The sequence below is a fragment of the Phalacrocorax carbo genome, chromosome 8 (assembly GCF_963921805.1).
Source record: "Phalacrocorax carbo chromosome 8, bPhaCar2.1, whole genome shotgun sequence".
NCBI classification, from domain to species: domain Eukaryota; kingdom Metazoa; phylum Chordata; class Aves; order Suliformes; family Phalacrocoracidae; genus Phalacrocorax; species Phalacrocorax carbo.
In genome coordinates this window covers 46,189,859-46,298,778 of record NC_087520.1, presented here as the reverse complement: position 1 = coordinate 46,298,778, position 108,920 = coordinate 46,189,859, and the positions used below count along the sequence as shown (strand labels likewise).

The 108,920-nt window shown below is 48.6% G+C and overlaps 7 protein-coding genes and 1 non-coding gene across 43 annotated transcripts; 5 read left to right on the top strand and 3 right to left on the bottom strand.

The window, feature by feature from the left end:
* Nucleotides 1–703: 703 nt before the first annotated feature.
* Nucleotides 704–51,712, bottom strand: AP1G1 (adaptor related protein complex 1 subunit gamma 1). Of its 2 annotated transcripts, XM_064459868.1 has the most exons (23): nucleotides 51,414–51,712; nucleotides 38,164–38,367; nucleotides 33,962–34,086; nucleotides 30,397–30,538; nucleotides 29,057–29,153; nucleotides 26,734–26,810; nucleotides 22,563–22,658; nucleotides 21,982–22,062; nucleotides 21,639–21,737; nucleotides 21,127–21,182; nucleotides 19,815–19,928; nucleotides 16,025–16,165; nucleotides 15,326–15,380; nucleotides 13,587–13,709; nucleotides 13,171–13,260; nucleotides 12,542–12,669; nucleotides 11,840–11,944; nucleotides 9,528–9,669; nucleotides 8,954–9,080; nucleotides 8,407–8,502; nucleotides 8,072–8,232; nucleotides 6,985–7,083; nucleotides 704–4,621 (listed from the first exon to the last, which is right to left on the bottom strand). In XM_064459868.1, exons 2-23 carry the CDS (start codon nucleotides 38,362–38,364, stop codon nucleotides 4,520–4,522), a joined length of 2,457 nt encoding a protein of 818 aa, XP_064315938.1. In that variant the 5' UTR covers nucleotides 38,365–38,367; nucleotides 51,414–51,712; the 3' UTR covers nucleotides 704–4,519. The 2 variants fall into 2 exon arrangements, with proteins under 2 accessions (XP_064315938.1, XP_064315939.1); XM_064459869.1 differs by lacking the exons at nucleotides 33,962–34,086; nucleotides 51,414–51,712 and having other exon boundaries at nucleotides 38,164–38,351.
* Nucleotides 18,330–18,416, bottom strand: LOC135314864 (small nucleolar RNA SNORD71). The gene has a single exon (XR_010374342.1). It is a non-coding gene; the product is annotated as a small nucleolar RNA SNORD71 (small nucleolar RNA).
* A 61-nt stretch (nucleotides 51,713–51,773) lies between the features above and the next one.
* On the top strand, nucleotides 51,774–65,125 carry ATXN1L (ataxin 1 like). 2 transcript variants are annotated; one of them, XM_064459871.1, is made up of 3 exons: nucleotides 51,774–52,990; nucleotides 53,264–54,861; nucleotides 65,000–65,125. In XM_064459871.1, the coding sequence occupies exons 2-3, from the start codon at nucleotides 53,374–53,376 to the stop codon at nucleotides 65,009–65,011; spliced, it is 1,500 nt and encodes a 499-aa protein (XP_064315941.1). In that variant the 5' UTR covers nucleotides 51,774–52,990; nucleotides 53,264–53,373; the 3' UTR covers nucleotides 65,012–65,125. The 2 variants fall into 2 exon arrangements, with proteins under 2 accessions (XP_064315941.1, XP_064315940.1); XM_064459870.1 differs by lacking the exon at nucleotides 65,000–65,125 and having other exon boundaries at nucleotides 53,264–60,060.
* ZNF821 (zinc finger protein 821) lies at nucleotides 62,767–76,079 on the bottom strand. 30 transcript variants are annotated; one of them, XM_064459880.1, is made up of 11 exons: nucleotides 75,991–76,079; nucleotides 75,361–75,566; nucleotides 73,763–73,854; nucleotides 73,541–73,643; nucleotides 73,018–73,252; nucleotides 71,633–72,007; nucleotides 66,792–70,241; nucleotides 66,162–66,304; nucleotides 65,494–65,598; nucleotides 64,410–64,576; nucleotides 62,767–63,684 (listed from the first exon to the last, which is right to left on the bottom strand). In XM_064459880.1, the coding sequence occupies exons 7-11, from the start codon at nucleotides 67,003–67,005 to the stop codon at nucleotides 63,030–63,032; spliced, it is 1,284 nt and encodes a 427-aa protein (XP_064315950.1). In that variant the 5' UTR covers nucleotides 67,006–70,241; nucleotides 71,633–72,007; nucleotides 73,018–73,252; nucleotides 73,541–73,643; nucleotides 73,763–73,854; nucleotides 75,361–75,566; nucleotides 75,991–76,079; the 3' UTR covers nucleotides 62,767–63,029. The 30 variants fall into 30 exon arrangements, with proteins under 30 accessions (XP_064315950.1, XP_064315951.1, XP_064315956.1 ...); XM_064459881.1 differs by having other exon boundaries at nucleotides 75,937–76,003; XM_064459886.1 differs by lacking the exon at nucleotides 75,991–76,079 and adding an exon at nucleotides 75,785–75,984 and having other exon boundaries at nucleotides 71,526–72,007.
* A 17-nt stretch (nucleotides 76,080–76,096) lies between these two features.
* Nucleotides 76,097–85,966, top strand: IST1 (IST1 factor associated with ESCRT-III). Of its 3 annotated transcripts, none has more exons than XM_064459907.1 (10): nucleotides 76,097–76,252; nucleotides 78,376–78,475; nucleotides 79,140–79,320; nucleotides 79,587–79,674; nucleotides 79,984–80,067; nucleotides 80,483–80,593; nucleotides 80,960–81,166; nucleotides 82,261–82,353; nucleotides 83,509–83,554; nucleotides 84,699–85,966. In XM_064459907.1, exons 2-10 carry the CDS (start codon nucleotides 78,388–78,390, stop codon nucleotides 84,896–84,898), a joined length of 1,098 nt encoding a protein of 365 aa, XP_064315977.1. In that variant the 5' UTR covers nucleotides 76,097–76,252; nucleotides 78,376–78,387; the 3' UTR covers nucleotides 84,899–85,966. The 3 variants fall into 3 exon arrangements, with proteins under 3 accessions (XP_064315977.1, XP_064315976.1, XP_064315974.1); XM_064459906.1 differs by lacking the exon at nucleotides 76,097–76,252 and adding an exon at nucleotides 76,277–76,361; XM_064459904.1 differs by lacking the exons at nucleotides 76,097–76,252; nucleotides 82,261–82,353.
* Nucleotides 85,967–86,235: 269 nt separating this feature from the next.
* DHODH (dihydroorotate dehydrogenase (quinone)) lies at nucleotides 86,236–90,594 on the top strand. The gene is made up of 9 exons (XM_064459866.1): nucleotides 86,236–86,292; nucleotides 86,609–86,812; nucleotides 87,241–87,440; nucleotides 87,667–87,749; nucleotides 88,292–88,479; nucleotides 88,967–89,080; nucleotides 89,435–89,588; nucleotides 89,662–89,821; nucleotides 89,966–90,594. The coding sequence occupies exons 1-9, from the start codon at nucleotides 86,275–86,277 to the stop codon at nucleotides 90,018–90,020; spliced, it is 1,176 nt and encodes a 391-aa protein (XP_064315936.1). The 5' UTR covers nucleotides 86,236–86,274; the 3' UTR covers nucleotides 90,021–90,594.
* A 762-nt stretch (nucleotides 90,595–91,356) lies between these two features.
* On the top strand, nucleotides 91,357–95,042 carry LOC104042691 (haptoglobin-like). The gene is made up of 5 exons (XM_064459867.1): nucleotides 91,357–93,029; nucleotides 93,370–93,431; nucleotides 93,602–93,703; nucleotides 93,956–94,030; nucleotides 94,241–95,042. Exons 1-5 carry the CDS (start codon nucleotides 93,025–93,027, stop codon nucleotides 95,002–95,004), a joined length of 1,008 nt encoding a protein of 335 aa, XP_064315937.1. The 5' UTR covers nucleotides 91,357–93,024; the 3' UTR covers nucleotides 95,005–95,042.
* Nucleotides 95,043–95,427: 385 nt separating this feature from the next.
* Nucleotides 95,428–105,934, top strand: DHX38 (DEAH-box helicase 38). Of its 3 annotated transcripts, none has more exons than XM_064459864.1 (27): nucleotides 95,428–95,623; nucleotides 95,704–96,097; nucleotides 96,640–96,827; nucleotides 96,985–97,089; nucleotides 97,500–97,665; nucleotides 97,779–97,897; nucleotides 97,999–98,114; nucleotides 98,337–98,492; nucleotides 99,174–99,335; nucleotides 99,421–99,528; nucleotides 100,428–100,540; nucleotides 100,643–100,780; nucleotides 101,035–101,221; nucleotides 101,312–101,497; nucleotides 101,951–102,091; nucleotides 102,270–102,380; nucleotides 102,456–102,572; nucleotides 102,823–102,930; nucleotides 103,047–103,159; nucleotides 103,676–103,884; nucleotides 103,963–104,117; nucleotides 104,195–104,350; nucleotides 104,425–104,559; nucleotides 104,640–104,765; nucleotides 105,163–105,258; nucleotides 105,400–105,521; nucleotides 105,667–105,934. In XM_064459864.1, exons 2-27 carry the CDS (start codon nucleotides 95,769–95,771, stop codon nucleotides 105,749–105,751), a joined length of 3,747 nt encoding a protein of 1,248 aa, XP_064315934.1. In that variant the 5' UTR covers nucleotides 95,428–95,623; nucleotides 95,704–95,768; the 3' UTR covers nucleotides 105,752–105,934. The 3 variants fall into 3 exon arrangements, with proteins under 3 accessions (XP_064315934.1, XP_064315933.1, XP_064315935.1); XM_064459863.1 differs by having other exon boundaries at nucleotides 97,996–98,114; XM_064459865.1 differs by having other exon boundaries at nucleotides 95,429–95,623; nucleotides 98,038–98,114.
* Nucleotides 105,935–108,920: the final 2,986 nt, after the last annotated feature.

Here is a 108,920-nt window from a genome sequence, read left to right as displayed (position 1 = left end):
CCAGACTATACACACAAGCTGAGAGGACTTTAAATCAATTTTTCATTGGGTTCTCCCCACAGAAAGGCATGATTATGATACAAAGCAGTTACAGAACTACACAGCTGTAGCTAGAAATGCCTCAAGAGAACTTCCATAAAGGACAGACACATGGCAATATTGCGGAGATTGTACTTTGCAGAGAGAAGTGCAATTATGTGTTAGAACACACATGAAGAGTTATCTAATAAAATGTTACTGTGACTAGAAAATGCAAGGAAGAACCTTACAGCAGGAACACGTCTTGCTTTAACGGACAATGATACTGGGACAAGGGTTGTAGAGGCACGTGGAGCGTGAAAGGGCTCTTTAGTCAGCAAGGGAATCGTAAGCCATTCCAAGGGCAGGCTGCAAACACCAGGGAAAAAAATGCCTTGCGTTCACATCTCATCATACCTTCCTAGCACCCAGACAAGTATCACTGCTGGCAGTTGACAAGTTCTCTTTCAGGGTGACACTTCACATGAATGGTGTAAGCGTTTTGTAAGTGTAAGCGTTTTGTAATTGTCTACCCATGTTTGGGTTTTTGTTCCCCAAAATTATCTGGAAAGTTTTTCAAATTCTGCCCTTACTGATTATTTCACATCACCTGACCTTGTCATGGCCAAACATTAAGAATCAACAAATCCTATCCCACTGTAACTTGCAAAAAGCAACAAGGCAGTTTTAAATCATTGAATATTGACTCATTTTATTAGTCACTTCATAATTTGTTTCAACCAAAAGACAATACACACAGCAGAAGTCTAATGCATCCCATGTAAATGTTTACATCTGTTATGCTCCTCGCTCACCAAAGACTCAGCATTTATTTAAATTTTTCACATCTCAAAAATAGGTCTGCAGAAGTTCGAATGCCACCAGGCTCCCTGCTCAAATGGCATATTTTTACTTTAAATTTGGTTGAGTTTGTTGGAGTTTTATGTTTGGGGTTTTTTTTGAGGGGCTAGACGGGTGGGTTGGATTTTGTTTTTACTATATTGTCAAAGAGGTGGGATGCGGCTCTATGTAAAATGTAAATTACAACATTAGGAAAGAAAAAGGAATATACAGGAATAGAGTGAAAGTTCAAGAGGGAAGCAGTCCAGTAGCTCCTTCCCTCACAGCCCCCAAGTAGAAAATGAACACATAGAAAGCGCACCAGCAGACCTGAAAAAAAAGCCATCTTTGCTGCTCCATCTTGCAGCTAGTACCAGCCTTGAGGAAGGCACTAAGTCACCTTTCCCAGCTGTTTCAGAATCTTCTGAGTTATATATCCATGGTACCGTATAGGTGGCAGTCCCCTCACTGCTATTGCTTCAAAAGGTTGTTCAAGGCCATATTTTGTCCCATCAAATCCTGGACAAAGTCGAATCTTAGGACCTTCCCGCATCTTCTTCCCCTTCAGGCCCACTATGGCCACTATTCTTCCTGTCGTTTTTTTTGACTCAAAATACATTCACTTGAAAAAAAAAGCAGACATTCAATCTCTCTCAGCTCCAAAGTCTCCAGTGCAGATATTAGATTAGCCATGAAGTCTGTATCTTGCTCCCTTCATATTCCCCTTACACTGAAGCAAGGAAAATGCTGGCTAGACCTGTAAGAATTGTTGTACTCAACTGGTGGGAAAAAGACTCACCCTTTTCTCAGAGTGCCTCAGATGTGGACATGCGAGTACTCTCCAGTGAGAAAACAAAGCAGCAGCACAGAGCTTACGAGGTACTCAGGGGTCAAGAAGCAAGCAATGGTATCTAGTTTTGCAGGTACGGGAACGTGTGAAACCTGGCCCTCCTTCTGGCAGTGTTAGTACCCGATCCCTTAGCAAGGGGAAGGGAAAGAGCTCCAAGGACAACAGGAATGTTCAGCTGCTACAAAGGAGTACTTCACAGCCAAGGGATGGCTTCAAGCAGAATGCATTTCAGGTACGTGCACCACCTCCTCCAGCTCACCTCAGAAATATATGACAAATCACCTATTTCCCAAAACACAAACACTCTGTGCAAGGGTGGCTGAAGGAGCCAAGGACATAGTAGGAATTTACCCTATAAGCTCACCAGACAGAGACCAACAACAAAACCCAGCTGCTTTAGGGGACAGAAAACAAGGGCAACAGAGGGACAAGATAAGCTGTTCCCAACTATGCTGCAACAAACTGGCCAGGTCAGAGACCATTTACTTCTTTATCCCCATCTAATCCTCCTGCACCAGTGCTGCTTCTCAGCAAAAACAAATGGAGGCTGAGGTGTGCCAGATTTCAGTAGAAGTGACTGTGTACGATTCTGTGAGGAGGAGAGGGTTTATGGGGCATTCAGGAACTAAGGCAAACACCTTCCTCTAGCTTTGTGTCTGGGACACCCTCAGAGCTCAGCGGAGTCTAGATTTGGCATGCTCAGCCTTCAACACTATAGAATTTGAGCTAGCAGGGTGGTGAATAGTCACAATGGCAGTGAAAACAACAAAGTAAATGCTCAGCACCTACAAATGGACTTTGATTCAGCCATTTTCTGCAAGACTGCCTGGTTCATGATGCTTCTAGCTGAAGCACAATATCTGTCTCACCACTGGCAGCCAAGGCACGACCCTGCCACAACCCAGAAATACTTTTTAGGAAATCATACATCATTCTTCCAGATTTTATAACCCGAATTTTATATGCCCAAACCTGTTTGATCAATAAGGCAGCAAAAATGCCCTGCAAAAGAAGCTAACCTTATTCCACTACACAGACCAGCACTTAAATCAGTGACAGTCCTAATGCAGTTAAAACCAAAGCAGACTGAACAACCTTTAGTGGCCTCCTGCTCCCTATTCAAGGGCAGAATAGGTCTTCAATTTTCCCTTAGTACAGTGTACACCGCTCTTGCAATGTTTTTGGCAAGAACTGGAGCCTAGTGTTAGCGCTTTTGCAGATGCAAAAAGCTGCATCTAAGCTTGCCATCAGAGCACCAAATGGTCGCTATATGGAAAGCCCTAATAACAGAAATAAAGCAGATGTGCCATCTGTTTCTTCTGAGAAAGCACTGGGTTGGAAGCTGGAGTACCTTTAGCTTCCCAGCACACTCATGGATGCAGATCTGTGCTTTATGTCCTATACATCACCTCCATGAGAATTCACGGAACTCTACCACCTTGACAACAGTTCATGCTAGGTAGCATAACTGTACAGCTTTCTCTAAGCCTTACAGCCTTCTATAAGGTTAGAAGAGTACTGGACCTCACATCTTTAGATCCAAATACTCAAACGACTGGCTTCCATTCAAAAAACAGTTCAGTTACTTTCAGCATGAACCTGAACTAGCACATTTCTCTGAAAGGGGAGCAAGGAGCAAACTACAAGGATCAATTAAGTAACAAAATGGGAAAGGTCTCTTTAAACCGCATGGTCTTTATTTCAGTGCCAATATTACAGATACAACACAAATATCCCAGTCAGAAGTAACTCAAATGGAATCCAGGGGGTCTACAACAGGCTCTGGAAATGAAACTGGGGAGAAGGTCTGGAATAACTGGGAAGAACAACTTTGCAGCATAGTCTCTGATGAGTCTCCCAGCAGGGAGAGAGCCCTCAGACTGATCTACAGAATTGAGTATGTCTTTTCTACCCATAAACCACAACTAATGGGTCAAAAGGCTTTGAAATCATCCGTGGTGGAAAACCAGATGCTCCTTGGATCTCTACATTGCTCATACATCACCACACTTTCTGGGGAAGGTACAGAAGACTCTGAATCTGCATGGCTGTGGCTATTGATGGAAAGAAAGAAAATTCAAGTGTAAAGTCTTCATTGCCAAGTACAGCACCAAAGCAATTTTATCAACTCTCACCAGCACCTCTTTTCCTGCACTGTCCCAGGTTTGCAGATGAACTCCCAAGACCTAACTTGCTCTTGGCATGTATCACATAACTAAGAGGTGAGTGTACACAATAATGCACTGAATAGGCCATAAGAAGCCTCCAGCCCCTTCAGACACAGGGAATACAGGAAGAAAGAGGCAGAGCAGCCTGACATTCCCCAAGCCCCCAGTCTGAGCCCCATACAAAAGTGCCTGAAGGAATCCAGCTAGTAATGAATGACAACATGCCTTGCCTACCCCAGGGGGAAAAGACAGCAGAAAGAAGGGGCTGCTGTTCACTTGCTGCAGAGAGAAGAAAGCTTCCCTGCTAGAAATTCCAGACTTCTCTTCCAACCAGGCTGTGTTTCTTTGTTGGGGACAGGGGTGGGAGGGGAGAAGGGAATGTTGCTTCTGGCTGTGAATGCATGTGTGAGAGAGTGCACAGTAGCCTCCACAAGCCGCCAGCCTCATCAGCGGAGGAGAGGAGATTAGTCTTTAACAGATATGCTTCAAAGTCAGCAATCACTTCAGGAAAGTTCCTCCTCATCAGCAGGTCTCATCTGATCCCCATGCCCATGGTGCAGTTTGGGGGATTGCCAAGGATCACAACCTTCTTCCCAGAGTTCTTTTGATTGGGTGGGGTGAGAATAAGAATGGTGCCAGAGCCTCACTGCCAAGACTGAGGGGGGAAGTTGTTGACTTCTGCTAGATCCTGCATTGCTGAGCCCTTGTGATTATATGTCAACTTGATCCGCATACGTAGTTGTTGCTACAAGAGAAAAGGGGAAAAAAACAAACCAAACACAAAACAAATTCAGGTCTTCATTAGAGGTCAGCAAATCCCCCCCATCTAGCTCCCCTCCCTTACCCCATGAATACAAAACACCGGTCTTTCCTTACCACAACAGTTTGCTGGAAGGATGTGCAGGGTAAGCTATGACACTGCAGATAAATGCTTACCCTGCTAGGACATTGATTCGTCACTGTAGCTCTCAGATCAGGTACAAGCTCTTAGAAAATCTATCACATGGCTTCTACCCACATGTCTCTGCACTGGCCCTGCTCTCACAAGCACAGAAGTCCTTACTTACAGAAATAACTACCTTAAAATCCCAGTTAACAACAGAAGAAAGCAAGAGGCAGATCCAGACTCTCCTGCTCTGCGCTTAGGATCACAGGGACAGCTGTCATTTCCCATACTACCTGTTCATTCAAAGCAGTGGTCTAAAAACTTCCAAGTATTGCATAGCTCAGTAGCTCTATGAAGGAAACAGCCTAGGACTGGAAACAGAGTCTCCAAGAACATTTCCTGCTGCTGTGAGTAAATGATGGAATAGCTCAGTTGGTTTACACTGTCATTTGGCTGTTCTCCAGATACAAGGTGGCCCATAATAGCTAGAGCACAGTATGCTCCAGCCAGGTTCCCTATTTTCCTCACTCTCAAAAAAACTTGCTTCCCAAAAACCCTAAAAGGAAAAGCAAAAAGTTAACTATTTCTGGCTCTTTTACCCATACTTACAGGGAAATACACAAAAGGGATAGCAGAGGAAGGAAAGGAGGACAATTACTGCTCCAACCAGCTTCAGGATAAGGAAGATACACTTTATCGCTATAGATCAATATAATCAGTGTCAGCTTTTCCTCTATTTGATGTTGTTTTGGGAAACTGGCCATCAGTTTCAACCCAGCATAATGACAGGCAATGTCCAGGTGAACAGATTTTTTTTTTTTTAAAACACACAAGACAAACAGCTGCCTCCTAAATAGGAATGCTGTTCCAAGGTTGCCCCCCTTAAAAGTATTCCAGGTAACTACGCTATCTCATGGACAGGGTTCTTACAAAGCTGTACTTTCAGGCAGTAGCAATCTAAAGGACAGTAAGAGATGCACAGATACCTGAGGCGGAAGAGTTAGGTAACAATGGGCAACAGAAGAGGGTAGCAAAATACTATTTTGCACCTCTGTATTCTGAAGTTCATAGGCATTCTGGTGTTCCAATAGGAAAGCATTCCACTACCTACGTGTATTTCACCTTGTGAGGCTATATTGTGACTTCTGGTACTGTACAGGAAAACTCCTAAACGCTCCCAAGTTCAGAAACTGACTTTCAAGGTGATCTTTGAGAGGTGCTCTACAGCACCACAGAGAAATTAATATCAGATGTATACAATAATTACTCTTCTGCCTTAATATAGGTAGAGGGGAGCACACTACACAGAGGTAAGGGGAGATGCATGGAAACTATAAAACCTATGCACTAGAAGACAGCCATTTCAGTGGAATCTTGGGCTGAGATTTGAGAATTTTTCTAATTTACATGTCAGTCTAGCAACAACACAACATCTAAAGCACTATGTAAGTGTTAACCTATGAAAAACTTGATGTTTTAAGTTCTTAAAGATGTTTAAGACCTTAAGGTGTCCCACAAAGGAAGAAATATGCGATTTCAATTTTATTTTTTCCTCTGGTGCCATCTGAATACTTGCAAAGCCTCTTAAGGAGGACATGTGGGCCATACCCCTCCCTCCCCTCAAGTCTGTTGTATCCCAGTCTCGAAGCCTGCTATAGGCTGCAAAACAAATAGAATTACGGTTAAATCACACCTAAAGATTCTTTCCATCAACTGTTTAAAGCTACACTCATCACATTAAAAACAAACAACACTTGAGAAAGCAGACAATTTTGTTAAGACTATGGATCAAGCTTTTTTTGTGTAACAAACATGTCAAGTAACACCACTGCAGATAGCAAGAACAAATGTTAAATATACTTATATGGCAAGATGCTTGCCTTTCAGACATCACTTCCATAACATACAAATGCCAGGTTGTGCTCCTCTAGAAAGGCCATTTAAAAACTTGTGGAACCACCATTCTGCTGCAAGACATTAATGAATTCAAGAACATAGCAAAGCTGTGAATCTGTTTTAGCATTGTAACAAAATAGGTCAAACCTGTGCCCAGAACCCCCTGTCTTTTTCATAACTTTTTCCTAACTCTAACTAAAATGACTGCCATTAAATACACATAATTAATTACCATCACTCCCTATTTCTCATCGGAGATTCATCCCTGACTGCCCCTACATGCACGACTCCAAGACAATGAAGTAGCTGTTCTCAGAATCACTCACCTTTTGTGGATTCAGGACTTTAATGACCTGTGTGATGGTCCCCGAGTTAAATGCAGGGATGACACTGCTGCTGGGAGACAGGAGCTGCAGCTGGAATGTCTGAAGAAAGGGCAAAGAGAAAACAATTTGATGCTTAATCAAGTAAAAACATCAAGCGATTTGTCTGGACTGAGAGAAAGCAAGGGAAATTAAGAGTTCAGTTCCTGGCCCTGACAGTGTACGTACAACCACAATAAAGTCAAATACTCAGTTCTCCAGTTCCCTATCTGTAAAGAACAAAATATTCACTGGCCCACCTGCTTCCTACACAAGTAAGATCCAGGCTACACAAATACTAGGGGGTGAGGGCTTACTGTAGTGAATCAAGATAAGTAGCGATGCATTGTTTCTAGTGTCACAGGCAGAGGAACAGTCAAGACTGCTCAGCACACCTGTAACTTCAGGAAGCCCATTCTTTCCCTAATTCCTTCCTATGGCAGGTATGAAACCTATCTGAATTAAAGTTAGGGCATTACTAATTCCTAGAAGTCAAACTCCCAGAAGTTAATATATTTTTCTCAAACCTGAACAACATTCCAATATACACCCTGCTTAAATGGTCTGCCATACTATGAACTCGACAATACCTGTCTTCCATATTTTGTGCTGCAGCTCATCATGTGGGGACTCAAACTTTTATAAGCATCTAATAGGTTCAAATTTTTTTTCATGTATTTGTAGCTGCAAAAAGCATGGTATATTTCTTAGAAACTAAGAATAAAGGGAAACATTAGTGTCTTCACTTTTTTTTTTTACCCAACATTTTATTGTGTGTGGCTTAGCAACCTTCCTAGAAAGTGGTGATTTTAAAACAAGATTTTGTCACAGAAAAAGTAGTCCAATCTGATAGGAACCAGTGCTCTGTTGCATTTATAACATTTACTTTCAGACTAGAAAGAGATGGCCAAACTGAGCACTAAGAGAACCTATTAACAGCTCTTAGCCTTGTTTACCATACTGCAAATTTCTGTCTACATGAAAGCACCAATCAAGAAGTATTTGCAGCCGGCCCTCAACCCATCACTGTCGTTGCCCTAAGTGGCTCTACCTTTGGTACTGCAGCTTGGAAAACAAAATCTGTCATATCCAGCTCTGTGCTGTTGGAGGCCTGTATCGTGATTACAGTGACACTGGGGTTGGTATTCGACCTCTCAAAGGTGAAGTCAATCTTCAGCCCATTCTTGTTGTATGCAGTAATTGAGGGGATTCCTGCAGAAAAGAAAAAAGCAGTAGACCTACAGAATCCAGAGATCATTCTCAGCATCACACAACGCATTGATTTTTCCACAGACATGCCCCCCCCCTTTTTTTTTTACTACCCCTTGTTTCCACTTCTGTTTGGGTGCTGTGGCACCTTAGGCTAAGGATTTACATGTCCCTAACCTGCAGCAATGTCATTGAAGAGAGGCTGTGATGAAAGTCCATCAAGCAGAAATGGAGGCTGTGCTATTTGAGGCGCAGGGGCAGATACTGGAGAACCTACAAAAAATGTTGAAGGATTATTATTTGGCTGTCACGAAATGAAGAGTAATTACTCCTCCAAAGATCAAACTGCTGCATATTATATTTCTTTACACAAAGCTCTACAAATCATCTGTGTTGTTATCCTCTCCTCCTCTGCTTTCACTAACAAGGACTGGCTCCTCTTGAGCTAGCAGGCATTGAAATGGAATTAATTCCTCACAGCTCCCAATCCTCTCTGGGAAGGCTCCCAGCATTCCCAGGCTGGAGCATTAAAATACTCAGGTCTCAGCAGCTAATCATGCAGAGTCAACCTGTGACTTCATTCCCTGACTCCCACCTGTATGCTAATATGGGTCTTGGTAAGAGTAAGTGTGAAGACTAGGTTTTGATAAAGTGAAGAACTAGTCAGCCCTCATCCCACCCCAGGACTGAGAATGTAGACTTTTAAGAGATGCAGCCTGCTCACCTGTTAGGTTGAGGTCTCCCAGGAGGTCAAGGAGCTCCCCACCAGCAGAGGCTGGCTTGCTTGTAGGTGCCGTGGGGATTACAGGTGTTATATCACTTCCCCCCAACAAGTCCAACAAATCATTTGCCTAATGAAAGAGTGGATGTAATAGTTATATTTTCAACTTCCTGCTACTTTCCCTTGCAAATGTAATGGACTCTACTTGCTCTCAGCCTGAAGACCAACAGATCTGCTGGCCAGTCAGAAAGGTTCTTAGTTTAGCTATGGTCCCATGCCCCACAAGAGATCTAGCTTCCATGCTCTTCAGACCACAGAGAAGGATGGAGTTCATGCGCGCTGAAACAGGTTGCGGGGATATATGGCTTTACCCTAGCCTGCTCTTGCACTCCCCACAATGACCTCTTCCACACACCTGTTCTTGACACTAGAGCCATCACAGCAGAGGGATGATGCAATCATCACAAGGACAGAACTAGCAAAGAGGGGGCAGGAGATGGTCTCAGCTTACTGCTCGCAGTGGCTACTAGTGTGTCTAACAGGCAGTGAAAACTTATCCTAGATCAGTTTCCATTACCTGGCTAGCAGGCTGCAATCCAGAGGGTGGAGGTTTCGTTTCCAGTACCGCTGGCTCTGTCTCTCCGTTGGTCTGTACAATCTCAGTAGGGCCATTTGTGGTGATTTTCTCCATTACTGGCATTCTCTCAAGCAGGGCTGGCCTGAAAGAAGCTGACATAGTTACACTGTGCCATCTTCCTGGATCCCAGTTCAAATACTCAGACATTCAGGAGATGATATACACAGGGCAACCTGCCTTTTCCTGTTAGCTCCAATGCAGGGGAACTGTAAACCTGCATGACAGGTTAAGGTGGTCAGAAGCAATCCCTGACATTCTGTGCCAGTGTAAATACATTAGTTGACAGCTGAAAGCCAAACAAGCCCTCCTGCCTCCTCTTCTCCCCTAGTACTTGACAGTTTCCTCTGTGGGGCTAGGGTAACAAACCCAAGACAAAGATTAAATAATTGAGCAATGGTGGATTAACTGCAGACATGGGACACTTGACTGCTCTGTTCCAAAGGCAGTTGAGCAATACAGTCAACTCATTTTACTTCTCTTTGCAGAAGGGTTAACAACTTAAAACAGGTGACAAAGCTCAAAAAGCAAATCGCCATGCTCTCATTTAGCCAAATTAAGTTTCCAGAGACACTAACTTCAGCCCTTGAGAGAACCCTCCTGAAGTGATACAGAGACTGAAGAAGAGGCATGGGATCCAGAATCCTGACATCAAAACAAAAAACTAGGAAAACCTGTATAGGGAGAACTAGTCTGTAATACAAGAAAGGCCATTACTCTTGCAGATCAAGTCACAAAGCGCTGCATGTAGTAGGGATAAGCCACACTGCCTACACATCTTTTGGGCTGAAGAAGTGTTTCAGTGCCAGTAAACCCAAAAATGGGCCACATTTTTGACCATGAACAAGGTCTTAATGAGGAGAAACTATTAAACATTGACCTTTAAACTGTCATGAACACCAGAATATACTCGGGAGGGGGGTGGGTGGGAGAGATACAGTGCTCTCTTGTTGCACCTCAGAAAAACTCAGTTTTACACTTTCCAAAACTATGTATAGCAAGCACTGCCATCTGATCAAAAGCCGCCTGATCACCAGACACTGCTGTCTGCAATGGTCATCTCGGATCAAAAGCCTCTCATGCTAGATTTTTCTCAACTCATTCATAAGGCTTCATGTGAAGCCCTAAGCAGCTCACATGCCCTAAGCTCACTGACGTGACTTTTCCAAGAACAATTTGAGTTGCTGCATGGATCCCACAGGAGAAGAGAAAAGAAGTCACAGGATGTTGTGTCCTATATACAATAAATAAGATGGTACCTATGGAAAAAAAGTGATTATCAAGAGCCTTTGAAACAAAGTTTGAAGGCCCCTGCAAACACGGGCAGTATTTAGTCCAGTGGCATCCGTTTTCTCCCTGTCCTCTCATCTAGACTTCAAAATAGATGCTCCTCCATCCAATGGAATCTTATAAAAAGTTCTCATAGGTGGATAAATTTAATCCCCAGATGATCTCCTCCAATCTTATGATCCTTGCTCAACGGAATCTGCGGTACTTCTACATATCAACAATTAACTATTACACATAGCAGACTAATGACTATTCTGCAAAGAACTACAGCTTTAGTTATTGCAACAAAGCGGGGCTTTAACTTTCTCAAAGAAACAATCACTTGAGCCAAGCAATGATGAATGGGGACCTCTCAATGATAAGGTAAATGTAGGTTAACACGCTCGTGAATTGTAAAACAGGGATTATGAGAGGTGCAGTGAAACAGTCTTGCCTTTGCATGCAGAATCTGAGATTTTAAACAGATTCTGCAAGAAGATACAGTAAATTAAAAAGATGTTCTGAAAAACTGAAAAGAATTAACAATTGGAATAATTACTGCAAGTTCAGAGCACAGCTTAGGAGCACAGGTCAATAGATCTCCGCATGTTTATTCCAAAGACATTTTAAAATCAATTTGAACCTAATTGACTGTGGTGATGCTAGCATGGTAAAAGCTACCTACAGACATTTAGTCACCTAGCAAATTTAAGATTCAACATCTAGAAGTAATAAATTAGTCAAGTTCAAGCTCAAAGCAGGGCAAATGTTTTGGCAGAGAAAGTCTCTGATCACAGAACAATCTCGTGAGATACGTTAAGTTCTTAAAACACTCTCTAACTCTATAGATGAGGGAGGGATTCTAGTTCCTCTGTAATCCTACCAAAAATCACTAGACAAAGCTCTCAAAGCACAAAGTGTGGTATGCAAGAGATCAGAGTAGATTATAATGATCCTTTTGAACACCAAAACTCATCAGAACTTACCTCATGTGATCATATTTCTTGAAAAGTGCATTATATTCCACTGCCCTCTGCTGCAGCTCCACATCAATGCTGCTGCCATAAATGGAAACTACCTTCTTAATGCGACTGCATAGGGACAGGAGGGAAACAACACAAAACAAAAAAACACACCATGGAATTAACAGCAATAAGCAAAGGACTAGCATATGTCATCCAGAAGACGCTATCTGGCCTCTGCTCAACAGGCGTCCTGTGTAACTCATCTATCCCAGAGTATCTATGCAACATCCATTTTTGAAGTGTCCCTTCACAACAGCATCAGCAGGTCATTAACATACCACCATGAGGTATATCATAAGAAAAAAACTACCCACACTGAGAAGCCACCAGTAGGCAACAAGACTATTTTTCTCTCCATAATCCGAAAAAGGAACTGGAAAGAACAGTGCGTTTGAAGTAAGGATTTATCTTCCCCATAAAGGGCTTTTCAAGCAACAGCACCATGGATTCAGTCCCTAAGCAGTAGAGGACATCCAAAGAGAAAAATGTAAAAAAATCAGTGGAAGCCTTCCACCCTGCAAAGGACTGTAAAAGCTAACAATTAACAAGACAACTCTTGTAAACTGTGGAAGCAAAACATGTCCAAGGAATACTTCTACTGAAGACAATTGATGCCAGCATATTTGCAAAGCCCTGTGCAGTACAGCATCAATGAGAACTCACTTGACAGTGCAGGTGAACCTTGTGGAAAGCTTCATGATGGCAGTGAGAGCATAGCCTCGTGTAACAGATGCAGACATATTAGATATCAGGACGCTTTCTAAAATATCAAGAACTTCATCCTCTGTTACCTGAAAAGGTACAGGAAGATTAGGCTGAGACAGAGGGAAGCTTTGCAGCAAGCCTTCCAGGGCATACTGTAAAAACCTGTCGCTTAATGGCCATGATGTTACCTCCTCTGCAATTTTGTGAGCCTGTAGCACATGTTCAGAGTGTACAAGACAGATGCATCTGGGTGGAGATCTTACAATATTAGTTTTAAAATATAGTTCCTGTTCCACACATTGAAGAGCAGGTTTATCGTCAAAATACACAGCTAAGATCCTAGCAGATACCCTGCAAGCTAAGTTAGCACTGAAACCGCACCACTCTGCCAATTTTAACTGCACTCCTCACAGTGAAAGTTTATGCAGCCCATGCCTGAGGCATGGGGAGGAGATTCTTGTCCAGGGTCCATGAGCATCACGGACACCAGTGCTAAGTAAATGTTGCAAGCATTGCCCTTGCATAGCCAGCATCAAGCAGGTCCAGCCTCAGCCAGGTACACAGTTATTGTCTTTCCCAAGATATACCTGTATCGGTTCCTCCTCTTCGCACTGACCAGACACCAGAAGATCTCCATACTCTCCTATGCACCAAGAGGCCACTTGCACCAGGGGCTGCTGTTAGAAGGGAGAAGAAAAAAAAAATCAGATGCCTCAGAGGTAAATGGATGCCTGTATGACAAGTTAAGCCATCACCATTTCCCAAAGCAAGTTTAGTCTTCCTTCCAGCCACGGAAGTTCTCCACAGCAGAAGAAACAGGAGTATGTGATTTGATCAAAAATTCCATAAGAGAATTAGAGAAAACAAAAAGAATGTCTCCTCTGCGATTTGTCCCTTGGAGCTAGACAGTGTGATGTTGACTGACTTTGAGATGCTTAATAAACATGACACTTATTGCACTACAACAAGGAAACTGAAGCTGCCTGGTCACGTTCAGTATTACCTGGGAGTAATCACCAAGGATAGCTTTGTAGAGTCTCTGCACAGTGTAGGCATGCATCTCCACACTATTAGTTATTAGCTGAATCAGATTGGGAACAGCATCATCACGAACATAACTTCCTGCCTGCAAGAACAATTGTGTATTTGAGAGACAGAAAAATTGTTAGGTTTCACTAGCCAACTTCTCAGTAACACCCAGCATCTGCTGATATCCTTCACAAAGCCACCTGATGTGAGTGGAAATAAAAGCCTCCTCATGCCCAAGCACTTCCTGGTTGATTTTGAGCAGGCTCAGATGCATAGAAGTACAGGACAGTACATTTTCCCAATGAACTCAACTATACCCAGAGAAATCCACACTACAGACATCCTGAAATTGTCAAGAGGACAGAGTGTGGACATAAGAAGCCTGTGCTACAAAAGGAACAAAAAGCAACACAGAAAACTGCTCTGTTAAACGGAAGGCTTTAAGTCAAAGACACCCTGGGGGCAGAACAGAGCTTATGCAATTGCTTGCTCAAAGCCAGACTCTGATGAATAAGCAGAGGACCCAGGAACTTGTCTGAATATCACTCTCTGGTTAGAGGTTAGGAACACAGAGCTCAGAGGGAAAAGCCCACTCTAAGTGCATGAAAGTATGTGGGGCAATACACAGTCACACAGCCTTAGCAATGAAGGGAAATTGTATACTGTTCAAAACCTGTTCTGTTTAGGCACTCCTCTGGCACTGAGAGCAGAGCATGCAAAAAGAATGAAATCAAGCGAGCCAAATTAGGTCAACTAAGTGAGAATCCACCTAGCCAAAGATGGCTGATGCCATCTTTCTGTATTAGTTCTGATAAATCTGCTAAACTGAAAAGGATGTTTATCTTTACGAGTCTACAGTGGGTAGTCTCATGAATACAGCTTTATAAATGGTTTAGCAGCCAAGAGAAGGAAGTTCCTTTATTGAAGGAACTAATCTGAAAGCAATTCTCAAAGCCAGCCTTCTAATGGAAATCAATTCTCAGTTCAGAGGAATCTACTTCTCTCTGTTTCAGGGTGGCAAAATAGCACACAAGCCAGACTCGCTTTGTGATGAGCTTCCCAAATTTGAGCACTCATACAGGTAAAATAAATCTCTTCTCACTCCGTTGCCTCAGGGAACACACTGCCTACCCAAGTTATCATGAGCTCTTCCCTCTTGTTTGTCAAAACACTACTCCAGTTCCATCTCAGCTGCAATGTTTATAAAGAAATTAATGTAGGTAAAGAGTAATAATTAAACTCAAAGAAGAGGAATAAGAAAGCTCTTGATACAGATTCATTAAAAAAAGCTTTGATAAACTCAGCTTGGAATAATTCCAAGAAATTGTTTCACCCCCTTTCTCTTTGCAAGTATCTTAAGGGTGTGCTCACTCTCCCCTGAAAGCACCGTATATTGGGATCACAGACAGCACAAGAGCTGTCCTAACTTAGAAGCTAATGTGATTACTGCATTAGAAAGTCTGCTACACACCGTATTCTTGTGTGTTTCTGAAACCACACATTTCTTCTGAAAACCCACTCGGTCATATTTACTGAGTTTACATATTTCTGACTGGCTTGCCTTGGGTCACTACCATATAAGTACACTTCCTCTGTCTATTGTAGCATTTGTTATCTGGCAGCCTTTATAGCCACCTCCAACTTGATGAATAACTTCCTGCAGAATTAAAAATTTTTTAGGTAGCCACAGACAAGAGAGGCAATCTCACTTACCGTTGTTAAGACTCTCATAATTGTGTCTATGTGCCAGCGTTTGGAAGGAGCATATCTGACAAAATTAAGAAAACCAGTTAAAGCAAGAACTGCTAGCCTTCAACACCACCAAGAAACCCATCATTATCAGAACCTCCCCATTCAGTTACTTCCTAGCCCACTGTTTCCTGCGGGGGACACACCAACAAAACACACACAAAACACCCCCAACAAAACGAAACACCACATGCTTCACATTCTTCAACTTTTTTGTATTAATGCTGACATTGGAAAGCTGAATGAATATACAAGTCTGTATAATATAGCAAGGTGTGGCTGTGCATATACAATATTCCAAAGTCAGACTGCTGATTACAATGCCTCAACAACGAGATCACCTCACTTGTACAACTAACCAGGGAGAATCTGTGCGTGTGGAGGTGGGGCAGAGCCAGGATGTCAGCACAATACCTGTTCCAAAATGCAGCAGAAATCAATACACTAGCCTGGTTTAGTGATATGAGGACTACCCATGTGGGACACACTAGTGTGTCCTGTTCCTCAGAGTAGGTTAAAACTGACAAACCACACACGAGTAGAGAAGAGGGGATCAATATATCCTCTCTTGGTGGGGTGAGGAGGGGAAGAAAACCAACACACAAAATGCTCATAATTCCGAGGATGTACAAAAAATTAATAGCAAGTAAATTGACCCCATACTTTTCAGCTGCAAGAAATATCCCAGATGCACAGTCTGCCTTGAACTCTGGTTCACAGGAATCTAGGAAATACAGCAACTCCTTCATCATTCCACGGACATTGTTCCCATTAACAAGAGCAAAACTCAGTTCCATTGCACGCCTAGGGCAAGAGACAGAAAACTGATAAAGTATCTTCACCTAGTAAAGTAAAAAAAAAAAAAAAACAAAAAACAAAAAACCACAAACCCCAAAACAAAAAACCCCAAACCAACCAGAAAAGCAAACTAACCAAGCCCAGCTACTCAAATGCACTTACCTTTTAATTAAGAAGAGAGCAATATCTATAAATCCTGTGAGAACAGCCTTCCACATTAAATGTGCCAGTATTTTCCTGTTCATGGGCAGACAATAAATACCCACCCCCAAAAAACTAAGGGGGAGAAGGTAGGGGTGTGGGGTGTTCTAGAAACACCTGTCCAGATGTCCTAAACGCTAGAAATATCTTTCAGCAACCAGAGTCCATCAGCACTAAGGTCTGACTATGCAAGTATTTGTGATCACATGCCGGCCATTTCTGACACACAACTGCAATAAGTAATCCATGCTGCAACACGCTTTCTCCAGCTTCAGAGATCCAGGGGAGACCTGTTTTGACCTCCATATATTAGAGATTCAAATACAGGAGAGATTTAAAATATTAACTGATAAGCTTTATTGTATCCTGCCAGATAGACTACATAAGATTTCCAGAGCCCAAAATTACTCCGGTGCTCTTTTCAGAGCCCCATTCCTCCCCCGACCCCAAGTCGACATCACAACTAGAGTGTACTGGCTCTTTGATATTCCTTGTTGTATACATGGAGGTCTGATGCTAGCCCTTAGCCCTTCTACTCAAAGCTTCCGTAGTTGATTCTAGCACAGCTCTCCCATTCTTCTAACATTTTTTGAATGAAGACTACCTTCAAATGTGATTGATTTCTGTACAGCGTTGGCAATTAGTTATGTTAAAATATATTAAAACAATGCATTAAAACAGCCTCACTGAACAACCCTGACTGTTGTTGAGCATTTGGTGTAATTCAGAACCCAAACCTCTAAGTTGTGTCTTCTTCATACTATCAGGAACTTTATTCTCTGCCTGTCACAGAGATAGCCTACTAGAAGACAAGAAAGATCCTCATAGCACATCAAAAACTTCCTCCCCCATTTCAGTTATCTTTTGAAATTATCTGGATAGTTGCTGAACTACTTCATGTGTACAGTGATTTTGTACCACTTGTTGCACAACTGATTATGTCCAAAATTACGCCAAAAGGCCTAAAGTCTATTTTGCAATATATACTTTCTTCAAATAGATCAGACTTCAATGTGTGTTTAACTCCAGACATTTTCATTAAAATCATAACGTTGAGATGCATGAGTTATGCTGTCATCCTTTCCTATATTTACTGGCAGCAAACCCATAAGCAGTCCCACTGATTCTGTCTTGCTCCAGTGTCAAGTGTGCCAACCTACCACTACATGGACACAGGTTTTCTGATTGCTTAGTATTTTCCCAATGTTCATGAAACATCACCAACTTAGACCAGGCACATTACCCAATCCAATGGTACTGGGCACACAGTATGTGTTCTCAAGAATCTGAAAACATCTAGACAGCACTGTGCCTCAACATCTCCGTAGTTGTTACTGTAATAAGAAGGATTTCTACAGAGTTGTGAATGGTAATGTGTTATTTTGCTTTTTACCCAACTAATACCCAGGGACTTAGAAAACACAGACTTGTTCAGAATTAGGGTGGAAATACAAAACTGAATTGTTACCTTTTATCATCTAGACCTGTGGCTGGCTGAAGACCTAGATCATTACTAGAATTGTTTTCATCCCTCCAATTAGTTCAACTCCTTACACCTAACCCTACTGGATTACAAGTTTTCTGTGTTTATGTTTAACTTTTCAGTCACATTATAACAGATATATCAATACTGCAGGTGCACAGAGGTACTCTGCAATCTTAATACCAGGCTTTTATCTCAACATGTATTGCTTACCTTCAATCATATGGCACAGCTCATTTCTGTCAAAGTTCATAATCACATAGTTTGATCATATTAAGCAGACAGACAGAAGACTTGAATTCGATGGCAAAGCCATTCTGATTTGTACTACACGGACCAAAGATGCACCGCAGTGGTTAAAAGATGAGAACAGGCCATGCTTCAGATAACCAAAATCAGGTACTGTGTCTGTCCCTCAAGTCCCAGCCCTTGAAACTTGCTACCTGGGACTCTAACATCCAGTCAATATATTGCTTCAATGAAGACAGTGCCTTGTCAGCAGCACGAGTGTCAGCATGGCAACATCATGCTCTGCTGATGGATCACTCAAAGGCTTCATCCTCCAACAGCACTCAGACATGAAGCTCTATCATTTGTAGCATGCTTATGTTTTCCCGGCAGGCACCAATAAAATGCTTTTGTTGCCTTCTGTCCAAAACCTAGATGGGGCTTTGCTATCCCACAACCCAGCCTCTTGTTGCTGTTCGGAGCCAGAGCCACTGTTAGCCTGACTTACTCGGCATATAAGATACAAATGTATGTTTTGGGATAGATTGCAACTGGAAAATAGATCACATAATACCTATTACATAACAGTTAAAACTAAGTTTCAGAAGTGAGACAGATCCAATTTCTTTCCTGTTCTGTACACATTAGACTGAGCAGTGCTGTTAAAAATCTAGATCCGATTTAAAAGATGGGCATAAATTTGAAGAATGCCTATCAGAACGAGCATCTATGACTTATCTAATCAGTTTGACAACGTGGAAAAAAAAAAAAGAGGTTGAGCAATTCTGAAAGTATATTCATGAGCTCAATGAAATTTTGGCCTGCAACAGACAGATTCCACAAGAAGCAATAGCGATGCAACTGCTCCCCCCCATCACTGACATATCGTATGCTGCACTGAGCTCAGACCACCAGTTATAGAACGAATAACAGTAAGGAAGAGGGTTGGGAAAGAAAGAACAAGCAACTGACACGCTGAAAGACTCAATTTAGGAGCAGCATTCCATACAGGTTGGGGCAAAGAGAGATCAAACTATTCAAGAGTATCTATGAGTGTCTGACAGAAACAGAAGAATGTTATTATCATGAGTAAAAGGAACATAACTGAAGTGATGAGAAAAAACAGGGGAAGAAGTTTAGACTGAGTATTAGAAAAAAAGTCTTACTGCAGTGAGAAGTTGCAAGCTCCCCCATTGCCCAGAGAAGTAGCAACATTCCACTATTTAAACAACAAATGAACACCGAGAATAAATGACAGGACATGGTTTGTAAGCAAATTTTTTTGAACAACCAAGTCTGAAATCTACCACTGCCTAACCAAATTTAAGCTCAAATGCTATTTGAATGGCTTAACACTGCCTCAAGACAACACGGCACTGCCTGTTTGTCTAGGAAAGAAAAGCAACAGAGCATGTCAGAGTAGCTTTGATTAGGATCATACTTTATGAAGGTTTTCCATCTTGTTGCGAGCACACAATCCAATCTCCATTGACTCCCTTTTGGAAAAATTCAGGCAAACGGAAAAATCTTTTTTTCCAATCCAATATGCATAAAATGTAAAAGCAGCTTCTCAAAGAAGGTGGCTGCACATCTTCATTACCTTTTTTGAATTATGAACCATACTAGGCATTAATACTAGTCTCACTTATAGATCCACAAGATCATTGCCATTTTCTGCTGTGCCCTGCTCACTTTCCATAGGCTATCAACCTTGAGAGTCTATTTCACTGATATTTCAATTACCTTTTAATGGAGACATCCAGATCCTTCAGGCAGTCCACAATCGTGCTTCTATGCCGTTGTACTGCATTATGGTCTGTCTGCACAGTTTTCAACAATGATGTCAAAGCTACATATCTGGGATAGGGACATACAGTAATAAATAGCTGACAGTCCGCATTTAATTTCTATCCACAGATGCTCACACACCCCAAAATTCCATCTTATTTTGCAACAGAACAGGGTTTTCTTGTACTCACTAACAAATGGAAATCTTCCAGGGGACTGCCTGGCCTATCTGCAAAGGTGAGTTACCATACCAAACTGTAACATCACAGAATGGCAGAGGTTGGAAGGGCCCTCTGGACATCACCTTACCTTGTCCCACCCCTCTGCTTGAGCAGGGACACCCCCAGAGCAGGGGGCACAGGACCGCGTCCAGGTGGGGTTTGAATGTCTCCAGGGAAGGGACTCCACAGCCTCTCTGGGCAGCCTGTGCCCCTGCTCTGGCACCCGCACAGGGAAGATGATTTTTCTCATGTTTAGGTGGAACTTCCCATGTCCCAGCTTGTGCCCTTGTCCTGTCATTGGGCACTACTGAAAAGAGCCTAGTCCCATCATCATGACACCCACCCTTTAGATATTTATAGGTATTGATGCCTAACAACACCCTGCTGCCCGACAAGCACCTGTCCCAATTCCTGGGCTCACGTCAGTTTTCCAGTCTTCACAAAGATTTTGAAAAGACAAGGCAATTAAAAGATTAGACCTCCACAGATCATACACTCAAACTAGCATGAGTTGCAGTTCCCAAGGCTGGAGTCCTCTACCTATACCGTGATTTGCAATCAAAATGCCTAGAAATGGAACTTAATTCTAGCAGTTGCAGCAAATCTATATTCAGATTCATAATGACCAAAGCACAACTTCCTTGTTGCCAACAGCACACAATTAGAAAAAACAGTCTTCGCCTGATTTGTCAGATCTCCAATAGCAACTCTGATTTGAATGTCACCCCAGACCAGCTGGGACAATACAGAAGATTCACTGGTTATTGAAAAAACATCTGACTAGATTAAGAAATGACATGGTAATGTGATCTAATGATCATACTCAGATGATCATACCCAGACTCATCAACCAAGATGGGCAGGGCCACAGTTAGGATTTTCACAGAGAAAAGAATGCACCAAGAAAGAAGAGAGCCATACTAACCCTGACAACAGTACTTCCCAGTATGGCCTCCTGGAAAGCTCTACTTCAGCATAACCTTTGTGTAATTGCTTCTCACACATTTTAAACTGGGTGTTGCTAAAACACACTTCATACAACTTACCTAATATTTTTGTCGTTGTTTAATAAGAAACGGCCTAGGATGTTAATGGCTAACACCTGCAGAAAAAGTTAGGGAAGGTTAGTGATCAGAAAGAATGCTGGTCATCTTCATTGTTTCAAGATGATTCTAAAGGCAACATGTCAAAGCTATCATTGCAGTTCTTGGCCAAAAGCATAACAAAGAACTCTAGAAGCTGACTAAGCAAAGGAAAAGCTAAGACAAACACAGCACAGGCTCTCTTCTGCACTCAAGGGAACACAGTCTGCAGGAAGTTTTGTCGTCCCCCCCCTTTTAAATAATAATTAAAAAACACCAAAAAACAAAGCCACCCCCCCCACCTCCCCAAAATATCCAAAAAACAAACCACAAACACCACTTTCTGAAGAGGCTACAGTCTTATCTAGAGCCAATTGCAGAGCTATGTTTCAGTGAAACAACTTGGCTTCATGTCCTCTACATAAATTACTCTAATAAAAGCCTAGAAAAAAAAGGACATATCAAAGGCAACTTACTCTCAGTCCACTCTCAGATTTTATGTCCATAATAGTCAACACAGTTTCATAGAGAATGGCATTTCCCACATTTTTACTTGTTTCTGTATTAGTGGCAACCTGGAGAAAACAAACAAAATAAGCATCTCCGATGCATCCGAAACAGATCCCCTTTGTGCTATTCTGCAGAACAGGCAGTATAACTAACCAATCCCTAGCAAACAAACATCACACCTATGAAGATGTGTCCCTTGCAGCAAAATTCACCCCAGCATAGCAACCAGCTGTATCCTCACCAGTGCTGTTGAATCCAAATTAAGAGACCAAAAAAGTTTAAGTTGCTCATGAACCTTGCAGATCTCACCTGTGCAAGTATATCATTCATTGCTTCACTAGAATCGTCATCATTTCGCCCTAAAATTCTTAGTAAGCGCAGGATTCGTACCTATTTGACAAAATAAAGCAAAGAAAATCTCATTGGATGGCAGTGTTTTACACAGGGGCTGTGAAATGCCCAGCACACTTCCTGAGGAGTGGCAAAGCAGCAGAACAAGCTGCTGATTTCCATTCCTAAGCAAAATGCTTATCCTTAAGACCTTTACCGATAAGAACAGGCTTATGCTGTGCTCATTTTCTTCCCACTAGCCAGAACTGTTAAGAGCACCCCCACTACCCACTAGGCACAGCCTTGCAAGACCAATGTCTGTTGCTACTTCCCCCTTTTGTCTCAACTTCACATAATGTGATATGGCACTACAACTGCCATTTAAACTAAAGCAGGTGTCTTTGACTAAGGTAGACGAAGAGCATTTGCACTATCAGCTCTAAAGACACAAAATCTTAAAGTCAACACAGCTGCCCTGAGGTAACCACCTCATCATACCTAAGTCTCAAAACACAGTACTAGAACTCAAGCTATGAATCATTGTTTGCATCAGTTCTTACCTGCAAAAAGGGGTCACTGATCCCAGACACATCATGCTCTGGTGAATATCCAGACATGATAAGGTTCTTCAGAATACGAACTAATTGGGGAACAAGCTGTGAAGAAGACAGTTGTCCCATTAGGGTGTTGTTCTTCCCCACCCCCGAGCCCCCCAGCTTTGAAGTACAGGTCTAAGAACGACTCTTTTATTTGAAAGCAAGTCACAGAATCACAGCATGGCAGGGGTTGGAAGGGACCTCTGGAGATCACCTTGTCCAACCCCTCTGCTTGAGCAGACACACCCAGAGCAGGGGGCACAGGACCACGTCCAGGCGGGGTGTGAATGTCTCCAGGGAAGGGACCCCACAGCCTCTCTGGGCAGCCTGTGCCCCTGCTCTGGCACCCGCACAGGGAAGGAGTTTTTTCTCATGTTTAGGTGGAACTTGCTGTGTTCTAACTTGTGCCCACTGCCCCTTGTCCTGTCGTTGGGCTCCACTGAAAGGAGTCCGGTCCCTGCACATCTAGAGCTGATGTTTATAAGAATATCTACAATTTAGCTAGGGTACAACTAGAAACAGTTAAGTTGGGACCTGAGCACCATATTTTATCTTTAAAGTACTAAATCTACCAGAGCTTGGCAGTTGAGACGTGAGAAGAAATACCAACTTAAATTCCTCTCTTCACAAAAAGGGGATGTGCTGGGACTATTAAAATGGTATGATTCCAGGAATTTTCCTGGGGGCTTTATATTTGCTCCTGAGTAATTTTTAGCATAATTCTTCATGGAAGCATCAGGAACAGCCAGGAATTTTGATCTTTTCAAGTACTGTACTGCTATGATTAAATTACTAAGAATTCTTTCAAGTTTGACACTCCATCCAACTTAGCTTCTACGAAGAAAAGCTTTGTTATCTGCTTCCCCTCCAACAGTTTCCAAATAGGGCAGAGAATGGATTTCCTTCCAGCATTCCCCCAGGGCTCTATTTTTAGACTACTTCTTCCCTGCAAATAGCTCCAGAGCTCTCCTCCTCTTCATTCCAAACTTCTCGTCGAGAGCAGCAACACTAAACTGACCAAACTCTTTGTTTCACTGCTGTTAGAAGGGTTCTGCATAATAGCAGAGAAGCTGATGGAAGCACTGCTACTATGCCAGACTCAGGAGCACAAAAATCACATCAACTTACACAGTTAATATTTTAAAGTTTCTTTCCAACTGTGTGGGCTAAAAAACTTTCAGAAGCAGTTCAGATTCCTCAGATGTTGATGGCACTGGTCTCCCAGTAGACATCTACCCATAAAAATAAGTCATTTTTCAAGACTTGTACACAGCTTTGAAGGAATGCTACCTATTGCAAAAGTTTGGTTCAACTCCTTCCATCTCAGGCATCTCTAGTGATGCACTTCATCTGTCAGGGCGACTCTGAGGATCCATAATAGAATTTCTCCATCGTATCTTACACATACCAAGCAAGTAATCAGTTCAGGGCAGAATGTGGCAAGTAAGCCAACCATTAAAGCAGACAAGCCACAACAAACTTACTGATAATCTCCAAAAACCTTCATGGCAGCTATGAGTAACAAAATAGTCTCAGGGATGAAATGGAAGCCCATTTCCAACACACCCTATGAAAAATCTTAAGGTTGAAAGACAGAAACTGGACTAATTTTCATTAAACTGTAAGAGAAAAACCACTCCTGGTGGATGACGCAGAGATGTAGATTTTTACGAGCTTTATTCCTTCCATAGAAAGTTTCTCTTATCCCTCTCAGTGATGGTATTAAAATAATCCAGACACTGGCTGGAGATGAGGTCACAAACTAGACAGAGGTGTTACGGTGGCTGCACTCCTGAAGCAGGACTAGCACCAGGACAGCATAATTCTTTCTCTCAATTCCATGCATGACAATTAGTTTATAAAAATGTATTCCTGCATTCATGTATGCCTATGATGAGTCAGGGATCACATTCACACTAAATTTTTGCTATAAGCAATCTCTGATCTGGTAAAGTTGCCACTTCTGAAAACATCAAATCAAGAGGGTGCTTCAGATTCAGGACAGGTCGTAGCAGAAGGTGCCAAAAGCACCATGTGACTTACAGAGAACAGCAGCCGCATGTGGACATAATACATAGGCAATGTTTTCTGGACTAAAGTCCTGTACATTTGTGGTGCAGGGCAAGAGGAAAACCAGCTGAGTTTCTCCATCATCTTTTTATTCCTACCTTCACTCTTCAGGAATTATATACTCCTCTAAAAATGTGCATTTCATAAAACACATAAACAAAAGGAACCATTAATTTCCTATTATCTGCCCTAAAGAGGAAACTGCTGCAACATCTTCCCTCAAGTTCGAGCAACAGACAAGCAGAGTGACCTGCTGAAGCCTTCCTGGAAACCTGATGAACATGTTCTTTGCCTTCTAACATGCAAGTGTTTCAGGACTGATGACAGGACAAAGGGATAAGTTACAGCCATGGAGATTGGTTGAGGGCCACCAACCTAATCTTCTGTAGTCAAATTACACCCATGAAAAATATCAGCAAATAGCTCTTTGCAGCACAGTAAGCCCCACTTACAGGCAGCTAAGTAACTTTCTCTCCTGCTCCCTTTTGGGAATCACCCAAAGTTACCCCATGATTCAGACAAAACACAAAGCCCAGTTTGTGATAAGAAAGCCCAGGGGTACAGTTTTCATAGGCACAAAAAACTCCCTAAAGCATTCCTCAAATGAGGGAGATCTTGAGGAAAGCAGGCTCGTGTTTAGAGGCGGCCACAACTGAGATTCAGGGCTGCCATGGGTATAGAGGTTTAGTGACAAGACAAGACCAGCACACAAAAAGCATTAAACAGGTACAATTGATCTAAGCATGTGGCATCAAGCACAAGTGTGGCATTAAGAGGCACTACCTCACAAGAGACAAACATCTACAGATTCAATGCAAGCATGCACCATCTAGAAGAATTAACTCTTACCTTTTCATTCTAACACACAGCAGGATTCCAAACAGACAGAAGGGACAAAACAGACGAAGCAGGCATTAGGGACAGATCAATGTTATACCATTCACAGCATAAACGACTACAAGAGATAGCTAGAAAAGAATGTACCTAGTACCTAAATTCTGTGGACTCAGCTCTTCTCTCTTCTCCCATGACTATCATCTTAGCTGAGCAATTAGTAGCAGGGATGGCTACCTTCAAGATGACCCTAGTCCCACTTTCACTCCTGCTTTGTATAATCAGGGCAAGGGAAGATACATGCCAAAATGCTAAGATGCATCAAAGGACGTACTGTTTGAAATCCCTATCAATATAGACAAGCCAAGGAAGAACAGTAAACTGGGCATGCAAATAAATAAGCACCTTTAAGACTTTTCAGAAGAGCAAACACCCAGTTCTGTTCTACCAGCTTTGTTCAATTTCTCCTTCTTTAACCAAGAAGTCAGAATGACATCTTTAATGCAATTTTCAGATGCTCTTCTATTGGTAGTCTTTCATATGGCAATAATACTGCACAGGAAAATACAGCAATCAGCATAAGGAATTTGTGCTGGGGGGAGGGCAGCAGAAGCAAACACACCTAACCAGACGAGGAAGAGTGAAGCTGACTCTTGAACCCTTAAGCTAAAATGGAAAATGATGTAATATAGCATGCATCAGAGATGAGGTATCTACACAACTAGAACCTCCATTGGTATTTTTGACCTGAGTTTATAAAATTGGTGTGCTGTGGTTAAGGCACGTTGGTATAAGCCTCAGTTTTTCATCTGTGCCTCTTCATATTTATGTTTAATACATTCCAATGTCGCTATGCCATTAGATACAAAGTGGAAAAAACCTAAGGGAACAAAGAGGACACTTTAAATCTAACTTTAGAATGAGTGTCATACTGCACAGTCTTGAGACTGGTGTTTTTAACTTACTTTTTGAAGGGGATTAGGGCTAGATACACACAAAATTCCCAAATGTAATGGTTTTTTAAAAAATTTTGATAACAAGCAGACAATATCACTAAATTATTCAGCCAAAGAGCTGTACGCATTTTATTAAAAGATGTGCACACTGCTTTTACTAGGGAGACTAAAAGGATGCATCAGTTAAAAAAAATCAAAACAAAAAAACCCCTCCCCAATCTACCACAAACCCACCCATGAATATTAACTCTACAGTACTATCAGTTCACACTTACCTTTCTAAAGTGTGCAAGCATGTCTGGGCTTCTCTCACACATCTCTGTGAGGAGGACAACTGATGTGTGAAGAACACCTAAAGGTGAGGGGGGAAAAAAAGAAAAAAGTGTCCACATTTAACATAATTTCATTGGCTCTAGACATATGACAAATATCATAAGGAGACAACAGGAAAGCATTAAAAAAAAATATTCTTCCTGAATCCAGCGTATCTACTCCAAAAGATATTTGCACTTGCAGCTGTGCCCAAGGGAAAGCAGGTAGCAATGTGCTCATGTCTTAAAGCAGCAACTAAAGGCCAAAGGAAAAGAGAAATTGGACTTTGCCTGCAGAACCTTGCATACTAAATATGCAGTTGATGGTAACAGACACAGTTGGACTAGATGATCTTTAAGGTCCCTTCCAACCAAACCATTCCATGATTCTATAGAAACAGAAGACACTAGAATGGCAGTATGTATTAATTGCATTGTAGGTGTTGGGTTCCTCACACTTCCCGAGCTCCTCTTCTGATTTGGGTACCCTAGTCAATCTTATGTGACCTGATTTGGGCCTTCCTCAGAAGGCCTCAGAACTCAGTTTAGAGAAAGACTATAGCAGACCGCTTGGTCACGACAGTGTCTGCACATGGGCAGCCAGCTTGTGTGTGCCGTGCCTTAAGGAAACCCCGTCAAAGTGTCCCTGAAAATAGTTAGAAAAGGCATGTCAGTTACAAACTATTTAACCACATCAATGCTGGACGACCTGTTAGTGAGATGTAACTTTGTAAAGCATGGAACTTCAACGAGCATTATTTTACATCCACATTCAGATGCTAACTTTTTCAGTTATTCATTTTCTATAGTTGTTAAGTCTGTACTGGAGAACTCCTGACTCAGGAAGAGACTAGAAGCCTGCTTAATAAACAGTCTTTTCTATGGAGATGACGACATTCATATTCCACAAGCTAGCCAGCTTTCTGACCTATTGCAGGTTCTATCCAAAATCTGTTTTGAAGTTCATAACTATCTATCTATAAAGCTTGTGTCACAGGTTTTTTTTAATGCTGACACTGCTTGCTTATCACTGAGACCTCCCAAAAGGCTGCTAAAAGGGTTTAATATATATTCTGCTTCAGAGACATTTCAACAGAAAGCCCACGGCTAATACTGCTGGAAAGGAGATGCTGATTTTTAAGGAGGAAGAAAACAAAGGATGATGGGTTCTTGAATTCAGGTAACCCTAGGCTCAATTCTCTGCTTGGCCAAGGCTCGAAGAGGAGCATTCCCATCTTTAAAGGGAGAACAGAACAGCTCTCAGCTTTTCAGGGTTGCATAAGACAGACAGAGGTTCTCATGCTAACAAGCTAGATCACGTACGTATCACTCACTGGCAGAGTCTCATAGACTTTTGCCTATTTGAAGCAGTGCCTGGTCTGAAATGTTCGTGTTTAAAATCCAAGTAAACTAGCTGCACACACATGAACTACATTCCACATGCAAACTGTCCTGTGCCTCAAATGTTTACAACACATGTAGGAGAAAAAAATATGGAAACAATAGCTTCTCAGGAAGCTAGTGTGGCCCATTAGTATTGTTGGCACTTACAACTAACCTGTCTTGAGACAGAACTTCTCCCTGTAATGGGTTTCAGCAAACATCTACTGTAGAATTCCTGTACACCCACCTATTTTCTTAAGGCACACGCTCATTGCAGATGTGCCATAGGACTTTGGGAAGTCATCACCAGGCTTGACACAAATTAGCAAAGCTATAATATTAGTATTTCTCTTTAAATAATTTTCTAGAAGCACTTGTGCAAGAAAATGCATTAAAACAGAATAATCTTGCAAAAAGACCATTAAAGTGAGACTCTGTTTTATGATGTATTTCTGATGAAGAACAGCACTGAAGAAAGACTCTTTCCTGACAGTGATACAGGTATCTCAGTCCTGGGAATGGCTGCTAAAACGATGTCAGAGAATCCTATAGTCCTACGCTAACAGAAAAAAAACCCCACAGCCCTAAAAAGGGCACTTTAGAGTCCTTTTAGGCAGCATATTGGATAAAAATTGAAACTTTCCTATTCTATCCACTCTGAAGTCTATCCAAAAACAGTGAAAGAGTTCCTTTTGTCACCTATGCCATGTAAAAGTCCTTCTGACTAGCAGTCATACACACCCCTTCTTTCTGAATGACATTTGCTTTTACTACCATAGAAATGGGAAGAAACAAATCATATAAATACACCTCAAAAGTTCCTTCCAAACAAAAGGCTTAGGTAGCAAGTGCACCATCCTGTAAAGAATGGCATAGCCTTCCTAAGTAGAGTCACTGATATTACCATGGTTCTTCTCATTCAGCAAGTTTTTGGTGGCTGGCAGGAACATCTCCATGAGTTCAGGCACCTTTCTAATGACATGAACAGCGCACAATGCTGCCTGTATAGAAAAAACAGCTCTGTTAGTACATACTGTAATGATGATACATGTTTTGAGAATATCTAGCACAGTGGGAACTATCACAAATTTCATGACATACAAAGACCTGGAAAGTTTATGGTACATTTTTCTCTCTCTCTACTACAAGTGATACTAAACAGCATCACAGAGGAGCGTTCAATAAAACTACCACAAGTTGGGGGCGGGGGAAAGCCCTGAGCTACAAAGTAGTACTCCCACTAGCAATGGTTCATTTTTATGTTATTAACTTCAGAAGTGATTTTAACTACAAAGCAGCTCTGCCTTTAATAGGGCTACTTTGGTCTGTCTTCCTGTTGCTAAGGAGGGGATAATGCATTGGAAGCAAATAATGAAATTTATGTCAAATTTAGGGCTCATTTTCTTTCCCTTGAATATCATCTCCTTCCCTACAAAATAACTTCCTCCTGCAGGTGATCAGTCCTATGAAAAAAGTATACTGCAAAAAAATTGCCTACTTCTTCTAGGGTGCAGAAGCAACAGGAGACACTATTCTTTGCAGCTGCTTGAGAATCAAGTGCACTGAGGGTCTCTTCCTGGAATACAGCAATACCTCTTAGCATTGCTTTCTCTCCAACCTCCCTCTAGATCCAGCACTAGACAAAGAAGTAGCAGGGCTTCTCTTCCTAAATCGTACTGTTTCCCACCCTCCCCAAGACTTAACAATGGGAAAGATTTAAGAGTACAAGGGTGATTACTCTTTGCAGAGGCTATAGCGCACTTGCTACGGAAACAAGACAATTTATAGTTGTTTGCCCATTTCAAGCCCTTAACCTTTCTATCTCACATACTACTGCCTTCATCATCAACCGAAGCGATAAAACAGGTGCAAATCTTCAGATATCATCCTGCATTGTTAATGATCAAAGTTTTTCTGGACTTATCGGAGAAGATAGAGAAATAAAACTGATGACTAGAAGTTTGGAGTTAATGTCTGTAAACAGGCAGGTGTCCACATTACCATCAATAACCTTTGGTAGATAGTATCAAAATAAAAACAACTGCCTCACCTATTGGAGGCTTGTCTTTCAGAGGCTTACATACATTCCTGCTATAGACAGACAGGGAGTTTTGACCTCTGTCTTACACACTAGGAAAATACTCAGCCAGTGTGATCCAAGCCATCTACAATACCAGATATTAGCAACCTGATCAATCTTGAGTTTTAATCTGTAGCAAAGTATTTAAAAGTTTCCTGAAGTACCTTCTTCCTAAGATAGGAGTTGGAAGTTTTGAGGAGCTTTTCCACCTCTCCTGCAAGGTCTCTGCACATTTCTGAGGAGCCCATGCAGCCAAGAGTGCAGAGTGCCAGCCCCTGCACATATTGCGTGCTGTGATTAAGGTCGCTGTAAAGGAGAACAAAAAAAGGACAATCAGCATGCACAGAGAACCTGAACACACAAGAAAAGGTGTCTATATCTACAGTCATCTAACCAGCTGCACACATGGCCCAGAAGAACTCTCCACATTCTCAGCTATTTGGGAGCATGACTTAGGAGCAATAACAGCTTTGAATGCATGTTCCACAGGGTTTGCTATTACTTCTACTTAGAATCCTCAGTTAAAGATAAAATACTTGGTTAAAACTGTCAGGTGCATATGTAGGGATTAAATTGAAGAGGGAAGACCACACAGAAAGTCATTAAAATCCTAAAGACTAAATGTTGTCTTTTGGAACTAGGATGCAGAAAAGAACCTAACATGAAGTACAGTCCTGCAGTGACTCTGTGGGTTGTCCCAGTTTATACATGTTCTAGGATAGGCTTTAGCTTCTGCATTTACAAACCAAACAGTAAATAAAAGTCTATGTAGAAATAACCTCTATCCTGAGGAAAAACTACAAACCTCAGCACTCACACACCTTGAAAATAATCCATACAGGAATTTTGTACTGTAGCTACTCATGCACCTAAGGAAGTTATGAGAAATGATCAATAAGAAGTTAAACCAACTAACAGTAGATGCTGTTCATGAGGCCAGCTACCAATGCCACATTTAGTACAAAACAATATAGCTTCCCCTCAGCAATCCCAACAGCCACTTTTCCATCAGACTATTTGGTATTCACATCGACACGGTATCCAGCATTCAATACTGCAGAGAGTAAAAAAATATGGTTCCTGGTTTGGGAGGCGAAGGGAGCTGGGGATCGCATGATGGGAGAGCCGGGGAAACGAGTGGTATGTAACCAAAGGTGCACAACGTGCAGAAAAGCAAGAGACAGTATTCTGGCTGTAATGTCAAGCAGCTATGGCAACATGCAGATGAAGGAACAGAAAGCACATGCCGCTAAACGGGTTGGTTTTTTGTTTCTTCCTTTAACAAAATTTTGGCAGCTGTATAAAGCTGTGCATATAGCAAGTATGTGCTTCACAAGGGTGCTTGCTTTTTTGTATCAAAAATCTAGGTCTTGCTATAAAATAATGAAAGACAATGCAATAAATCAAATACCGTAACGTCTAGATAAAAGCAAGACAAAGTGGTATATACAGAAGCCAAAAGAGAAAGCAATAACCCACTGAGATGGTGGGAAGCTGTCCACCAGTTTTGCTCAGCTTCAGTCTGACCCATTCCCATTTCAAACTCATTACACCCTTACTACACAAATTCATTTTAGGTTACCACCTCTTTTAATTGTTTATGCTAACAGCCTGGTTCTAATCATAGAATGTCCTGAGCTGGAAGGGACCCGCAAGGACCATCGAGTCCAGCTCCTGTCCCTGCACAGGGCACCCCAAATTCCCACCGTGTCTCTGAGGGCCTTGTCCAAGCGTTTCTGGAATATCGCCAGGCTGGTGCCGTGATGCCTCCCTGGGGAGCCTGTGCCAGGGCTCCACCACCCTCGGGGGGGGAAGAGCCTTCTCCTAATGCCCAGCCTCACCCTCCCCTGGCACATCCTCCTGCCTTCCCCTCAGGTCCTGTCGAGGGGCGCCTGCCCCTCCTCCTCCCCTTGGGAGGGGGCTGCAGAGCGCCATGAGGGCTGCCCTCGGCCTCCTCTGCTCCAGGCTGAATAAACCCAGGGACTTCAGCCGCTCCTTGTACGGTTTCCCCTCTAAACCCTTCCCCAACTTTATGGCCCTCTTCTGGACACTCTCCAGTAGCTTTGTATCCTTAATACACTGTGACACCCCAAACTGCACCCAGCACTCGGGGTGAGGCCGCCCCAGCGTGGGGCAGAGCGGGACAATCCCCCGCCTCGCCCGGCTGCGATGCAGGGCTCGGTGCCCCCCAGGGCACAGCTGGCCCTCTGGGCTGCCAGGGCACGCTGTTGGCTCATGTTCAACTTGCCATTGACCAGAACCCCCAGGTCCCTGCAGAGCTGCTCCCCAGCCTCTCGCTCCCCAGGCTGTCTGTACAGCCAGGGCTGCCGTGCCCCAGGGGTAAACTCCCACACTTGCCTTCGTTAAATTTCTTATGGCTGGTGATTACCCAGCTCTCTAGTTTGTCTAGATCCCTCTGCAGGGCCTCTCTGCCCTCCAGAGTGTCAACAGCCCCTCCCAATTTTGCGTCATCAGCAAGCTTATTTAGTATTCCTCCCAGTCCTGCATCCAAGTCATTTAATGGAAGAGCCTCACAAGTATGACATTTCAATGAAAAAGAAAAAAATCTTTAGCCAAACATCTCTCCTCTCCTGAACACCAGGTCCAAAGGCAGCAGATCTTCAGGCCTGCAGTTTTGTCAAGCTGATTTCCAAGCACTTTGAGCCACAGTCTAATGGAAGATCAATACTTTACTTGCTAATATGAGGGAGACTTATGTTCTAAAAGTAAATAATAATAAAAACAGACACACCACACACAACCAAGCAGGCATTTGGATAAATTGACTAGAACCCAGTTGTTCCACTCCTGCTCCCATCCATCTTGAGAAGGAGCGTTATTGGAAATGCACCAATCACCATCTACTAATCTATAATGTCAAACAGCCCCAGTTTAACAGCATTTTGCTGAGAGGGAAAAAGAGGGTTGTTTTGTTTTTTTAAAATTATTTCCCATCCCCTCTTGTCTGATTTCAGCAAGCTGCCAATCAGACCGCACATCCCAAGTTGCTGCCTTGCTTCCAGGGAAAACCATTCATCAGGACCATCAGGCCAACCTTTAAAAGAAAGCAGGACACGCAGCCTTGATCCTTGAAGTCAGACAACTTTTCAGAGCCCATCAACACAAGTCAAGTAAACAAACACAGGACAATATGGCTAGAGCAATATATACAACTTTGTGACATATGATGGCCAGTCAATCCTACAAAGTTGTAACAGTGTATTAAAAACATCCTGATTCAATCATATTTAAAAGGTGCACGGACCTTTATTGATACTGCATTACCGCTCACCTGGCTCCTTCCTACTGCAAGCTGGAAGATAACTAATTTACAGAAATGGAAGAGTGTTCTTTACAACATCTTCTGCACTGGCTGAGCAGCTTACTGTGGTCATTTCATCTTCCTGATTTTATTTATCTTAACATGACCTCCAGAAACATGTACTACCATTCTGTAACAGTAGTTACAACAAGCGTTGTTTGCCACATACACCTCTTCAGGACCAATGCAATTTTATATTCCCTTCAAGGAAGCTAGACAGGATCATCTAATAGAGTACAATACTAGATTAGTCTGTATGGTCAACAGCATACAACAAATTGAAGATACCAGTTTTCTAACAGAAGATAAAAAAACCTGAAGTACTCAGAATATCACTGTCAGGAGTGTACTTTCAGATCCTGAAACCTCAAAGCATGTGTTGATGGAGAGAGAGGTGGTACCCTTACTTCTTGATGCAATTGGTCATAAGAAGATGGACATCCTGTCTCTCATCCAGCAGCAACATGGCACCTAAATACCCAATGCGCTTGTCTGTGAATTTCTGAGAGGCAATGAGCTTGAGGCACTCCAACTGGAAAAAAAAAAAAGGAAAAAAAAAACAAACAAAACAAAACAAGAAAAAAGACAGAATTAGCTTAAACTATTTCTTAGCTAGAGGAGAAACAGTTTGACTTTTGACGTTTACTCATTTAGGTCTCTTGGAATGCATTTTTAAAAGTATATTTTATTCCCATTTTGGTGATGTGGAAAAAGAAAGGTTAAATGACCTGCCCAAAGCTCCCAGCAAGCCTACAGGAAATCATTAGCAGCCACTGCATCTTGAAGTAGCCAGACGCTGTTGGTCTTCCAGGACCTCAGATAGACCAGGTATGTGCATTTATGTCAGACCACAAAAATAAAAGGTAACATAGAGACAAAAGATCCATCATTAAAAAACAAAATATTAAAGACTTGGAAATCTAGATCGTGTGTCATGTTTGATATGCACTGGAAGCTTCCAAACCAGGCTTAAATGGGCCCCATCTACGTACCAGAGAGAAGATCAATGCTTTGTAAGTTAAATTATAGAAACCAGTTTTTGTTTATTATGATCCGTAACTACCTCGCTAGCTAGGTAAACCTTATATATGGTCAGAGACTGTTAGTTTTTGTGCTGCTCTGTAATCTCTATTTGAAGACCTGAAGTTTGACTATATGCATTGTAGCCACTGCAAGCCTCCCTTTCACCATGTAGAAAGGTCAACTGTGTTCAACAGCATAAAGGAGATCAGTGAGACAACACGCATAGCTGTCACTTGCACTCAGCTGATTAAGAATTGCTAACCCATTTTTAAACTTAGCACTTTCTTACTGTAAAAGAAGACATCAACCACAGGGATACTCTGACATTACTACACACTAAAATATTTCTCTAAGGGATAACTAATCAAGTATAATCAATCTCTACTTTCCAGGCAGGAAGTAGCAGAAATGGCTTTTCAAAACAGGTGAGACACCTATCCATCACAAACACATCCTGTAAGTCTGTTTTACGTATGAGCTGAGCCAGCAAGTAAGTGTACACAATGGGTTTAAGGAGGGGTCAGACAAAGCTTGCAACAGATCCATTTTAAAGGAAGTAAAGGGGGCATGCACAGGCAAAAATACAGGGCATCATGAAAAGTTTTTCATGGTCCCTAGCTATAGGGAAGCTTGAACAGGGCAACAGACACAGGTGAGATGCAAGAAGCACACACATCAGGAAGGTAAAGTTGTACAGGATACTGGTAAGAAAATTAAAGTGAAAGTAAGTCAGAGACTATGCCATAGCACAAGCTCTCATGACTGCAGGGCAGCAGAACATACAACTCAACTATGAAAGAAGCTGTCACGTATGAACACCCAGCTAGTGCAGGGTGACAAACTGATAAGAAAAAGCTTGAAAGAAAGTGAGTTCAGTTTGCTCAGTGTAAAGGGACTGAAAATCTACAATAAACAAACGCCTCTGAACAGCAAGAACTTGCACAAATGGGCAAGATGAACCAGGGAAAAGGTACAGAACACTAGATATCAACCTCATCTTCCCAGTGCTTTCTGCAAGAGAATAATGCACCTCTGAACCAACTTTCTTGCCCAGGTTTACAAGATACTTTCCTATAACACCCTCTGCAAAAGTGCAATGTAGAACTGAAAATCTAAGCTACAGTGTAAGAGCCAACAAAGGCAGAAGACGTATGACTAAAAAAGCAGAAAGGAACTGATGACTGCAACAGATACTGTAAGATATTATTTCTAGTACTTTTGAATTTGAAAGATGATATTGAAATTTACCCCATGAAAGGCTGATGAGTTCTTGTTTCACTTGAATACATGCAAACTAGCTTCATGCACAGCAATACTGAGAAACATGACCATGCTCTTACTAAGTCTAATTAGTGGAAGAAATCTTGATACCATTATATTAATTCAATTCAAAGGAACAATTAAAATCTGCTACATCAGTACTGTAACGGATATATTAGTAAAGCCAGATATGATACAGGCATATAGCCAGGCTACAACTTACCCATGTTTTTACTGACATAGTCACTCTTCCACAACTGGAATTTTTTTGCAAGTAGGAATAACGACAATAATAATAAAGCTATTTGACCATTTGCCCAGGCTGACTGACACCTCCTAAAGCTGTGCAAATGGCCTCTGCACGCACTCAAGAAACTGCTTGCCATCCAGTGCATCTCAGCATGCATTGACTAAATCTGGTGCTCATGCTTGTATTTCTGTACAAGATATCCTGGTTCAAAGTTGAAGATCATTGGCTTAGAAAGTAGTATATCAAATATCCAGTACTTCTGACACCTTCTCTAAATTCTCTTTTATTATTGGTTACCCCATCCACACTATTAGCTGAAGTCAGACGCCTGTTTACAGCTTCAAGGGAGACTGTATAATACCGCCTGTGACTCTCTTCTGTTTTTCAGCAAAACAGATTTCCTGTGTATCTATCCTGTTACTCCCAGAAACTTCCTGTCTACAATCCTGGTCTGTGTATCTACAAGTCTCCACTGCTGGAACAGCATGCATCTTCAGCAGGTCCCCAACTCACACAAACTACACTCCACCTACACAACATTAGCACTTGGAAAGATTCCTTCCAGTTATAAGCACTGAGGCCATGCAAAGGTTTAACTTACTCACTTGAAGAATACTTATTAAAATCCCTTCACAGCTTTGGACCTTCTCAGCTTCCTGGAAGTACAGCTGAAACTACATGAGAACCAAGGCCATCAAATTAAGTTCTCTGTTCCCAAAATAGTCTGCATAGATGCTTCTGTTTCAGATGTAGCAGCCCCAGCAAGAATAGATATTAAGTAATCTGGTTTATCCTCTTCCACTGAGCGTGAAAAGATAACTTACCATTACTGACCAAAGCAGAAACAGAAAAATTATTAGACATCTGCTCTAATCTTCCATATATGGGATTAAATACTTGAGTAACAAGATAAAATAATCCAAATAAAATTTAAACATGTTCCTAAACATAGGTCAAATACAGAAATTCTAGATGACACTTATCCTTAATACTTTTCATTCTTCCTGCAGCTCTTAGATACTTAGCCTTAATTTTTGTCACAGGAAGTTTCTCTCTTGGACCAGGGAGCCTAGCTATGTGAATGTTAAGAACAGGATAATACACAAATTCACTTGCTCTTATGCAGCAACTTGTTTTCCTGTGAGAAGAATCCAGTGATGTAGAAGATGACGCATTTATACACAGTAGCACAGCCCAGATTCACTCCCTAAGACTAGGACTCTTTGGAATTTGATTTCAGTGGTTTGAGTTCACTGTTTCAACAAGACATGTCAGGATTGCTAAACCCAATTATGCACGGAGAGAAACCCAAGAGATGAAGCTACTTTAAGGGATGCAACAATTTGACTGACGACTTATTCAGTTTCATGGAAGGCCTAGGTTAGATTACTACTAACAGGACACTTACTGACTTTGAAGCAAAACAGACTACGTCCCAAAGCCTAAGCAATGCTCAACTTGAAAAAAACATCCTGTAGATCAAGAACTCCCACCTCCTGTCTCTCTTTTCCACAACCTGTGTCAAAAATAGCACATCCATAATAAGCCAAGAGATGGAAAACTCATACCAGCGTTTTCCAAGTCACCTCTCTAAGACGGGGATAAGGAACACCAACTTCTTATTGCTGGGAACAGACCAGCTCTTATCTGCCAAGAATGGATTGCTTTAGAAGGAAAAGGATAAAGAACCTCCTTTGAAGTATCTGGTATTTTCTGTCAGACACAGAACTCCAAAGTGCTGTTTTGAACCCATCTAGAAATAGTCATATGTACTGGACTGTAGTTTAAGAACTACTGCTATGCAGAAACATGGGCAGTGAGGAGCAGACAGTCTGGCAAAACCAGACTAACCCTAAGTTTCATAACAAAACATGTAAGTCTCCGAACAGCAGATTTCACTAAAAAAGTCAAAACTAACTAGTGTAGGTTCAGAACATACGTGAGGATGGATCTCAAAACATCCCAAAGAGCAGACAGCAACAGTACAGCTAGGAATGCTCTGAGTCAACGTGCTCAAAACACACAAAGCAGACTGGCAGATGCACATAACACAGTAAGCACTGAACTCTGACCTACCTGTCCAAAATGTGCAGGGTATCCCAGCATGTGCATATACAGCAGCTTTGCCACATTTCTGCATCGGTATGTGTTATCTTCCTCTCGGAAGGATGACCGGATAGCAGCACATTCCTTTTGTATCATCTCACGCTCTTCTGCCTGGGTTCTTGCTGTCCGGATGGTCCGGATCAACTCCCGCAGTCTGATGGGGGCTGGCATCCTCTGGGAGGAGAAAGAGATCTGTAAACCTTGTACTGTACCTAAAGGCTTCATAATGGTCTCTCAAAATATACTTTTGCATATTTTTTTCCTTTTTCACCCTACAGTTATATAAGAATTAAGAAAATGCAGACTGCTTCAGTAGCATGGTTAAAAGCAAACTTGAAAACCAGAGGAATTCATTGTACCTCACATTTGCTTTTCTAGAACATCAGAAACAGGAATTCCTACACTTTGAGCTAGCTGTCAGGTGAATATAACATGACTCCCCACCGGAGAGAGTCAGAAATGGCACTCTGCAACACATGCTCTCATATTCACATCCTCTGCCTCTCTCCAGAAAAGTTAGGCTCCAAAGAGAGCTGATCCCAAAATCATGACAACATGGGACAGAAATCGTTTACAAAAATCAATGCTGTTTAATAATTTGCACAAGACTTCTTACAAGTGTTTCAGATAGCCATGCTTCAAAAATCCTGCAAACTTTTGCCATACACACTTCCTTCTTAGAGGCATGGAAGTCAGCATAAAAAGCAGATGGAATAGCAATCCTAGCTGTGTGGATATTTCCGAGAATCTTCTAAAAATAAATCAAATCAAGTTGACACCATCCCTTTATTAAACACCAGACAGAACCATCCTTTCCAAAACAAACAATCCTAAACCAAAGTTGCCGGGGAGGGAAAACTCAATTCATCCCACTCCTACCAGTTTGATGCCAGTGCCAGGGACAGGTGACGTTATAGTGGGGGTCTGCTACAGGCCACCTGACCAGGAAGACCGAGCAGATGAGGCCCTCTGTAGACATATAGGATCAGCCTCATGTTCACAAGTCCTGGTCCTCATGGGGGACTTCAACCACCCCGATATCTGTTGGAGGGACAACACAGCAGGGCATAAGCCATTCAGGAGGTTCCTGGAATGCATTGGCCATAGCTTCCTTTTCCAAGTGACAGAGGAGCCAATGAGGAGAGGTACCACACTGGACCTTATTCTCACCAACAAGGAGGGGCTGGTGGGGAGTGCAAAGCTCCAAGCTGCAGTGACCATGAAATGGTGGAGTTCAAGATCCTTAGGGCACCGAGGAAGGCACAGAGCAAGCTCACTACCCTGGACTTCAGGAGAGCAGACTTTGGTCTCTTCAGGGATCTGCTTGGTAGAGTACCATGGGCTAAAGCCCTGGAGTGAAGAGGGGTCAAAAAAAGCTAGCTAATATTCAAGGATCACCTCTTCCAAGCTCAGGAGTGATGCATCCCAACAAAGAGGAAGTCGGGCAAAAATGCCAGGAGGCCTGTATGGATGAAAAAGGAGCTCCTGGACAAACTCAAGCACAAAAAGGAAGACCACAGAGGTGGAAGCAAGAACAGGTAGCCTGGGAAGAGTACAGAGAAATTGTCCGAGCAGCCAGGGATCAGGTTAGGAAAGCTAAAGCTTCAGTCTTCAACAATTTGTGGCCCAAGAACTTCCAAAGCCAGAAACAAAACACACTCTGTTTTTATTTGGAACCCAGGTAAACTTCTAGAATCAACAATATTCTGCAGGACACAACTTATATTCCACAGCTGCACTGCATGACATATGGAGACCCAACTACTTTTGTTCTGCATTTCCAACTGCTTGTTTCCACCAATGTTCCCAATTACTCTACGCACTTCCATTGTTATCCTTCCCTCATCCTCCCCAGTCTGAAAAAACACAGCCTCTCATCCCAGCCCTTCTATGGCTGATTACCTTTGCTGCCTTGCCTGCACACTCTACAATTCTCCTGTCCTTTCTGAAGGGATAGAGGGGAAGCAAAATGCCACGCACAGCATTTAAGAGGTATGCATGCCATTGATTTGTTGGCATAAAATGTCTTCTATTTTGCTCCCTATTATTTTCCTAATAATTAGTAACACTCAGTCTGAGGTTCTGATTGCTACAAAGTGCTCAGCTTGTGTCTTTCACATAACAGTATCATAAACCCAAAAATCTCTTTCCTGGGTGGCAACAGTCTGCTTGAAGTCCCTAATTTTTAAGCCTGGACTCACCTCCTACACACACATCACATGCTTCTAAACTGATTTTGATAAGCCATGTTCTTATTGGAAAATTGGGAAGAAGTTTAAAAAAATAAAAGCACTACAGCAGGAATATTCCTCTGCAACCTACAAGCAATAATTTAATAATCATCAAGATGACCCAGGTGCAGGCTCATGCTTAAAGAGCCAGTTCCTGTCCTTCCATTGTGCTGACACTGGCATTCCTAGGAGAGTACACCACATGAGGCAAGCTGTACATCTGAACATTAGCTTGCTGCTTCCCTCCCAAGAAGAGCAGTCTTCAGACACATTAGTTTGGCTTGTGCAGACACAAAGGTGGCAGCGAGAACACGCAGCTTTAGGAGATGCAAGATGGAGTAGGAAAGAAGGGAAGTGTTCCCTCCCGCAGTAAACCACACTGAATTTAGTTAAGCTGATCTAAAACTAAGTGTTCCTGAGAAACTAGGCAGTGGCTATTACAAGTTAAAGCCATGACTGACTTTTTTATTCCAAAGAAAGAATTCTTTGGCAACTTTTTGAAACACTAATACGTAGTCTGCAAACAAACTGGTTTGGCAGTGACTTGCTTTGATATCACAAGTCCTTTTGCTCCCACTCTGTATTTGAGAACACTGATATCTTCAGCCTGTGACTTGTACACTCACACTGCCTTCCTTGCCATGGGACTAAAGCGTTCTGTAGGTATGCCCACAGAGAGACCCAGCGTGTTGAGTTTGGCCCTGGACAACAGCAAGTAAAAGGACAGACTACCTAAATAGTTTTGGTCAATGGGAAAACAACACTGAACAAAGTTACTATATATTTTAAGTGGAGCTTTTTAGGAACATTTCTTTTGCATCCTTCACCAGTGTTTAGTCAGGACTTCCTACCTACCTGAGAAAGCAGGTAAAACGAAACACTGAAGATTCAATATGATTTCATCCTAACATCATCCAGCCACTGCACAAAATTAATTGTCTATATTTACAAATTCCCTTGCATAAAACAATCAGCAAGCCACACTAAAGATTATTTTTCCTTCTCACATCGCAACCACTGGAAAGCAAGCAGAAACCAGCATTTCAGAAAGCAAAGAATTAAAGAATAAGACTTATAATCAGGTGATAGCAAAATTATGAGGCTGCCTGCTGGTTTTGTCTAACTGAAACACGCTAACGGGCAGTTACTACAGACACAGTCCAATCTGAACTACTTCCTAAGAGCAATTGTATCTCTCACACGCTTCCTGCCTGATAAGGATAGAACAATTCAGAACTGCTCTGATAGAGGACAACATGAAGGGCAAAAGACAAAGCTATGATTTATTTTCCAACATTCCTAAGTTCTGTCTTTCTGCTGCAACTCCATACTCTTTTTTAATCAATATTAAATCATTCAGCTTTTTAAAAAAATACACCTTTGAATTCTTCCTATAAACAAAGTTTTGCACCCATCCATATAAAATAGTGTCTCCCCCTCACAAATCACTTCCCCTCCTTGTAGCATTTCAATGCATAGTAATTCCCATGCAACATATCAGGTTGGCTCTTCTTCCCCCCCGAAAGCGTTCTCTCATTACCAAGAAATTCTTACATCAGGCACTTGATTTCTGCCTTCAGCAACTTTAAGATTCTTTTGCATGGCAATACACTGGAAATCTAATCTCAATTTTAAGTTTCAGATATTTCACGTAAGTGTAAGTGGTAGATACTGCAGGTGTGAAGAAGCTTTGGACATGAGAACACCCAAATTCAGAAACATTCCAGAACAGATTAACGGTTACCTATTCTCAACTACTCTAAAGCACATTATAATGCTAACAGACCTTTACCGTGATATACCTTGGGTAATTCCTGCTGATTTCCTGACAAGCACGACTTAGCGTGACACAATATGAATGCACCCAAACAATTCAAATAAGGTGAGAGCCTTCTCACGGATGCACACAGGGCATAAATGGAAAATTGCAGAGAACAGCAGCCATGCCAGGTAAGGCGCAAAACTGATCTAACCCCGTATCCTGTCACAGGGTGGGAAGTAGCAGGTGTATAGCAGAAGCAACAAAGTACATCTCCTTGATTCCTTCCCTGCTTCCAAGATTTGCTGCAACTTAGGGGACTTCCTGAACCACAGACAGTATCTGTCTGCATAGCATGTCTCTACAGATCTATGGATTTATCTAATCACTTTCTGAAAGCATCCTACCTTTTTCCCATTCACACTCATGGTAATAATTTGCACATTTTAACTATTAATTCCATGAAAAAAATATATTCTGCTTTAAACCTGCTGCGTGACCAAGTAAGGGACACTAAAGGAAATTCTTATAGTGTGGGAAAGTAAGTACTCACCACCTATTAATTGCTTTTCTGTCATCTATGATTTTACAGCCTTTAATTGTATCCACCCCTCAGCCACCTCCCTTTCTAGGCAGTAAACTCCTACTCTAACCGATTCCTGTATGGAGCCATTGCACAATTCCTTCATATCACTCACACTCTACCTCTCAGAATGCCACCTTTTAAAAAAACAAAACAAAACAAAAAAAACAACAAAACCAAACCAAACCCAAAGAGTAGACTTATAAAAGTATTCAAGCAGTGGGTGCACCATGAGTTTGCATATAATTTTTTTTCCTTCGCACTTAGAAAGTTAAAAGTGCTTAAAGTCATTTTGTCTGTTTGGCTACCATTGAGCTAACAGTTTCTATAAAGATCCTACAGATAGCTCTAAGATCTCCAGCTTAAGTGACAACTTATTTAGAGCCTTTCACTGTGTATTTATCTTTATATTAATTTCTTTTCAGTATAGACATCGCTTTGCATTCATTGACACTGAATTCATTTTACTATCTTATTGCATACTTCCTCAGGATCACAAAATCCTTCCACAGCTTTAGGATGAAACTGTCACCTCACTATTCACTCCTCCAGATCACTACATGAACATGCTTAACGGCAGAGTTTCACAGAGCGCCTCCCAATAAACTCTTCCTGTCACAAAAGCAGGCAGATTTTCTATCTTTGTCTGGTCACTTTTGTTTCTTCCTTAGCTAGTCATTAATTCATAGTAAGCTCTTCCTTTACCCATTCACTAAGAACTCGTCAAGAACCATGCAAGTTCCTGGGTCCTCTCCTGGAGCCCGTTTAGAAAACTGGCATCACACAAACTACCACCTACTCCTGTTGTAAATAAAGTGTTGATTAAGACAGTGACGTATCAGATTTACAAGTTGAACAATGTTGAGTTCCTTCAGTGATACTGGTGAACTTTACTTTCTACAAGCGATTTATTACTGATTTTACCTATTTGTTCCAAGAGCTCTTGTGACATTTCAGTTTGAGAACGTTTCTCAGATTTCAACATAAGAATCCCAGTAAGTTTTTCCATATAAAGCACTGATGTAAATAATGTGGCTTTTTTCTCCTTATGAGCTGATTTTCTTTACACATTGCTTATCAGGCTGACTTCTAGCATGTCTCTGCTATGTATCGTATTCCTATACGGGGCAACAAAACAGAGTCCTACCCAGACACTGTAGGTGTCATTGGAACAATAAAAAAGAGCACATCTCATCCATGCTGAGGTACTGAGAAAACAAATTATGAACACCAACTGCGCAGAAAAATAGATCAAGAAGTTTGCTTAGGAACATAACACAAAAAAACCCCCTTCTGACAAGTATTAAGCAGTTCTTCCTTTTTACTGGATCTCTTGGACACTTCGTCATATTTGAAAGACACAGTCAGATATGGCTTCCACAACTATCATCAAATCAATTCTCCTAGACCACCTCATTGACTCAGTTCCCACCTATACAGCACAGATAATACTGACTGCCCTCGGATTCTGAAGGCATAATAGCTTAAAGGCCTCTGTTGCTGCAGCATTATCCCTAGCAGTAGCAAGGTGAAACAAATATGGTCTGTTTCGCTACAACCCGAAGAACAGCTTCCTACCACTCCTACTAGAGGCACCTGCAGAATACATACACACCAAGAGCCATGTGCTGCCAAGAACTTTAAATGCAACTCTTAGATCACTGACTCTATCACGTGACAAGCATCAAGATGGTATTGACACAAGGTCTACTGAGTAAATAACTACAAAACTGGGACAAGCCATGCCAGGAGGGACTGCGGGGGCAGATACTACCACTTAATCAAAAAAAAAAAATACAGCTGCATGTGCAGCTCAAACATCTGAACAGAGGAGCTGGGGATGCCTAAGCAGTTATTTTTCACATCTTGCCTGTTAATCTCTCCCAGAGCTCCAAGATTAGCAGCATATGCTCCTTGGTCATCAAGCAAAGATCCGTAGTTTGTAGCAGTCAGGAAAGCTAATCATCCTAAATCCAAGCCATCTGAACAAACAAATCCCGTTTTGTGCAGGTATCACAAGACTTGATAAAGTAATTCGGAATCTGAGTTTCACTCCCACCTCCAAGAAAATTCCTTCACCTTTTTGAGGTCCCTGTATTTTCACACTCAGAAAGGCAACCCAATAAATCACCCACACGACTTCCCGGACGAACCCATGTTCATCTGGATGACTCCTGTCCAGGGGCAGGCTGTAACTCAACTGTTAAGCCCACAATGCTATGACTTGAAATGGCATGACTGCAGACCAGAAGCATGCATTTTGCAGACTTAGTGGAAAAACAGGTGGAAGAGGTAGAACAGAGACAACGAGATTACATGGCTATTACCACAGGATAGACAAAAATTAATTCACACACGGTAACAACCACTTCACATAATATAGTTCAAACCAGTATGCACTTGCAGATGTACAGCTAAAGAGAAAAAACAAACCAAACCCAAACCCAATAAACCCCCCCCACGCACACACTATTAAGAGAAGACCACACCGGCTCCAATCTTCTTTTTTCCTATCTAGAGGAAATACACATAAGAATTGCCATGCCCTTCCCTCCCCTTAGTCACCTCAACTCTCAGCATTACTTGTGTATCAATTTTCTAGGACTCAGATAGATCGCAGAACAATACGAAACAAACATTCTTCCACATACACACTGCCAAGCAATCCATGACTGGAGACTACATTAATTGAGCACAATGACAAGCTGTAATAGCAAGACAGGCCCAAGGTCTCATGTCCTGCATGGATACAGAGCTGCCACTCTAGTAAGCTGCAGCGCAAGAGGCACAAAGAATGGAAAAGGCTTCAGCAAGCCCTAGAAGATGATTTACTGACAAGTATTTATTATTTTCCTGATCACAGAAACAAAGTGTGGACAACATGCAGCATAACCATAATACTGCCAAGGCAGCCAGTTATGGTATCAAAATCTTACTGGGACTTGATATATGACCATACAGACTGCACTAAAGGAGGGAATTGGGGCTATAATCAACAAACATTAATAACGAGAGTTAAAATTAAAAGAATATTATTAAAGAATTACAAAAGCAAAATATAAATAGAATTAAACAATTTAGAGCTCAGAAGAAAACACTTAAGTGAATATCTAATTTTGACTATATAATTTGTCTTGAAATGATACAATCTTGGAATTCAAACTATGAACCATGTGAAAGATTAAGAAAAATCAGCTTCAGCTGACAACTACAAAGCTATCAAATAGCAAACTGCCATGAAAAATTAAATTTGCCAGACTTCGCTGTATTACAGAACGCATTTTATTGCACAAGATGACTAACAAGAGAGGACAAGAGATATCATCTAGTAATAGCAGACCTGAAGTTTCTTCAACTGGGTAAATGCAGCTTAGAACTTCCTTCGAAGTAGCAGGTCTTGTTCTTCAGGATTAGTTAACATTTTTCAACAACACAGGCATATGGTTTTATTCTTTGCACATTAACATAAATGACAAGGCAATTTTTAAAAGTGATTACCTCTTTTCTCATTTTGTTTACAGCAGCAGCTTCCCTCTGCCATTTCTTTGCTAACTACAAGTTCTGGAAATCAGAGATGATCCCCTGTACACCTGAAGAGAACCTACCAGTTCATATTTACACCGCCTGGTAGGATCGAACACAGAATTCTTCCACCTCAGCAAGTCTGCTTCCCCTTTCTCATTTTGAAGGCCTTGCTCATTAGGCTAACCTACTATCAAGATCAAAGCTTCTGAAAGAGTTAGGTAACTGCCTCAGATTAGTTCCAATGGTATAGGCAGTTGGTGTCTAAGTTCCTTTAAAAACAGAACTCCAGCTTTTTTCCTAGTCTCTGGATTGCATGAGAGGTGCAATGCTCAGTGATTCTCCTCCCTCTGCTGGTCATTAATTCTTCCCCTGAACCAATAAAAAAGGCATTCTCTCTTTATGCAACTTATTCTTTGTAAACTATCCAAAAGCGAAAAAAATTAGTCAAGAAAACAAAAATAATGATGTATTACAAACATTTCATTTTTGTCTCACTTATCCTTCTAAATCACTGTTTTCTCCCCTTTTACAGTCTTTTCCTAGTTAAGCTTGTCAAGTTTCAAAGTTAAAGATTTTATTCGACATGCCATTATGCCAAAAATATTTAAGTATAGAACTTCAATGGAAGTCTCTCTTAGAATACAATCATACTCTAATATGATTGTTCACCAAATAACCTTTTCTATTTACAAGAAGCACCTAACATTACCAAAACCCACATGTAAAATGCTCAAGTGCTTCAGCCAAGCTATATTCCTCTATCAGGAGTTGCAGTGTAACGATAAAAGGACTTACTATCCTTAAACATGTAACTGAGTTGAGATCCCTCGCTCTGGAAACTACTCAGAAATGTTAGCTTATGTCTAAAAAAAATTAGAGCCACTCCTTCAATATATTCATGAAACTTTTTTTTAAAGTTGCTTAACAACTTGTTTAGGGCAAATTATCAGACATGTTTTAACATTCCATTATTATTTAGCCTTGAATTCTGGAAACATTAAGACATAAACACCATCAAAGCTCACCGAATTATTCACAAAAGGACTTTACTGTTTGGGGAAATTGTCTGAATTGTCAATTCAAGCAAGATACATACCCAGTTATAGCTTTTCCTGTAAAGAGTATTTCTGAACTTGGTTCATCCTAGAAAGCAACCCAAGACTGAAGTATAGATTTTCAAACACATCTAAAATACACAAGTTGCTCCACCCCACTGCACACGTAAGTAATCACATTCCTCAAGCAAAAACAGCTTTTGGGAAGTTACATAATCAAAGCCTGACCCAACTCCTAACTGAAATCAGTAGCAGAACTCCCCTAGTTGCTTCAGTACAACTGAATCAAGCCTCCTGCACACAAAAGCTGAAGATAGGCCTGGACTACATGAAGGAAATAACTGCAATGGTTAACTACAAAATACTGATGGCCTCAACTCCGTGCTACTATCAGTGGGCTTCACGCTTCTATCAGATACTTTACTGCAATATGTCTTTTTTTTAAAAAAAACAGAAATACACACTGCAAATAGAGATGAAGCGGTGAACAAAAGCAGAAATATTGGTATATAGTCTAGTATTATCAATATTTATACAGAAAACAGAAGAGCAAAGGCAAAAACAGAGCAGCCAAGCATACAACATTCCAAGTGGAAAAACAATCTCTCTTGAGAAAAAGCTGTTTAATACAACAGAGAATTAGAAAGTAGAAAGTAACATCAGAAAAATCAAGAAGAAATTAAGGCAGCAGGGGGCTTCAAAATACAGTATGATAATGAAAGGCATTAGTGTTGCACTTTGCATTATACAAAGACAGCAAGGGAAGGGGGATAAAACCCCAAACATACAAAAGAGAGGTCACATAAGGAAATAAATGCCCCAAAACAAGAGCTAAGAAATAGTCTCAGAAGTAGTGATGGTCTCATTTCCAGTTATATTCAAAAAACAAGAAATGTAGCACAGGAGTATTCACGAGGCAGGCCACCATGCTGTTCAGAAGCTGAGGACAAGAGACCACACAGTGACAGAGGATGCTATACTGTTCTTCCTGAAGTTCAGTTTGAACAGATCCTATGAGCTAGCCAAACTCAACACAGACCTACCTCTCTTTTCTTTGCTTCCTGTGGGTACAGCCCAATGACAGAATTTAGTTAGACAAGATGAGCACTTTTGATGAGGTTCCCATTCCTCCACAAAGTTCATACACAACAAACCAAACAACTCCTGAACTGGCTTCAAAAGATGTAGAGATCTTTCAACCATTACAAATAGTAATCTCAACACCTGCCAAAGAACAAAATAAGTATTTCCGTTTTTTCAGAAGCTAACAAATGAAGCATTGGAAGAACAGTAAGTACATCTACATAGCAGATCAGTGTGACAGATGAGATCAGAATTCCAGATTTCCCAGCTTCTGTTTCTATATTTCAGTCACCACTGACCTTTGTTACCTTTGTATTTCTCACCTGCTTCTAGCTTCCCAACTATTTTGATCTATAATGTAATCTGGTTATTTTACTTCCTGTTCACTTTCCTACAGAGTTAAAATAAATAAATAAAAAAAGCTACTACTTTATGACAAAATCCCCCACATCTTTCTTTACCTTGGTTAATACCAGATGAAAGATTAATTACCACATTTTTACATTCACTGATATAAACTTCACAACATACCATGTAACTTCAGCTATGCCCTAGGAAGTCCTAATCTTAGATTTTACCCACAGCATCTCTGCCAAACAGACATAAAGGCCAATACTACTACTTGTGATATTAGCAGAGTCACCTGTACTTACGTTACTATAACTCTGTATTTCAAGTTACAGCCTCATCATATATTCACTCATTAACTCCAAAACTCTCATCCAATGATGTAATACTGCTACCAAGGCAGACCAGACCCTTTTGCTCAGGGAAGAGCTGAGTATCATCTAGAACAAATTAACATCACTTTCGTCAGAAGAGTTTGCCCTGTTATTAAAAAATACAAAGAAATAAGCCAACCCATCTCCTGACATTATATACATTGACAGCTCAAAAATAAAAAAACAAATATTCATACTAAAGAGGCATAAGAAGCTTTACTGAGTGCCATCAACTTTAGAAGCAGTTAAGATTTTTATGAGCCCTTACACTTTGAAAGAGGCCTTTCCAAATCTGAACTGCATTAACCAGTGCAGTTTGTCTGCACGCCTAAGAGACCAACTCAGTTCCTTTGCTACACAGCCTTTTTACGCTATTGCTGACAAAACTTACTGATCTCATTTTAGCTTACAATAATGCCAATGCAAAAATCTGTATGCAAAGGACCTATCAAGAATCACAACGTTTTTGTATCCCTTACTCTCTTGCCAGGACACTGCAACAAAGGTACTGCAGCACCTCTCCATTCCTATCATACTTCCTTTAGGGGAAAAAAAAAAATCAGATCAGCAGCCACAGGAACAAAAAAAAAGGGAAGAGAATACTTTTTTTGCTAAAAAAGAGGAAACCTAAAACTTATCTTGCACACTAGAGACAGAAAAGCTGGATCCTTTCACAAAATTACCCCAGACTTACTTTCCCCTTCTCAACTCACAGGAATTTTAATACTTTCCTCTCCTCCTCCCACCATGGAAGAACTGAGGGTCTCACACTGAACCCCTCAGAGAAAACACAGAGTCTCTTGCATTCATTGACCTCTCAGGTACCCAGTAAAGTTTTCAAATCCCATACCAAATACTGCACGTAAGTAGGCAAAAGAAGGAATTTGGCAATAGGACACGACATGCAAATAAACAAAGGAAAAAATAACAAGTGTGGTTTGGGGGGGGGGGGGGGAGCATGGGGGTAGAGGGGGGGAAGCAGGCATATAAAGAACAGCTGTGCATTATCACATAGAAGCAGAACAGGAAAAAAAGAAAACAACATTAAAATCTCTGCCATTTTAAACATAAGATACTAGGTGTACTATGCAGGGAAAAATACATATGTATTTAACTTTATTTAAGCCAGTATAGGCCAAATACACCTTCTGGTCAGGCACATGACACGTCACCCTTCCGAAGGTGTTCCATTGGGACTCCATACTGTTCCATTAACACTTCAAGCATGAGAAACTAAAACACAGTACTAAGCGTCATTTACAATGTAATAAAACACACAAGTGTTTTATCTGCAAACTTTAAAAACGACACTTAGTATAAAAAAGCCCTTATAATTTGTCTTACTTTAGAGAAAAGAGAGAACTCGACCAACCTTGAAGAAGGGACTTGAAACTGTCTTTACAGATGGATTCTCAAACTACCGGCCTACCACTAAACACAGACCCATACTTGCAGCTCCTTCCAAATGCTTTTGGCCAGAAATCATAGGTTTTTGCTTCCACTAAAATCCATGTAACCGTAAGACAACACGCAAACTCTCTAAGTATTAAAGAGACGCTAACTGTAATGCTCTGAGCAGTTGTGCAGCACAAGCAATAAAATACCAACGGAAAAACAGATGCAAAGAAGTAGCCCAAGCTGCTACTTAGGCTTCAAGGGCCTCCAGTACAGACTCAGGCAACATTTCACACTGACAGAACTTCTGCAGGTCTCCGCTTTCCACTCCAAAAAAAAAAAAAAAACCGCTGTGCAAGCTCACCAGAGTCCCAGCAACAAGGGGGTGAGGGGAGCAGAGAGAATCCTGCCAGCAATGCCCTTCCAGCGGGTAAAAGCCGAGCAAGCAAGCGGCGCTCCCCGACGCCCCGGGAGGCAGCAGGCCAGCCCAGGACCGCGGGGCAGAGTCCGAGACAGGCCCGGGCGGCCGGGCGGAGGCCGGGCCACAGGCCGCGGACAGGCGCCGAACGCGGCCGGCGCGGGCAGGCGGCCCGCGGGGAGTCGCGCCGGCGGAGACCGCAGGAGGGCATCGAGCGGCCCCCACCAGCAGAATAACCCGCGGCGCTAGCGCGGGGCCGCGGCCCGACCGCGGAGCTCGACGGCGGGTAGAAGCAGCGAAGGCGCGCTGGGGCCCCGCGCGGCCGGGACCTCGCGGGGCGCGGCAGCGGAGGCCCAGCCTGGCGAGCATCGCTAAGGACGGGAGCGGTCGCGCGGCCAATGCCAGCACGGGGACGGGCCGGGGCCGCGGGCGCCCACAGCCCCACTCACCGGGCCGGTCCCTGCAGCGGAGGAAGCAGCAGCGGCAGGAGCCAGGCATTCAAAATGGCGGCGGCGCGGCCGCAGCACCGATACCGCAGGCGGAGGGATCCGCGCTCCGACAAGCTCCCCTCAGTCTCCCGGCCCCTACCGGCCGCGAGCGGGGAGGCAGGGCCGCGGCGACCGCGGCGGGAACGGCAGGGGGAAGGCAGGCCACCGGAGGCGACGGGCCGGAAAAGGCCGCTCGCACTACTTTTCTTGGCGGAAGCACCCGCGAATCCGGCCCTGCGAGAGCGGTCCGTGCGCTCCGTGGCAGTCACTGATGACGTCACGCGCGGGGCGGTCCCCCGCGGCGAGCGCTGTCCCGTGGAGAGGCCGGGCGGGTCGCGCCGCCCGCAACCAGCGTTCCGCGGCGCGGGGCGGCCGGGCCCATGGGGTCCGCAGGGTGCGCGCAGGCCGCCCGCCCCGCCGCCCGAGGGGAAAGCCCGGCTGCTGGGCGAGGCTGGCGGCCTTGGCCGCAGCGGCGGTGCTCTCAGCCTGCCGGCTTCTTGCGCTCCTTTAAGTGCTCACCGGTGACTCCGGGGACAGCGTCACGCTTTCCTGACACGAGCGGCTCAGCTCTGCGCCTTTAACGTGGCCGCCGTCGGCGGCCGCAAAGCAGACCGGGGAGGTGCGTGAGACCGGACCCGGGACGAGCAGGGCCGTGCGGTACCGGCAGCAGCCGAGGGACGGCTCAGGCTTGTTCCCCCGGTGGGGCGGGGAACCACGCCAGCCCCGGGCGCTGCGCGGAGCCGGCGCTGCTCGGGCGTACGGATGCTGCCGCACGGACCCGGGCCCTGGGGCTCGGAGAGGGAGCAGCTCAGCGTGCGACAATGACAGAGTGGTCTCGAGAAGGGGACCCGGGGCCGGCCCTGCTCTAGGCAGCTTTTCCCTCTGCGCTTCCCAGCATCTTTTGTCACAGAATGTCGAGCAACTGCAGGCTCGCGGGGGCTCGCTGGCGGCACCAGGACAAGCAGGAGGCTGCCTGGAGCGTGGGTGCGAGAGAGAAGGGGCACGTTCAGAAGGAAGGCGAACGGCCGCTCAGAGGCAGGGGAGGCACCCCGGCAGGGCGGCACCGCCGGCTGCCCGCGGGTGGAACCGGGCAGGTGACTCGCCCGTTCCCGGCTGCCCGCCGGGAGGGGCCGCCAGAGGCGCGCACGGCGACGAACGCCTGACAAGGCCGGCGGTGCCCTGCGCCCTGGGGAGCACGTTCCGGCCGGTTCCCCGCCGGGAGAACCCCGTGCCCGGCACGACCCCCGCGCTGGCGGTCCGCCCGGGAGGCGTGGCCCCGTGAGCGAGCGGCGAGCGCGGCGCCATCGGGCCCGGCCGGGCGTGGCTGGTTGCCGCGACAACCATCGCTGCCTACGCCCCGTGACGTCAGCCGCGGGCGCGGCGGCGTCACAGCCCCCGCCGACGGGTGAGGCACTTCCGTCGCGCGGGGCGGCGCGTCATCGCCGTGCGCCTTGGTGCGGGGAGGGGTCGGGCCGGAGGCGGCCGCGGGCGGCGCCGGGGCTGATGGGGGTCGCGGAGGAGGAGCCGGGCGATGGCGGGTGAGCCGCGGGCTGCGGGGGGTACCGGGCGGGCCGGCGGGGGCGGGCTGAGCCTGCGGCGCCTCGGGCGCGCCGGGGCCGGGACGCCGGGGGTGGGGCTGGCGACTGGGCTCGGGCACTCTCCGTCCCTGGGGCCGGAGCCCCGGACTAGGGCTGGCGGTCGTCGTCTCGCTCGTTCTTAGGGCCGGGGCTCGGGGGCTCCCGCCGCTCCCGGGGCCCCGAGCGGCTCGGCGGCGGGGCCGGGACTCACGGCTCCCTCTGTTCCTGGCGCAGGTGAGGCGGCGGCCGGCACCGGGGACCTGGGAGCCAGCGTGTGGCAGCCCCTGCGGGTGCCCCCATGAACGAGTGTCGCGGCCGGGGCTGCCGGGACACCGCGGGGCACCATGAGAGCGGGCCACGAGCGGAGCCAGGAGTGCCTTCCGCCAAAGAAGCGGGAACTTCCCGCCGCCAGCACCGGCACCGAGGCGGGACGGGCGGGGGGTGCCCAGGCCTCGGGCGAGGGCCCCGAGTGGGCCCGGACAGCTGGGCCGGGTCCTGCGGCCCTGCGCTATGGCCCTGGCGAGGCCACAGAAGCAGTGGCGGGGCTGACAGTGGACCAATATGGGATGCTCTACAAAGTGGCAGTGCCACCCGCCACCTTCTCCCCCACGGGCCTGCACCCTGTGGTGAACGTGAGCCCCCTGCCTCCTGCCTTCAATGTGACCTCGCCAATAATCCAGCACCCAGGGGTGCCCTACCCTCCCATCCACTATGCGCAGATCCCTCCGACATCCCTACAGTTCATCGGCTCGCATTACACAGTGCCCTATGCTGTCCCTCCTGGCTTCCTGCCTAGTCCTCTCCTGTCTCCCTCCACCAACCTCACCGCCTCTCATGTCCCCCACTTTGTGCCATATGCCTCTCTCTTCACGGAAGAAGCCGCCCCCTCCCCCCAGACTACCTCTCCTACCCACACCTTCAACAAATCTGCTTCTGCAATCTCTCCTTCTGGCCAGATGCAGCACCATGCTGGGACCCAGCCGTTAGATATTGCACCAGGTAGAATTCCGGTTTATTATCAGATGTCCCGCCTCCCACCAGGGTATTCAGCATATGAGACACCTACAGCAGGTGGAAGCCCAGAGTCTCCTCAGCAAGACAGTCAGCTGAGCTCAGAGGTAGCTGCTGCCAATGGTGGACAGAGGCATCTGGAGCATAATGTGGCGAGGAGGACCAGCGAGGCTGTGGACTCTGCCAGCAGTAAAGCTGAAGACTGTCTGCCAGGGGCTACAGGAGGATGTGTGGTCGATGGACAGTTCCTTTCAGGTTACCAGACGTTGGGAACAGAGGTCTCTGTGCCAGCTCACAGAAGCACCCCAGATGCTGATCTGGAGGTCCAGAGGGTGGTGGGGGTGTTGGCATCTCAGGATTATCATAATCTGGCAGCCCAGAGGAAAGATGAGCCGAGCCCTTTAAACCTTTGCCATAATATCCCTGATCAGCAGGGGGAGTCAAAGGACGCGCTGAGGAACACAGTGGAAAGGGCTGCTGCTGCAAAAAGCCAGTCCAGGAGTCCGTATGTAATGTCCCCTGAAGAGCCGGTTAGACAAAGACAATTAACCAAAGGAATGGTGATAGCCAACGGCAAGCCAGTCCTGGTTCCCGTTGGATCTGAGCCCATCAGGTCTTCCACTTCAGAAACCCTGGTGAGGCGGAGCCCAGATGCACAGGCTGGAGGAAGTGTGCTTGAAAAGGACCTGGCCCAGCTGCAGCCACCCAGCTCCTCACATTTGCCCTCTCACTTCATGAAGGGAGCCATCATCCAGCTGGCTACAGGAGAGCTGAAGCGGGTAGAGGACCTGCAGACTCAAGACTTTGTTCGCAGTGCAGAGGTGAGCGGGGGCCTGAAGATCGACTCCAGCACTGTGGTGGATGTTCAGGAAAGCCAGTGGCCTGGGCTTGTCACACTGCATTTTGTGGTTGGGGAACAACAAAGTAAAGTGAGCATTGATGTGCCCCCAGAGCATCCCTTCTTTGTGTATGGCCAGGGTTGGTCCTCCTGTAGCCCAGGGCGGACTGCTCAGCTCTTTGCTTTGCCCTGTCACAGGCTCCAAGTGGGTGACGTCTGCATATCAATCAGTTTACAGAGCATGAATGGCAACTCTGCTTCTCAGGCTAACTACCCTCTCACAGATCAGTTGATATCTATGAGGGAGAGATCTGACAGAACAGCTCAGGGGTCCAGAGAACCATCTGACAGAGCTGCTGAAAGGAAGAGCCACACAGATAGGGACAGTGCAGCCCAGAGCTCTCATGCAGAACCTTCTCAGCCTGATACTGGCAGTCAACACAGCTGGACAGCCCCAGGCTTCCAAAGATACAGCATGCAGGCAGAGGAGCCTCGGCCCACTCTGCTCCGTCCCTCTTTCATTCCCCAGGAGGTCAAGCTGTCTATCGAAGGGCGTTCTAATGCAGGGAAATGATCCCTTTGAGGCTGTGAGCTAGGGCATCCCCTGTAGGTGAGCCTCACCGTCAGGTGGAGAAATTGCACAGACTTTGTGACAGGTTCACCAGCAAGGCTGCTTTCTGCCCTGCAGGACTGGATGTATTCCAGTTCAGTGGCTGACCCGTTCCTCTTGGGGAATCAAGAGGGCTCCAGTGCCTCAGGGAGCAGCAACAGGCTAGCTGGGGTAGAGAACAGGGATGTGCTCCTGAGCTTGCAATGAGAGCATTCCAGAGCCTGGAGGCTGGGGCTTTCTCACACCTCCCTGAATAACTGATTCCCTGCAGGGCAGGGCCTAAGCATTCAGGATAGGTGGGGAGATGAGGAGGGCAGACACGGCTTAAGGTAGCAGATAAAATTCCTGAAGATTTTATTCCTCCTTTCTCATGTTGGGGAGAGATGAGTCCCCACTGGAGTTTAGGGGGCTCTACTCCCAGTATCCCTTTTCTTCACACATGCACTTTATAAGGACCGTTCACCGATGGAGCTCTTGAGGGCAGGACAGAGATGCTTCTCTGGTGGTTCTGTTTAATGTCTCTTCCACTGAATCCAACTGCTCTTTCTTCTTGCAAAGAATGTACAGATCTGAATGAATCACAGAAATTCAAGAGGAAGGACCAAAAGGATGGGTTTGGGTATAAGTGAATAGGGAACTTGAGCACTTGGGATGGAACACAAGTTGGGATGGGAGACACCAGTTTCCTGCTATAAAAGACATTTAATTATTTGCCACCAAATCGAATCTTTCTTCCCATGTTAATAACTTAAACAAAAAATATTGGGCTTACAGTGTTTGCAGAGGCTTAGCCTATGGATGAATGGCATTGGGGGTTTTGTTTCGTTGGATTATGGTGGGGTGTTGTTTTTTTGTGGGGTTTGTTTTTTGTTTTAAGCTGGAGTAAAATATATTCAGCATTCTCTAGGGAAGGATGGAAACATCCTTTTGCTGTGAGCAGACTGAGACTATTTTGTAATTAAATCAGAAGAAAACTTTCCAGATGGCTAATTCTTCCCTGCAGGCAGTTTCCTGACTAAGCTCTAGACAAGAGACAAGTGTTTGTGCATGTGCAGGCAAGGTACCAAGTTTCTGCTAAGTACAGTTCTATGGTTAATGTAGGGACTCTAAAAATATCACAGCATCATAGGGCATTTTGGGGTGTTCTTGTGGTTTTGTTTTTTTTTCTGATGCTTCACTTTGGAGTTCCTTTGTAGAACAACATGGTAAAATCAAGAGTAGTCTTTTTCATGGTGAGATTTAATACAAATGTATATTAATACCTCGTTATGGTAATAACACTCCATTCAAGTGAAGGCTCCTATAGTTACACTAATTTGCCCTCTCTGGTGGTGTGTTACGACACCAGCTCTAACTGCTTAGCTAGAATAAAAAATAGTCACTATTATGTTGAGGATACAAGTCTTCACTGACTTAACTTGGGTTAAGTATTCCTTGTATTAAGGTGCCCCTCTCTGTGCTAGGACCAGGCTCTTTGAGAGGGTTTCGTTTCAGTGTGCAGGTCCCTGCTAGAGTCCTGATGCTGCTCCTGATGTTCAGCATACCGTTTTCCATCTCCCTTTTATCATCTTCCTGAAGTTTTCTGTCAGGCATGCCTGGCTGCTAGGGCACTACTTGTCTCTTTCCCTGAATGGCTTGTGCGTCAGCACCTCTCCTCATCATAGCCGTCCTTTGGTCAGCTTGCAGTGGTGGTGTCTCAGGGCTGCTCTGCACACTTGCCAGGAAAGTGTCCTGTAATCGGTTGGCTTCACTTGACTGTGTGACGGAGGGGTGCTCTGCCTGGGTATTGGGCAAATTAGGGAGTCTCCAGAATGTCCTTCCATCCAGGCCGCCAGTCCTGTTTTCCTAGCACATTGCTAGCCATTTCTGTTGCCTTTGAAATTCCTGCACCAGGAGGACAGTTTCTCTTCAGGCCTTAGGTGAGACATATGCTACTCATGCCTTCAGTGTTTGTGCCTCACGGGAGTTTCTCCAGAATGAGGATGCTGCCTGTATCACATGTAGCTTCCCCCAAATGACACACTGCTTCCGATCTCGTCAGCTGCATTTGAAATGTCTGAAGTCATGGTAATACTCTCATGTGAAGATTCTGCCTTCCTGGATGCAGCAGCTGTGGGAACAGATGCTGTTTTCATGGCACCATTTGTCAGTAAAACGTACTGTCTGGGCCCAGGTGCCTGACCTCGTCACCTTATGTGTTTCACAGTTGCTGTTCATTGGATTCTCCTACGCAAAGACCTCGATTAATGTTGGTTAGTACTTAATGCTCAGGATATCCAGGGTGTCTGTGGCCAAAGGCAGAAGGCAGAGGAAGCCAGGTTCTCTTGCCTGTTCTTTGCATGGTGCATGGAGAGGAATTCAGAACTGTGGCAGGGAGCTAAGAAAGGGATCTTGCATATGTATGCTGAGTGAATGTAGATGGGCTGGTTGCACACACGGAGGGAATGTGTGAGCAGCTGAAGGGTGCAGAGTACCTCATGTGCATCTTTGAACACAGAAGTGTCTGTCTTTTAGAGAGAGGGTTTGGAGAGCCTGCCTTATCTCGTGTGTTACTGTAACTACTACTCCTAGATCTCAGCCCCACTGAACAGTGGTCTGAAAGGGCAGACACTGAAGTATGAGGCAAGATGCTGTGTGGCTGAAATAGCTTTGTACTGTAGGCAGCTGAAGGGCTGTGAAGGTGCTCACCCTGGTGTTTACCTGGTCGCTGGCCTGGACTTTGGCTAGCTACGCATCTGCTGAGTGCGGTTCTGAGCTCTGTGGAACAGGCCAGAGTGAATTTGACCTCGGTGCTTCTATCCAGACTCCCTGTCAGTCCCACTGTTGTGCGTGTTTCAGCTGCCAGCTCTTCTATGGAAACAACAGTTTGGGGCACATCTCATGGTGGGACATTGAGATGAAGAATCTGGGCTGGCTGCTTGCCCCAGAGATGGTGGGCAGGAGAGGGCCACTGGCGGTCCTCTAGCCCAGCTTAGCAGTACTCATAATCACTGGAATCTGTCCTTACTGGGTTGGGCTGTGTTGCTCAGCACCTGTGGGGTAGTTGTGTTGAGTATTGAGGCTCTCCTGAGAAAGGGAGTGTGTGAGACAGGCTCTGCTGTAGGCAGAAAGGCTATGAATGAGCCCATGGAGGAGGCTTTTATTTCTTAGGTTTACAGGGAAAGGAGGAGATAAGCCAGGAGGACATTGTGGAATGAGATGGTTATCCGGGCTTTTCTGCTGGCAGAGACGTGACAGGCTTCTCAGAGAAATATACTGTTTTCCTGCTGCTATTGTGAAGGGGAGGAAAGCTGCGGTCTGTCGTCCCCAGAGGAGGAGGCCTCCTGGCCTTGGTCCTATCCAGCTCACACTCTGTGGCAAGAGTCTGTAGGATGCAACAATGCATGTCTGTAGCCATCCGTCCCATCTCATGAAACATTCCTTGGGTCGTCTGCCCAGCAGAGGCCAGGCCTGTTTCTAGGCTATGTGTACACTGTTGCTCCAGGAACATGAGACTTGCTCCAAGCGACGAGCGCTCATCACTACCAGACTATGCAGAGGAAGCTCTGTCTGGAAAGAAGGAAAGCTGCAGAGGCCCCTCTGCCTCCCCTTTCCAGCAGGTGCGCAAGTATAATGCACTTTTCACATTAAGTGTCCCTGCCCCCCCGTCCCCACCCCACACTTGAAGTCACTTTCCCCTGTAGAGAACTAACAATCCTTGTTACTCAGAAAATATTGTAAAAGAAACTACAGCAGCTTGAGTGGCCCAAATGCTAGTTCCTGCCCACAGCAGTACATGTGCCTTTCCCTAGCGTCACTCACAACTGCTCATTGTCTTTCAGGCTGTCCTAGGGCCTGAAACTTTGCAGAAGCTGCTAAGATGGCTACAAGTGCACATTCTGTACAGAGCTTGGCCCAGGGTGTGTTCCATGTATGGCTTAAAATGCTGATGGTCGAGGCCCTTCCACGGTCTTCACATCTGTCCATAGAGGACAGGACTTGCCCCTAACGTCCTTCTAGGCTGCTGCCACCCCACCCTGCAAACGCACCCGTGCACATTCTAGTTGTTTTCCGCTTTCACATCACCTTAGCGCCAGGGGAGGGTCTGCCCATGCAAAGCAGAGAAACAGATGTGTCGCGCTGGGGGAACTGGCTGGGCTGCCCTGAGGCAAGGAGGTCTTTGTAGATAAGTGCTGAACCCTCAACTATAATCCCAGTTATGTAATGGCTGTATTAACATGTAACCGACTGCATTGTATCTAAAGCCTTAGAACTAGTCAGGTGCTCCCCTCCGACCTTGTTCCGGCCCCTTTCCTCCTACCTGATCTTTAACAAAGCATTAATAATTCTAAGGATAATCTCTATTTTGTTGTGCTTTTTTTGTAACTGTTTTAAATAAATCAATTTGTACTGTATATTTGTACTTTTGGTGAGATCCTTTTTCCTGTTTTACCATTTTAAGTCTGTACTTGGCTACACACAGATTGTATTTTTATTGTTAATGCTCTTATGAATATTGCATTTAACTTGTTGACTCTGTAAACACAGTATATATCTATATATATATCTCTATATATAAACCAATAGCTTTTCCTTTGGTGTTTGAGACTTTTTGCTTGTCTGTAGAATCAGTGATCATTTGGATGTGGGTTGTCTGGTCTTACACAGAGTCATCTGGAGACTTGTGACAAGGGCAAGGGTAAGCCTGTCTGACAGATGGATTTTAAGCCATAATTTTTTGTTCAAATACTTTTGCTTTTATGTGGCCTTTTTCTTGAACCCCTTGGAATAATGATCAGATGCCAGTGACACTGCGGGGGAAGCTTCAGCTACAGTTTGCAGAGTGAAGCTACATCTCTCCTGGCCAAGCAAAACACACAAGATAGAGCAATAGCAAATATCATGAGAAGCAAACTGTCAGTCTGAGTATGAAAACGGACAGAGGTAAGAACAAAAGTGAGAGATCAGTTCAGAGAACAGAGGAGGAAACAAACAAGGTAACCGTAGAACCGAATAGACTCTTTCCAGATCTGGTGCCTTTTCCCAAAGTGAGAGAGGCAAGGATGGCTCCTGGATGTCAGTTCTCTGTGATGAATGATCTGTTAAAACAGCTGCTGTAAGGTGAGGAAACAAGATGTTACAGTGGCACATGGAAGAAACTAGTAGTGAAAAGATCAAATGCTTTTTGTAGTGAGCATCCACAAGACTGTAAGGTTAGTTCATTATCATGAAAAAAGTGCAACATTATGCACTTTGAAGGCAACTATTGTAAGCATTTAACTGGGGCTTTAAGGGACTTTAACCAAAAGTATTTCAGACTGAAAAAAGAGGGGAAAAATCAAATTTCTAAGTAGACTGGCTGAAAGGTTTTGCTTCTTCTTTTAACTTTACTCTTCTGATCTCAAGCAGGAGTCCTGTGGTCACCACTTCTGACTTAACGCAGAAAAACACCAGAGGGAAGGCAGTAGCTCCTAATCTATTTAGACCACCATGTAACCGTGCTGCAGGCCTTAACTGGAAATGCTGTGAAAGCAGTGGGGGTCTTGAGGATACAAGACATAGATGTGTGGCACTCCAGTGTTTGGTGGGCTGACATTTGGAAACCACAAAGCTACAGCATATATTTTTAGATGCTCCTTCTTAAAGAAACCAAATAATGGAAAGCGTACCACCCCTCTGCCCCTCCATGAGTCCTTCTGTGCTAATGTTTTGCCTTTTCCAGTTTAAACATGCCTAGATTTAATTTCCATAGCTGCATAGTTTCATAATGATTTCTATTAGCAATGGGAACGTTTTTATATAGGTACAGAGGATGATCACATTTCACCTTGGCTACCTCTTGAATAAACTAAAGAAGGCTTAAATTCCCTACCCTCTGGCAGGTTCTTCCAGACTTGGTTATTGTAGCTGTCCATGGCTCCTCCCCATCTCACCCCTTTTCCACGTTCCTCTCACTGGTTTTGCTGCTGAGTGTGGAAGCAAAAGCAACTTCCTTTTCTACCTGTGTTGTTTTGTTTACTAATGCCCCCCCCGCCTCAGAGTGTTATCTGCAGTGACCACTGAAAGTCAGTGTTGGTCACAGAGGAATTTACTGTGAGAATTAATAACTTGAGTGTGATCCATGGTCATAGATGAGCAGTGTTGCATTTGGCTGTATTAAAATGATTGAACAAGCTCAGCTTAATATGAAGTCACAGAATGGTTGAGGTGGGAAGGGACTTCCAGAGGTCATCTAGTCCAACCCCACCCCCACCCCACTCAAGCAGGGCCACCTACAGCCAACTGCCCAGGACCGTGTCTTTTCAATATCTCCAGGGTAGGAGACTCCACAACTTCCCTGGGTAACCTGTGCCAGTGCTTAGTCACCCTCGCAGTGAAAAAGTGTTTCCTGATGTTCAGAGGGAACTCCCTGTGTTTCCGTTTGTGCCCATCACCTCTTGTCCCATCACCTCTTGTCCCATCACCTCTTGTCCCATCACCTCTTGTCCCATCACCTCTTGTCCCATCACTGGGCACCACTGCAAAGAGCCTGGCTTCATTTTCTTTACACTCTCCCTTCAGATATTTATAATCATTGATTAGATCCCCCTTGCCCCCCTCAAGCCTTCTCTTCTCTAGGCTGAACAGTCCCAGCCTTTCCTCACAGGAGAGATGCTCCACTCCATTAACTTAGTGGCCCTTTGCTAGATGCTCTCCAGTATGTCTGTGCCTCTGTTGCACTGCAGGGGCCCAGAACTGGATACAGTACTCACCTGTGGGCTCACAGTGCTGAAGAAAGTGGAAAGCAAATCCACACAGTTCTAGAGAGCTGACCTAACTTTATTGTTTACCATTCAGTCAACTCTTTCACTTGCAAACCTGAAATAGTGTTTAAGTAGAAATTAATTTGTGAGTAAACCAGCAAACTTGTTTGCTGTTTGCTTACCTCAGTCAGCCTTTCTGTTAGTGTTTATATGGGGTATCTTAGAACAGGAACTCAGTTTCCTTTTAGTTTTTCCACGGATGTACTGCAAATAAGCACATAATGATAGTGTTAAGAGAAAGGGTGTGCACAGCCATTTCCAGGGAGGTGACATCCTCCTTTGCTTCCTTTTTATGGGCACAAACTGTGAGGGACTTATTCCTGGAGGAGTCGTGGACTGTCAGACGACTCAGCTCCATAACTCGTGCTGCAGTAAACAAGATCCCGTTTTGTGAAGTAGGCTTTCACCTACAGCAGAACTGCATCAGCCCAAACCCTTCTATGGGGCAAGGGTCCAAGAACAGAATGAAGCGCAAAAGATAAAGAAGGGGACTAAATAAATGTGAACATTAATTTATTTTCCCTCTGTTCACAGGCTGTGACTTGGCCCCCAGAGCAGACTGCATCCTCAGAATCTGCTCCCACCAGGGCTACTTTGACAGGCTTCCCTCAGCTCTCTTCTCCTCCTGTGTTCAGGAGAAAACCAGAACCACCTGTCGGGGGAATCAGCCAGGGGACCCACAGGAGCCTCCTGAGTGCAGAAGCCTGCTAGTGCACCTGTGGCAGCTGCAGCAGAGGTGGCACAGTCCTTGGCTGTTGCTTAATGCAGTGCACTGTTGCTCTGCTCCTCAAAGGTCATTTTGCCCAGCAGCTGACTCTCCAGCTCCACGTTGCTCACTGGCAGCTGGAAAAAGTTCATTTCAGCTGCCAAAGCGGCCATGGCAGAGGGGTCCTGACCAAACTGTGCCCGGAGCATCATGTCCATTTTCTCCAGGCGCCGCTTAAGCCTCTTGGCCTCGCGCTCCCGGATGAGCCGGGCCTGTCGTTTCTCTGGGGTCTCATTCGCGCGTTTCAGTCGCATGGCTTCCCGGTCTCTCTGCAGCCGCCGTGCCCGCTGTTCATCTGTCTCTTGCATGCGCTGCAGGCGCTTAGCTTCTCGGTCCCGCATACGCCTTACTTCCCGTTCTTCAGGTGTCTCATTGTCCCGCCGGCTCTTCTTGGCCGTGCGCTCCCGCTCCAGACGCTGCAGCCGCACTTCCAAGGGCTCATTCTGCCGACGAAGTGCCCACTTTCGCATGCCAGGTGTCTGTGCCTCCAGCAGCTTACGATAAGCAGCACAGTTGTTGCACACTAGGAGGATGCCTGCAGGATACACAGGGGTGTGAAAGGCAATGTCTTTCCCCTCAACACTGGAGGGGCCCTCGCTCTGTGGTGCCGGCAGGCGATCTGCACTGAGCACCTCTGGCAGCTTCTCACTGGAAAGCAGAAAGAGCAGAGAGTCAGAGACTTAGTGCTGACGGAAGAGTCCCCATCTCAGACTCCCTAGGGGGCTGCAATGAACAGTGCCCATACTACAGCTCATGACAGAGGCCTCTGCTAAGCCATTCCTGCCCACAGACACATCTGAATATCTAAAATGAAGCAACATCATATCCGGAGGTAGGAAGTAGGTTAGCCCAGAGCAGTATCTGGCTTGGAAGAGCGCAAGAGCAGGAATTAGCCAGCAAGCCGCTCCTCCCCATCATCTCTGGATTTCGCCTTTCAGCCCTATTCCACTAGCGAGTGGATAATCTTCCTCCAGGCAGGACACAAACAAGGAACATTTTGGTTTCTGCCTGTAGTCCTGCTCTGGAAATTATGAACCCATCTGGGCAGTACAGACCTACTCTGATGGATTGCTGGACAAGGGAAGCAGTTGATTGTTCTCCAGTGACTGGAGACCCCAGTGCTTTCTGCACAGTTCCAGTTCTTCACAGAGCTAAGGAACACCCTTTTAGCAGCACAGCCCGTGGAGGTCTTAGCAGGTGATGCAGAGCTGCAGGCAGGAAGGGATGAAGGGAATCTCACTCACTGGGGGTGTTCACAACACTCCTACAGGCCTCGGTGGATCCAGAGCCACAACTTCTGTGTCATTTAAGGCAAACCACCTAATTTTTAATGTGGGTACCCTAGCCCACTCACCAGCCAGGGTGACCCTGACCTGTTGAATGTGGCGTGGCTGGTGAAGCGTGCTCCACACACTGCACAGTTTGACAGCTGGTCCTCTGAGTGGATCAGGAGATGTCGCCCAAGGGATCCTGGTGAGCTGAGGGCTCTGCCACATACAGGACACATGTAGCTCTTGGCGCTCACCACAGCTGCAGTGTGCTGCAAAACAACCGCTAGGTTGTTAGTTACAAATTGCTCAGCTCCCTGCCCAGTCTGAGGCAAGCTCAACAGATACAGCAAACCATTCAGTTCAGACTCTTGGAATGGGAACACTTTACCACTAAACCTCTGTCTGACAGCTCCTAGACCAAGCTCAAGACATCTGGGGTGTCACACAAACAGCAAGGAGACAACCTTTCTACAGCTCCACTCCAGTGCAAGAGAAACAATTAAGGACAAAACACTTGGATGATAAGACCTGACCCTTGTTCTCAGAAATGCTCCTGAGGAGCTGCTGTTGATGGACAAAGCATGACTGGACTAACAGTAGGCAGGATGCTGGTGAGGAAGCGCTTAGATAGAGACAGTCAGCTGGTACAGGTAAGTGGCCAATTCAGTTCTGCTTCATTCCTTCTTTTACAGACTCTGCCGTGAAGAGAGTACTGACAACAAAACCTGGGAGATTCCAGCACGCATTTCCTGCAATATTGGAATAATTTCAGAGGAAGAACAGCTGTTTTCATGGATAGGAACTATGATAAAGGTACAAAATAAAGAACTGAGTGATGATGAGGAGGGCTTCTTATCTCACTGAATGGTGTAAAAATTGCTTCCATGTTTAATCTGAAGCAACTGCCTGATCTTAGACTGCAACTGCGTGCAGAGGCTGCCTTGGGATAGAGTTGTGTTTTCCAGATCTGCAGACCAGTGCCTTGCTGATTCTTTCCCCAGGGCACCCTCTGGACACAGTTTACTGCTGTAAACTGCAATCACATCCTAGCTAGAAGCTCAGTTCTGTGACTGCAAAGCCCAGAACAAAGCCACCCTGTACTTTGGGTTGTTTCTGGATCTGGGACTTAAGGGGGCTTCAAGGGCTTAAGGCCAGAGATATGCCACAGTTTGGAACCATCCCCTACCTGGTATACATGAGCAACGAGCTGCTCTCTGCTTCCACACTCCAGCTGGCAGAGGGGGCACTGTGACAGTCCCAGCATAGGGTCAGCATTCAAACTCTCAGGCACCTACAGGGAGGAAAAGCCGCTTTGTGTAAGGCACACAGATTCCCCCACACACAGCCACTCCACCGTCCCCTAGTATCTAGTCAGCAGTGCACACCAGCCTTAACCAGATCAAGCGCTGCATGCCCAGTCCCGATGGGGCTGGTTTGTGTTCCTGCAATCCGAAACTTCCTTTATGAAGCCTCCAAGCAAAACTCCTGCTGTCTCAGGGAGAACAGGCAGAGGCCTCATGGCCTTTACTCACACCCAGGCTCTTGCAGACAAGGCCTGCTCTGTAGCAGAAGGGGAGGGGAAGCCAGCCAGAGAAAGGCACCAGAACTGAAGGAAGGGGGCACACTCTACACAATCATCTTGGCCGGCCAGGAGAATGGCAGTTTGTGCCTGCTGTCTCCTGTTCCTGGCAGCCCAAGAGCCCTTCATACCCTTACCTCTTGCCAGGAGACATTGTTTGGAGGAGGCAGAAGGGAAAAAAAGATGAGAAACCATGGTGGGGAGAGGAGGTGTTTAGACAGTGCCTTTCTCTCTCCCTGGAGTCTAAGGTGAGTGCAGAGCCAGTACACACTTGCCTCATTTTCTCTGATCAGTGGGGTTCCAGCCACAGGTTGTTCTGCATTCTCTAATTCTTTCTTCACTTTCACCATTGAGCCATCCTCCTCAGACGTATGGGAAGAAACTTCATCCTGGGTGGTTTCCTCGTCATCACTGCCACCTGGAACATGATGAGAAGTTATTCCAAGTGTCAGGACCCTGAGGGCAGGCATAGGCCTTAATTGTCCTGACCGGTATCATCTGGCACCTCTATCCACACCCTCCGACCAGGGGCTCCATTTAAACTGGACTTTAAATTCTGTAGAGTCCCTAGACCTGGCCTGTTACCCTGTCTTGCTTAGCAATCACTGGACCATCAGCTGGACCCACCGCTGTCACCACCCTGCTCTGGTAAACTGGGAGTACATCCCAGTGGTGAGGTCATTGGCCAACCTGTGTTGTGGTGGTCCTTGGCTCTGGGCTTGCCTTCCCTTAAGGAGCAGCCCTGCTCTTGCTGTTTGTTGCACAGGAGCTAAGGGCTAACCCAGAGGAGGGGATGGGTAAGATGGTCCTCAGAGGACTGCCACAAGCTGTACAGCACCTAGCCTCACCCCTTGCCACTCTCCCCAGTCCACTACCTTGCCATTATTGGAAGGGGCAGAACTCACTGCTGCTGGAGTCAGGGTCTTGCAGCGGATGAATGGCTGGCCTTTGGTCCCCAAGAGCTCCAGGAAAGTTGTTTTTCATCATGGCTTGGCGGGCTTGCTCCTCCAGCCCTGCAAAGACTTGTTCCCCTAGCAGCCACAAGGACAAAGAGTCAGACTGGTGCCATTCCATGGCTTTCATAGAATGGTTTGGATTGGAAGGGACCTTAAAGATCATCTTTGATGATAAAGATCATCTTCCAGAGGTTCCAACCCCCCTGCCATGGGCAGGGACCTTCCACTAGACCAGGTTGCTCAAAGCCCCATTCAGCCTGGCCTTAAATGTTTCTTGGGATGGGACATCCACAACTTCTCTGGGCAACCATTTCCAGTGCCTCACCACCCTCCTAATGAAGAACTTCTTCCTTACATCTAATCTAAACTTACCCTCTTTCAGTTTGAAGCCACTACCCCTTGTCCTATCACTACGTGCCCTTGTAAAAAGTCCCGCTCCATCTTTCTTTTAGGCCCCCTTCAGGTACTGGAAGGCTGTTATAAGGCCTTTCCAGAGCCTTCTCTTCTCCAGGCTGAACAATCCCAACTCTCTAAGCCTTTCTTCACAGGAGAGGTGCTCCAGCCCTCTGATCATCTTTGTGGCCCTCCTCTGGACCTGCTTTAACAGGTCCATGCCCTTCTTATGTTGGGGGCCCCAGAGCTGTATGCAGTACTGCAGGTGGGTCTCATGAGAGTGGAGTAGAGGGGTTTATGTGATGGATAACTTGCTTCACTACCGTGTCTTGCCCAGGAGAGGCTCTGGCTAAAATAAATCTGAGACACTTCATATGCTCGAAACAGAAAACTAAGGGAACGAACACAAAGCTGAGATGCTTGTTTAGGATAGCTTTCAGTCTGTTTTGTTGAAAGGCATTGAACACTAGTACCTTGACTCAATAGGAGATGGCAAACACATTGAAAGAAGGCAATTATTTGTGCTTCTCTGAAAGAAAACTTCTTACAGCAATCCCTGCTAAGGAAAACTTTTGGTTCCAAAGAATAACAATAAACGGCAACCATTACTTTGGACATTAAATCAACAAATGACTTTGTTCCCAGTGTTGTTGTGATTTGTCTCTCAGTGGATGAGCTGGGAGCGCTTGGGACAAGGTGCTCAAGTTCCCAGTGGGCTAGCTTTTGGGTTAAATTTATCAACTGATTTGTAAGTTCTCAAGAGCTACCCAAAGCATAAACGCGAAAATGCTAAGGAAGACGCAGTGCATTTTTCACATAAAACAAAAGCTTTCAGAACAAAATTATACCTTTTAGTATAGGGCTACAACTGGCATCAGTATAACCAGGGAATTGAATTCTTGACCCATTGAGAGCACAACAGTCCTGTTACAAGGACAGGTAGATTCCCACATGCTAAACCGCGTCAGCCAGCTTTGCCCCATATTCACGCTCATACTGCCTTTCTGGTGCTTACCTCTCAATTTCTGGCAGTGCTTTAAAAAGCAGTAATATATGGAAGATTTCAAAGACTCTCAGAAGTTTCACTGAGAGTGGGAGAAGAGTTTTAGTTCCCAACATCCCCACGGAGGTTTCCAAAAGCATTTGAAGGCATTTATCATTCTGTCTCAGAAATGTGAGAGATTTCTGTAGAGAAGACTTGAGAACACAATCCACGTGGGCTGAAGAGAGGTACTGAGAAGCACTCTAAATCTATTTGTCACTGAAAGCAGCGGGTACTGCTGTGATTGCTGTGACACATGTACCCGCATCAGAAGCCATTCCAGCACTGAATGGTTTTCATAACCTGGAGTGCTGCTTTTATGTCTGCACCACAACTTCACAGTGGTAGGACTGAGATACAGACTCTATGCACAGCAGACACTACAGAATTACAGTGCCTCTCCAAGAAGCAGATATCCACGAACCACCAGGATAAAAGCCCAGAGACCAAAAAAGCATTGCAAGACAAAGTATGGTGAAATGAGAAAACCTGTAGAACACAGGACAGATATAAAACTATGGTGGGAGACATGCTACCTGTGACAGAGTTACAAAACAGGATTCCCAAACACTGCTGCAACTGCTAGTAGAAGCGGTTACATGTTTGTTTTCTTCCCCCTTTCCCCTTCCAGACGGCTGATGTTTCCACTGAGCAGCACCCTGGAGTCTAATGGCAGGTAGGTTCCCGCTCAGATACACAGACTATGCAGACAGTCTGCAGGATTTTAAAAACTGTGATCTTTATATGAGCTGACCGAGGAGGGAACTCCTCCTATCAGTAACATTAGCATCAATCACAACAACTACGAGAGCGATCATGTCTGCCAGTGGCCTCTCTGTACAACACACCCAGAACCAAGTTAGCATTCATTCAGCGCAGTGCAGAGAACTATCAGCTTACAGCCAGAAATGCAAACTGTTAACCAAACCGGTGCTGTTAGCAGATGACATCTTGTGCATTCTCCGCTAGCCTGTATCTAAAAGGCACCATGGAGCTGGGAAAGACAAACTTTTAAAAATGCTATCTTTAGCTTATACAGAATTTCCTATGTGTTAAATTAATATTGCCTTCAAAAGAACTTAGGGAACAGTGTCCTGTTCATCTACTGATAGACTAAGTCCTACTTTGATGAAGCTTTAGGGCTGTAATGTTTGATAGGTAGAGGGTTATACTTTCATTGTTTCTGCACACACATACTCACATACAGATGCTTACACCCCCACCTCCACCCCTCTCTGAATACACTTACATTCATTTGGAAAGGGAGTATGACAGGCAACAGCTTTAGGATTACTACTGCCAGTAAAGGTTGTTATGCTCAATATTGAATTCACAGACTCTTCTCCAGAAGTTTCTTTATTAAACACAAAAAGGGCTGCAGGCTGACCACAACACCAAAACAAGTCACTGTATTTGTTTTACAAACAGCTAGAGACGTAGGACAGTGAAAGATCATACAAATGCCTCTGCTTTGCATTCCAGTTCTCCTCTCCATAATCTTGTAAATGAGTGGGATGCCAGGTGAGCAGCTGTGGAGGTAGGGGGCAACCCTGTGGTACTGTGCAACAGGGGCAGTTATGACTGCTAGGATCTGGAGGTGTATCAACTTGGTAGCCAGAAAGGATTTTTTTCCTGAGCCCTTCCCTTCTTGAACTGTATGAATGCAGGATAACTCTCAGGTGTTCTGGAAAATAAACACACAAACAAACAACTCCCACCCCAAAATCCACAAAACAAAATCAAAAGAAACTGCATCATTCCCCTGTCTTCCTTCCTAAACAGAAAGGTCTCTCAGAGATGAGCCACTTTATTCCCTCCTTGTACATCAGTTTAAAGTCCCTGTTCATGTAGGTCTTCTCTGTGTTCCTTTCCTGGACCTGAAATTTGCAAGTCTTTCCACCACTGTGAATCTAGTCCACCTGCCCCATCGCTATTCTGGGTTGTCCACACTGCTGTAGTGGTTACTGAAATGAAAAACAACACAATTGAAAGAGTTAACAATGGCAGCCCACAAAGCCCTTTAAGAACCAAGGATTTTGATGCAAGTAACATTCCTCTGCTCTGTTTTGAATGCTGGGTGCTATTTCTTGCAAGCCACTTTCTCTTCAAACTGGGAATATTATAGACAGCAGAATTCAAGGAACACTGGAGAGTTCAGAATGTGTATGGATCAGAGGGAGAGGGAAGGAAATGGAGGATTAATGGGATACTGGGACTGTGATAAATAGAGCTAGGAATTGGGAATTAATTTGACTAACAAAAGCCATTCTCAAGAGTTCTAAAATAAGCATAACTTGCAAAGGGTACAAGCAATAGAAAGAAAAGCAGCTCATGAGACAGCAGGGAGAGAAAATAAAAGTGCACGCTAACACCTGCAGCGAATTTTTGGCAAGCACAAGAACAGTGAGTAGCCCATAACCGATGGAGTGACAGCGCAGCGATGGATGGGCTTGAATGCAAGATCAGAAGAATTGCTTAGAGAGATTCTATACTTTAGAGTCTGGAAGAAAATAAAGACCAAATTGAACCAATTAAGATATCTCCACAGGAACAACGTAACTGCATTGTATTTTTCAGTTCAATGTGGAATGGGCAATCCAGTAAGTATATTCCAGTATAACAGTTTTATTTGTTACCACTTTGTCAGGTGTAAGTGTTTTTCAAGCACCATGTGGCAAAACAAAATTAACTTATTAAGAGCCAATTATGTGCTGCAGCCCTGCCAAAGGGGAAATGACTGCAATTAAATCTGTAGAAGGACTGGCCATCATGCACAATTAGACTTTTGTGATGATAGTAATTTTTATCATTGTTTCTATATTATTTTGAATTTCCTTACACGTCAACTTCCATTTAAAACTGTTTTGACTTGTAAACACACAACCTCCCAGACAGTTGCTCTGCATGCCAAACAAAGTGATTCTGTGCTAAGTCAGGACAGCAAGCCATGTTGCTGTGAGGGCAAGGTTAAATGAGGGCCATGCCAAGCCTGGAAAGTAACCCTGGAAAGAGGTGGCAACAAGCAAGCCAGGGAGAGGAGATCTGCAGCTGTTGCCTGCCCTAGTAAATCCAAGAAAGAAGATAACACAGAGTGGCCATGCAAGGAAGAAGTAGGCACTATCCTCCCACAAATTTGTCCAATTAGATATCCACAGTGGTATTTATGCAAATCCAGAAAGCACTTCCCCAGCCCCGCAGCCTGCCAAATCAGACCCCAGCTGCAGACAACTGCATAAAAAGCTGCATACCTGCTCTCCCTTTTATTCCCCTCCTCCCAACCACTTCAGTCTCTGTGAAGAGGTCGTAGTCATGTGTCTGCTATGTCTCAGCCTGACTCCTCATTCTGCTGGCTCACCCAGTTCTTGGAGCCGATGCTCTCTCCGATTATCCTCGTCAGTGCACTGCATGGCATTTCTGGGCCCTCCAGATACACAGCAGGCTATGTAGACAGAGAAGTCCCAACGATTTTTGGTGGTGTTCATCATAAGATAAGATTTTCCATCCCAAGGTGGAGACATCACATTGACATGTTTCTTCTATCTTTCAGTCCCTTTATTTTCTTGTGGTCCTACTTGCTGCTCCTGTTGAATAGTTGCTCTGTAGCAATGTGCCACATGTAAAGGAGGTGAACAGGTCCCAGAATTCCTCTCTATGGCATACCAGATACCATAACCTCAACCTCATGCCCGCTGGTTGCATGTTTGTCAGAGAGCTTCCCCTGAGACCAAAACTGGAGATACAATCACTTGCATTGCAGTTAAAAAAAGCAGTGTTCTCTGTGAAAATAGTGCACAACTGAACTCCATAATATGTATAGTTTTGTATAAATAGTACAAGATCCTGAAGAACATAACCCTTACACAGTGGAGTGCAGAAAACAGCCCACCTAAACGCCATGGAAACTCTACCTGCACCGTTAGAGCTGTTGTGCCCCTTGGTTTCCATACATGAGAGACCATGAGTCTACACCAGGGGAGACAGTGTAAGTGCATACCTTATTTAAGTCTGATCTAAATGACAGCAGTAATATCTGGGCGCTCTCAGAAGCAAAAATATGTGGACACAAGATGGGTTACTGGTATCATATGACAAAACACAGGACATATCAAATTTCTCTAAGGAAGACAATTTGAAATTCATTAATGTACTCTCAGGCAAATGCCCACTGTTGAATGCAGCACCAAGAAGCAGGAATTGGAGAGCACAAGTCAGTGCAGATGCCAAAAGCCACGCCTCAAGACTCTTACGCTGGCCACCAAGGAAAGCTTTGTCAGCTCTCCCACGCCTAGCTCTAGCAGCCAATGGGGCTTTCAAGACCCAGGCAGGAGTAATTCTCCCCGGTACACTCACTGAGTGTGCAAAGTGTTAGGCTATATCGGAATGTATTCTCCCCTAGTACAGAGAACAGCATGCATAGATTCCTGTTGCCGTACCCATACGAAAAGGCAGCACAGAGAAACACACAGAGGCATGCAAGCCAGCAGCATCAGCAAAGTGAGGCAGTGTTAGTGCTGCAGCATTCAGCTCTCTGTCCCATACTCCTGACAGTTACTACAGCTTAGCAGTACCTCGGGCCCTCTCATCAGCCTTGCTTTCACATGTCTATAGAATTAGAAATTTGTTTTCCTCATTCCAGCCCAAATTCCAAACATGTCTCCAGCCACAAAGCTGGGTATCTACAAGGGCATAGCTTCAGTCCCCCCAGATTTCCTCTGCTGCAATCAAACAAAAGCCATATACCTGCAGTTTCCCCTTTGCAGCCAAACATCCATACGTGTCTTCCAACTCCACTAACATCTCACTATAGCCTGTCCACAAGAAGTGCTGATGTATAGCATCTTCAGCCCTTTCACTGTCAAACAAATGCCAGGGTCTTGACCATGCTGAAGAAACAGAGATCCGTCCGCTCAGCTCAGGAATGATCTGACAGATAACATTTATCTGTCCAGTAAATTACTTAGCCACTGCCCATTCCCTGCAAGGAAAGAGCAAATGGCTTTACTTACATTATCTGGCAGGAAATTGAGGTACAGGGAGCTTAAGTAACGTGTCCAAGGCCAGTCATTTGAGTCTGTGGTAGGCCAAAGATCAGAACCCAGGACATCCTGCCTTTCAGCCATACACTCAGACCACCTTGCCTAAAACTTCCTTTACTACCCCAGGCGGACCAGATCCCCGAAGGCACATTTCTTAGTATACTAACTTGCACTTGTGACAGTGTGAATGCAAAGCACAGCTACAGGCCCTGCACATACACACCTACCTTTACAGCATTAGTTGCTTGTTCAAGCCTATCCCTGTCCTGCCATGCCAGGACACAGCCAGTTCCCCTGATGCACAGAGCTCAGTTTCTCTTCTTATAGTCCCTACGATGAAACATGAGTAACCACCATTCCCCTCTTCATCATTGCCCTCCTCCCCATCTCACGCCACAACAATCCAGCTAGGGCAAGGATCCCACAATGCTGTGTAATATAATACTCACAGTGAACTTTGTTAGGAGTGGTCTGTTTCCGACGGGACATGTTTCCCTGACCTGGGAGCACAGAGTGTTCGTTCCCTCAGCAGAGGGCTCACCTGAGAAGAGAAGAGCCTGTCACACACACCACTGACACCTCCTGAGGCTCTGACCAAATGCAGCCAACTATGTTAGGGTCATTCCCCACCCTTCTGCCTGCAGGCCTTGTTCTGCATCACCACAGCCATATCCAGTGCCAGCATCAAACAATCCACAAGCATTTCACAAACCACCGTGTATGGGCAGTCCCACCCAGTTCTCAAGCAAAGTTGTACACAGTCCTGTCCCCAGCCTATAAAAAGCTAAGAGTGCCCCACTTCAAGAGTGACTGCAATCTCAGCCCAAACTCCCTTCTCCCTCCACAGCCGATAGAGCAAGAGCCTAATCAAACCTGCGGACCCTGCCCTATCTCTGGCCCCCACCCAGAGAGAGACTGCGGGGGCACAAGGCTGCACCATGCCCAGAAAACTGGCATTGGGCACCGGATAGCCCAGGCAGACGAGGGAACCGGCTGCCCTGCGGTCACAGCTCCAGACACTGTGGTGGCAGCTGAAGGAAGGTGTGGCCAGGCCACGGACAAGTCTTGGCCCAAAGAGATGCCCCTCAAAGGGACGGACCTCACCACCCTCGCAGACAGGCACAGGGAGAGGGAAACAGCAGGGCTGCTGCACCCTCCCTGCTGCCAGGACCTCCCTGGGCAGGCAGGGCCAGGGACACAGCGCCTGCCCTCATGTGGGGAGGGACCACCAATACCCCTCCTCGCAGGGGGCAGGATGCACCCCCTCGTCCCTCACAGGCGGGGACACACCAACGCCCTCAAACCTTACACGGGGGGGAAACATTGACTCCTCGTCCTCAGACTGACAGAGGAAGGAATCAATCCCAACAGTTCCCTCAGACAGACATACAGACAAAAGGAAGAGCTGAACCCATTTACCCCCAGACAGACAGACACAAGGGTCCCGTCAGCCTCCCACCGACGGACGGCGGGACACGGGGATCCCGTCAGCCGCCTCAGACGGACACAAAGATCCAGCCGGCGGTCCCAGCAGACGGGAAGCGGCAGATGAAGGGATCCAGCCCGTAAGCAGACGGACACACAGACAAGCGGACCCCGCTCCCCCGGCAGAAGCATGGACGGAAGAGCCCAGCCCGGGCCCCCGAGGATGCCGCCGGACGACCGAGGGACTCAGCCCGACAACGCGGACAGACAGACCGCACCGGCTCCTCGCAGGCAGAGGGGCCGACGCTGCCGCCCCTAAGGCGGACGGCAGGATCCGGCCCGCCCCTCGCGGGCGGACGGCCCCGGCCCCGGCCCGCCTTACCCGGTCCCGCTGCAGGCGCCGGGGAGCCGCAGACAGACAAAGGGCCGCCGGACAGACAGACGGGCAAGATGGCGGCGGCGCCAGAGCGCGCCGCGCGGGCACGGGCGCGGGCACAGGCACGTCCCCTGGAAGCCCCCGGCCCCGGGAAGCCCCCGGCACGGCGGCGGCTGTGCCCTGCTGGCTGTCAGAGACCCCGCCGGCAGGCCCCAGGGGCCTGTTGCATTGTCTGAAGCATCTCACCTGTTTTTCATGGATCCGTCGCAGCCAGCAGCTCCCGGCCGCCCGGAGGAGTTCATCCGTGCCAGCCGCGGGTCGCGTACCCCGGCGGGCAGCCCGCGAAGCGCCGCCAAGCCCTGTCCCCCTCCGCTGGCCGCTGTCTCTCCCCACGCCCGGGTCGGGAAGCGGCTGCCCCTGTGCTACCCGAGGTCACCAGAATGTCGCTTACCCTGCAAGGTCAAAAAAAAAAAAAAAAAAAAAAAATCACGATTTTACTATTAATTTAAAAGCCATCACGTGCGTTATGAACTCACGCACCCGTTTGGAAATGAACCGCAGAGCGGGGGCCTCTGGGCTGCTTCCCTCCGCGGGCCACCGTCAGCCCCGGGGCAGCCGCCTCCGCAGGGGCCTGCGGGCACCGCCCGGCACTCGCGCCGGGCCCGCTTACCCTCGGGGCTGCGCGGCCCCGGGGAGATGCAGCGGCGGGACCGCAGCCCCCGGCACTGGCACCGGGCTCAGCCTCGGCCCGCCCCTCCCTCGCGGAGGCGCCACCGCCGCCTGGCTGTCAGAGAACAGGAGACCCCTCAGCCCGCCCGCGACCCGGCGCGGTGCCTTCAGCCGAACGGCCCCGTCCCCCGTAGAGGCGGAGCTCACAGCGAGGGGCAGAGAGAGCCACAGGCGGAACGCTATACTACCGGAACCTCCGCGCCGGAGGGCGGGTACCGGCGGGCGCTCATCGTGAGTACCGCGCCGTCACAGGCAAAGGATCCCTCCGCTAGGTCATTTAATCCCTCAGCGCCGCTCTCCTCGCTCGTCCTGCTGCCGCTTCTTTCCGAGGACGCCGCTACGCCGGTGCAGTAGCTATGGCAGCGGGGTCGCAATAAGTGCATGCCGCTTCAGCTCGGTCGTGCTCCAGGTAAGGAGCGGGGAGCGCCGGGCACCGTGGATCCCTCCGCACGCGGTGCGGTGGGGCGGAAGGGCGCCCGCCATTTTGGGGTGCTCGAAGGCTGTGGGGAGCGGCGACGGTGAGTGGGGTTGTGGCTGTGGTGGCCGCGCTCTGGGCGACGGGGCTCCCTTGGTGGCCGAGAGGGTGCTAGTAGCGAGGGGGGTGCCTTGCCTCAAGTGTCCGCTGGCTGGGCTGGGGGCAGGCCCTGGGCCTTTCTCGTCCGCGCCGTGGGACGTCCCCTCGGCGCCGCCTCGCTGGGGATGGCGGGGGGAGGCAGAGGGAAGGGATCTCTCTCCCTCAGCTCCGTCTCGGCGCGGATGCGCCGGTAAAGCTAACCCAGGGTCTCCTGCGCTGCCTGCGCGCTTCTCCGAACTAGCCCTGGCCGTTGGGCAGCTACGCGGCGAGTTTCGCCAGCTAATGCACCTGGAAACTGCCCTAGCAAGAGGCTAATTGCTATACGAGTGAAGGTTAATTTCTGTCTGGTCAGAGCAGCAGCAGCCCGTCTACAGGAAGGAATGGGAAGGCAAGGTACAGGGAGGGAAGAATTGCATCAGCCTTTCTGCAGCAGTGTGGCTGAGAGCCTCATGCAACAAAACTTTAGAATGACAGCAGGAGGGTTGTGAAACAATGGCTGGTGAGCTGGCTGCTACTTCATGGCTGTATTTTGAAGTAATCTGTTAAAACAGGTTGTTAATCAGAACAGTAATTTAATAGGTACTTTTACAGAGACGTTGCAACTCATGCTGAGACTGTTTCTTGCAGCGCTATAAACTTATTTTAATGTTGCGGGAGTATGTTCCAGTTACAGAAGGGCAAAACTTGCTTTTTATGGCATCAGACTTGCATCATGCATATGTATTTTTGTAGCGATGTTTTTGAGTATGGTTGGTTCTGGACATTGCTGGAATAACTGTATTAATGTGTGAATAGATCAGCTAAATAAATGGGATATGCTCTAGATAGTAATAATCATATGTAAACCACTAGTTATACACAAAATGCTGTCACTATCCAAAAGTTTGCTCCAGCGTGTCCTCCAGGTACAAGCCAAGGTCTTTACATATGATAGTTTTTAAGGAAAGATTTTTTTGATGAACAGTTCTTGGCATAACAAAATGCAGTAACAGAATCTTCTGAGTTAGTTTTCTGTAGGACTAATGAGTTGAACAGCCTCATGAGAGACTGGAGAAGGGCCAGAGCATGTGTTCAGTAAGCAGGAAGAGTGTAGGGAATATGGAACGGCCACTTTTTCTTTCTGATGACAGGACTGTTACAACCATAGTTTGTTAATCATAGAGATGTCTTACAACTTGCATATTAATAGGGCAGAGGTTGGCTTGAAGAATCAAGTTGACTTTCATGTTTCTTTAAAAATGTGGTTTTGTCAATGAAGTAACAGAGTGATAGGGGATATGACTGTATGATAGTTGTCACAGATGGCATCTTGAGGCATTGGTTTACTTACCTCGGTTTTCGAAGTAAGGGAGTTAATGTCTTCTAGCAGCTATGCTGTTTATTGTGGAATCTGAAGGGTTTTTCCACTTGGGCTTCTTTAGAAATTTAGGACTGAATGGAACCTCAAAATACCAGCTCATTAAGCTCAGCTTGCACAATCATATTTTCCTAGACCACTGCTGGTACATGTTTGTCTAACATTCTTAAAACTTTACTGCAGTCTGGTATTCACATCAGCGGCTGGTGTCACTTGCCTTGATTAAATAGACGCAGGCCTGTAACTTCTTGTTTTAGGGTATGTTTTCTAACCCTGTTCCTATTTATGGAGTAGTCCCAGTGTTTGATCATCTTATGTCTGTTTCTGGGGTCGAGATTCAGTCTGTCTGAATGGGAATATCCAGGAAGTTTGTATTCCCTGTTGGCCTTGGTTAGGTGCAGGATTGTAATGTGGGAATGGGAATGGTGAGGTCCAGTCATTTGTAAATAACCAGATTCAGGAATGGCAGGCCTGTACCTTTTCATTCAGAGAAATCGTTTCCCCCCCACCTCCCTGTCCCCCCAGGTAAAACAGCAACTGGTGTCCTTCTGACATGACCAATAGCTCCTGGTTTCAATCACCTTCTCCTCTTCTCCCACAGACAGTGTTTATCATGTTGGGCTCCGGGTTCAAGGCTGAGCGCTTGCGAGTCAACCTGCGCCTTGTCATCAATCGCCTCAAACTGCTGGAGAAAAAGAAGAGTGAGTATTTGAGGAGGCAGGTGTGACCCAGGATGCTTTTGGGGCTCAGGAGACTTGAGGAGAAAACTCTTCTGGAGTCGGTACTTTCATGGGTTGAGCATGGAGCCTTTTGGTCTTCCTTGCTGGACCCAGGCCTTGCACTCTGCCCCAGTGTGCGAGTACCCAGAGGAGCAGGCTGGCCACAATGTGGCCTCTGTTCACCTTCCTGTTAGGTGTCACAGTGCAATTTATGGGGTGCATGGGGTGGTAGATGTGGGCTGTGTGTGGAGGGACATGCCAGTTTGGCGCGGGGGCCTTTCCTGGGCCTTCTGCACCCACAGCATAGAGGGGAACTTCCTGGGTGCTGTGGGAGGCTCTGCCCACCTGTGCTGTCCTATCCTGCCCAGACGCACATAAGGTCCGTGGTTCTGGTTGACTCTGCAGGGAAGTTGAAGGTTTAGGAATGTTTCTAGCAGCTAAAGCCCGCTCTGTCCTGTGAGTTAGTGTGCTAGGACCTAGACAGAAGGGGTCCACCAAGCCATGGCTCAGTGGCTTGTGCTGCAGAGGCTCAATGAAGGAGAGAGGGAAGCTCATGATGGCTTTGTCTCTGGTGGGGGCTGTGGGTGGGTGTGGAGGCAGCAGCCCCTGCCAGCACAGTGACTGGTCTTGGGAATATGTGCTGTAGCTGAGTTGGCCCAGAAGGCAAGGAAGGAGATTGCAGATTATCTGGCAGCCGGAAAAGATGAGCGTGCCAGGATTCGTGTGGAGCACATCATCCGTGAAGATTACCTTGTGGAGGCCATGGAGATCCTGGAGCTGTACTGCGATCTGCTGCTAGCCCGCTTTGGCTTGATTCAGTCCATGAAGTAAGCTCTGGCCTAGAGGGTATGCTGTGGGAGAGGGCCTAGGCTGCTCCCTGGGCTCAGGGAGGGGGACTGCTGGGGGCAGGCCTGGGATACAGAAGGGCACCTGTTTGTCTTGGTGTCCTAGGACCCCAGAGACCTCTTCTTCCCCAGGCAGGGAAGACTCTGGAGCCCACCATGGAGTATGGGGACTTCGAGGCTAAGCAGATTGAAGGCAGTAAAGACTAGGTGCTTGATGTGGAAATAAGATTGTCTTCTGTTGTCCTTAGGGAGCTGGACTCTGGCCTGGCAGAAGCAGTGTCTACATTGATTTGGGCTGCACCGCAACTGCAGTCAGAAGTGGCTGAGTTGAAGATAGTGAGTAGGGTTGTTTGAGGGGTGTTATGCGTGCAGGGTGGGGCTGATCCTGCCAGAAGCTGGTGGAAGTCTTTGTCCGGGACTCTGTCATTAATGCAGAGAACATGGTTTTTATGGGCTGTGCAGATGGAGACCCCGGTATAGGTGTCCCTTGAGCATCACGGATGGCTAAGACCACTCAGCTGGGGCACTTGATGGTAGAAATGAGGGTGATCTGGGAAGGGGCAGGGAGGTGGGCAGCTGTAGGTGCAATGTGTGGCGGGGGAAAGCAAGGGCATGCATATTTCCAGAGTTTCTCCCTTTCTACAGGTTGCTGACCAGCTGTGTGCCAAATACAGCAAGGAGTATGGGAAGCTGTGCCGGACAAACCAGATTGGGACAGTCAATGACAGGGTAATGTACTGGTGGAACAGCTGCAGCCAGCTGGAGCTGCCAGAACAGACATGCATGCTGTGGCTTTCTGCCTCTTTTTCCTGTGGCCAGTGGCTGATGCCTGTGGCTCACTGCAGAGTAGGGTGGGCCAGCTGTGCTGCTGGGGGCCAGCCTGCCTTGGAGCATGGGAGCATAGTGCTGAGGTCCCTGGCAGGTGGGGCCCTGCTGTGCTGGCTGTGGATGGAGGGGAGCAGAGCATGTGGAGCCCTGGCCTGTGGTTGCCAGCAGCCTCCCCTGTGGCAGTGCTGTACTGGGAGGAAAGACCTCCCCAAGGCTGCACTGTGCTCCCTGGATCAGGTAGCCCTGGCTGGGATAGAGCTCCACTGCGCTGCACCACCCTGGTCCCGCTGAGTGTCCCTACACTCTTGTATTCCAGCTGATGCACAAGCTGAGTGTGGAGGCACCGCCCAAGATTCTGGTGGAGAGATACCTGATCGAGATTGCCAAGAACTACAATGTGCCCTATGAGCCTGACTCAGTGGTGATGGTGAGTGAGGCACCTGCAAGGCTGGAGCTCCCTTCTGTGTTCCAGTGGCTGAAATGTCCCACGGGTGCTGCGTGGGCTTTCAGAGCTCAGGGCTGTGGCATTGCAGCAAACTCAGTAATTGTACTCTGGTATTTTCTAGACAGCCCTAACGTAGCATGAGACCTGCTCCTTCCCACAGCCCTATGGCATGTGGCTGTAGTCATGCTATAGTCTGGATCCCTTTCCAATTCCCATTAATATCACTGTGTAACAGCTATGTGCTCTGTCCCATCTTGTCCGGTTACAAATGCTGCATCTAACGCTGTTCAGAGGGCTGTGATCAGAATAGAGATGTGCTGGTGAGCAGAATTCTTCTGCCTTCTCCAGGCTGAAGCCCCTGCAGGCGGAGAGGCAAATCTGATTGATGTGGGATTCACGGATGATGTGAAGAAGGGTGGCCATGGAGGGGGAGGAGGTGGTGGATTTACAGCCCCGCTGGTTGGTCCTGATGGAATAGTACCCATGCCAGTGATGATGCCTATGCCCATGCCAACACCAAATCCGCCCTTCTCCTATCCACCTCCAAAGGGTCTGGTAAGTGCCTTTGCTTTGCGCATTGATTGTGGTGCTTAGCCCTGTGCCTGCTGATTGGGAAGTGTCTGCACCTGATAGCTTCATGTGTCAGAAGGCCATTGTGTTGCTGTGAGGCTGTGTGGTATGGAAATTGTTGGCAGTGCAGCTGAAGCTTCGTGTTGCTTCTTGACTGTGGAGGTTCCTACCCCTGTTCTCCAGTCAGCCCTCTTTGCCTTCAGGGAACAGAGGAGTCCAGACTTAACTCCTGAGGCAGTCTTCTGACTGTCAGGCTTTTGACCAGGGGTTGGAGCTGCACTTTGAAGTTGGTAGGCTGGTAGTGTGCCAAGATTCGGTCAAGGAAATCAGGTGAGTTTTGTGGGCTGGGAACAGCCCAGAAAAATGCAGAAGTGCCCTGCCTTCAGACTTGCAAGGGGAGGGGATGAGTGCAGTGGCTCTTGGAGATGATTTGTTGTGAGGGTGGAAGTTGGGAGCTGAAAAGAGCATTGTTCTCTGAATTCAGTCATTTACAGGATATCCCTGTAGACTGGAGAGTGGCGGAACAGTGGGATGGCTTGGAGTCTTAATATGGTCCCAGCAGTGCTGCGGTGTGTTTTGTGGAAAATCTGAGCTGCGTATCATCAGCAGGCTGAAGGCCCAGGCATAAATATGCTGAGAACTGGCACCAAGTTTAGGTCTTTAAGGCACTGTTGTGTTAGAAGTAAGGGTAATACAAAGCCTTGAGTGAGCCATAGACCTCCTTCCTGTTTTGTGATACTACACTCAGGAGCAGCGGCTCAGGTGTGCTTAAGACAGGCTATTACTCTTTTTGTCCTGGTACTTATAATGCTGTGAAAGATGAAGTGTTTAGGCACGCTGGTTCTTTAGAATAACCCACCATCCTGTTAGCTGGATCTGATTGCTCCAGGTTGACTACATCTGACTTAACACTTAAGAGTCTTTTCCTAGTAAGTATGAACTGTATCAGGTTGGATACTTTCTGCATTTATCTTAGACTACTACTTTCTCTGACTCCCACAGAAGCTGTCAGTGCATTGTGTCCCATGTTGCTCTCCCAAGTGAGTAGGCTGGTGCATGACTGTAATCTCTCTGTGCAGGAGGACTTCAATGGCCTACCAGTGGGGACCTACCAGCCTTTCACTAATATCCATCCACCACCAATTCCAGCAGCACCACCGACATATGAGTCTGTAAGTGCCTGAGCTGAATCACCATTGTAGGCAGCAGAGAATACCTCAGAAAGAGTGCAGTGATAGCCACAGAAAAGGCAAATGTTCATTAAGCACTCTGCTGTCAACCTTTGGAGCTTTTGGGGTGGTGCTTGGCATTGCTCAGGGGTGTGGTGAATCACTAAGCATGTGATGGGAGAATGACTTGTGAAGAGAAGTTCCTCATTGAGCCATGTGTTTTGGCTGCAAAGGAAAGCCAAGATCTATTCCTGTTTTTTTTCCCAATGTGAAGGGTTTATCACCTTCAGCCTGTTTAACTGTGGGTTTTGAACTAATCCATAGTTAGCCTGGATGAAAATTTTGGCTGATCCAGATGATGTATGTTCAAACGCTGTTTTTCTAGACTTTTCCCAGTCCTTGGGGACTATGAAGGAGAGGCTGGAGTCTTCTCTTCCTATGCTTGTCTAGGTTTTTGTTGCTGCGTTTCATGATCATGCCTCTAACTTTGCTTTCAGTGACATGCTGCTTTTTTTTTGCAGTGTCCTGAGTAGGTATGAGTGTAGCCAAGCGCCTGTGTGTGCTAACACCTTGTACTAGCTGCACATCAGCCTTTGAGCCCAGGAGATGCCGGCACAGCTGCAGCAGTTGTTAGCTGGGTATAGATGGCACTGACTGCAGCCCACTGGGAAGGAGGAGTTAGACCAGCACAGCTGACCGTGCTCTGGGTCTTTGTCCCAACTGGACCAAGACCTGAGATGGGGTCGCTTCGTGCCTTGCTAATGGTTACAAGGACCTATCTGTTCTTTATGAAAGAAAGGAAACAGTAGCCATGATGACATGGATGAAGAGGGCAGTCTTCTCCCACTTATGTCCTTGATAAATATTTTAGACCTGCCAGTGGATATGCTCTGTTTCTCCAGCTCCAGAATATGGAGAGTGAAGCTGCTTTGATTGACAGGGAGGGAGATGAAAGTCAAAGCACTACCTCCATTTCTTGGGAAGAGAGGCAGAGTCTTCAGAGTGTGCTGGAAGCCCGCGTTGTCTGCCGTCTTAGGGAGGGGTGGGGTATGCATTGCTCTGCGTGTGTGTGGCTGCTGTTGCCCACAAGCAGTGTCTGCACGTCTGATTCTATGCCTGGTAGGAGAGAGCACTGTAGTAACGGAGAGTCTCTTCCAGATTGATGAGCATAATGCTGACAAGGATGCTTCTGCGACAGTGGATGGTGAGTATGTCAAGAGCTATGGGAAACCTAGTGTGGTTAGGGTCTGTGGTTACCCTGGGATCCCAGTGTCCCTGGGAGGACGCTTTCTATATGGGGAACAATACATAGAACTCAGCACATCTTGAGAGTAGGATTTGAGTTTTGAGAAGACTGATGGAATGGAAATGGAGAGTATCCTCTCAAAACAGGGAGGATCCAGACTTCCACCGGGAAACTTAAGAACTGGAGTTTGACTTCGGCATCAGTACTGGGTCTCCAGCTTAAGCTGTCTCATCAGACCACGTACAGGGTGTTGCAGGATAAAATGAGAAAGAAACAGCTCTAAGTGATAATATATTTTTATACAGTGTAAATAATAGGTTTTGCAGCAACAGAATGAGAGAAGTAAGCACTAAGAGGGTAGATAGGTTTGTATTAATGTCAGTGTTGAGGTTGCATGGAGCAGATCAGGACTAGTAGAGATAGCTGTTATCCCTTCATCCGTCTGCCTAAAGGCTTACAAGATGCATCATGCATCATAATTGGATCATAACAAAATTCTCCAGCCTTGTACAGTGTGATTCTGCTCTGTATGTTTTGAAAGCACTTTATTTCTAGCACTTGCTAAGGATGGAGAGGGTCTTTAGGGTAAGGAAACCTTGCCAGCTCCAGCAAGGATTTCTAACGGAATCCCCTGGGGGACTGTTGTTGATGCGTGCTGAAGAAGATAGGCCTGTGGGTGCAGTGGGTCTGGCTGTATGCTTCACTGTGACAGCTGGGTGACAGCATGTGGTACCTGCCTGTGTCTTTAGGAGGTGTTGGAATGGAGAGAACTGGGATTTTGAAATCCCCATGATGCAGTCCTGCCAGAATAGGCATGTGAGAGCTTCAGCCCAGCTGCAGCTGGCCTTGGGCAGTGGAAGGGGATCTTAGGACAAGGTCACGTCTCTGAATCTGCCACTGCAGCCCCTTGCAGCCATGTAAACCTGAAACCTTGTGGTTTTCCCCATTGAGCCTACGTGCAGTTGGAAGTGCATGACCACTGGTCCTGTTCAGAAAAATACTGCTTTCTTGGTCGAGCAACCTTTCTTTTGTGTGGCTCTCTATGGCCTGGTGAGCGTGTGATGATGGTGAGGTGAAATTATATTTCTCTTATTCTAAATAGGGCCTGGGCCCAAGCCAGAAGCCTCTCCTAAAACAAAAGCTGGAGCGTCTAACACCTTCGATAACTTTGTGCTGCCTGAATTACCATCCGTGCCAGATACGCTGCCAACAGCTTCTACCGGCGCCAATTCTTCTGCCTCTGAAGACATTGACTTTGATGATCTTTCTCGGAGATTTGAGGAGCTGAAGAAGAAAACATAAACCCAGCTGGGCTGTAACTCCAATTTGAAGGGCAGGGTCTGTGACAGCTGCTTATCTGTGAAACAGACTCCCCTTGAATTCGGTTTTGGTATTAACCTCGAATGAGAACGCTCTTCTTTCTGAGCTCTCTTCCTGCTGTACTTAAACCAGATGCTGCCGCTTTCCCGATCTTTGTTGCTCCAGGAGGTGTACTGTGGGGAATCTCATGAGGTAGAGCAGGGAGCAGCCCCTGTTAGTCTGGGTAGCTATACAGGAAAGCTGCAGATGACATTGAGTGTCATTCCTGGCTGCCTTTGCAGTGGCTCTGCACTCCCTCCCACAGAAAAGGGAGGTGAGGGCTGAATCGCAGCAGGACTTTCTCCTCTTCCTGGTGGTTTCAAGGGCAGCGCTGTCCACAAGCAGCCCCTTTCTGCTTGATGTCCTGTATGGTAAGGGTGATTTAAGTCCCTTTGGTAAGACTTCTAGCTGATCAGGGTGGAGGCAGGGAATACAGTTGTGAGGAGCTGTGGCATTGCCCTTGAGGCTGTGTAGCACACTGGCACTTCTGCCGCCTCCCTGCATCTCCAGGGCTCCAGCTGCATCTGGTTGCAGTTTGCCTGATATCCTCTCTTGCTCCCTCTGGATTCTGGGGGAGCCCTCCGAGGCCTTTCCTGCGCTCTTTAGGGGGTTGGGGGAGGGGGATGTATTCCCTGTGCATAGGAGGGCAGTGCTAGTGCGCTTTCCCATTCAGCATGTTCCGCCTGAACGTGCTGGGAGTGTGAAGTGGCTGGGCCGAGGGCTAGTGTAGCGATGGGGTGTGCGCCAGCTGCGCTGCTGCCTTTTTCACTAGGCGCTGGGCCTGCAGGGTGAGGTGAGGGGCACTCGGGGTGCACGGCGGTAACCTTGCTTACCCTGAGCGCTGGCAGCGCGCTCTGCAGCTGGGGCGGCTCTTCCCTGCGTGGGAGGGAGCACCGGCCCTGACTTGCTCTCCTCTGTAACTCGTCTGTGTATAATGCTTTCACAGAACTCCGTGGAGTTCCGGGTATCTTGGGCGTTGATTCCTAATAAAGTCTCGGCTTGTGAGCGGCAGTGTCCGGTCGGCACTGGGCTGCCTTTATGCGGGGACGGGACCCTCCTTGGTGCCGCTGCGCGGCTGTGGCGGCGCCCCGCGGGGGGAGAGGCGGAGCGGCGGCGGCGCTGCTGCTGGGGCTCTGCCTTCCGGGGCTCCCCGTTCCCCCCGGCCGCGGGCCTTGGGGGGCGGCGGGCGGCGGGGGCGGGGCCAGGGCGGTCTCGCTGCGCCTGCGTGCGTCGCCGTGCGTCCCGCGCCGAGTCCTGCCGCGCCTCTATTGGCTGGGGCGGGATCCCGGAAGTGTTCCTCCACGTGTCGGGCTGATCAGATGGCGGCACCGCTGCGCGTGAGCGGCGGGAGGGCTCCGGGGCGGTGCGGGGGGCGGCGGGGCGCGCTCGCGGGGTCCCGGTGAGGGTGGGGGCTGGACGGGCAGTGGTGAGGCGGGGTGCGGTGCCGGTACGGGATGCAGGCGGAGCGGGACGGGGTGCGGGCGCTGCGGGGTGCTCGTGCCGGTATATGCGGAGCAGGCGGGGTGCGGTGCCGGTATGGGCTGCGGGCAGGGTGGGGTGCTGGTATATGGGGAGCGGGCGGGGCGGGATGCGGTGCCGGTATGGGGAGCGGGTGGGGCGGGGTGCCGGTGTGGTGCTGACCATCTCGCGCAGGGGCGGCTGCGGGCGCTGGCGGCGGCGCTGGGAGGCTGCGGGCTGCTGCTGGGCTCGGCGCTGGCGGCGGGCGACGAGCGGTTCTACACGGCGGTGGTGATGCCCGCGCTCCGCGCCCTCCCCCCCGAGGCCGCCCACGGCCTGGCTCTGCGTGCCGCTGCCCTCGGGCTGCTGCCACCCGCCCGTCCCGACGGCCCGGTGCTGGTGCGGCTCCGTGGCGGTGGGAGGGGGGGTGACGGGTGTGGGGGGGGACTGCCGGGGCAGCAGCCCGGACGCGGGGGGGTGGCGGGGAGGTGGGTGGACGGCCGGGTCCCAGGGTGCCCCCGGGTCCCAGGGTGCCCCCGGCCCTGTCGTGGTCCTTGGGGGACGTTGAGCTCTGCCTGCCAGCGGAGGTGCCTGGCGGGGCTCCTGGGGCGTCCCGGGGTCCAGGAGATGACCTTGGTAGGAGCCGTGAGTCCCCTGGGGCAGGCACCTGAAGAGGACACCCTGTGGGGCAGAGGGAATGGAGGGGAGGGCATGGAGCTAAGGGGCTGTGGGGGCTGGAGCAAGGCCCTGGCTGTGGTGCCGTGTTGGTGGGCTCTGGTCCTCCTGGCTCCCAGCTGCCAGTGTGTGACCCAGCCCCTGCTCCGCAGGAGGTGCAAGTCCTTGGGCGGCGGTTCCGCAACCCGGTGGGCCTGGCGGCTGGCTTCGACAAGCAGGGCGAGGCTGTGGACGGGCTGTACAAGATGGGTTTTGGCTTTGTGGAAGTAGGGACTGTAACGCCCAAGCCCCAGGAGGGGAACCCCAGGCCCAGGGTCTTCCGGCTGGTGGAGGATGAGGCGGTGATTAACAGGTGGGATCGGGGGGTGGCTGCTCTGCAGTGTTACACAGACAGCCCACCCAGAGGGAGAGTGTTTATTTTGGTACTCCTGGCTCTATGGTCTGTGCCGCAGTGGCTCTTGGCTTGGATGTGCTGAGCAGAGCTGCAGAGATCATACGCCTTCCTCATGTTTCTCCTGTGTCCTGCTCTGAGCTTGTGGACACCAGTCCAGCCCTGAACCTTGCCTGTTTTGGTGCAGGTATGGGTTCAACAGCCATGGCCATGCCGCAGTGGAGCACAGGCTGCAAGCCCGCCAGGAGACGCAGCTCAGGCTCAGTGGTGGTGAGACTTATAAGCTTATAAGTCTTTGTTCTTGGGGGCTGCAGGGTATGTTTGGGGGTCTCCCAGGTAGCTGTAGGCCATGACAGGTGTATAATACCAGTGTCCAGACATGTGAGGGCCCTGGCCAGAGCAAAGTGCATTCAGGCAGTAGGAACTCTTTTGGGACTGTAGCTTTTCCCCCTTGGGACTGTGACCAGGTGCCTTCCTCCTGCCATTTTCTCTGTGATAGAGGGCCCTGCTTTGGGCAGGATGTGTCTGCTGAAACTAGCCAAAGGCAACAGGGCCTGAGCCAGGCAGTTTCTGAGGGTCACCTCCGCTGGGTGGCCAGGGTGGAGGCTGTGGTGCTGGGAGGTGCTGACCAGGGCAGCTGTGGTGATGCTGCTGTGGCTGCAGGACAGTCCCAGGCCCACCCCCGTGAAACGTGTGGCCTACATATCCCTGTCTTGATTTTAGCTGGTCCTGGGACCTCGCTTTTCATGTGCTCTGGCCCCTTGGGTGGTGGTCGGTCCTGCTGCCTTGGTTCAGCTGTGTCTGTGTTCCAGCGGGGATGCCTCTTGGAGTCAACCTGGGCAAGAACAAGAGCTCTACCGATGCTGCAGCTGACTATGTGGCTGGGGTCCGGACACTGGGCCCTTTGGCTGACTACCTGGTTGTGAATGTGTCCAGCCCGAACACGCCAGGGCTGCGGGACCTGCAGGGCAAGGCTGAGCTGCAGGATCTGCTGACTAAGGTGGGTGACTCTCACAGCCAGCCAGGACCACAGCTACAGCACTGGATGCATCCCGTCCCCTAGAAGCACCTGCTCTGCTTCAGCCTGTGGGTTTGTCCCAGCCCAGGGAGGAGTGTGGTGGCTCCCCAGAGTGGTGTACAAAGCCACCAAGATGTCCCCTGATCAGCTGCTGGCACGGGGTTCACCAGGGCGCTGTACTCCAGCAAAGGGCATGTGAGCAGTGAGGCATTGCCCTCTGCTCTGCTCCCGCACGGGGGCAGCGAGCCACCCACCCCACGGCATCGGGAATAGTCACTGTGGTCCTGTGCGGGTCATGCGCCCCAGGCCCCGTGCCGTGGGGTGCCCATCCCATCGACAGCACCAGGTAGGGAGAGCAGGGCCTGTCGCTGTGCTGCCTGCGGTGGTGGGTGCACACATCTCCCCAGTCCAGGGCAGGAGGTGTTCCCCCACCATGCACTGCTCTGTGCCTCTGTGCACCTTCCTGCAGGTGCTGGCAGAGAGGGACATGCTGCCCTGCAAGCGTAAGCCAGCTGTGCTGGTGAAGATTGCCCCTGACCTCACCACGCAGGACAAGCAGGACATCGCTAGTGTCATCTGCGAGGTGAGGAAGCAGAAAGGGGAGCCTGGCGAGGAGCCGGTGTGCCTCCTGCCTCACCTCGCACAGTGTGGGGGCAGGATTGCGGTGTTCCTGGCAAGTCACCTCTCTGAAAGGGCAGGTGAACCTGCAGCTCTCTGGCTGCTGTAGGGATGGTGTCCTGGGTAGCTCTGAGTCTGCGAGGGCCTGTGTGTGTCACCCAGACCTTGGGGACGGTGCAGGCAGCGAGGGGCAGCTGCATTGTCCCTGGGCACCCTTGCTGGGGCGTTTGCTGGGGCTGTCCTGGTGTGGCAGCCTGCGGATGAGTGCAGGGCTGCTCATGGCAGCTGTGTCCTCTCCTTGTGCTGCTGCCCCCCTCAGCTAGGTGTGGATGGGCTGATTGTCAGCAACACCACTGTGAGCCGTCCCAGCAGCCTCCAGAGCAGGCAGCGCACAGAGCCTGGGGGCCTCAGCGGGAAGCCCCTGCGGGAGCTCTCCACGCAGACCATCAGGGAGATGTACTCCCTCACCCAAGGTAGGGGCAGAGCAGGGCTGGGGGACACGTGCTGCCGCCGCCTGTGCTGATCTGACCCTGCACCTGCCCACAGGCCGGGTGCCCATCATTGGGGTGGGTGGGGTGAGCAGCGGGCGCGATGCCCTGGAGAAGATCCGTGCTGGAGCCTCGCTTGTGCAGATGTACACAGCACTCGTGTACCACGGGCCACCGGTGGTGGGGGCAGTGAAGCGGGAACTGGAGACGCTGCTGAGGTGAGTGAGGGGCCAGGCACCTCCACAGGGAGCCCCTGGGCCCAGGGTGGCTCTGGGCAGCCACGTATTGGTGCACGAGCAGTGGTACCATGGAGCTGAGCCGCAGTGCCAGGCTGGCCCAGCTGTCACGCTGTCCTTGGGTAGGGAGCAGGGATTCAAGAACGTCACGGAGGCGGTTGGAGCAGATCACCGGTGCTGACACACTGCAGAGCCAAAGTCTAGCCAGGAGGATCTGTGGCCAAGCAGGGGCAGGTCTGATGCTTCCAGTGCTGAGCAGGCTGGGACTGAACTGAGGTCTTGGTCCCAGCCCTTGAGAAGGGTCAGTGATGGGTGAAGCTGGGGCTGCACTGGTGGGGAGCAGGGGAGGGGGCCTCCACACTGGTGCTGCTGTCTAGGGGCCTATTTTGGCTTTTCTGTGGGTTGGACTCCCCAGGAGAAGCCAGCATTGGGTAAGGCTGTGCTGGGTGGTGAGGAAGGCCCCTGAGGAGACAGCCCTATGGGCTGTAGGCAGTCCTGTGCCCTGGCTCCTGCTGCAGCCCTTCCCCGGTGTTACTGCCCAGAGCTGTGGGCCAAGCAGTGTATTGGGTGTCCCTTCTGCCAGGGACCCCACAGCCCCTGCTGCCTGCTCTGGCTGCTGCTTGGTCCTTCTGCACTGTAGCCTCCGCAGGGGGGTCTGCCCTCCGTGCCCTTCTGCCTTCTATGCACACAGTCCTGTAACAAACCTGCAGGCCCTGGGCCCTGCCCGAGTGTCAATAAATGTTTGGCTCACCTGGTCCTGTGTGCTGTTCTGGGGGCTCCTCTTGGGTTGGAGGGGCACAGCCCAGCTCTCAGCTGAGTGGGATCGGCTCTATTTGTGTTGTTCCCAGCCAGTGCATCTTCTCCTGGTGGTAGAAGTCACTGGGTAGCTGGGGTCTGGGATGGATCCACGCAAAGCTCACCAGGGCTCCCCTCACAGAGACTTCTGCCTGAGGCTGGGCCCTTGGGAGGTGCTGGGCACCCTTTCTTCCCTTTGCTGCCAGTATGTAGGTGTTTGGAGACAGCTGTGGTTATGCCCTGCCACTCATTACAGAAAAGCCCTGTTCATGCTTCTGGAGGCTGTCGGTGTTGTCTTTGGGGCCTCTGGTGTTGACTGCTGCTTTACACCAGACTCCCTGTGGTCATCTCAGGCCTCTCTTGAGCAACATGTCTTGACCTGGACATGGCGTTCCCTCTGCAGCCTCTTGCAATCCACCCTGCAGAGCAGGATTGCATCATAGCACTTCACCAAACCTGTTTACAGGAGCGGGACTGCTGACCCCATTCTCAGTGGCCCTCAGTGCACATCAGCTCTGTCACCTGCCTGCTCTCCCCATCTTTTCCTAGATTCTTTGCTTCGGACGGATGGTGCTTATCGCTGCTCTAACAGGAATGTGACCTGGTCCATTGGCCAAGGTTTTGATGTGCTTTCTCTGGAGAGGGCCTGGGAGGCGCTTGCTTTCCCAGTCTAAAGGTGGCTGTTACGCCTGTGGGAATGTGAGCTTGGGTTTCACTTTGCCCCACAGCACTTGTCTGTGCTGTGCAGCTGATTCGTGACTGTGGCTTGGAGACATTCAGTGCCTTGCACTGCTACGGCAGTCACTGGTGGTGTTGGCCTCTAGCATGACCCTGCGCTGCCGTAGCCCGGTGCGTGGGTCCGTGCCCCACAGGCAGGCTGGGGCAGCTTGCCCCACGTTCCTGCAGGCAGTCCCTTTGTCCAAGCTAACCTTGAGGCTGCTGAGTGGGCACCAAGGCACAGCTGTGTGTTTCCCCCACTGCCAGTGCATGGCAGTGTCCTGCAGAGGAACAAGCCTGCTGCGGTGGGACAGTGCTATCTAAGCCTGCTATTGTCAAATGCCACAGTACCTTTCAAGTGCTGGTGTGGTTCATGGATCGGAGCTGTCAAGCCCTGATGTGTCCTGTGCTGGTCTCTAACCTGTGTTTCAACTGTGGTTGCATGAGTGTGACCGGTGCTGGGCCAGAGATCTCAAGCCCTGTGTTCTGGGGCACAGGTGTCCCATGAGATGGGAAGAAGCTTGCACAGGATGGGAAAGCCCTCTTCTGGAGTGTCCAGGACCAGACACAGGTGGCCATGAGCATGAAGGAGTGTAGCATCCGAGGGGCAGGAAAGGGCACTGGTGAGACCCCCATCAGGCTAGGATTGAATGACTCAGGGCTGGAGCTGGGCCCACATGCTCTATGTGGTTTTGGGGTGGCCTCACTGCAACAGTGGCACCCCGGGATAGGTAGGAGGGTGGGTGTCCCTTCCCCTCCGTGCTGCCCCTTGGTTGTGTTCCTGCTGGAAGCAGACTTTGCTTGTTGGAGCAGGCTGATGTGCTCTGCCTTGCGCCCTTGCTGCTGACTGTCCACATCCAGCTGGGCACTGGCCAGTGATTGCTGCTACAAGTTCCCGTAAGGCTGGGCTGGGCCCTTGCCTCTGCTGACAAACAACCTGCACCCGAGGGGCCAGGGGCTGCCAGGACGTGGGGCTGGAACCTGCTGGGCGGGAAGGGGTGGGTGCTTTTGGGAAGAGGTCGGCTTGGCTGTGGTTTCTTGGAGCCTGCAGCAAGCTGGCATGGGATGTGCTGCACCCCTTGGCCAGCTGGGCTGGCACTGCTCAGGGCACTGGCAGCACCGAGCCCCGCTGCACCCCAGCCTTGCAGGGTGGCTGACAGGGTGCACCCTGGCTGCGGGCAGAGCCAGGCACAGGATGAGATAGCACTTGGCTTCTGTGCCCTAGCTTCACCTGCCAGCACTGGGGGGGCTGTCTGTACCCTGTGGGGTTGCTGCATGCCCTCACAGGGACTGATCTACCTGGTGGCACAGGGCAGTTTTGCAGGGGGCAGGGGCTGCCTCTGCTTTCTGTGAACCTCAGGAAGAGTCACAGTGCCAGGACACCAGTGTCTGCAGCCAGCTCCCTCCCTGCATATTTGTTGCTGCAAAATCCCGGAAACTCTTGGCACGCTGGCTTCCCATAGGGGCTTGGCAGGCGTGCCGGGAGCCTCTGCCAGGCTGGCTGCGCTCCTCTTGCTGGGAAAGGTGCTGGCTGCATACAGCAGGGTCAGGAGGTCTGGAACACATGAGGCTGCACCAGGGTGAGGGAAGTGGCAATAAAAGGGATGAGGAGGGAGCCCTGAACAGCATCGACCTGCAGAAGGAGGCTGCTGTGAGGAGAGGGAGCTATAAGCATGGGGTGAGTGACATTGATGTGTCCCTGCTCATGCTTGGTGCTGTGTCTGTCCTGCTTGCCTAGCTGTGAACCTGGTCCTGCTGTGGGCTGTGGCAGGACCCACATTGGGCCTGGAAGCACTCCAGCCTCGTCCTCCGCAGCAGCATCCAGGTCTGGCCCAGGCGACTTCTCCAGGCTGTGTCTGATGGGCAGCCCTGAGGGTGCAGGGTCAGCCCTCTGCCCTCCTGGGGAGGGAGCCCTCAGGACAGGGCATGAGCCTGCCCAGGGCCCTGGTCCTGGTGGAGCCCACAGACTGGGAGCAGGGAGTTAGGAGCCCTCTGAGTGTGCTGTCTCTTCCCTGCAGACCTGCAGTGCTGCTGATTGCTGGCCTGGCCTGGACCGTGCTGGAGACTGCAACTGCCACCGGTACCTTCCAGGGCAAGGGTGGGAGCACCAGGGTTCAGATTAAGCCAGGGGCAGCTTGGCAGGGAGCAGGCATGGGGTGGGGAAGACGGGACTGGGGAGGGAGCCATTGGAGGTGTGGGTGATGTCCTGGGCTGGGTCCTCTGGGCCAGCTGAGCATCCTCTGCCTGCAGAGTGGAGCTGTGCAAAGCCTGCGGAGATTGAACATGGCTACATGGAGCACCTGATCAAGTACCACTGCAACCCGTACTACCAGCTCCATGGCTCTGATGATGGTGAGGCATGCAGCATGGGCACAGCATCCAGGGATGGGGCTTGTCCCTGGCTCCAGGGAGTGCATGGGGCTGCCCCAATGCCAGATGATGCAGCCCCCCCCTCCCGCTCTGCCACCTTCCTGGGGGGGTACGAGTAGCTACCCTTGCTCCCCCAAGCCCAGGGGATGCAGAAGTAACTCCACGCCTTGCTGGCTGCAGGGCCCTTCCCCTGTCTTGCAGTGCAGGGGTGCTGACTTTGGTTTCCCTCCAAAGGCACATACAAGTGTGACAAGGATCATGAGTGGGTGAACCTTGAAGCTGGCAAGGAGGCACCTGTCTGTGAGCCAGGTGAGAGCAGAGCAGCAAGGGCTGGGGCTGTGAGGGGCAGGTGGGTGGTGGGGCTGTGAGCGGTCTTGTCTGGGCAGCCAGAGGGCTGCAGCAGGGGCTGCTTGCAACCTCCATCTTCAGTGGTGTTCCCTGTGGCTGCTGTGGGCCAGGAGGCATGCAGTGCCTGCTGGCCTCAGAGGGCTCACCAGGGCCCTGCTCTGTCCTATGCAGTGTGCGGGAAGCCGAAGAACCCCCCCAAGCAGATGCAGCGCATCATCGGGGGCCTGCTGGCTGGGAAGGGCAGCTTTCCTTGGCAGGGCCGGCTGGTGACCCGCCACAACCTCACCGTGGGGGCCACGCTCATTGATGACCAGTGGCTGCTGACCACTGGCAGGAATGTCTACCTGAACCACAGTGAGAACACCAAGCCAGAGGAGATCGCCCCTACGCTGCAGCTCTTCCTGGGCAGCCAGCAGCAGCTTGCCTTGGACATTGAGCGTGTGGTGCTGCACCCCAGCTACCCAGAAGCTGTGGATCTGGCCCTGCTGAAGCTCAAGGAGAAGGTGCTCCTCGGAGAGGAGGTGATGCCCATCTGCCTGCCCCAGAAAGACTATGTGCACCCGGGGCGGGTGGGTTATGTCTCAGGCTGGGGCCGTGGTGCCACCTTTGCCTTTCCCAAAATGCTGAAGTATGTGATGCTGCCGGTGGCAGAGGGTGAGAAGTGCAGGCAGTACTATGAGGCACAGAACGCATCCTACTCGGTCAAGCCCATCCTCAGCAGTGACACCTTCTGTGTGGGCATGAGCGAGCTGCGGGAGGATACGTGCTACGGGGATGCTGGCGGCGCCTTTGCCGTGCAGGACCCTGACGATGACACCTGGTATGTGGCTGGCATCCTCAGCTATGACAAGACCTGCACAGCCTCCAAGTACGGCGTATACGTGGACATACAGCGTGTCCTGGCCTGGATCAAGGAGACAGTGGCGGCTGGCTGAGGCGGGGCTGTAGGAGAATAAAACTGCCTCAACATCTGGCTGCAGGCTCTGTCTGTCTGTCTGTCTGAGAGCAGCATGGCAGGGCATGCACGCGGGTGTCTGTGCGGTGTGTGTGCCTGTGCCTGCCCCTCGGTGCACTGGTGCCCCTCGGGAGTCCCTGTGGGGCCTCTCCCGGGTGGCTGGCTGGGGGGCCCTCGTCTGCCGGGGCTGCCTGGGGCTCTGTGGGGTTCTCTTCCCCCCACCGTGGGGGCGGGGTGTGTCTGTGGGGTTGCCCCCCGGTGTGAGTCTGTGGGCTTCCTTCGCCCCTCTGCCCCCGTGGGGGTGTCCCTAGGTGCCGCCCCGCCCCCTCCTTCCGGCCGCGCCCACTGCGGCCGGAAGTTCTCCCGCGGCCACGTGACTCCCCGGTTCCCGACGCCGGAAGTCCGCCGAGAGTCTGGTAATACGTCTTGTCTGCGGTGGTTGAGCAGCTGGACTCTATGGTGGCTGCCATTCCTATAGGCGCTGGCCGCTAAGTCTATGGTGCAAGTGGGCTAGAGCGGCTCTTCCCGCGGAGCCCTGTGGGCCGGTTATGGCGGCGCTAAGGGAGTCGGTTTACGGTCGCTGAGGCAACTGCAAACAGGTGGGGGGTTGTGGCGGCGGGGGGGGGCCGTCCCGGGGCACGCTCCGGCGCCGACACTCCTGCTGAGCTGTGCCCCGCAGGCCCCATGGGTGCCCGCCGCGGCCCGGCAGCCCGGCCCTGTGCGGCGTGGTAGCGGCTGGCGGCGATGGCCGAGGTGAGCGAGGAGTCGTTGCACCGGCTGGCGGGGACGAGCGCGGACGCCGAGGCCGGCGGGCTGGTACTGCGGAGGCGGAGCGCCGCCGCCGAACAGCACGTCTTCAAGGCGCCGGCCCCGCGGGCTTCCTTGCTGGGCCTGGACGTGTTGGCTGCCCAGAAGCGGCGGGAGCGCGAGGAGGAGGCGGCCGGTGGGAAGCGGTCCCGGGTCTCCTCCTACAAGGACTGGGAGGAGGGCCGTGACGAGGCGGGCAGCCCAGAGGAGGAGGAGGAGGAGGACGAGGAGACCGATCGGAGCAGCCGGAGTGCTCACAAGGACAGGTGGGGTCTGTGCGGGGGTCCGCGGTGCTGGTGGTGGTACCGGGGGCTTTGCAGCCCACGGATCCCTGCGGGGGAGACGAGCATGAGCGTGGGGTGTGGCCACTGCCAGTGTCTACGGGGGCCGTGCCCTTTACAGGCGGGGCTGTAACCTTCTGTGTGTGTGGGAAGGTCTGGAGATCTCCTTGGGGGAGGACTGTGTGGCATCTCCGTAGATCTGAGGAGGTCTGGGAAAAGCTCTTTCTCTGGTGCCCTCCCTGAGATGTTATGGGTAGGAGTGCTTTTATGTGCTGTTAGGCCGCCAAACACCAGTCATCCTAGTTGTGAGGCTGCTTCCAGATGCCTGAGAAGGCAGTGACCTACTCAGAAGTGTATGTGTCAGGGCATCAGCAGAGTTCGTGGGCTGTTAGCAAAGGATGGAGAGAGCATTTTTAACCATAAGCTTCTGCTATAGTATAGATTAGAACTAGTCATATGAGACAAGTCAAAGGCCAGCTATTTCTCAGCACTGTTCAGCTTTTCTTCTCTCTGCTCTGTCTTTCTAGGCATTACCGTTCTGTCCATGTGGAAACACCTTCCTACACAGGGGGTGTCAGTGAGGAGTTTTGGGAACGCAGCCGGCAGCGGGAAAGGGAGCGTCGGGAACATGGTGTCTTTGCCTCCTCCAAGGAGGAGAAGGAACGAAAGAAGGAACGCAGTAGGGATCGGGACCATGATCGTAAACGGGACCGCGGTAACTGCTCAGAGACCTTTGTGACTCTTCCTGCTTGGGGTTTGGGCTCGTCCCTCAGCTTGTTTGTAGTCCTTAGCTAACGCAGGTGGTGTTTTCTGCAGCAGACTTGAGAAGCCCGTTTGTGCACTGGGCACCTGATCTTGCTTTCTTTTCACAGAGGAGCGGGACAGAAGTCGTCACAGCAGCAGATCAGAGAGAGATGGCTCATCGGAGCGGAGCAGCAGGAGGAGTGAACCGGAGAGTCCCAGACATCGTCCCAAAGGTAGGATTGGGACCCGGTAGAGTTCTCATGTGAGACCTAACAGAAAGGGGCTTGTTCTTATTTTTTTGTTTCCTGCTGTTTTTGTCAGGACAAGTGTGGATAGAAAAGCCTGTATCTTCTAACATTTGTGGTTAGGGCAAGCATAAAACTAGCTCAGCCTGGGTCTGGGAGAAGTCTGGCAGCCGTGTGTGTGAATATCTGGCTGATCTCTGTGCAGGGGGGTCTCTTCTGGGTCTATGTGATAGAAATGTGGTCTTTTGGCAATTTTCCTTGGAACTGCTGGGTCAGCCCCTTCTCTTAGAGGGAAGGCAAATGGTTACGCTCTCTCTGTGCTCCTCGCTAGAAGGTGGCTCCAGGTGCCTGGGGTCCCTGTTCGAATATCAGGTGTCAAAATCCATCTCCTCTGCTAGATGCAGCCACACCGTCTCGCTCCAGCTGGGAGGAAGATGACAGTGGCTACAGCAGCGCACGCCGCTCACAGTGGGAATCTCCCTCACCAACGCCTTCCTATCGAGACTCAGAGCGCAGCCACCGGGCATCATCATGGCGGGACACGGAACGAAGAGACCGGGACAGGTATCGGTGCCTGGGGCTGTGGCTACAAGCTGCTGAGCTGCAGAAAGGGGAGGGTGTGTGTAAGAGTAGCACCAGACTGCAGGCATCAGTTCCTCCCTCGTGGTGTCTTTCAGGTCTGTGAGGAGCAGGTACTTGGATAAGACGCCATTGCCCACCCCCTCATACAAATACAATGAGTGGGCTGATGACCGGAGACACCTAGGGGCCACGCCGCGGCTGTCCAGAGGCAGAGGTGAGGAGCCTGGGCTGAGCTGCCTAGGCTGGGCAGCGGCAGAATCCCCTTCCCCTGCGCAGTGCAGAGTCGGGCTCTCTGGATTCTTTTCTGGGCAGCAGCAGGGCCGGTGCCTGGACTGAGCAGCTCACCCCTTCCAGGGCGGCGTGCCGACGGGGAGGAGGGCATTGCCTTTGAGACAGAGGAGGAGCGGCAGCAGTGGGAGGACGACCAGCGGGTGAGAGCCCGAAGGCGGGCGAGGAGTGGGGTGGGTGTGGGGGCTGCCGGACCCGGCCCGGGGAGCCGCGGGGCAGGGGGCAGCGGGCGGGCTCCCCCAGGTGGACAGACGGGGAGCGGCGGCAGGGCCCTGCCTGCTCAGCGCGGGGGGCGTCTCCGGGGGTGTGTGCCACAGGCAGCTGTGGGGCCTGCGGAGCTCAGGGCCGCACCTCTCCCCTCCCAGCAAGCTGACCGGGACTGGTACATGATGGATGAGGGCTACGATGAGTTTCACAACCCTTTGGCCTACTCATCCGAGGAGTATGTGAAGAAGCGGGAGCAGCACCTGCACAAGCAGAGGCAGAAGCGCATCTCGGCACAACGGCGGCAGATCAACGAGGTAGGGGCAAAATGTGGGGCTGGCTGCTCTGAACGGGTGGGTACTGCGTGTTTTACTGCCCCTTGAGAGACCCGCTTGCTGGCAGCGAAGGCTGAACCCTTGCTCTTGGATGGAGAAGTACAGCCTGTGCCGTGACCCAGACTGAACAAGGGCTCACAGGGAAACTATTGTTAAACTCCCCTGGAAAGTGCACCCTGTGTCTCCTGCATGGGACAGAACTTGCAATCACAGTGACTGTGGTGGATTGTAGTGTCCAGGGCAGCAGGAATGCAGAGGGCTATGCTCCTGCTGTTCTGGTCTGAGAGTTATATTACTAAGGGTGTCTGCTGTTGGCCCAGTGGACACTGGGGGCTGCTGCCCTCAGCGAATGAGCAGGATTATGTTCAGGCTTTCTGGCGTATTCTGAGTGTGGCAGGGGCCTGGTGGACAGTGTCTCTCCTGCATTTCCTTGAAGGGAGTCCTGTTGACCATGTGCTTCATATAGCCAGTCTGTGTTTCCCATACCCTGCTGCTTCCAGTTATTGTTTCTTCCCTAGTGCTTACTTTCAGGCTCCTAGGCTGGAACCGTCAGTTTCATCCTGTTGTCAGTGAGGGGCCCAGACCTGAGCTCAATGTTCTGGTGTGATCTCTCGGGCTTTCTGTGGGGCTTCTGTATATTTTCTCATACGTTGTTTCCTGCAGGATAATGAGCGCTGGGAGACAAACCGCATGCTGACCAGTGGTGTGGTTCATCGGATTGAGGTAGACGAAGATTTTGAGGAAGATAACTCTGCTAAAGTGCATCTATTGGTGCATAACCTAGTGCCCCCTTTCCTAGACGGAAGGATTGTCTTCACCAAGCAGGTAGAGACTGTGGCTGAAGGCACTGATGGCAGAGTGCCCTGCTAGTGTGAGATCTCTGTACTGAAGCAATACCTGTTTCCTCTAGCCAGAGCCAGTCATCCCTGTCAAGGATGCCACCTCAGATTTGGCCATCATAGCCCGGAAAGGCAGCCAACTGGTGCGCAAGCACAGGGAGCAAAAAGAGCGTAAGAGGGTATGCTGTGACGTTTTGGCTTACTACCCCACTGTACACACATTATGTAGCGCCTCACAGCCTTTGTTTAGACTTTGCAGAATGCAGGCTTTGGTGGCAATGATGATAAGGAGTTCATATTTTTATAACCTGGGATATCCTGGCAGCCCAGCTCATTGCATTGTCTCATAAGCAGCTGCTGTGATGTGATTTCCTCAGGCACTGCCTGGGACATGAATCACTGTTTACTTTTGGACATTCAGATCATGGGAGAAGAGAGCAGGTGGAATAACGCAAGGTAGCTTAGGGGCAGTGAGCAGTCAGTACGGCAGCAGGATATATCTTATCACGTCTCAGCAGAAGAGTTGTGAGGAAGAACATGCAGTAAGGTAGCATACTAGTTTTTGGGCATGCTTTCTAGGGACTTTCTCCAAAGCTTATGTGATAGGTATGGGGAAAACACAGCTGTGTTCTTTGTAAGTTGAAACTGAGCTGGATTTGAGCTACATATACTACGAGTGGAATAGAGGTGGAAGCTAAACTGATACCAGAGGTGAGAGCAAACAGGGAGGTGGGAGAGAGGCCTGTGAGCACCTGTCAAAAGCAGGGAGATTATGTCTGGTTCATATTTGTGTAGGTTTAAGTTCTAATTTAATGGAGGGGTCAGCAGCTGGAACCATTTTCTTAGGAGGCAGTTGGTCATCCTGTGTCTGAATTCTCTGTATCCAGACCAGTGTCTAAAAGCTGTGCTCCAGTTCCCATGGAAGAGGGAGAGTTGATGTAGGAATGGGGTTGTGTTCTATGTTGTAGCACTGGGGAATTTTGGGGCTAATATACTTTCCTAGTCTTATGAGTAGGATTGGAGAAGAATGATTTGTCAGTGCTTGCTGTAGCAGTTATGCCGCTTTCTGTCCCTCCAGGCTCAGCATAAGCACTGGGAGCTGGCAGGCACAAAACTAGGAGACATTATGGGGATCAAGAAAGAGGAGGAGAAGGATGAGATGGTGACAGAAGATGGCAAAGTGGATTACAGGTAGGAGCTTGTTTGAATTACTCCTGCTTAGCCAGTGATGGGGGCTATAGGCATAGCAAAGTGTGTGGAGAGGCAGTTTCAGGACTTCTGGTGTTTCCTTAGGACTGAGCAGAAGTTTGCTGAACACATGAAAGAAAAGAGTGAAGCCAGCAGTGAGTTTGCCAAGAAGAAATCAATCCTGGAGCAGAGACAGTATCTGCCCATTTTTGCTGTGCAGCAGGAGCTGCTCTCCATCCTCAGGTATGGCTGCTATGGAGCTGGTTATAGAGCATCCCCAGGGTATTGGCCTACATCTCAGGAACCCAAGTGAGAAATTCTCCTAGATACATGGGCTTTTTGGAAGCTGTACCCTCAGGAAACAAAGCTCATTGCTTTGTGTAGTTGGTGGCAACTTTCCTGCCTGAGTAGGATGACGCTTGGGTGGCCACAAAGGGCTGTGAATGGAAAAGCCCTTCTTTGTGGTGTATGAAGAAATACTTTTTCCCTTTCTTCAGAGACAACAGCATTGTGATTGTGGTGGGGGAGACGGGGAGTGGGAAGACAACTCAGCTGACGCAGTACCTTCATGAGGATGGCTACACAGACTATGGCATGATTGGCTGCACCCAGCCCCGCAGAGTGGCAGCAATGTCAGTTGCCAAGCGGGTCAGTGAAGAGATGGGGGTGCGTCTGGGAGAGGAGGTGAGTCTGGCAGTGGGTGCAGGGGTGCAGCCTGATGACAGCAAGTGCATGGGGCTGTTGGAAGACTTGCTGGTATCTCTGCTCTCCCAGGTGGGCTATGCCATCCGCTTTGAGGACTGCACGTCCGAGAACACAGTGATCAAATACATGACAGACGGGATCCTTCTTCGTGAGTCGCTGCGAGAGGCAGACCTGGACAACTACAGTGCTATCATCATGGATGAGGCACATGAGCGCTCACTCAATACTGACGTGCTCTTTGGCCTGCTTCGGGAGGTGTGTGTGAGGCTGGACTGGAGGACAGCAGCATAGGGCACACGAGCTGGTCTTAAAGCAGAGTATTGGCAGTGACAGCCCTTCTCTACCAGGTCTGGGAGAGGGTAGCAGAGCTACTACATCTCTGTCTGCACTTGCTGCTCCAATATCCTGGTCCCTGGCTTTGGGGGTTAAATCTCTCCTAGTGCCGAAGTGCTGCTAGAGGCTTGCTGGCTAACTGTCAGAAACCCTAGGTACAGAGATCTTTGCTGGCTTAAGGCTTTCTGGATCAAGGTTGGCAGGTCTTTATAACTGCACAGATCATATACCATCTGTGTTCCCTGGCATTAGTGGCTAGTGCCTCTAGAGTACAGCAGAAGCTCTGTCCTATCCTGTTGTCTCAGTAATAATGGAAGCAGACTGCAGCCGGGCACAAATACCCTTTCCTTACTGTTCCTTTCATCTGCTTTCTAGGTGGTGGCCCGACGCTCAGATCTGAAGCTTGTTGTCACCTCAGCCACCATGGATGCAGATAAGTTTGCCTCCTTCTTCGGGAACGTTCCTATTTTCCACATTCCTGGGCGCACTTTCCCTGTTGATATTCTTTTCAGCAAGGTATGCTCAACGTTGCAGAGGGACGTTCTGTGGTGAGAGGAGGGGGTTGTGACTTGGGTGAACTGTACTCTGTGGCGGACAGAAATGATGGAGAAATAGCTATGCTATGATGCAGTCTTGCACACAGGATGGGGTGGGTGAGATTATTGGTGTCTGTAACCTGGGCTGTGCCTTTCAGACCCCACAAGAGGATTATGTGGAGGCTGCAGTGAAACAAGCCCTGCAGGTCCATTTGTCTGGTGCTCCCGGAGACATCCTCGTATTCATGCCTGGCCAGGAGGACATAGAGGTGAGCTGGAAGGGTAGGCACTGTCCTACCTCCATGTTGTTTTAACCTTATGTTTACACCCCTCTTTGTGTCTAGGTGACGTCAGAGCAAATTGTGGAGCACCTTGAGGAACTGGAGAAGGCTCCTGCTCTTGCTGTACTGCCTATCTATTCTCAGCTACCATCGGACTTGCAGGCCAAGATCTTCCAGAAGGTGCTGATGTGTTCTCTGTGATAGGAGTGGGGACAGGGGAAACTAGTGCAGGGAAGACTAGTGAGCATGACTGAGAGGTGCAGACATGTCTTTTGTATTGTATGTGGAGGACGAGAGAAACCATGTACCCCCCTCAACTTCCCAGGAGTCACCCCTGTCCTTCTGGCTTTTGTATTGCTGTTCTGCGCTCTTCCTCAGTGGTGCAGAGGCCCTTGCCCAGGGATTTGACTGATGTGTAGTATGCTTGCAGGCTCCTGATGGGGTCAGGAAGTGCATTGTTGCCACTAACATTGCAGAGACCTCACTGACAGTGGATGGCATCATGTTTGTGATTGACTCTGGCTACTGCAAGTTGAAGGTAAGCCAAGATTTCCTGTACTGTTTATGTCTGGCCTCTGGGGTTGGGTTGAGGGCGTTCTATGGTAGTGACCCAGCCTTCCTCTTACTTCAGTCTGTTGTTCTTGTGCTCTGCAGGTTTTCAACCCCCGCATAGGCATGGATGCGCTGCAGATCTACCCCATCAGTCAAGCCAATGCCAATCAGAGGGCAGGCCGAGCTGGCCGAACAGGCCCAGGCCACTGCTTCAGGTGAGCATGTCACTGGCGTTCCTGTTCCTGTCGTATCTGTGGCTTGGCATCAGGTTATATATATTTTTTTTCCTCACTGAAGCTATTCATTATCTTTAACTTCTGGGGGGATGAGGGTAGTAGGTAGGCCCCAGTGCCTCTGCAGAGGAAAGGATATGCTCCGGTTTCTTCTCTTGCCCATCTTCACTTGTGGCTGTTCTGCCCTTGATGCTGTCAGGAAGGCAGCCAAGTCAAAGGCAGCTTTCTCAAGGCTTTGCTTTGAAACTGGTCTGCACTCGGGAGGATTGTGTTTGAGAGGGGTGTACACTGTACAGCAGCCCAGGCATTCTTATGTGCTGGCGAGGCCACTCTTTGGCCAGGGTAGAGGTTCCTCCCTGGGGTCCTGAAAGCTGGCCTGGCTGGGTGCAGAGCTGCTGCCCGGTGCCATTCCTGGCTGGGTTGGGCAACGGCTGGTGAGTTAGTAAGGAACATAGTGGCCTGAGCGGGAGGAGCATGCTCTTGGCATCTGTTCCCCAGGCTCTACACCCAGAGTGCCTACAAGAATGAGCTGCTGACAACCACGGTGCCCGAGATCCAGCGCACCAACCTTGCCAATGTAGTGCTTCTGCTCAAGTCCCTGGGTGTGCAGGACCTGCTGCAGTTCCACTTCATGGATCCACCCCCTGAGGACAACATGCTGAATTCCATGTACCAGCTGTGGATCCTGGGGGCCCTGGATAACACAGGTATTGGCTGCTGGGGCAAGCTGTCAGCCCACGGGGCTGGGACCTGACCAGCTGCTGATCCCGATGCTGTTCCTACAGGTGGCCTGACCTCAACAGGACGTCTCATGGTGGAGTTCCCACTGGATCCTGCACTCTCCAAAATGCTCATTGTCTCCTGCGACATGGGTTGCAGCTCTGAGATCTTGCTCATTGTCTCCATGTTGTCTGTGCCTGCCATCTTTTATCGGCCTAAGGTATATCCTTGCTCTTTCAGCAGTTTAGGGCCCTCCTCTGCCCTTTGACTAACCTGTGTTCTTCGCTTACCCTTCAGGGCCGAGAGGAGGAGAGTGACCAAGTGCGGGAGAAATTTGCTGTTCCAGAGAGTGATCACTTGACTTACCTGAATGTTTACCTGCAGTGGAAGAACAACAGCTATTCTACGCTGTGGTGCAATCAGCACTTCATCCATGCCAAGGCCATGCGGAAAGTAAGGCTGTAGCAACAAGGTTGGGGAGGGAACCTTGCACAGGAGAGGGATCTGACTGCCGCATCCCTTTTCAGGTGCGGGAGGTGCGTGCCCAGCTCAAGGACATTATGGTGCAGCAGCGTATGAGCCTAGCATCCTGTGGTACTGACTGGGATGTTGTCAGGAAGTGCATCTGTGCTGCCTATTTCCATCAAGCTGCGAAGCTAAAGGTGAGAGGTGTCTGTGCTACTGTTGGGGGCTGAGAGGCCCTGTATGGGAACAGGTGGGCTAACCACACTTCTTTTTGCAGGGCATTGGGGAGTATGTGAACATCCGCACAGGCATGCCCTGCCACCTGCACCCCACGAGCTCTCTGTTTGGCATGGGCTACACACCAGACTACATTGTGTATCATGAGCTGGTCATGACCACCAAGGTGAGCCTGAGCTGAGGGCTAGCAAGAAGGGTGAGATGTGCTCTGAGGGAGATGGGGGGCCTTTGCTGTGGTACTGGCATCTATCAGAAGGGCAGCTCTCAGCCTTTCTCATCTATACCAGGTAGGCACGTTTGTGTTACCTGCAGAGTCCTGTTTGTCCCTTTCCCAATATTTCTTCCTGGCCTATGTGGGACACGTTTGAACCTCTTTGAGGTATCACCAAGTCCAGCCCAGCAGATTCTGAGGCCAGGAGGAATTGTCTGGAAGGGGTATAGTCCCAGCCTGAGAAGTGCCATCAGCAAGTGGGGGAGGGAGGGAGCTGCCATGGCTCTGGAAATGGTGCCCAGGCCCTGGGAGTGCCATCCTGCTACCCTGGTCTTTCCTTCTGTCCCTGCAGGAATACATGCAGTGTGTCACTGCTGTAGATGGAGAGTGGCTGGCAGAGCTGGGCCCCATGTTCTACAGTATCAAACATGCTGGCAAGTCACGCCAGGTGAGTCTCCTGTCCAGGGCAAGGTGGCAGACAGCAGGCCCACTGCATGCCTATTCTAGTACAGTGCGCGCACGTGCCTGCAGAGAGTCTGCTGCTAGCCAGCCCTCTGCCTGTCCTTGACCTGCTGCTGCCTTGCTCCAGGAGAACCGCCGCCGTGCCAAGGAGGAAGTGTCTGCCATGGAGGAAGAGATGGCTTTGGCTGAGGAGCAGCTGCGTGCCCGCCGGGAGGAGCAGGAGCGCCGCAACCCACTGGGCAGTGCGAGGTAGGTGCTGGCCATGCCTGGCCACGGCTTGCCTGCCTAAGAGCAGGAATAGCGAGTTGTTTGGAGGATCCCAACTTCCCTATGGATGTTCTGGTGCAGGGAAAGGTTGTATCCTCCACTAATGACCCTTGTCCTCTCCTGGCAGATCTACTAAAATCTACACCCCTGGGCGGAAGGAGCAGGGCGAGCCCCTGACGCCACGGCGCACCCCAGCCCGCTTTGGTCTCTAAGAAGGCAGTGCCTGTTGCTTTGAGGCTTAAAGATTTCCAGGAGCAGCTGAGTTTTAGGAGAGTGCCCAGCTCCTCTGATCACTGTACTCTGTGAAGCTCTCTACAGCTTGTGGCCCAGGAAGGCTTTTGTACTTGGCACTACTTTTGCTACAGAACAGAAAGAATTTTATTTGTTCTAAGGTTGTCAGTCTAATCCTTGCTTTGTTTTGCATTGCTTCTTGTCCTGGAGGTGAGTGCTGGGTGGAGGCAGCCCTGCAGAATTGTGCAGGGCTGGTGCTGTCAGGTTGTTCCCTTGCAGAGCCTGGGACAAGGCAGAGAAATTACACTGACCTAGAGGGAAAAGACAACTTGTCCCTGGCCCAGCCCTGGCCCGTACTGCTGCAAAGGCAGTTCTCACGACTTGTGCCCTGGGCAGGCAGCCATTGCCCAGCTGTCCCTGTACACACGAGACCATAGGCCCAGCCCTGTTTCAGGCCAGGCTGTGCCAGGAATTCTGCTCACCTTCAGCTGCTCACACTTGTGGTGCTCCTCATGTGTTCTGGCCATGAGGTATGTGTTTTCCTCCTGCATCCTGCCCGGTGTGTCTTGAAGATGCCTGGAGGAGAGGCGGGGGAGATGAGGTGATGCAGTGGTGCAGAGACAATCCTGATCTGCCGGCCTTGCAGGAGCTTGGGTACTCCAGCGGTTGTCCATCTGCCCCATACACCCCTGGTGGCAGCAGTAACTGCTGTGTGCGTAGAGCTCAGCCCCACTCCCTATGTTCACCACTTACTCCTTTTTGCCTGTTGGCTCTGTGGTCTGCTTGATTTGCTGCTGGATCTTGTGCCACAGTTTCTCATTTGACTGCCTGAAAACAAGGCGTGAGCTGAGTGAGTGGGTGTGAGGAGAAGGCAGCCACCTGTCCCTCTCTATGCCAGTAGGGCTTTTCACTCACCTCTGCTGCTTCACACACTGACTGATGTTGACCAGCACCAGCTCCCGCTCCTTGTGCGGCCTGCTGCTCTCAGAGCATGCCAGGGTGTGGGAAGAGCACAGGGTCTCTACCTGGAAAGAATGACATCCCCCTCATCCCCCATGCCACGTGTGAAACAGCATGTGACTGCTCTTCCTGGCCTCTGTGTGGCTGGGGCTGAAGGCAGTTGGGGAAACAAGGCTGTGCTGGGGCAGCAGCCTTTGGGGCTGAGCAGAGGGGCTGGAGATGCCAGTGTCTCAGGAGAGCTGCTCTGGAGCAGAACTGTTAGGTCAGCAGTACTGGGTGTGAACTTCTGTCTTAACATGGTAGTTTCACGCTCAGGGACTTCTTTCTAACAATGGACCAAAGAGGACTAGTTTAAGGAGAACAAGATGTTCAGTCCTGCTGCTGCCAGACCCCTAGTCTCTTCCCTTGGTGGCCTGGGATCTGTAGTATGCTGTCCCCTGTCCTGTCCTCTCCACTTCTGTCCTGCCTGTGGGCAAGGATCTGTCATTCTCTGCTGCTAGGGGCCCCGCCTGCACTCCTGCCCTTGGGCTGTGGTGCTGCCTGTTTCCATCCTGCACCTGCTCTGTGGCCTTGCTGAGCTCTTCCTTGAGGAAAGCCAGCTCCACCTTGCAAACAACCAGCTCCTCCTCTCGCATAGCCAGAGTGTGCTCGCTGTCCTGGTGTAACTGCTGCCAGTGTTGGGCTCGGCGGCTCAGCTCCTGCAGCCTCTCCTGGAGGGAGTGGGCCTGCGGGTGGCACAAAGAGGCAAGGAGAGAGACAGGCTGAGCGTAGACTCCTGGTGCCCTGTGGGAAGGTGTGGGACGTGCTTACCTCCTGCTTGCTCTGCTCCTGGGACCCCTGCAGCTTCCTCAGTTCCCAGTGGAGCTGCTGCCTCTGTTCCTCATAGGCTGCAATCTTCTCCCCCTGCTTGGCTTTCTCTTGCTGGGCTTGGGCCAGCTTTGCCTGCAGGGTGGCCATGTCCTGCACCTGCAAGCAAAGTTGCAGGGCATGGAGGGTGGTTGGCCAAACCTTGGGCAGGCTGGGGCTCCTCCCAGGTGCTAGTGCTGCCCAGAGCAGGAAAGGGCTCTCTGCAGCACTTTGCTGCTCCAGCACTGAGGGCTGCATGGTGGCTGGTTGCATCTTGGGGCTGTCCTGTCCCTGCCCTCACCTGTTGCAGCAACTCTGCCAGGTGCTTTCTGTTGGAGGCCACTTCTTGCTGCAGGTCTTGGATGGTCTCCTTGGCTCTGTTAAGCTGCTGCAGACTTTGCTGCTCCCGGGCCTGGGTGGCTCCCAGCTCCTCTTGCAACTGTGCCAGGCTGTGCCACAGGCCCTGGCTCTGTTCCTCTTGTGCCCCCAGCTGCAGAGAAGGCAATGTTAGTGGGTGCTGCATTGCTGTGCTAGTGCTGCTTCCTGCCAGAGCTAGGTCTGTGCTCTCTTTTCTGCTGCCGATCCCAGCTTACTGCCCGTTCCTGCAGCACGGGCTTTGATGCAGGGCTTTATTCTCTCTCTCGAGGGTGCTCATCCACTCCTTCACCTGCTGCAGCTCTTGCTAGAGCTTTTTCTTCCAGTCCTGCTGACAGCACAGCTGCCCTTGCAGCTCCCATGGTGTGGTAGCCTGTTCATGGCACTGGGTTATCCATGGAGGCGGGAGAGACTGGGGCCAAGCTGGTGAAGGGACCCCACAGCAGGTCTTTCCTGCTACGTACCTGCTCCCTCAGGGTTTGGAGCTGTTCCTGGCTCCTCTGCAGCTTCTCTTCAGCCTGGGCCGCAGCATGCATGTGTTGCAGCACCTGCTCGAGGGTCACCTGCTGTTTCCACTGCCACTGACTCAGCTCTGCCTGGAGTTGCGCTGCCTGCTCCCTGGGGTCAAGGGCACAGCATGAGCTGTGGCAGTCCCAGGGTGCCCTCCCTTGAATCAGGAGGTGTGGGCAGAACCCTGGTCAGGCTCTGGCTGTGCCAGGGACAGCCAGCCTCAGGGCCAGCCTACCTGCTCCGTGCCTGCTCAGCCTTGCTGCTGGCTGCTTCCTTTTTCAGCGCCTGCAGCTCAGCCTCCACCTTGCAGCTGGCCTCCTGCTGCATGCCCTTCCCCAAGCACAGGCATGGATGCTCCTCTGTGCACTTCAGGGTGCTTGGGACTGGCTGCTGCTGTGCCGGTGCCTGGGCTGCTTGAGTTGGTGGGGGCAGGCTGGCATTGCCTCCCCGCATGCTGTT

Excerpts from the sequence above, each read along its gene's own strand:
- LOC104042691 (XM_064459867.1), top strand. Across the intron at positions 93,704-93,955 it reads GCTCCATGGCTCTGATGATG|GCACATACAAGTGTGACAAG; the intron begins GTGAGGCATGCA and ends TTCCCTCCAAAG. Across the intron at positions 94,031-94,240 it reads GGCACCTGTCTGTGAGCCAG|TGTGCGGGAAGCCGAAGAAC; the intron begins GTGAGAGCAGAG and ends TGTCCTATGCAG.
- IST1 (XM_064459907.1), top strand. The coding sequence starts at position 78,388 with ATGTTGGGCTCCGGGTTCAAGGCTGAGCGCTTGCGAGTCAACCTGCGC. Across the intron at positions 81,167-82,260 it reads ATCCACCTCCAAAGGGTCTG|GAGGACTTCAATGGCCTACC; the intron begins GTAAGTGCCTTT and ends CTCTCTGTGCAG. Across the intron at positions 82,354-83,508 it reads CACCACCGACATATGAGTCT|ATTGATGAGCATAATGCTGA; the intron begins GTAAGTGCCTGA and ends AGTCTCTTCCAG.
- AP1G1 (XM_064459868.1), bottom strand. The coding sequence starts at position 38,364 with ATGCCAGCCCCCATCAGACTGCGGGAGTTGATCCGGACCATCCGGACA. Across the intron at positions 15,381-16,024 it reads ATATTTCTTGCAGCTGAAAA|ATATGCTCCTTCCAAACGCT; the intron begins GTATGGGGTCAA and ends TAATTTTGTCAG. Across the intron at positions 9,670-11,839 it reads AAGAAATATGATCACATGAG|GCCAGCCCTGCTTGAGAGAA; the intron begins GTAAGTTCTGAT and ends AGCTTCTTTCAG.
- ZNF821 (XM_064459880.1), bottom strand. The coding sequence starts at position 67,005 with ATGATCTTTAAGGTCCCTTCCAATCCAAACCATTCTATGAAAGCCATG. Across the intron at positions 65,599-66,161 it reads CACTGATCAGAGAAAATGAG|GTGCCTGAGAGTTTGAATGC; the intron begins GCAAGTGTGTAC and ends TCCTCCCTGTAG. Across the intron at positions 63,685-64,409 it reads AGCCACGCCACATTCAACAG|TGAGAAGCTGCCAGAGGTGC; the intron begins GTCAGGGTCACC and ends TCTGCTTTCCAG.
- DHX38 (XM_064459863.1), top strand. The coding sequence starts at position 95,769 with ATGGCCGAGGTGAGCGAGGAGTCGTTGCACCGGCTGGCGGGGACGAGC. Across the intron at positions 98,115-98,336 it reads AGTGGGAGGACGACCAGCGG|CAAGCTGACCGGGACTGGTA; the intron begins GTGAGAGCCCGA and ends CTCCCCTCCCAG. Across the intron at positions 99,336-99,420 it reads GGATTGTCTTCACCAAGCAG|CCAGAGCCAGTCATCCCTGT; the intron begins GTAGAGACTGTG and ends TGTTTCCTCTAG.
- DHODH (XM_064459866.1), top strand. Across the intron at positions 86,813-87,240 it reads GTCCCGACGGCCCGGTGCTG|GAGGTGCAAGTCCTTGGGCG; the intron begins GTGCGGCTCCGT and ends CCTGCTCCGCAG. Across the intron at positions 89,822-89,965 it reads GAACTGGAGACGCTGCTGAG|GGAGCAGGGATTCAAGAACG; the intron begins GTGAGTGAGGGG and ends GTCCTTGGGTAG.
- ATXN1L (XM_064459870.1), top strand. The coding sequence starts at position 53,374 with ATGAGAGCGGGCCACGAGCGGAGCCAGGAGTGCCTTCCGCCAAAGAAG.